The 121,896-nt window shown below is 38.3% G+C and overlaps 1 protein-coding gene and 1 long non-coding RNA gene across 5 annotated transcripts; one reads left to right on the top strand and one right to left on the bottom strand.

Moving 5' to 3' along the window:
- Window positions 1-1,250: 1,250 nt before the first annotated feature.
- Window positions 1,251-63,258, bottom strand: LOC128851309 (uncharacterized). Of its 4 annotated transcripts, XR_008448641.1 has the most exons (5): window positions 63,150-63,258; window positions 62,950-63,057; window positions 31,586-31,795; window positions 13,593-14,202; window positions 1,251-6,248 (listed from the first exon to the last, which is right to left on the bottom strand). It is a non-coding gene; the product is annotated as an uncharacterized LOC128851309 (long non-coding RNA). The 4 variants fall into 4 exon arrangements; XR_008448640.1 differs by lacking the exon at window positions 1,251-6,248 and having other exon boundaries at window positions 11,398-14,202; XR_008448639.1 differs by lacking the exons at window positions 1,251-6,248; window positions 13,593-14,202 and adding an exon at window positions 24,307-25,699.
- On the top strand, window positions 14,242-21,297 carry LOC128851308 (UPF0500 protein C1orf216 homolog). The gene is made up of 2 exons (XM_054059267.1): window positions 14,242-16,640; window positions 17,225-21,297. Exon 2 carries the CDS (start codon window positions 17,250-17,252, stop codon window positions 18,042-18,044), a length of 795 nt encoding a protein of 264 aa, XP_053915242.1. The 5' UTR covers window positions 14,242-16,640; window positions 17,225-17,249; the 3' UTR covers window positions 18,045-21,297.
- Window positions 63,259-121,896: the final 58,638 nt, after the last annotated feature.

Raw genomic sequence — 121,896 nt, 5'->3', positions numbered from 1 at the left:
GTACACCACTGCACTGAATTTTATGTCATTATAGTAAAAAAGTTATTAAACTTGATATGGTATTATTTTTAATTTCATTGAAACATATTTCCTGATCTTTTCATAAAAATGACCTTTGGGAACCATAGCAATCTAGACATTTCTTTATTTATCCTATTGCATTAGCTAATACTTTCAATGAGAAGTTACATTGGAAAGCGTATGAAAGCCCTTACAAGGTACTGTAATGTTACGAACTAGATGTTTTATTAGAACATTTTAAATGAACAAGCTGAAAGCTCTCTTTTATGAAATTTATGATGGATTACTGTGAACAAGGCACTGTCAGCAGATCTGCAATTTTCTTTTGCAAAGATTTCTCTATATTCTTATTCTTTTGGGGAATTTGATACCTGTTTTTTTTTTTTTCTATCTTGCAAAATTTCTTTTTATAATACATCCTTTTAACAAAGTAAAAAAAAAAAAAAGACAATTATATGTATATATTATCTAAGCAAGACATTCTTCACCACCTTAAGAAAAACCCAAGCAACCAAACGTTTTAGACGGCTTTCCCTTACCTGGATAGAATATCGCTGACAATTGCCACAGTTGGTTCAATCTTATAGATGGCTCTAATTGCTGAGAACTGTCCAACAGACAGGAAGTTATATAGAGAGTTTTCCAAAATGCCTCAGTTTAAGATTAATGAAGAGAATAAGCATAAAGGACCCAAAGGACGCTGAATGCCTTGTCTGAATGCTCTGAACATTTGAAAATCAAGCAGCTGTCTAAATTGGACCCACAAACTGCCAAGTCTCCAAAGATAACAGGCAACTTCTGATAACACTGGACTTTTAAAAGAAGGTCCTTAAATTCTTTTTAAATTACGTCTCAAAAGAAACCCGCTCCAGTGTTCAGAAAGCTGGGAAAATGGAAACAATCAGAAATAATTTCTCAATTTTGAGCATTCATAAAGTGAGAAGAAAAATGTAAAACAGAAGAGAAATTATCCATTCCATGCAGCATTTAAAGCTGGTGCAGATCAAGAGTAAAAAGAGGATTGCATTCTACAGGAAGCACTGAAGAATGGATTGGAAATAGGAATAAATAAATAATGACATAAATACATAAAAGGGATTTTTTTTCAGAAATGTTTTATTATTTTGGAATAAATATGCACTAGAGAATTTGCTTTCTAACTTATGAAGCAACAGAATAGCAGGAACACTACTGACTAAAATTAATGTATGACTCCTCTACTTTTTTTCTACCGCATTTTAGGATTTAGTGGAATCTAGCATTAAGCAAAATCTAACTCACATTCCTGATAGGATCAAGGAAATAATTGAGTTGTTACTAGAATTCTTCTCCATAGTTGTCTTGAATTTTGTGGGTGACCACAAATGAAATTTTCTCTATTGGAGTCCTAACCAGAAAATTGAATTTATTGAAAGAAGATAGAATAGGAAAAAATTTCCCCCCACTTACGACATTTCCTAGAAGCCTTGGTGGTGTCAGTCTAACTAATGGAAGAGCTAGATCTATACTGTTTTTGACAACATATTTTGACAACACTATATAATTTTTGGTCTGCATATTTGTCAGAAAAAAAAGCTAATTCATTTCACTCACAACAGCATCATGCTTTGGTTAAATCTTACTTAACAGCGAGGTGTTAGCCTATTGCCAACCTAAGATCATTGTGACAGATGAAGTGAGGAATTTAGAGATCTGAGGTATATAAACAGTTATAAATATTCTTCCTCAAAAATGCACAGGAAGTTGTAAAAACAACAATAATCATAAACCCAACATAATTTTCAGATAACACTACGCACAGATCATCCTATGTCAGATACATCGAAATGTAAGTCAATGGATAGATGTGCACCTGCTTATCTTGGAATTAAGTTTAGCCCAGAACATCACTTAGATGGGCATAACTGATGTTCAGCTTTGCCAATGACAACATGAAATGCTGAGAATCAGCCCCCCTTTTAACGGAATGGGCCAAATGCTGCCCTCAGTTAAATTCCAAGGCCTCATATAACGTAAGTATAATTGAAAGCAGTTTTGGTTCAATATTTCTTGTATTTTAGAAGCTATGGAGCAATCAAGCAATATGACCTTTGGTGGTCCACCACAGAATCAAGTTCTGCTTTGTATAGGATCCAAACTAATCAATATCCTATTACAATAACAGCCTGTTTTTTTTTTTTACAACTGAGACACACTGAGAATAGTCTAGATAAAACATTTCACCCTGCAACAGCTGAGACTCAGCAGATTCACAAAATATTAGCTTGTTAAATCTATACTTTTCAATAAAATGACATGGAAGTTTAAGATCTGTTGTACAATTAAAGTACAAACATACCCAGTCTTAACTCAATTAAGCACGCGTGATTAAGCCAAATCTCCAAATGACATCCACAAAGACTTTCTGAGAGTTTAGAATTGGTCCATATAAACAAACAAACAAATTAAAAATAACAAGCTCAGGTTAACTTCTCAGGTGTAATGGAGTATAATAATCAGAAGCATGGGAAAGGACAATATTGGTACAAGGTCTAATTTTCCTCTTGGACAATAGAAGTCTGAATTCACTGAAGGAAATCTGAACCCCTCAGGAAGCCAATGACTTTCCTTGAGCCAGAATATCATCCATTGGTTTCAAACAGGTGACTGGTAGCATCCTTGACTTGAAGAAATATGGAGTGAAATCGTGCCATTGAAGTCAATGACATTTCTCCAGCTCACTTCATTGTGGTCAAACTTTGACTTGTGAGACCAGTGCAAAACAAGGACAGCACTACAAGTGTGCCTGATGTTGACATGTTGACAAGCGTAGGGGGGAAAAAAACTAGGCCTTTTCTTATTTTCACAAAACCATCTCCAAGCAAGCAAAGTCAACAAGTCTCCGTGTGTGCACAGCTGCATTTTAATTCAGGAATAAGGAAGAAAGAGCACAAATCCTACTTAGGGTACTTTTTTTTTTTTCCATCAGAATAGTCTTGTTTTCTTAAAACAAAATAGCCAACAGCCTTGTTATTAAAATCAATAATGAACTAAACTCGGGTCATAGCTGTCCTTTGATTTTAAGACTCTGTTTTTATGGTAAATGGTGCCTTTAACTAAATCACTGAAGAACAATTTTAGTGAACTTGTAGGTCAGATTAACAAAACAATTTGACTTGTTTCCACTTGTTTCCCAGTAAGGCTTGCGTATATGAATTTTATCAGTTAAAAATATTACACTAGCTATCATGGAGACAATGGCATGAAGGATAAAAATCTTATACCCCTCACACGCATGGGTTGTTCTGCAGCAAGCAGGGTCTACAAAGTAACACTGGGAGGGTGTCTAGGTTGGGATCTGCAGTCTTGCATTCTGACTGCAGTGTGATGTTGCAAAGAGGTAAACTCGTTCTCCTGCTGTTGGCACATTATAGGGTGTTGAGGTGGGTTTTCCAGAGGGAGGTTTGGGGGCAACTCCAGGATGCAAAGTCTGGAGTTAAGCCACAAATGAGCCACATCTTTTGTGGGTAAGGAGCTCCTTCTCTTGGCAAGCATGCTTTGTGCTGCTCTTGTTACTTGTGCTCAGGGTGAGGAAAGTGGTGAAAAGTTTGCTGCTCTGTCCATAAGGTTTTCGACTCTTCCCAGAACCCCCGTGACAGGTTTTAGTAAGGGAATTTGATAGAACTAGAATGCTTTAGAAGGATACAGGTTTTCAGTGAGCCCAAGTCTCTTGAACTGGAGTTGCTCTGTAGCCGCTACAGCAGCTCATGAAATAACAATGGTAAACGTAAAGAGTTTTTATTTAAGCTTCATATTACTTCATATATAATATGCCATTCCCTGCATATTTGTTTGAATTACGAGTAGGTACTAGAGCAGTGAGAAAGAACCTCTGGAGTCTTCCAAATTCCTATTTGAATTTGGTAAATTGCAAAAGAGTCTGTATGAAACAGTTTTTTCTCCCACCCCCACTTCACCACAAACAGGCTAGGAAATCTGAAGAATATCAGTCTGTATTCTGCATCCATTTGATCACCTTTTGTTATGCTAATCAAAAACTAGTGATACTTGGATTTCCTGTTAGAAGAAGGTAAGAGTACTTTTGTAAGAGAGAGCAGAATTTTTCAAGATCTTTTAAGTTCTGTTTGAGTCAAAATCATGTTTTGAGTCAAAATCAAGGCTTGAGACCTTGTAGGCCAAGTGTGAGCATTGTATACATCCTCAAAACTGAAATAATGGGAGTTTTGTAACTGTTGTGGTATGGGCACAATGAAGCTGACCTTTCACATACTAATGTTCAAAAAAAAAAAAGTATTTTTTCGGAAATGGGAGTACAAAGAAATATTACTAATACTTTAGGACGATCTATGTATTTTAGTTACAATGAAATGAGAAAGGTCAAATTTTCTCTCCTATCTCTTTTTTTTTTGTATTCTCTAACTTCTTACCCATCTTTGTTGTACTAATGAAATTAAGATATCCTTCATGATATAACTGTGAGCTAGGGGGATCTAAATTACCTTCATCTGGCATCATTCCAGTATACTATAAATGAGGTAATTGTCCTTGACTATAAAATTTGCATTTTCAAGACTTAATTGCTATCATTACATCTTTTTGTAATTCTATTAATTTAACTGAATGGAGCATTTGGTTTTATGGTAAAAATTTGCATTAAAACATTGTACATCTAAATAGAATTTTAATATTTGCGTCAAAAGCTCAGTACAGTTGTCCCATAGGACCTAAATAATTTCACAGGAAGAGAATAGGAAGCAATCTCACTTTAGGTCAACAAACAGGTTTTCTTTTGATGAATAGAAATAGAACTTGCTGTAACAGGCACTGTGTGCTGAAAATCAATCCTGCCTGAGTTCTGCAAAAGTCTTATTAATCTGTGAATTTTGTATCATAATTGCTAAAAGAAAACGTATTTGCCCAGATATAGCATAGGTAAGATGTATGTTTGCTTTGCCTGGGAAGGATGCATACCAGAGAGCCCTGTCTTTCTAAGGAATCACGCCTTCCCCCTTTGATTACTCCTCCCCTTATTAAGCTATATGCTTTACTACCACTTGACAAAGCACTGAATGTGCAAGTCATGCTTTCTCTGCATTCTTATGTGTGCACATATTCATCTAGCCAAGGCCCACTGCACTACGACATTAATGAATTGGTCAGTATACGAGTATCTGTCGGGAAAGTATTTATCTCTTGTGCAATGGACCCTCTTCAGCCATTACATTACTGCATAACCATTTAGACTTTCTCTTTTTTTATTTTTACTGTCTTTCCTCATTCTTTTCTGGCAACATAACATATTTTGATCATGCAAAGATTATGAACAAAAAGTTGTAGCAGTGTGAGGAATCTTAACTGGCTGAATACATTCCACGTGCACTTTTTATGTGTGAAACCCAGTGGTAAGGCAAGGCAGTATTACTGGGTATACACAACTTGAAAACAAGTCAAACTATTTGTAATGGATTTACATAGTACTCAGTGCAACAGTATCTCATGTCATGTCTTTGGGTGTATTTAAGCGACTAGATCCCTGAGAAAGCAGATTACTCGAGGGTGGGGATGCGAGTCTTGGCCAGGTACTTCAGGTAATGATTGATATGTGGATGGGCAGACAGCATTCCACGTTGGTCAGAAAAGTCTCTGTTATTTTCCATGCCATGTTAATAAGTATCGTTGAGTTGTATAACATATTATTCATGGAAGAAATCAAGCTGAATTTGTTTTCTGTTAAATATGTCTGTGATTTTCTTTTGAAAACTGTTGGAGTTCTTTTTGCAACATGTGAATAATATTCTAGAAGATACAGAGTCTGTTTGTGACAGAAATATCATTAACTACTCTTAATATGCAGTGTATTTACTGGACTTCATAATCATAACATAATTAAGCTTCACAACTGGCTTGTGAAGCAGAAAAGATAAGGAATGTCTCCATTAAAGAGATTTATGGGATGATGAAATCAAAGACAGATTTCTGAAAGGCTATATGTACCACTTCTCATTGGTTTAAGTGCCTAAATACCTCTGAGAAACTGAAGCTTTTGCAAAGCTATGTAGCAAGGCATTGGTGCCATGCTAGACCAAAAACTAGGAGCACAGGGTGGAGCCTCTGTATAAGGTTGTGACTTCTGGACGAGTGCTACGGTCATTTTTGCTTCTGCTCTTGTCTCTTGAACGCCAGTCACACCTCCTCACTTTCGGCGTTGTGTGATGCTTCATGGTAGGCTGGAAATGCAATATAAAAGCGATTAATAGAAGAGCAGGTAGCCCTCATGTTTTTTTACAGCCATCCACACACACAAGATTTCTACAGGGGACTGGGCCTTTACTGTAAAACATTGAGTGTCACAGATGGAAGGAAAGGTCTGCTAAGAGCTACAGCCCAGTGCTGAATCTCATAGTCCTACAAGCATCAGACCTACTGTGCTATTAGAGCCTCCTGTGTTGTTCTAGGTATATGTACAGGGAAAGAAGGCTCACAGAGTATATGTTCTACATAAAGATTCACTTTTCCCACTTCAAGGAGGACCCTGTGTGTTGTCTTTCTTAACGGGTGGATTTCATTTGGTGTGAAAATTATGCTAAGGTTGAATTTCTAGGCAGTTTATATGATAGCGCATTAGAAGAAAAAGAAAAAAAAGACAATAAAACCCCCTCAAATCCAAACAAAAATGCATTTTCTTTTGAAAACTCCAGGTTTAACTGTTAGTGTCAATTATTTCAAACACCTCCTGACTATTCTGGCACATCTATCTCATTGAATCTTGGAAGTGGTTTTATGTGCTTTAAGCATTTGATCACATAATCAGCTTCTGCAAAAAAATACAAAGGATCCTGAGCATTGTCCTGGCAGATAGTCATTTCAAACTTGATGCAGAAACAAACATAAGGGAATAATTATTGTTGAAACACATTGCATGGTAAAACATTTGCTCTGCTAATCCAGCACTCAGATGTCATCTGAGTAGGGACTGCATTCTCAAAGTTGACATTTACATCACATTACAGCAGTGATTTTGTTATGTATCATTGGCATAATGGATAGAAGAGATTCATAGTCTTGAAAGGTGGCTTGAATCCACAGATTTCATCCATGTTCTGGTGACTCAGAGCATTTTGGAAACTCATTTTATAACGTCTCATGCTGGCTTGGGCAAAGGCAGAGTAAACAGTTGCCTAGGGCAGCATACTTGGGAGAGAGGCAGCCCAGGTCTTATTTCCTACTCACTCTCTGCTGACTATGACATAAATACAATTCTTTAACCTGCTTTTCCACTGTCCCTCCCACTCTCCTTTCTCCAGTTTAATTCTTGTGGAAATCTAAAGACATCTTTTTGCCTTCTCCCAGTTTTCTTCCTCATTCACCCTCCCTCTAAAACTCCTGCCAATTTCTCTTAGATTTCTCCTCTAGGGAGACTCCACTGCTTCCTGTTTGGGCTGTTCTAGGAGTGAGGAGATTACCTGTCCCCTCCTAGTTTTGCATCTCTTTCTGCAAATAATTGTTTACTCCTCATTTTTGTCTGCCTTTGCTGAATAGTCTCAACCAGCCTTGGGTTTGTGCTACCATGAGGTATATCAGAAATACACATTCCTGTGCAAAAGTATACCAGGTTGTTTGCCTGTTGATAGCCATTGCTTTAAAAGAGCTTTTTTCATATTGAGGAAAAAAAAGCAGACAGATGTAGAAATCTTTGTTGTATTGTTTATGATTCATAAGATGAAATAATCAAAAGTAAGTCAGTGTCAGAATGCTACTGAATCCCTGGAAAGTTGTGGCTTGCTCTGTTGGTAATGCTATTCCACAACATAAAATTAGATTGCAAAATTCATTGCCATCGGATGTTACAGAAGCCAAAAGTCATAAAAGGCTTCAAAAGGGAATTAGGCAAATTGTTCTGTCAATGACTATTAAAATGTTAAATGAAGTTATCTAGATGCAGTATCAAACTCAGGAAACCCCTAATACAGTCGTTGCTGGAACCTATTTGGATGTACCAGTTAAGGATAACCCTTTCCACTGACCAAGAGTTCCTGCTCTGTGTTAAGGCTGAGCTTTCAGTCTCTCTCAGTAATATGTGCCTAGTGGTTAAGGTGCAGTACTGTAGACTTAGTCATCTGAAATTGACGTGATTTGAAAGTGAAGTTAAAGGAAGCCTGTTCTAAGTAGCAGTTTCTCCTGCCTGTGTTGAAAACGCTTAAAGATGAGATAAATTACCTAGATTACATGCCCAGTACTTTTCTTACAACTTGTACTTTTGTCCAACGATGTTGGTGGCTTTGTCTGTGAAAATGAGAAGAGTTCAGAAAGGACTGTTTCTTTTGCCAAGCAAGAAAGCAAGAACTCAGATAGTCTATGTGGGTGTTGTTCATACATGTACTATGTGTCCTTTAATAAATCTGCATGGATTTATTTTTACCCTGCCTCAGAGATTTGGATTGCCTTAACTTCTTGGCTTGGCCAATTCCACCTCCCTCTAGCATACGTGATACATACTCATTCCCTCAACCTGTACAGAAAGAAGTGCAGAGGTGTGCCATCCATTTGGAATAACAAAACGGCAACCTTCCCTTGAGAGTAATGCAGATTTCTGAAATCAGTAGACTGGCAGTTTGAATTATTGCTTACTCAAGCAATGACAGAAGTCTCTGGAAGGCTTCTTGCACACTGATGTATGTACAACTGCCATATGTAAGAGAGCAGCAGATCCTTCACTCATTTGACTCATTATTTTTGCCTGAGGAAGTGGAGCTCACATATGTAGGCATTTCTTTATTTGTTTGTTTGTTTGTTGTGCTCACTGTCTCAGATTCCTGCTGGCAATGGTTGTTAGTGAGACAATCTTTTGAAGGGAAGCACAGAACTTTGAGTAATTTGTGAAGTGTGAGGTCAAACACAGTATTTTTGCTTACTGCTCTCAAAATATTTATTAGTGCAATGCTGTCACTAAGTGTTGGGTTTCCTTCAGGAGTCAATAAGGTGATGCCAGTGGTGTCTTGGCAGAGATCTTAGAAAGAATGGGGAGAAAGCTTGCAAGGTGGCAAATAATACATTGGTAGTTGGTCATGATCTTGCTCTGTGTTCTTTTAATGCTCTTCAGGAAGATCTCAAGGAGGCTCTCTTAAGCATGACAGAGAATAAAATTATGGCCTGGTAACACTGGAGTTACTAACAGCTTCTTAATGCCTTCTGGGTACAAGGAGTAATTGGGACTACATGTGCCAGTGAAGTTCTAGCAGAACCTTTGTCTGGGGCTCAGAGAGGTTCAACAGGGGTTCAAGGACTGAGCAGGCAGAGCTGCCGGGAACTTTAGTGGTGCAAGGAAGCATTACCTAATTATGACATCCAGAACCTAACTACGGTTGCTCTTTCTGGGAAGGATGCATTATTTCTTTAGTTCAGCCTGAAACTTCAGTGGGATTGGTATCTCAGATACTTCTTTCTTAGGCTGTCCTCTGTTCAATCAAGTGAAAATTGGACTCCATAACTATTCTTCCTTTAAGAAATAAATATCTGTAGACACACATCTCTAAAATAAACCTCCAAACATTTGGAGGCTTATCTTTTACTAATTGTATATGTATCTTTTCTCCGTTAATTTCTAATCTCTTAAAAACTTCACTTATAGAAAAGTGATAGGGTTTTAGCTGATAACTCTGCAGATAATTAATTGAACTTTGATTGATTGTCAGCAAAGAGTCTCTAGATGTAAAAATGAAACTGTTGGTGTGAATTATCTGTACTAACGATTGCAAACAGGCTACAAAAGTCCAGGTTGCTGAGTGATGTTTACATTTCAAAGAACGTGGTCAAATATGAAGAACCCAGGGGTCCATATGCCTTCTTACTCCACTGGAGTCTGTTAACTGTGCTGTAGCTAAGATTTACATCAATGATACTGCTGAGATGTTTTCTGACAATAGGCAGGCTTGTATCCTTCTCACTCTCATCTGTCTCAGCCGTGTTAGCAGCTTCAAAGGCAGTAAAGAGTGAGCAAGCTCGACCTTCTTCTCAGCCACAATTGAACCTGGGGAAAGTTTTTTTACTCTGTTTGTGTGTGGACAACACAGACACCAGGTGAGCCTATGTAGATGCTGTGGGTAAAGCTGGATTAGTTTGGGGTTATGCAAGCATTGATACATAGGCAACACCACAATGGGCTATGCACCAGAGCATATTGAACGAGAAAGTAGATTTTTTGAAAAGATATTTGTAGATACAGTCTTTCAGTCTTTGATACTGATCTGTAGAGTAGTGTTCCTCATGAATCAATTTATGATTTGCAAAAATGGTTATGCTCAAACAGCATGAATGCATCCTTTTCTTTTTTTTAGTCACTTGATCTGAAACTGTGTCTCTACAAAAAAAAATTATATTAAATGCAATTTTCTTAACCTTCTTGTCTTACACTATTTTGGTTTAGCAGCAAAGGCAGAAAGTGCACACTCTTTTTAAAGTCTTTAATGCTGTTACTTCTTTTAAAAAATGCATTTTGCTTCTGTAAAGGTCTCTGTAAGTTCATTTTAAGTTGTGGCAAAACACCAGTTACTTGTCTATCCATTTGTGGCTTAGTCCATATCCTGAAGTTTTCCACCTATGTATGTTTTTTTTCCCCATCTCTCACAGTGCTCTGTTTATTTTTCTTACAGCTTAAAGTTTTCTTCTTTCCTAACCATCAGTTTGTCAGTTATGATCAAGTGTCAAAATGAAAGCAAACATAAGCATCAATTATCAAAAATTACATAGTCTGTTTACATATTCTTTAGCAGAAAGGATTTTTCTCTCAATGCATACCGGATGTGGATTGTAACTAGACAAGCGAGTTGCCTACATACTCATTTTCATATTTGAAATCTAACAGCTACGTTGGGTAATCCATAAAGTTCCAAAAAGTTCTGCGAGGCATAAAGTTCTTGCAAAATGTGAGCAATACTTTTAAATCTTTTAATAGTGGAGGTTATTCAAATATATTTAAAGTACCATCTCTTCTGCAGGAAGAATTTTTTAGTCTCTTCTCCATCGAAAGCCTGTAATAACATCAAAGGTTGCATGATCTTCCTACTTTAAATTAATTTCCATTTTTTTGTTCTCCCTCCCACACTTTATTTCTTGCTGAACAAAATGATAGGTAAAACTAAGATTAAAAATAAAAATGAGGCAGAAGCATCAAACTCAAGGTTGTTTTAATTTTACAACCATATAACAAAGTCTATTATATGGAAAAAAAATCAAATCTTTGCAGATATTTTAGAATTTCCTTTAAACTTAACATGTAAAGGAAGCTATTGTTTGCAATCCTTCATTTCTTTCAGTTTATAACCAGAGTTTTCTTTTCAATATGGTTGTAATGAATTATAGACAAGCATATTCTATCCATTAGAAGAAGAAACGGTAAATGGTGTAGATTGGCAGTTCTCAAGATTCATGGGCTTTTTTTTAAAGTCAGTATAAAGATTTTCATTCTACTTCCACTTGTTTGTAGAGCATATACTGCAGATGCCCTGATCACGCAAACTCTCTTCCTCTACATGTCCACTGGAAAGCATTATTAACTCACTCTAAAAATGCAAAGTTTCCCCTGCATTGAAACATATCAGCCTATCTGATACCCAATGGGTCTGCCCAGTACAGATCAGTCTGACCAGATGGAATAAAATCACACTAGCTCAGCTACATATGCCAATGGGTTCTTTCTTTCCACCTTGGCCTCTGTGCCAATAGTAACTGCTCATTGTGTAAGCTGAAGTAGATCCCTGAGTTCACAAGCCTTTAGCAGGTTCTTTGTGGCTGTTTGAGCACAAAAACACAGCTTCATGGATCCAATGGCAGGAATGGGGACTTAGAATATAAACTGGTTTGGGCAATGAAGCCATTATTCTTTAGTCTGTTAATGGTGATTCAAATCATAAGCTAACATTTTCCACATAGATGATAGTGAAAACAACTGCTGCCTTGAGGAAAGTCAAAACATTCCACTCTTAAAATGTCTTTATAAATCCATATAAATATATTTTTCATTTTGTGTTCCTGGGAATATTTAAGCCTAAGCAGGGTTAGGGGTAGAGTTGCTGAAATATTGCAGTGAGAACTGTCATCAAGCCCTTCCTAGTGTTTGGGTCATTTTCACACCTGCAGTCTCAAGATTCTGAAGCTTACAAATTCAACTCAACTTTAGTCTGAATTCAGCCTGAGATACTCCTTCAGTGATCTGCACCTCTGGCAGGCAGTTCTGTTCAGACTGGCAGCAAGGGTGCTAATTTTTGCCAGTCATGGCAGATTGTTTAAATGTTTTTTATCCTTAATATGAAGATGGTCTACTTGAATTCCTGTCTTTTCCTGTTTGAAGCCCTTGAACCTCTCCGCACTGGTAAAATCATGCACCCACTCTACTTTTTCTGAAAATCTTCCAGGTTTTCTGCACATGTGATTGCACTGCAGCTCTGTACAGATACCTAATTTCTTTCTCTCTGAAAGCCACTGAGATGTCCCATTGCACTCTTCCCTGCCACTGAGATGTCTAGAGCATTTCTTGATATCATTAGGAGGCCGCACATGGAGAACGGCTCCATCTTTTATTTCTCTGTTGGTGTGAAAGGATTGCAGAAATGCCTAGGTGTAGACAAGGGTGAGAACAATGGCAATCCCTGGCTGGCCAGCAGCCCCTCAGGGTACTGTTACCATCCAGTGTAATGCAGAGCAGCCTGTAATAACTCATGTCTGTTTTGAGTATGGAGGCAGAAGAAAGGGAACATACGACTTTCTTCTATGACTTACTGGCCTGTAAAAGTATTTTAAAAAATCTTTGGGGAAAAATTGAGGCCTCGGATGCACACATGTGGATCTCATTGATTTCATAGGAGGCCATGTGAGCATGTACATTAACAGACAGAATATGGCTTTTGATCTTTAAAAGCAATTAATAAAAAGTATGGAATTACACTACTGTGTAATAGGAATTTTTTTACTACTTTATTAAAAGTACTCCCCAAACTCATATACAAAACAACATAGATTCCCAGGCCATGGTCTTACAATGGCATATCTTCACAGGTGCTGATGCTGTTTGTAAATGTATCTGGCTGTTACACTTTGAACTTCAGTAAAACGTTTGTACTTAATAAAAAAAACCCCAAACTAAGCACTTTCCTCTCTTCATATCTGTCCATGCTTGGGAATGGCATTATAACTGGCAGAGAAATGAGAAATAACTGTCATGACTATCTGCAGTGGCTCTTCCATGACCGTTTATTTCCTGCTGCCACTCAAGACACAACCGTGATGGCTAAGTCCTTGTTCCATAAGAAGGCAAGCACAGAGCATTTCGACACGTGCTTACAGATATGAGCCTGTAGGTTGCCAAGTACCTCTCATAGCTAATGCCTGAAAGAGTGCTATGGATTAAAAACCTCTGCCGGGATAGACTATGCAAGGGCATGCAAGACTGATAGCTTGAAGGTGGCTCCCCAGGGTCTATACCTTGAAACTGCTTGCAGTCGCATCTACCAGTGAGTGGGTGGTAATAAAACGTAATGAACCTCAGCTGAAGGCGTCTTTGATTTCATTTTACCTACCTGAAATTCTCAGTGTGTTGGACTGACAGATATATTCACCATGAAATCTGAAGCAGCTTCTGCCTGGAAAGGTTCCCATAAATAATGCCGAGGAAAACAAGTCCAGGAGTCAGCAAGAGGCATCAAGCAAAGTCCACCTGCGACAGGCTCTCAGTAGGAACAGCAAGTGCTTCTCGAAGTGTTTCTTCACCAGTAAAATGACATAATGTGTTTCTTTCAGAGGAAGATAATGCAGGGTCTTTTCAATTCTTTATTAAGCCGTTGAATTGAAAATAAAAGGGAGCTAAACTATAGGAGTCACTTTGTCAAGGTAATAGTCTTGAGGGAAAAGGATTGTTGTATCATCTCAGAACAAGAATTTACATGTTTCAGTTTGAAATGAGCTGTGTTTTTTATCCCTGATCCCCAGTCTGTCAGTTAGAGAAGAGGCCTTCCTCCAGAAAGGTTTCCATAAGTCTCTCCAGCCATAGGGCTCTTTTTCTTCCTGCTTTCGTTCTTGAGCATCTCAATTTTTGCTGAACTGTTTAGTATATATTCACCTTCAGGCAGAAACTGAGGCTAGAAAATTTCCATCTGATGCTCTAGGTGAGATTTTAGGAAGCTGTAAACACTGGAAAGCAGGTTAATAACAGAAATAAGTATGCAACCCTAGTCATAAATGGCACTTGCAATTTAGTAACAATAAATATGTATATGTTTAACTGAGACTTGAATTTCACAGGGCTTGTTTTCCCTTCTGAAATTCAGACAGAAATGCAATAGACAGAAATACAGCCAAGTAGCATACACAGATCTGTTACGTGGAGGCTGTATTCTGTGCTCAGTCCTTTGGGAGAGTGGTGTCTTCCTCCAAGGTTTGAAGCATTGAGTAGACTTGTCACCATGATGTTTTCCTGGGAGCATCAGCTGTCAGCTTCAGACCCACAGAGGCACGGCAGCACCAGTGTGTGGGGGACATAGGAATAGGGTAATGCCCCACCAGGAAGGGAGAAGCCTCGTCTAGCCTGTTCCAGGCCAGAAAAAGCTCCTGTGAGTGTGGGCGATGGGGACACATGCCACTCTGGCCCCTTAGCCTTCTTCTCCGTGATGGCAAAGAGGGTGGAAGAACTTCCACCCCACCTTGCCTCTGGTCTTCCTCACTGCAGTAATGAGAAGGTGCATCCTCCATCTCACCCCAGCCCTGCCCTTGTATATCTGTTGTGTTGAACCTCTAAATACAATGGACTAAATATTTTTTGCTATTAAGCTTCATAGATTGCTGAAGTTGCAATATTCTATGAAAAGTCATCTAGCTCAATGAGTTTTGATTGTTGGTAGTTTTATTGTTTAATTGATTATATCAGATGCTATTTATTCCATCTAGATCCGCTCCTGTAAAACATTTAATATTACTTTTGATTAAACTAGTTTGGTTTGGGAAATCATTTTTTGCTCCCCACTTCATCCCTCCAAACAACACTGCCTATGAATATTTTGCTGAAAAAAATTAAAGCCACCGAGAGCTTTTAAAAAATAAGGCAACAAGTAATCAAAACTCTTGTCTATTAGAAATTAGACTATTAGAAAATAGTTATTTGCAGCAAAGTGTTACAAAGATAGAAGTGAGGAACAAAATATGATCACTGATAGAAAAGTATCGACATACCTGGAGACAATATAGTATGTAATACTCATCTGCTATCCTTTTTGTAGTGGGAAGATATGTCTCTAGTTCTTTAGAGACAAGAGCAGCCAAAACAAAAAGACTATATAAATAATGCTGTGTTATAAAGAAACTTTTTGGTGCATAATACAGTAAAATACCTGTTATCTCAATTCCATATTCTTCAATTATCATAATATCACCAAGATACAAACTTGCAGAGTTCATTAACACTCTGGATATTAATCTCTTTGTATTATTTATATAATCTGCAGCATGATCTGGCACATAAACACAGCAGGTTTAGTTTATTTTACCCATTCAGTGCAAAACATCTCTTGCACAAAACCAATGCATTCAAGTTAAACCTCAGGGTACAAATCTGTATTTATGTAAACTGGACTTCATATGTTCAAGGTTAGAGGCATATCCTAACAGATGCATCAGAAAGAAGGACAGTCAGTACAGATGAAAAAAAAAGAACTTATCTGCATTGCAGAATATGTAGAAGTAGAGATATGATCTACCTTAATTCTTTTCCACCTCCAGGAAGATTCTAGATAGCATTTTGGATTGTTTTTATTCTTTTATTTATATTAGCCGAATGGAGTACAGATAGGCAACTGAAGTAAATTGTGGTAAATTGACTGAAGTAGATACAGGTAGATAATCAGTGAATTTTGTATCCAGGGATTTTGTTCCTGGCATTACAAGTAAGAAAGTATGATGAAGGTAGCTTTTCTGAGCATCAAAGCAGATAAAGTTTATTTTTCTGTGGGATACTTTAGTGGGATGTAGAGCTTCTTTTTAAAGATTAGACCGGCCTAATTAAATATGGGAGTATATTAGACACTCAGATCTATGGCTTCTTCTTGCTTTTATGTTTAGCATTCAGTTAGTGCTGAATACTTGTTTAATTTTTGTTTAGTGTGTTCACACAGCTAAAGTTTATCTAAGCCTATTTTCTCTGAAAATATGTGTATGTTGAGGTCCAGAATGCCTCACACTCTTTTAGTTGTTGTTAGCTTTTTGCTGACCGTCAGCGGCAGGAAGGATCATAGATATTGTCCCCCTTTAGAATCAATGAATCAGGCACGTTCTTTTTTAAAGTGAGAAAAGAAGTGCCATCCAACCCCGATTTTCATTGTGATGCCCAAAGATGACATAAAATCTGGGTGCCAGGGAGGAATATCCATTGCGGGGGAAGAAACCAGCCCTATGCTCCTCTGTGATTGGGGCTGACTGTGTTGTTGCTGGGTGGAACAGCTTAACGCTGTTGCTGCTCCTGCTGCTCCTGCTCTGGTACGGTGATGTTTCAGTTCCAGATTGTGCTGACTCACATTCAAGAAAACATGATACACAGACAAAATGCACTCTAACTCTTATCCTTTCCCCCAGTAACCTCGGTAAGTGTTTGGTTTCTTTTTCCTGTCTATGGCTATCATGGTGCTAATATAGCTTTACTATTAGAATTAATAGGAGGGGGAAAGCCAATCTTGTAAACAAACTGGTAGCACACAGATTAATCTTGGAGAGGGCATTTAAATGCAACCTGCTCTTTGTGGTACATCTACCTCCCTCTAAAGCTTATCAATCCTGACAACTCGCCCGTCTCTACAAACTGCACTTAGAGCTGTGTTCTTAAATGGGAGAAGTGCTTACAATGCCCATTTACAACTGTATTCTGTTTAATTAGTCAGCACAGCCAGTGCTGCAGGGATAGATCACTTGCCTTTAAAGATTTGAGAATGTTAATAGTACAGTATATCATTTTAATTATTATTGGATTAATGTTGTGTCTCAAAGAACATCCAATGCAAATCACAAGAAATGGCCTGAAGTGACCCAAGGGTTGTGCTTTATTAGAAAAGTAATAGGTCCATTGCTTAAATATAAAGAGAGGTTCTTTCTTCAAATGTCACTCTGCACTGGGCTTCTGTGTGTATGTGTATGTTCGAATGAAATCCTCTTACTTCCACTTTGTTCACAGAAACTTTCTTTAGCTCAAGCAATAAATGGCTGAGACAGTAGGCACAGTGTCAAGAACTAAAGAAGAGATCCAAAATAACAGTGATGATGAAGACCCATTTCTGAATCGTGATGTTGTTGCAGCATCCCCTGGTTGCTCTGCCGGCTGCTATCTAGCCAGCCTTAATGAAGACAAGGGAAGCTCAGCAGCACCAGCAAGACTGTCCATCCTCTCCAGTAGGGCTATAGCCCAGGCAAAAGCCCTTGCTGGCCCAGAGATGGTTAGTGACGGCCAGGCACAGAAAACAGCCTCTGGGTTGGCTAAGCATCATCCAATAACTGAACATGCATTGTTAGTTGGATCATGGTGCCCCACAGCAGCTGGTAACCTCCAGACTGCAGACACTGCCTCTCCATGCTCTAAAAGGCCCTGTTGCAATGGCAACCTGAGTTTGGAGGTGCCAATGGTGCCTGGTGGAGCTGATGAACCCCTACAGTCTGTCACTGCCCTGCCCAGGACTGATGCCATGGGCTGTCACACGCAGGAAGCAGGGAGTGGTGCCAAGGATGATATGGGTCCTTGTAGTCTGGACTGGGTGATTTGGACGAAGACCACAAAAGTATTGGAGAGCTTAGAAAATAAGAAAAAGGAGGAAAAGGAGAAGTACCGTCTCCAGCTAGCTATGTACCGACGGCTTCTTCTATTGCGCTCAATCAGGAGCTTGCATAAGCAGCTGGAGCAGCAACAGGCCAGATTGCAGGAATGCTATGGCACAGTAATAAATACCAAGAAGGAAGTGTTGAAACACATTCGCTCAATCTCACCCTCACCTTCGTTGTAATCATGTTGCTGCTTGCAGAAACAAGCTTTATAATGCCACCGGAGCCTTTAGTAAGCTTGCATGCCATAGGGGTGTTGTCCTCATACCCGAGAGCATGTGCACACGTGCGCCGAGAACAGAGAGGAAATGGCAGCAGCAGCAGAGCAAGAAGATATGGGAAGACGAAATGTTGGCTCCTGAATTTCTCTGGAGGAAACCAGCAGTAGATTTTACCTGTGCAGGATGCTAGAGACTCATAATGCGCGTTCAAAGCCTCAAGTTGAAAAGAGATATTTGGCATAAGGTTTTGTAAAACAAGAAAAAGAAAACAAAAAAAACCTGGGAATCTAGTCTGATGTGACCCGTAAAGGTGGTCAGATGCAAGAGCTTCTGCCTGCTGAATTGTACCATGGCTCATCGCCTTTCTACTTTCAGCACTAACAAAACTTGAGCAGAATTGGGATCCATTTCTCCCCAAGAACACCTGAATGTAGAAAACCAAGATATTTGAGACACTTAAGCTCAGGCTTGATTATATCTACCTAGCTGCCTCTTTTTCATAAAACCGCAAAGGCCATTTTGCATTTCTGACCTCTACTTGCCTATAAAATTTATTCAGATTGACCAGAAATTGTCATGGGAAGGTAGGATAGTCAAACATGCACAGGGAGACAGTGCAACTGCTTAAGCCTTATTTCCTCTGGAAAGCAAGCTAAACACAAAGGCCTCATAATCTGATGTTTCATTGGAAACCCAGACTGGCAGTACCAGGGGAATGTTTGAGGTCTGCACAATTATTAATCTGCTGCTAACTCCCAATGGCACTAGTGTCTGCAAAGCAAGCATAATTTGTGCCTTACTGCTGTCATTTAATGGAAGTTGGTGACAATTAGCACTTTTTCTCCAGGTGTATTAGGCACATGGAAAACCCTAGAGCAACTGTTTCTCCAGTTGCAAGGTTAGGATGCCTGCAGGGAATTTGATGTCAGTATGCAACAAACACATAGGGAAAATGAAAGCCAAAAAAAATGCAACTTTTTGTATGCATTTAAAAGGCAATGTGAGTCCCTGTTATTGAGCAGCACATTGAGTAGTTGAAAGTACTGTTTAGGATATAAAGCAAAATATTATTCAAGAAGAAAAGATGCTGAAAATCTTCCTTTTCTGGGATTTAAGATGATACAGAAAAATCTCATTTTTGTCAGATATCTGGTTCTGATTGTACTACCTTTCATTTTCCCTTGTTGATTTTTTGTTATAAATGTTAAATACATGAACAATCAAACAGGCTTTTTGTGTGCTTTTTTCTGCATGAAAAGGCAAGACTTTTATATCTTTCTGAGAATAATGTGCTATGTATACGCAACATTTTATTCTTGGTTCTTTTTCTGTTTGTGCATAGAGACAGAGGATGTGTGTACTTGTGTATGTGTGCACACATATCCCTGCATACAGGTAGTCATGAAAGGCTGGTGCATCTTTCTCTGTAGCAGAAGCAGGAACAATATCTCAAAGCAATCTGTTATCTGCGAGGAGTTTGGTTGATTAGATTCACATGCACACATCTGTGAGCAAGGTATTGAAGTAATTCAACAACTGGAGTGCAGCACAACATTGTCATTTTTCTGTCTTTGTAGTTCTGTGCACCCAAAATTATGGAAGACCTCTGGGTATGCACAACCTTAGATAGGTTCATCCATCTCCTTAGGCCCCGGTGTAGCCTCTCATGCAGCACAAGTCTGAAACTTTGAATGTAGAATTACCATAGAAACATCCTTGGCATCAAGGAGGTAATTGAAGAAGCATCCTCTACTGCCTCATTTGGGGAATTTGGGTTGCCAGAGGCTTTTAGAGGGCTGAGGAAGAGAGCTGGGGATTCTGTGTGACTGGGAAACATTACTCCTGAGCTCTGATCTCATCCAACTCTCTGCTTAGCCTTGGAAAAGCTGTCCTCTGTCAGTAATGCAGGTTTTGCAAAGAACACTTAAATATTAAACTCACCTCAAAGGCAACCTATTCTGTCTTAATATGCCTCCCAAGAAGGAATACTGATCATGGCCAATAAGGCAAGGACTTGAGTTTTTGGTCCTTCCTTAGCTAGAAAAGCCTTTTTGTCACTGGGTAAAAGAGTAAGCATTCCGTTAAAACAAATGCAAGCAAATCACTATTGTGTTGTCTCTCTTGGGGAAAGAAATGTTGGAGAATGGGTGTATCTCTGAAAAACAACACTGAGTTTTAAAATCAAATGTTGAATTGTTCCCATGAGGAAAATAGTCAAAATATATACTTTTGTCAATTTTGGCCAACTTTTTTTTGTTTGAAAAATAATCATCTTCTAAATTAGATTGAGCTTGACTAATACTATCATGTTGTTGTAGTTTAATCCTAGCCAGCAACTAAGAACCACACAGCTGCTCACTCAGTAATCCCAGGCAGGAAGGGGGAGAGATTCAGGAGAGTAAAAGTGAAAAACTTGTGGGTTGAGATAAAAACAGTCTCATAGGTAAATAAAAAGCCATGCACGCAAGCAAAGCAAAATAAGGAATTCGTTCACTACTTCCAATTGCCAGACAGGTGTTCCACTATCTCTAGGAAGGCAGAGCTCCATCATACTTAATAGTTTCCTGGGAAGATAATTGCCGTAAGTCAAAATGCTCCCCCTTCCTTCTTTCCACCTGAGCTTTCATTGCTGAACCATCTGTCATCGCATGTGGAATATCCCTTTGGTCAGTTGGGGTAAAATGTCCCAGATGTGTCCCCTCCCAGGTTTTTGTGCACCCTGAGCCTATTCGCTGGTAGGATGGTATGAGAATCAGAAAAGGCCTTGACTCTGTGTAAGAACTGCTCAGTAATAATGAAAACATCCTTGTGGTATTAATGCTGTTTCCAGCACAAATCTAAAACATAGCCCCATACTAGCTACCATGAAGAAAATTACCACTATTCTAGCCAAAACCAGTACATCATTGAATTTTCCAGTGACATAAAACATTTGCACAAAAATATTTTAAAAAAATGATAAGACGAAGTAGCTATTTTTTCTCCGTAGCTGCTGGAGTGTTGACTTGCATTTTTTGGAAGAAATGGAACGCCCTCTGTTACCATACAGATCTACCTATAGTGTCAAAAGCACATTTAAATGTGACTAGGCATTAATGTTTTAATAACATTAAAAAATACTTCTCACATAATACACAGTGCAACAATATGAGTTGTCAACCTGTCCAACTGTAAGTGCTTTGTGACAGAACTGTGACAATCTTTGTTTTGTACAACACCTCAGCTAAAATTTCTTGATCCTAATTGAGATCAGTTGATGTTTCTGTAGTATGAGTATTAAATACCAAAAGATTTGTGCATGAGCAATTCTGTCTCATAGCTGGCAAGAAAATGAAGCCAAGACTTGTATTGTGTGCCCACACTCTTTCCTTATAGCACTTTTATGGATACATGCAAAATAAATAGTGACTGAAGAAATAACATTGGCCTTTGCAATTTTTTCCTGTTTAGTTGGTGGTTCTACTGTGGCTACTGATAACAGGAGTTGGGAAAAAAAATTAAAAGCTACATTAGTTTATTTGGAAAATGTAGCTTAACAGCAATGTTTTTCCCTTGTATGTTTTAACAGCTGAAGGTCAGTGGGAAAGTGTCACAATAGCATGGGTAACCCATGGAGGTGTTTTTAGGCATAGCAGACAGAGCAACAATCTCAGGCTTATAAAAGTGTATTCTCTCAAATTGTTTGGTCTCCCTGTGTCATTAAGAGGTTTGGTAGTTTGGATGAGGTTCAACTAAATTTCTTTAATTCTGTATTTTTATCTGAACCCAAACCATGTAGATTTAGTGCTAATGAGAGGTACAAGCTGGAACGACTGAGATTTCATATATGTACCTAAGAATTCACAGGCCTTGAGTAATGATGACAAAATAAGTAATTTCGGCAGATCTTTCCTCCCTGTTATCTTACTGTCTGACAGAGTGTGTCAAGCTAATGATCTCCATGAGAAAACTTCTCTTTGACCTGACAGCTTATGTTACCTACTTTCACTGCAAAGGCTGAAGTTAAATGATGCTGCTGGAGCCTTAAGGTCCTGCTGCTCACCTAATTGCCTAACCAGCCTTAAATGGCAGAAACCAATCAGGCATTTACCATGGAAGAGTAGGACATTCAAAGGATGCCAGCTCCCTCAAAGTCATTGCTATTACTAAAAAGGTGATATCTTGCACCTACCCAAACCCAGAAATCTTTGAGAACAGAATAGAGTTATGAACAATTAAGTGAAAAAAATGTATTACTGAGATACTCTTTAATGCAATGGCTTTTCTTCTGCATTTCTAGCACTTCAGTTAGCTAGACTGCTGCCTTGGAGACTGGTCAGAGCTGTGTTTTTATTATTTCTCTTATTGATGGCTATGAGTCAGCCAAGATAAACAGCTCATCTTAGCATGTTCACTCGTTACCTCTTGTGATGGAGCCATATGTCACGTGTGATTCATTCACTTCTTCCTTTCTGAGATCTTCTTGTGTGTCTATGACACTTCTTAATTTGGACGGTGATGATTTCACCAATTTATAGTAAATTTATGATATTGTTGCAAACTCAATAGCCATATACTACTTAATGCAGATCATTCTTCATTGTTCTAAGAAAATTATGGACTCTGGGCATGGCATAAACATACGGAAGATAGATTTAAAGATGAGGTTGTTTAGATCTCTGGCTCACGAGTAGAAGTCCGTGTTACAATTTATTTTTACAAATGTTATGAATCTACAATATAGAAGCATTGGAAAGCACTTTTTGCTCATGACTGTTGAAAGCAGCACAGAAATGCAAGAGTAGGTTTGGAATATGCTTGAATGGGACCCTACTCCAATTGTATTGGGCAGAGAATAAACATTTCTCAGTCTTAAAGCTCAAAGAGTCATGTGGGTGTGATAGCCAGAAGACTGGATGGTGGATGGAGAGTGGGAGTGAATGGAACTAAAAGGAAAGATGTTTCAGGGTTTGACTTTTAATACAGTGTGGAGGATGTCACACTGGACTTCTTTTTTTTCCTCAGTTAAAGATGATCTTTTTCTTTTTCTCATTCCTGAAACAACACTTTTGGATCCTTAGGCTAGATGCATGCTAAGGGGTGTTTGTGTAGCTGTGGTACATACCCATCTCTAAAGCCGAGTGACAGTAGCTATTCCTACCAAAATCTGCACATAGCTTTTACTCCCCTAGACTTGGCTTTTAAATAAACTAAAACATGCTGAAGTCTACTGTCCTGCTGATTTTCAATGACAGTTGAATCCAGACCAGAACTATGAGGTGGTGCACCTTGTTCAAGTCCCTTCTCAAGTTTGATGCATTTCTATATCCCTGTGTGTTCAAACATTTACAAATATCTTGGATGGTTCTAATCTTTGTCTTTCTGTCTAAAGATTAGAAAGATTTGGGAGAAGAAGAAAAGGGCTTTCGCATCAGTCTCTTGTGCTATTGAAGAAAGCGGAAGGTAGTTGTTTGAATGAAAACTTGTAGTAGGGAAGATGGCCCTGTGAAAACACTTCTGGAGTGTTTACTTAAACATCTTTAAAATAACAGCAATTCCTACAGGAATAAAACTGCAGCTGCAAACAAATTTCTCTAATTATTTGATCATCTTCTCACATAATGTTATGCATTTATAGTAAAGTCTTCAAAACAAGAAGTCTTCAAAACAAACGAAAAAGTAGCCTCCATCTCTAACAAATCTAATTTTTAAGTCTACAGCCCTAAGTGACTTCTGTGTGCATGACAGGCAAGGAATTCTTGAGAATCTCAATAAAAGTTACATTTTCCCTTTGATGGGTGGGGGGTTGGAGAGGAAAGGGAATGTGTGACCATTCATCACAGCTCCAGGCTCATTAGTACCCAGGAACTTTCTACTCTAAATGACAAAGAGTTTCACTGTCGCCAAAGAGAAATTGCTGCTGACCTTAGACCTCTTTTTGGAAAGTAAAATAATGGAGCACAGGAGCAGAGTTTGATATTTGACCGAATTCTACACAATTATCATGCATGTGTATATAATAAAATTAATTCTGTGTCTCTGCATTGTAGCCCCCGGCAAGCAGCGTACAATCAGTTTTGTATGTATAATAGATCACAGAGTTGTTCATGAATAATACAAATGCATTGAGCAGATACTAGTGAGTGAGGATGTTTGTCTTTGCATGGAATCGAAGTGAACATGTAATATTGTGATAATATATATTTGATGAATTCAGGTCTGACTTGCCTTTGCCACAGCCTGCTAATTCCCCGACAAGGGTTGCCACAATAATTGAGTTTCCAATAACATTATGATTATTTCCACATGATAATTTAATTGTAGGTATTTTTTAATATCGTAATAATGTAGATTTGTGACTATTACGCATTTGCATGCAGATTTTCATGGTTACACAGAGCACATCTGTACATTTATAACTTAATTTCTTATATTATTGCATATTTTGGGTGGACTCACTAATGCAAACTCAAAAAAAAATAGGTCTTTTTAGTCATTTTTGCTTTTATTACAAATGGCTGAAAGCTTTGCTTATTTTTTTAGACCAGTCTAAACAAATAAATAAACAAAACACAACTGTAATTCATGGATAGATTAATTTAAAATAATAATTACAAATCATGGCAGATTTGTCTGAGGTAATTGGGGTAGAGGCTGGTACAAATTTTGCTTTGCTGAAACAAAACCTGTTTAGATGAATGAGCAAGTTTAGCAGGGGCTGTTTTCCGTTCTTCCAATTCTCCTATATAACAGGTTAGCAAAGTAACATTGCCTTAAAATTAATGGGTGCCTGTACAAATAGGTATAACAACAGGGATGCTGAGCAACTTGACCTGAATAGATATTAATCTGGCAGGTAGTATTCCTAGTAAGAGTAGGATGGGGTGTAGAGTCATGACACTAGTAAGGCTTTTAATCAGTTAATTTGCCCACTCTGGAAAGAGGCTGGTTCCTTGCCTGATAACAACCTTCAAACTGCATTAGAAAGCCTTGTTTGAAACTCACTGGGGCAAAGGAAGGTAGGCCTTTCTCCAGAAATAGTCTGTTTCCATTAATTAGATAAGACATTCATACAATCATATGAGAATCCTGCTTCAAATAGGAAAGCTCTCTTTGAGTCATATCTGAAATTTGAAGAGGAGGAAGTGTTTTTAACTAAATATTTCTGTTTTGAAAATAAACTTTCCACAGAAAGTAACACAGGATTTGCATGTTTTTCATTTTTTCTGGTTTGTTTCAAGTACATGCAGTTGAAGGAATGTCTCCTCCTTTTTTCATCTGTAAGGTCTCAGCTGCTCAAATCAAACTAGAGTCACAATAGAAGCAGACTTCTAACTCTTCTCCAGGTTATCCCTAGATGGCAGTTTCATTTCCATTGCCTGCATGGAAGAAATGTGTCATAGGAGCTAGGACAACAGGCCTGGTCCAAATCTTCAGATGAGGAAGCCTAAAACAAGGGACTGAAGTATATAATTTATCGTCATCCTTCCACATCATTCTCCAGTGCATGGGGATTCTGTTGCTTCTGGTGTATTTACGTGCCTGTTGATACTTTCAAATGTATTCCTCTAAACTAACAGCATACAGACATAACATGATTCAGTGGCTTCTCTTTCATTTTTCCTCAGTCTGTGGACCTGGGTGTTGAAGAGAAGAATGAAAGCTTGGTTTAGACAGTAAAGAAAGCATCTGGGTTCTGCTGTATAAGATGATCTCTCCGACTACTTGGATAGGCAAATCAGATTCTATTTTGAAACCCATTGAAACCATTGCAATCCAAGTCTTTTGTAAATCCAGTCTCCAACTAAGAAGCACTTCGGCAACTGAGTCCGCTAGAAACAGGAAAAGTATCAAAACACAAACGTGGTTCCACTGGCAGAAATTCACAAATCTGTACCTGTGCCTGGCTGAGGGCAAGTGATAGCTCATTAGAGGGGACCTGGAAAATCAGTCTAGCTGTTATTTTGTTTTATGATGGGCCACCAGCATAAAATTAAGGATGTCTTTAACACTGTGGCATTAGGTCCTAAATGACTTCAGATGTTGTTTTGTGCACAGCAAGCACTGCAGAATATAAAAGTATCATTATCTCAGTAAGTCCTGGATGCAGTGCATAATTCCTGCTTGTTGTGAAGATACTTGAGGTTGTTTCAGATACCAGAAGATTTATAATCATATGATTGTTTTCATTACTATATGTTCCTGATTTTACTTATATTGATATGATAGATTGGGGTACATAATATTATAAGCAACCCTGCTAAAAAGCACTAATTTGTGTTACATTCATGAGTAAAACATGTTCATGAGTAATTTTCTCTGATGAAGGAAATTGAGACTAAACTTTTGAAATGCAGGGGGTGAAGCTGCCCTAGCCTTTCAACTTTTCAAGTATCACAGAGGTTACCTTTACCTGATGGATTTTGAACTTAAGTCACCTATTTGCCCAGAGGATGTCAGGATTGCTTTATTTTGAATTGTGCAGAATGGTGTGGAGTCCCAAAGCATTCCTATTCCCTATTAGTGGTACCTCTCATTCTGTAAAAAAAAAAGACTGATTTGGCCCAGTGGCAAGGCAAGATGCCAACCGGGTGGCTACTGTGCTTTCCATGGAAATATATGGCAGGGCTTCCAAGGGAGAAATAAAGAAGGATGCTCTCCCTTCCTCTGACTTCCTACACAGAGATGGAAATATATGATGGCCTTCTGAGGAAGGCAGGGGGAATTCTGTTCAGCTTCACTCAGGAAGAGGTGTATCCAGGTGCCAGACAGTAAAGTGAGGGGTAAAAGTGCTTCTCCCAGCTCTTGTGTTGCAACTTCAGTAGTTGTGTCCTTTGCTTTGCTCACAGCACATGAGAATGAAGTGTTTAATTTCAGGTCACCTGAAAGGCCTCTTTTGGTACAAAATCATTTGTTGTTGCTGCTTTGTTCCTTCAGTTGAAGGGAAAAAAATCACCTTGGTTTTCTTGCAATTGTTTTTTTTTTCCATTTGTAGTTGTTTGTGAAACAGTGAATCCATGTCATTTCTGCATGAGGCACAAGTATGCTCTCTAGTGCACAGACTAACTTTTCCCAGACTAGTCTTAGGGAGAGTATTCCTCAAAATTCATTGAAGTAAGGAGGTATTTATGTATTGCCCGTCTTCTCTAGTGCTTAAAATTGAATGATTCATGGCTGCTAGTTTTTCTTCTTATAGGGGGAAGGTTTATTGGCTATAATCCTGGAAGTCGCCCATGTGTCAAATGATCACTGACTGTATTGGAAAAATGGTGCTTCAGTGACAGCAGGCAGCCCCTGTGTGGAAAGAGGTGTCCCTTATCCCTGAGCAATAACCTGTGTGGATGATTGAGACTTGTTGATAGACCTCCATGGAAGTCTCACCTCGTAGTCAGGGCTTAGCAATGTCTGATTTGGTGAAGGATCCTTCAGTACAGTATACTTGAACTTGATTTGTTGCTCTCATCAAGGAAGGTATAAAGGTAGGCAAAAACCGAACATGCCTTGAGGGCCAGGCAGATGCATGTTTACCACAGCCTCTGTCTTATGGAGGGGAAGAAAAAAAGGCTGCTAGAATTTACAAAATATAATTATTGACTAATTTCTTCATCAGCAGTTCCTGTAAGAAATCAATGACATGTCTCCTGAGAGATCAGTGGTGTCACCTCACATGTCTTCAGGGTGCTAGATGGTATAAAACACTCAGTTTGAAAGTACTGCACCGTCATAAACTGCAACTCCCAACAGATCCATGGTGTGTACATTTTGTTATACGTGCTGAAAGGGCAATGAAGTTGTAAAGGGAACACTGCATGTCTAAACAAACTTATTTTTGTTTTAGCAAATAAAAGAAAGACTCTTTCAGGAAAGTGGTTAAAATAATATCATTTAAATGTAACAAGTGATAAAATACTGGTGAGAATTCACCTGTCAGTTGAAGAAATGTCAAACATAAGGTCTTCTGTGTAATATAGGTATTTCTAATTGGACCATTTTCCTGGTAAAGCAAAAGACCACTTCAAAAAGCTTTTAAAATACTTGATATATAAAAAAATGTTAAGGCTGACACAACCAGCTTAATGGAAACAATTATTTAAAACAGTGGGTTTGAAGAATAAGGCATAAAATGTAGCAATTTCATGTATTCTAGTCATTCTAGGACAATGTATGCTGTGCTGTGAGATTTAACAAGACCAAAGTTGGATGTGAGACTCTGGGAATTTTTCAGCAAATTTACAGCAAAAAATGTAATAAAACGTTTCACTGTATATAAAAAATACCCTTAGAAATATCTGCAATGCTAACAATTATATTTAGAAATTAAGTTAAAAAAAGACTCATGCTCCCTTCAACAAAATTCCACATGGAGGTATTAAAAAATTCTGTATGGCCTCAGTGTGCTCGGGCCTATTTTCCAGTGGAAATACTCTTACCTACCAAACTCATGGAAATGTATGTGTGTGTTTTTTTGTATTTCTAATGCAAAAGTGGTTGCCTTCCCTGAACTTGACACAGAATGAATTTTGATATGAAATCCCAGTCAGCAAGGTGACAGAACAATTGGGCAAATGTGTTTCAGATGAACTTTGAAGGCAAAATTCAAATTGGACAGATAATTAATTTGATGCTATTCAGAAATAAACAAGGACTTGTAAAAAAAATAGAAAAGTGAATTGAATAGAATGGTGCAGTTGTATCTTCTCTTACTTCGGTATTGGCCATCAATCACTGTCAGTTAATTATCACTAAGATTGCATAAAAAAGGCCCCTGTGGGAGCTGGGTAGTCTGTGAACTTCATTCTTTCATTAACAACCAGATAAACAATATAAGCCTTTTTGGGTCTTTTTTTTTTTTTTTTTCATTTGGCTTTTTTTTGTATACAATGAAATGATGTAGGAAGGTAAATCTTGAAATGAATAACTGTGCTAATAGTTACTACATGGATTGCAGAGAGAGTCAAAAGAAGAAGGAATTAAAAATAAAGTTGTTGTCAGGAAGAGTTTAAACATTTTTCAGCTCTTTTTGTTCTCTCCCCTCCCCCCCAAAAAAAAAACCCGGGCAGATTGCCTTTTCTGAGTTTCAAAATCTTGTGAGATTTTTAAAAGAAATTCCCACTTCTTAATTAACTGTGGTCTTTCTAAGACTTGAGGGTTTACACTTTCCTATGCAACATTCGGTTTAGAAACTTTGTTGTCAAAAAAGGGATAAAAGATAAAGTCAGATGATTCCAAAATGTGCTTCTCCAAAAGAACATGAGCCAGTGTGAATACAGAATCTTTCAGAGCTTATGAGCTGATCTGAGGGGCCCATGAGTGCTTAGCTAAGGGGAACAGGAATGCAGTAGTGGACAGAAGCAGCTACTGTTATTTTCAGGATTCTTTCCTGCACTGCTGAGTAGCAGTTCACTGTCTTAAAAGTTTATCTATGATATTTATTGACAGTCTCCATCAACATCACAAACAGGGGCTGGTATCTGAGGATCACAAGGCTCTCCTGGCCAAGATCTGTCTCTGGAGAAGGCAGCTACAGAAATTTTGCCCTTATGAATTTTTCACCTATATAAACAATTATTTATCCTGGAAAAATATACAGGTCACAGGCAAATTTGTTTGTTTGTTTGTTGAGATTTAGGTGTGTTTTTCAAAGTGAGGTTTCCTTGTTAACTTTTATCTCCTCAAATAACAGAACTGGTGCTTTAAGAACAAGAATAATTTAGAGGTTGAAGCCTTGAGGGCCAAAGGCCTTCTCTGTTCAACAAAATAATAATTTAAATCCAAAACTTGCACTTCGAATTAATGATATTTTGGCTAACTGCCCAAATAAACCTCAAAGCTGAAGTCACATAAATGCAAGTATTCCCACCCCGGTGTCACACAAGCTAAAGGCCTGTAAATGAGACAACCTCAAACCTAAATTAAGTCTTCAGCATTGGTGAGCAATGGTTTCTAACGAGGAGGAGTGAATGACTTAAACTAGAGCAGAGGTGCCCCATTTAGGGCTCTTCAGGCTCACAATAGCCCCTCAGGACAATTTATCTGCCTTTTGTCAACCTCTTTCTCCTGGGAAGACCTCTTTGCCTGCTCATATCCAGACTGCAGGCAGCACTTAGAGTGTGATGGTCAACCAGGTGGTCACAAGGTAGACACCTGTGTTTAGATCAGGCCAAGTAACTCACACTGTCCCTGCTCCTGTTTTTCTTTATTAGGCATTTTCTGATGTGTCAGGAAAAATTTTACTTTGGATAAAACCTTATCAAGTAAGCTCATTTCTATCCTTCCTTCTTTGTTCTCTCTGCCATATGTTGATTTTCTTCATTCCTATTTGGCTCTTTCAGAAGGAAGATCCTCCAGTGCTGACTTCATTTTGCAAGCTTTGGGTCAGTGCTAGCAAGTCAGTAAACTTGTAGAAAGGAGAATTAGGCTATAGCACAAAGGGACAGTGCATCATGAAAAAAACTAACACGGAAACCCTAACCTCTTCTAATTTACATATGGTGACATTTTGCAGAAATATTGTAATATTAGCAGTGGCATAATGAAATCCTGCCTATCAACCGTGGAAGGAATAATGTTACTGTAAAGGTAACCTGTCCACAGTTTGTTATCAAGAAAATATTCATGACAAGAAACATACATTTACCATTGAGTGTTAAGAACAGTATTTTTTTCCTTATATTTTTTTCCTCATGGGCTATCCATCTTCCCCTCCAGATTTACTGCATGATCACTCCCTTTACATGCTAATTATGTGCGGCTCTGGTGAATTTGTTAGTAGTGACACTTTGGGCACCCAGTGGGACTGCAACTCATTATGTGGCAATGTCCAGATATATCAGATATTATTAGCTGTCATTAATCTGCTGTGGAAACACTGAGTGCACAGCTAGGAGAGAGACCAGGAAATAGAGTAAAAATGAAGTCTGCAGCCACCCTGGCCCCCAAAAGGTCAGAGGGCAAGTCAGCAGGCGAGAAGAATACACCTTAAAATGGTCAGTGTTTAGCAGCACACTTTTAACCCATTATAAACCAACATTTCCAAGAATAGGAAGGACAAAAAGAGATTATACTGTTATATTGCATATATGACTACACTTTACTGGAGAAAATGGGGATAGAGTCTCTCTAACTACTGCTTTTTAATGCAGTTTTGTAGACTTGCATCTCAGTGATAAAAGTGTGTGAAAAGGAGGAAGAGTGAGCAACATGCAGTATCTTGTCTCAACACAGGTAACACCAAAGCATAAAGCTAAGAGATTAGGCACACATAACTCAGAATAGGGTTGGGATCCCTCTCCATTTGAAGGTCATATTTTACAGAAATGGGTCTGGCAGTAGAGACAAACCTGCAGGAATGAAATGCTTGCTCTCACTGTTCATCCAGACCTGTAATTCACCTGAATAAGCACAGGAGTTTGTCTCTAGTCTGTGGAAATAGTGTTGGTTAGCCTCTACTATGTAGTTTAGAAACACAAATCGCAATAGATTGCATTTTTGGCAAAAAAAACACCGTCATTTCTAAGACTTACGTATATCTGTGCTTATGCAACATTAATTACATAGCTTGGGAGTGCAGAAATAAAAACAAATGAAATATTCTTCCCAGAAAGCTCCACAGACTCAAATCTCCAGGATGACTTGCAGAGCACTGCCGAGGACCATAGGAAGTCCTGTCCTCTTTCTTTACATCAGTTAATAAGGTTGGAAGAAACCAGGCATGCTGGAAGGTCTTCTCTGGTCTGAAATAGAAATAGAAAATACTCAAGGAGAGGCTAGGACTGCCTGAGTTTAGTGGTGATATATTAACTAGACAATTTTCATAGGAGGAGGAAGGTAATACTTTGCTTAGTCCACATGCTTTGGGAACTTATAGCTGACTTTTTCTACTGTCAAGGGGGAACCTAAAAATTCAGTGTCCTTAAACCAAAATTAAATAATGAGATAGGAGGATAGGAAAGGCTACATTTTATCAAAGCTTTTATCAAAAGCTTTTCACTAAAATTAATCTTTCGTTTCCAAGGCTAGCTTGGAAGTCCTCTGCTCCTTTATCTAGAAGTTGCAGTGCTTTAGTTATGAGGTTTATACAAAAACTAAAGGAAAGAAGTCACCCTAAAAGTCTTCAACACATGACAACATGTACTTGTTCAGGGAAGCTGGAGTGAAGTTCTTCTTGGAAATTTCCAAGTGAGCCCCTCATTTGAATTTCCTAAAGGAAAGTGCTTGTTTTATTACAAGCTTGGGAAGTGCTTGTTTTATTACCAGCAAAGGGGGCTAATCTAATCCTTCACAATTTTTCACATACCTCGACATCTGTGTAATCTAACCTTATCCTAATGAGGATAATAACAGGAAAAAAAATGGCCTGATGTTTTATTTACGGATCTATCTTCACTTAGACAGACTGGTAAAACCCATGTAAAAACAAACACCATGGGCTGAGTTTTAGGTTGTCTTAAATTCTGCATAATTACACAAAAGAGAAAACAATGTTAGTATTTAGTCAAATGGCTCCCATTAATGCTTCCTAAACTAACAGGCATTCATGAACTCAGGGTATAGGAAGAGATTTAGAAGTTATTTTGGTGGCATTGTGGGTTTTGTAGAAATACCCAGAAGCATTATGGAGTACAATGTTAGCCATGGGGCACGTGACAAGTACGCAGGCAAATATAGAAGCAGTTTTATCATTGGTTTTAGACTTTTGCAATTTTGATGTTACAGGAAGTTTTATTTATTTTTGTGTGAGAGCAATGCAATATCAAAGAAGAGTAACAGTGAAATAACATTAATATGGATAGAAATATCAGGAAACCCATTCTGAGTGCTGTATGAATACATTCAATAGGTCAGTCACAGATTTTTCTCTAGTTTTTATGAAATTTTACAAATGTGGCATGTCTTGCCCTCTTTCCACAGGAGGGGAATAAAAATTCATTTCAGTTACCTTTTCCTTCAAGTGCTTCAAAGGACTGAACATGAGGTGAGTACTCTTTTAATGGCAGGTTAATGAATTACAGGCCGGGCTTATAGTGGAAAAATTGTAGTCAGCCTCCATAGTACTATTTGCAAAATCTGCAATCACGAAGAGATTAAGTCAGGCTCAGTTTTTTGGTGTTTTTTTTTTTTTTTTCTGTGGAGGAACATGTTTGTTATTTGCCCATCAAGATTATGCTGTTTTTTCATTGCCTGTGTTGCTCCTTATGATCCTGCAGGCACGTATTTTCACATTTAACGTGATACACATGAGTAACCCTCTCTCAACTGGTGGAACTAGTCAGGTGTAAAACTCAGATGTTTGAATTCTGTAGGGCTGGGCCCCAAGCAAGTTCCACAGAATACAGAAGAGTGTTACATTTTACAGAAGCCTGTATGGTTTCCAATGCCAGTATTAATAGCGAGTTGAATAGTTGGGTCTTATCTAGATAAACCTGTATCTGTAATGCTACCAAGGATATCTGCACGGCTGCCTGTGATCTTTATCTTACGAAACCACAGTGTGTTAAATATTGTCAAGTTCGGTCTTTTAAAAGATGGCTCTTTAATACGTTTACTTAGAATTGTTTTTAAAGTAGATTCTTAGGGGTAAGTTTAAAATGATTATAAGTTGTAACATAATGGCAGGAGAAAGCCATCACCTTGAATTTGGAGTGTGGAGAGGACAAATGAAGAGAAAGGGAGGGATTGTTCCTTTTTCTTGTGATTCAGAAAATTAAGAAGGGTAGTGTAAAAGCCCTAAGAGTCATTTCACTTTCCTGGAGAAGCATGAATACCTTTATGAATATTCTAATACATTTGTTTTTTTCATACTCTGCTTTGTTAAAGCTAATAATAGTTATAGATTTACAGTGTATAAAGTGTGCAAAGTTAGTTGCAATTAGAATTATATTCAGCTTTCTGAAATTTGAAAGGCAATGTCAGCTCTGAACTGATGTATTTGCTCAGGAATTGCTTTGGTGTGTGAGCTATTTGGTCAGTTGCAATATTCTCGGGGGCTGTGGGAGGGTCTTGTCTCCCAGATTTTAGGGTCATGACTGATTCTGCAGTACCTGTGCAAATAACTGCAAGTGACAAGGCTCTATCACAACTCTGCTCTCCTTACTTCACCCAGCGCTTTAGAGCATGCAACACTGCCAGCACAGTAAGTGGTAAGTGCCATAAATTACGCTACCTGATGTAAAGGATAATCAGTATTTAGGGTGACTCACTGTTTTTGTGATGTTCACTGGGAAAAAAAATGGAGAGACAGATGAGTTAAGTTTAGATTCATTGCAGCTTTCCTGATGTTCCTGGCCATTTATTCATTATCATCATCACCCATTTGGGTGACTCAGGCTCCTGCAGAATGTACTAGTTAGAGTGAGTGAAAATGGAAGAATCCAACCTGAAATTACTAAGGTGCCAGTTGTCATGAACTTTTTATTTAAAAGGATTCTGGTACAGCTGAGACAGGAACAAGAAAATGCAGCCAGAACAATAACACCACCAAAACCCAGGGCAATGTTTCAAGACAGTTTCTTGAAAAATCTAAAGACTTTTACTGTGTACTGCAGAGTTGCAGATGTTGATATTTTCAAAAATTACTGGAATTTTTATTTCATTAGCACTAGAAGAATAGAAATCAGAGCCCTTTTGCTGTTGTTCTACCTGGAGAAATGGTAGTTTTCTGAACACTAGAAAAACAATATAAATGGCTAAAACAGATTAAAGGGAGACAGCTTAAAGTGAGTGGAATGATAAACATTTCAGAATTCATGTCTCAACTGCCACAAACAGTTGCAGAAATTGAGTTGCACATGTCTATCCTGGTGTCCACGTGCTTATAGGCATTGAAAGTGCATATTGTTGGATCAAGAGTGAGTACAATTCTACAAGTCTCCACTAGACAGTTGTGTTAATTTCAGTTGCCAACAAATTATTTCACAACAAAATACAGATAAACAAACCTTAAATTCACTTTAATTTCTTTTAATGAGGAGTTACACTATGTAGTACCAAACCACAGTAGTAGATTTGTTGTAATATGCTTCTAAATGCATCAGGTGTTAACTGAGATTTCATTTCCTTAAAAGCATTATGGCTATGCATTCAACTTCTGAACCTCATCCTGAAGTGTTTTAGAATCAAATGCCTGTGGGAAAAAAAAAAAAAACACTAAAACCCAAAAGCTGACAACTACCAAAGAAAAAAAATCCCAAAACACTGCCAAATTTTTTTCAGGGGAAAAGAAAATTAGAGGTTCACAGCAAATTTTCCTATTACCCTTAACAAAGACGTTTCTCCCCTAGTGGACCTGACCTGGATCTAGCATAACACTGCATCAGGTGGATGCCTCTTCCGGATGTGTGATCACTGATACTAGCGATCTCTCATTTTATTCCTTCTCTGTGCACCTGAATCTACCCTTTACAGTGAATTTTGAAGGTATCTTTTTTTTTTTTTGAACAGCTTTATATGATTGCTTCCATCCACGGGTGACGTTATTCAAGTGGATTTGCCACAGGGCACTTGCCCATTAGCAATCTCTTCTGCAGTCTGCTTTAAAATCTGCTTATGGTTATGGCCAGATAAAAGCATGCGAGGTCAGTTTGGCAGAGCGGAGACAAATACTTTAACATACGTTTTTCTGTTCTGTGAAAGCAGCTAATAAAAGTGCCCGCAGGTGTTGAGAATTATCCTTCTCTTGGAGATTTCTTTACAATCTGAACCTAATCTTGGCAAAAGCTTTGGCAAGGATATCTGGCACATTAATTAAACGACTAGCCCTCCTCCACAGGTCTTATGCTGTAACTTTGATTAACCACTTCTGTGCCCAGGAAACGAACTGCTGGATAGGCATTATCAGTTTTGCAGGTGTATGGATGTTAGAGATAACATGGGATTCCTTCTTTATCTGGATGAATGCTCCTTACGGTTTCAACACTACACAGTTTTTCCCCTAGCTACAGCTACAGGGATCCTGCCAGCATGTTATGAGATTTTAGTATGAGGACCTTTTTATTCAATATGTATCTCTGGATAGCCTCTGCTGAGAAGTTTCAGATCCTTCAGGGGAAATGCCTGACTCCTCCAGAGCTCCCCCTCTATTTAAATGGATTTTCCTTGCTGCAGTATCACAGCTGTGACACATCAAAGCCAGTAGCTGGTGTGGCAGGATATGCATTCCCAAATCAGCCTCAGTGACGAAAGGCGCAAACACAGGTGATTTGCAGTGACAGGTTTCATATCTCATGGTGTCATTTTCATGAATGACTTAGCTAATTAAATTTAATGTAGAACAAGAGCTTGCTTACATTCTGCTGGGCTTAAGATGTTCTTACTCACACCTTACTTAAGGAACAATTCCTACTGTTGAACAAGGGCTCCAGGATTTAGCCCTCCGTTGGTAGTCTTCCATAAACCCTTTGTTTTCCTAACATGTTAAAAACCAAGGCTTAATGGGTTCATGATGACATCAGTTATCAAGATTTGTGTGGTGTTGGCAGATGTTGAATTTTCAGTGGAAAACCATTAAACGGATTTGAGTCAAGGCAAGTTTCACAACATTCACATATTATACCAGTGGCTACATGTGTTGACTTCAGCTTTATTTATTACAAAGGAAAACAGGCCTGTACTTATACAACAACAGCAATGAGAAATTAATCTTTCCAATAGGAAAATCAGTCTTGTCTTGTTAAAGGTACTCAAAGATACATATTGAGCATGCTGAGCTTGCAAAAACTATGTCTGCAACTTTCAGGTTTAATAAATCTAAAATTAAATAATTTTTCTTAAAAAAATACATATATTTTGTGGTACCTTTGTTTTTAGATATCCAGTATAAAGAAGGCAAAACTTTAGAAGGTATTGAATGTCCAGTCTTCTACCTCTGTTCTTTTCAAAATGTTTCAAGTAGAGTACATGTTTATATTCATGCCTGCTTAGATTTTCAGTTTTGAATGCTGATTGCCCATCAGCTCAGAACACATAAATTCTTTATTATTTCTAATAATCTTAACGTTAAACACTTTGTTTTTGTCACTTGACTGCAAAGTTTGCCTGATGGTATTGTTGAGACCAGTGATGCTGTCCAGGTCTACACATTACTTCATATGTGTATAAAAAAGATATGCCAAAGTGCTGAGACCAATTGCATAACAAAAAAATATTTTTCAAATAAAAGTAAGATCCAATATAACAAAAAAAACCAAAAAACAAACCCAAAGATAAACAACCGCAACAATAAAAATCAAAAGACAATAGTTCAGTTTAGTAACTTGAAATGAGAAGTTTTCAGCTCTTTTAATAGGTGCAATATTTGTTTCATACAATAATTAGGACTTCAGTTTGGAGATGTATTCATGTAGTGCACTGAAACAAAAACGTATTGTGTCTCACTTTCTGCTCAGCTGTAAACTTGTTGAAGACTTCATATGTTCTTGGAAACTAAACTTCACTCAGATGTTAATAATTACTTCAACTTCTGCATATACATCAGAGGCATTTAATCTTGGTCCTTCTCGATAGAAGCTACTGGTAAAGTTGTTCTTACAATGTACTTTTCCCTCCCCTGAAGTTTGTTTTGAATCTTTGATAGTTGGTGCTGGTGCCAAGACATGAAGTTTTCTGAATGCCAAAATTCATTCTGACAGTGACCACAGATTTTCAAGAGTGAAAAAATTGCTTTTAGTCATGGTGCACTACATACAGAATCTTTAGAACAGGTGGGAATATTGCACTTTTATGTTTAAAATTAAATAATTAGAAAAGTAAGAAAAAGACTAACATTCTAACTTTCTTACGAAGAAGCACTTTGTTTTATATTGATTTTTTAAGAGGGTTTAAGACACTTTGAGGAAACATTTGGTTTGAAAGGTGCAGATTTTTAAAATTTAATTGCTTCATGATGTTGTTTTTATTCAGAGAAACTTAAAAATATTTTGGCATTGAAATATTATTTTGACATTTTGAGATTCAAACAGATTTTCAGTTTTCTATAGCCTTTCACTTTATTTTCTTCCCATTTGTCTTATTTAACATTATAGCTGCAGAAAATAAGACCAACATGTTTTGAATAGGTAATATAATTTTCCTTCCTAGGCAACTCCATTGTTGGGGATTTTGCTCCAGTTTGGAGCAGGGCCAATTTTTTCTGTCTTGCAATCCTGTGTAAGACAAAACTTTGACTTTAGTGAAGCTCTATTTTTTTATCAGGCAAAGAAACAAAAAAAGTCCTTTACAAGGTGCATGCAAATCTGTTGTTTCTTCATCAATATCAACCTTTCTAGTACATTAAACCAATCACTGGATAAAAAATATAGGGTGGATGGTAAGCTTTGGATTAAGAACTCATTTTTCATCAGCTAAAGAACAAATGATCATCCACAGACGAGAGTGTGCAAAATAAATACATTCTCTCTCATACTTTTCAAGTAAAAAGCAAATGATGAAATGTTAAATAATTATGATTTCATGAGATACGTGATCTCTTAATTATTACAAATGGGTAAATAGAAAATCTGATTATTTACACTACAGACCTGACCCAGTTTTATGCCATTAATTATAGTTAGTAATGTTTATAGCAAATTTTTTCCTAACAATAACATTTGTAATATTTTTATATGTATGTACAGAGGGAAATCACACACAAAAGAATTCCAGTGCAAAAAACCCTTTGACTGTCTTACACTTGGAACTCCTTTATATTATTTTAGGACTCCAGTCCACAAAACATTTATGTTTACCTTTATGCACACAATTCCAACGGGACAACTCATATGTTAAAAGCTAAGAGTTTTTCTTAAAAGTTTTCTTGTACCCTTTCCCATCTGCCCCTCACTTCCCAATGTGCATGTGCATGGGGCACGGTAGATAAGTCTAAGCAGATTCTTGAACAGACTGAACTCTCGTCATTCTCTGGAGCACGTCATTTTAATGATATAACTACATAGAGTTTTGTGTACGGATGAATATACAGATGTCTGCATAAGTATTAATTAATTTATTCTGTGGGTACCAAGTAATTAACTATTTTGCTGCAAGGGCAATTTGCTGCCATAGTAAGCATAAGGCATTCTTTTACCAAAAAACCAAGCATACAAGCATTTTCAGCCATGTGCTAAAATGTGTGATCAATATTAAAATGTGTTAAGCATGGCATCATTATTCTAAAACCACAGAGATATAAAATGCACTATGATATTGCAAACTGAGCACAGTTTGATTGTAGGACACCTGGGTAGAGGATTTTTGTGTTAGAATATACATTGCATTTATAATGTCTTCTTCTCTAAAATGTAATTAGTATTTTTTTTATGAACTGGTAAAATATAGTACATAAAGGACTCAGGGGATTTCCATATAGCCACATGTCTTTCCAAATCATAAATGGTTGTCTTCTTTAGAAATGGATTAGGACAAATTGCATTAGGACACGATTGTGAATCTGATTAAGGTGGAACCACGATCAGGTTTTTTCTTTTGGGCAACCATGTTTTCTTATAACAACCAGAAGACAAAAAAAGCCCTTGGCAAGATGTTTCAAAGGCCTTTCTCATATTCACATAAAAGCAGTTTTCATGCTAATTCAAAAATTGGTCCACACCTATAATTTCTTTATATAGACAAGACAAAGCTTTCGGCAAAATTTTGCAGTAGTATATATTTCAGATACAGACTTGTGGTTTCAGTAAAAGCTCATAAAAAGGAATTTCCATGCATAATTTCCTTACGGAGAAGACTGAAGGCAAGCTGCAGAGAGGCGCAAGATCAGGCATTGATTCCAAATCAGTTCAGTGAGAGGAACACTGAGAACAAAACCATCCCCAGTGGAAAACTGATTTAGTATACTGAATAAGTACCTTTTCAAATGAACACACTCTTAGAAAGACTCTAACCCCTCCTCTTTCTCTGATAGCATCTGACCCAAACCAAGCACATTGCATAACATTATTTGACCCAGAAGAAAGCTAGCGCAGTTATGTCTGTCGATGTATAGAACTGCAAATGTTCAGTTAAAAAAAAAACCTTGTCAAAATTGGCTGTTACTTTCTTCCCATTCCCTCTCTCCTTTTATTTTATCAACAGTACTCTCAACCCTAAGCTGAAGGGAACCTAATTGCAGCATTTTTTAATCTGTGTATTGTAGACAAATCTGTTGGTGCTCTGTTTCTACTGGAAGAGTCTGGGAAAGCCATCTTCATTTGCCTCCTTACAGCTCCGTTGCATGAGTGTTTTGAAGAAGGACTCCACGACTCCACTGTGTTAGCGACTGAAAGTCTCCATAAGGAAAGAAGGTCCCTGTCTCCAAGGGCTATTTTTTTGTGAATTAAAATAAAGAGAACAGGTGGCTCTAATGAATAAATTCTGGAAGCCGGAGGAGCTCCGTAACCTTTGTGCTTAGTATACTAAGTATTAGTGATATAATACTGCCTGAGTAACTGCAACCATCTGCTTTATTGCTAGCCTTGCTGGTTTTTACAATGTCTTTTTCCTAGTTTAGACCAAAATTCAGTGATGTTCAATTTTAATTGTTTGTGTTTGACCTGATATTAGCATTGTTTTGGAAAATATATTCTTCATGTCTGTCACAGAGTCAGAGATTGGACAAAATAAGAACAGCTCTGAATTGTAGTCCAAATTTCAGGGTGTACCCATCTGAACTAGATTTTTCTTGAGGGTAGAAAACATCTAGTTATCTTTGTTGTTGCTGGCAACTCACTCTGCTTTCATCCAGAAGCTGGGGGCCTGGCATGAATATGGTTGGAAGTTTGAGCTGGTGAAAGAGCAAGTAAGTCCTCACCATTTTTCAAGGCTGACAATCCTTGGATACCCCTCTAGACTTCTCAAGTTTATATAAACTGAGTATCTAAAAGCTTTATGAATCAGTGACGTTAGTTTATAGCCTGATTTCCATAAATAAAAATGACCAAAGAAATACAAACCCACTTTTGTTATCTTTTTCCTTCCCCTGGCATTTCCAAATGGCTTTGCTTGTGCTTGGGGCTGTCAACACCTCTAGAGGAAGATCCCATGCAGGAGGACTGAAAACCAGCAATGATGTGGCACATTTCTGGATTTCTTAGCCAAACTGGGACTTAGTTCTGAAATATAAGGATACGTGTTCTCCCTTGGACACTTCAAAGTAAAGATTCAGCCACCTTTCACAACAGTAATTTTAAGATAAAAAGGGAGGGTGCAAAAAAAAATATGCTTATATTCCTCAGACCTTCTCTTCTACAATATCTTTTACAAGAGAACAGCTTGGCCCATGCCAATGCAGTCATGGCTTGTGGTAGAACTTAGGTCTTACTGAAATTGTTAATAAACATGAAGTAAAAAAATAATTATAGTGAATTGGGAAATAATTGTGTTAATTGGAAATAAAACAAATTAAAAGCTGAGAAAGAAAACGTTAACCAAAACCGTCTCTCAAATCTTTCTTAGCTATTGGAGCTTATGTCATTTTTGTTTATCCAGTTTACATATATATAGAGAGACTGAGCAAGCAAGAGTTGTACAAACATACATATATGTATATAAAGAAGAAAATATTAAGATTAGAAATCCAAAATCCAAAACTAAATTATTACAGGATGCAAGAGACAGAATCACTTTGGTAAATTCATAAGATGGATACTTTATCTGTAGTAGCTTGCTATTTTTTTTAAAAATCATCCTCTTTTTCTCAGTAATAATTAGTCTTTTCAGTGTCAATTTTATTAATTTAAGACTCGTAAAAATTTTCTGTGAAATTCAGAAATAGCTGGCAAGTCAAATGTTGAAAGAATTTTTTGAAAACAACTTATTTTGATGTATTTAAAAGTAGATCCAGAGGTTTTCAGAATCTTCCCAGCTCAATCACTAGCTGACTTATGTACTAAAATAGTGGAAAATTTTACTTTGTCTTTGTTCTGTTTATTTTTCATAACCATTTTAGCTTTTACTTTAAATTGGCAATGAAACATTTCAATAGAATTGTGCACTCTTCTTTCTAAAAAATGTAATTTTTGTCTAAATTGTCAGATGAAAAAATGTCAATTTCATGTCATGTAAACAGTGTTCAACTTTGAGTTTCCTCTAAATTATGCATTTTTCTTATTTTCTCTGATTGAGTAAGGTTTTATAAACCGCTTTCACTTCTGCCTGAAGTAAGGCTTATTTGTTTAGGAAAATTATATTCATTTCATGAATGAATTAGTCTCTGCTCCAGACATAAGAATTTACTCTCTTGACACTGTACTGGTTTTAATATTTGTGTGAAGTAACAAAGATGAAGCAAAATTTAGTGTTTCTTAGAAGTGTCACAAATGAGTATTTTCACTATTCATTCACTGGTACCTTGCAACTTAGCCATCATTACAAATCTGTTCTTTAATTTCTCTATAAAAAGTGGTAAATTAGTCACCAGAAAGCTCTGCAACTGAAAGTATATATGAAGAGTGATTGGAAAACCTGACTCCTGGTTGCGATTATTCATATGATTTACCTGCAGTTATGTCACTTTTATGACTCTTAAAGATATGTTATGTCTATTTATTCAGCTAATTGTCCCAATCAATTTCCTTGACAAATGTACTTAAATCCAATAGGGTTGGGTGCTAGATTCTTAGCTAGCTTAAAATTTTATGGAGTTATGTCAAATAGAAAATATGGCCAAGGAAGGGATAGAGATGGAACAGACCAAGATGATCCTTGAGACCTTTTTCACTTTATATTATTCTGGTTATATTACAAATAATTCCTAGTGAAGAGAAGTACCTGAAAGACTAACAGAGTCATAAATAATCAGGTTAGAAGGGACTTGAGGAGGTCATCCAGTTCAGCTCCCATGTATAGCTCCAGTCCTTGGCCCATCCAAATGGCCTTCAGCAGGACTCTCTCCAGTTTGTCCCTGTCTTTCTTGTACTGAAGGGCCAAAAAATAGACACAGTGAGAGACCTGCTTTTTGCTAGTCACCATCTCTGACAACTACAGTAACATACAGACTTTGGTTAGGTCTCTTTCATAATACTGACTTCAGACCATCTGAATTTTTTGCCATTAACTAAATTTCTGAAGTCTTCTCTGATTTCTAGCTAAACATCAATTATTCATAACATCAGAAATCTCTCTTTCTGTATATAATGATTTGCATAAACATATATAGTTGACATATTCCCCCTAGACACTTCATACACACACAACCCCAATGAGTCAAAGAGATCACAGCTGCCACTGAGGAAGAGGTAAGTCTGTTAGAGGAGGCTGTGAAGAATGTCTTGGAACAAGGTAATTAGAGTAGCAGTTTCTCTTCTGCTTCAAATGAGTGATGGCTATGGCCTGTCTGACCAGATATAGAAGTCAATGCTTTTACATCATGAATGCCCCACCTGCCATCCCCTTTTGCTGTTAGGTCAGACTCACCACTAGGGAATTTTTACACCCTCCTCTCAGCATCGGAGGCTTTAAATTAATTCTGTGGCAATGTCTAATACGAATATCTGCACAATGGTGGATCTAGTACATGCATTGAAATTGGGAATAGACTGAGAAAACATCCTGGAAAGAAAAGTGAGGTTTTGAAAGAAGAGTTTCAAATTGTTAGCATATAAACTTTGAAAGTCACTGGAAAGAAACCGTTCTGCTAAATGATGTGAAGGTGAACCACAGAGAAGTATTTAATGTAAATGTGTACATGCATAAATGTGCATAAAATTTGAAGTTTTTTCTTCAGTATTTCAGCAGTTAGTTTCAAACAATGCAGAAAATTTGATTATCAAATACACTTTATTTAATCATCGTGCAATTAAAAAGTTATATATCTAAAAACTTAAAAGATAAGTCACTTATGTGGGCCAGGCCGATAATATGATTAAGTACCAGATTTTAAATGAAGTGGTTCATATAAATTCTTAGAAGCAGTGGGGTTTTCTGACAATACTGTTGTGGAATAATTATGGAACTAAAATACTGGAATAAGGTTATTTCAAAAGCAATGCAAGGTAATATAAGCCAGAACTCTCAAGGTCCCTTAATAGGTGTTCTTAACTCAGTGTTAATACTTTATTTAACATAACGTGCTGTGCACTCTTTAAATTGTTAGCTTGGAACAAATGATTTATGTTTCTCTTGCATGCAAACAAGAATTAATGCCCTTATCCTATTTGTCTGGAATTGTTAAGCACTTTTGTTCTCAGTCTTGCACCAGAATGATAACAAAAACATAAAATAAGCAAGGTTTTGAATAAATGTGGAGTTAATTTGAAGTGCCTTGATTTACAGGTATTAAAGTAGTGCTCTCTTTCAAGCATTTACTGAAGTGTTAGAAAGTTTGTGTTCCCATTCAGCTCAAAGAGTTAGTGTACTGCAGTCTCTTTGTTTCAAAAACATTAGAAAGCAGCAGTTAAGAAAGCTATTGGAGGCAAGTCCCCTCCTTTTTTTAAAAAAAAAAAACCCAAACAATTATATCTTTCATTATTTTTTGAGAAAATCTGAAGAAAATGCCGCTGATAATTAATCTGATCCTGTTCAGATCTTGGTTTTGCAGATTTCAGTTGTTTTCCAGGTGTTGCCTTTTCTTTTTTTGACGCGATAGTTCAACTTACTTTTATATATTTTGTACCTGCATCATGGTTTGCTCAACTACTTCTATTACTTTTATTGGTTAGAACTGGATTTTGCTAGTGTAAAAGGCAGTCAGTGCATGTGCAGTGACTGACACAGTCAGTATTTCACTGCAATATTATGTTAACCTGTACAGAAGACTTTACCTCCACCTTATTTTGGTTTAACTACTTGAACAAGTGGATGGACTTTCTTTTCTTTTATTGGTTATTGTCCCTGTATAGATTTTGCTGGTAAGAGCAGCGGACATACTTGTCCTCTGTCCTGCTGTTAGTGGGTAGATCTGTTCAAAAGAGCTAAAGAATAAGTTCATAAGAAGTTTGCTACCATGTTCAATTTTTATGAGCAGACCTTATTTCCAGGATTTTAAGAAAAGCTAAGCTTTCACTTTGGCATAGTTTTGACTTAATCTATTAAGAGCTATGTAGAGTGATTTTTCTTAAAAAAAAAGAGGAGAAGATATGTTAGCCAGTGAAAATTTCATATGACCACAGCTGAAAGAAGGAAAGTGGAAATGAAAGTTCAGACCATGACAATGGGAAATTATATTTCCTCTGAGCAGAGTAAAATGAGAACACATACATGGAAAAAATCAGTGAAAACCATAAGATGGCATCTCTGAGATTGTCTTAAGATAAAAATTAAAGAATATCTAAGGCTGGTGAGATGACCACCAATAAAGTCTAATGTTATTCCATTCCCAATTAGAACACTCCAGCTTCCTGTGCTCTGCCAGACTTGCCTGAATGTTCACCATAATGTGATTTCTGATGACTGTGTATGTTGATAGCCAACATCAGTTTGAACTCTAGCAAGACGGAGATTGGTCAATATAAAAAGAAATTACACAGTGCATTTGAATCTCCTATGACAGGTAATTTAACAGATTAACAGAGCTTTGGTCTGTTTTTATTTATAGTCTGACGTAGCCTTTCCTTGTTGGATTGAGTCTTTCAGTCCTAAAATATGTACTACTTATTTAACACTGCAGCAGGGTGAGATTTTAATTACTAATTTAACCTGATTATCTGGGTTTTAAAAGGTGTTTCTTATAAATCAATGCAAGTTGATTGCAAATGTACAAAACACTGTGTATATAAAGCATATATGTAACACATATTACTTCACTTCCTCCAAGTATAAATGACTTCAATTTGTTCAGTAGTTGTTTCTTTACTTCTTCTGCCTCAACCATTCTGGAATGGCTATCCCTCCAGTTTGAAAGCTGGGAAATAAGGGAGAGATGAAAGACCCATTTCTCTGTCTAATGTCCTTCAGTTGTTTAATGCATCCTTTCATGTTCACAGGAAGAAAATATTTTGAGAAAAAGATCTGATATTTCAGAAATAGCGTATCTCCTGATGACTTCATCTAGCGTGACTTTGCTGTCTCAAACAAGGCTTGCAAAACTCTGACAGTCCATAAAGAGTCTCTATAAAACCCAGAGTTTTGTGGGGAAGTCCTAACAAATCATGCCACATATATGTTATATTACATAGCACTGAACCCCTGAAATGGTAAAGATCCAGAGATTCCACAAGGTCCCTTGAAACATTTACTTTTGTCGTTGGTTGTACATGCAAAATAGTCAGATATCTGGGAGATGAGAAGTGGAATGAAAGCCTAAGGAAATAGCAACCATTTCTGAAAATGTTACAGTCAGTGACTTTGCCAAGATCTCTTAGGAAACAGGAGTCAGGCTGCATAAATCTAAAGTTTTTGTCCTGATAGCCCTCTGAAAGCAGTCCTTTCTGTTCTTTCAGCTGGAGCTGCCACAAACCACATTTATATTCCAGACATTGTCCAAATGAAAGGAGAAATGAATTTTCAAGTTCTCTTTCTGTTGCTCATCTGTTTATTAAGCACAGTGTCGTTGCACGTAACATCAGGATGTAAGATGATTCAGAGACTAATGCCTTCAATCACAATGTGGGAAAACAGCGAAGCAGTTGGAGAGTTATTTCTCACACCATTCTGCCATGGCAGTTCTTTCTGCTATGATTTAAGAAACTACGGGCAGTGGAAAAGGTTTCCTATGAAAGTGTTTTAAATGTCAAATATAAGATTCATTTCTATACTGCTTTAATCCAAATGCCAGAGTTCTGAGCTATGCTATCAATCTGATGAGGATTTCATGAGCTTTGCCTATCCAAACAGCTATCTCTTGAACTGGAAGTCCTCCTAACACCGATACATAATATCATCGTATTTGTTAGGAAAATATGACCTTAGTCTCTTTGTAATCACGTGCTGTAGCATTCTTAGGCTCTTTTACTAGGGCTCTTTGTGAGAGGCTGCCTAGTAGGTGCATCATGCCTGGGTGTCATACACTGAAGCAATAGACTGGGAATTCAAGGCTATGGGAGAGAAGAAATCCTGGAATTATTCAGGCAGTGGGAGAAAATCAGTAGGGTCAGGGATACTTCCTATAAAGATGCTAAACCTAGAGCTGATCACTGTTGTCAACAGATATAGCCTCTGCCACAGGGACTCTGGAACTGATTCTGTTGCCTTATCTGCTAATGCTCTGCTCGAAAAGGGCAAGTCTGAGAAAACATCCAGCTCTACTTGGGAGCATGGATCTGTTACTGAACAGTCTCTGTTCAGTCATTGCAAATGCATATATATACCCCCTCTGTGCTGGAAAACATATATCCTCCTTCAGCTCTCTAAGTATGACTATTCTCAGCTTTTAGCCAGGAGGTCCTAGTTTTCTTTTTGATATTAGATCTTTTCCTCCAGGAGAAATTTACAGGCTTCTCCTATTTTTGTCATATTTTTCAGTCCTTTAATTTTGTGATTCTTCTCTTAAAATTTTCAAATACTCTGCCCTATCCTGTAAGTATGGTCATCAAAATATATCTCAGTAGTAGTTTTCTCATTACAAGAGGTAGAGGTAATGCTTTTCCAGAATATTGTCCTGTCTCTGCTGTCATGTTAGTGCAGTTAGCTACTGCAGTACAGGAAGATCTGATCCCCCTTCCCAGTGCATTCAGAATCTTTTCTTTGAGTTACTCTTTTCCGTCTCATGCCAGGGCTACCTTCCTTCATAGGAATTTCCCGAAAGCTGTTCCTGTGATTTTTTTTTACCTACTCAGAAATATTTCTTTTTTTGCAAGGTAAATGATCTCGTACCTGTAAGATTTCAGTGGAGTAGAAACTTCCACAAGAGGACGATATCTTTCTGATAAGTAATTAGTTTTGAAGCAAACAACTCAACAGCATGACATGGCTTGACGCAATTGCTGTGTGACTCTTACTTCTACTAAAATTTAAAGGCTAGCCAAAAAGAAAGTCCAGGTTTTCTAGTGTAAAATAGAAAGAACTCAAATCATTGGGAAGGCTGTCCAGACAAGCAGGGATCATTTACCTGATTTTTTTTTTTTCCTTTAAACAAAAAATCTTCCTGCCTTTATGACTTACCTAAATCATCATAGAGTTAGTCAGCCCGTCTCCTTCCAAAAAGGGCTGCTTACTAGTTATCTGTTGCAGAAAGGCAATAATATTCTATAGGAACCAAATTTTGAAACATCAGAGTAACAATGGCGAGGAAACATCTTCAACTATATTTTATTGCATCAGTTCATCTCAATGCCTTTACAGTGTTTTCTGTTTCTTGGTACCCATCTTCTAACATGGATGTCCAGCTATGATTGTTCTGAGAAATTCTGCCAGATAACGGTTATTTCCTAAAGCTACATTTGTTAGAGCAGAGCATGTAAAGTAAGCATTGACTTTTGTTTCAGAAGTGACCTCTACAACACTTTCTTTCTCCCATTTACTTCCCAGACACGTTCTGTCTCCCAGTTGCTATGACACTGCTTGTCTGGACCCACAAATATATCGCAGTCATCTCCCCAGCTTCAGCTACAAATGCAGGTGGTACTGAGTACTTGGCATACCAGCTGCAACTGTCTTACCCATCAACCAAACACACCTTTTCGTGTTGGTATGGGTATTATTGCCACACAGGCCAGTTTGTTTCAGGTATGCCAAGCTGTTTGGGTACTGATTAATTAAAAAAACTGAGTGAATCACTCAGACTGAAATGATATTGGCCATTTGTAGTCCTTGCCTTACTTAAACAAAAATATTTTGAAACCCAAGTTGGTGACGTTAAAGTAGCTACGGTTTAAAATACTGCCTACAGAGATTTCCATCCAAATACCAAGCAGGATCTCTTTTTGCAGAAGACAGTGGCAACACCAGGCAGGAGCAAATATGTTTTAAACTGAAAGAACCATCGTTTTTCTTGAACAGGACTATGCACATACAATTATCTATAAAAAGCAATCGTACTCTTAGCCAATACCACAGGTATTAGATATTTTTCTCTAGTGAAATGACATAAAACATAATTAAAGATTGTAATAATCTAAAAGATTTTTTAAATAAGCAAACAAAATATCTGTACAAAAGTTCTATGTAGGCATGGTTAAAGAGAAAGAGAGGGATCAAATTATTGTACAAACTATTTGAGGTTTTCTTTTGACCAGAGTTATATCTAAAGAGACAATTTCATGCAGCAGCTTTTCTTCGTGGGAAATGAAAGGATGAAAATTAAGACATGAAATAGTCAACCTGCAAAATGACCCTGAAGACTCCAGATGACTCTAGGAAGATCAAATATTCATCCTGAACAGCTAGATTCATATTATAATGTTTCCAGTGCACAATTCAAGATTAAGCATTTGTTAAAGTTCTTAATTTTGTCTGATTTAGGTTTAGCACTTGCTTTTGGAAGGGAGTTTAATCCAAAGACTGATTTTTATGGGGATTTTGAAGTAGGAAGAGGAGGCTAGGAATTGTTTTCGTTACCCTTTTGTTTTTTTAATCAATGTTGATAGAACTGAACAGACAGCTTACACAAATCTGCATTCATATTATCTTGCTACCAATCATGATCCCATATAGATATGTTTAAACTGGTGTGAAACAAAAACACCAGCAATCCAAAGATTGTCTCTTTTGAGCAAGTATGATAGTACATTCATGCTGCACTAAGATATTTCTATTATCCTAGCCATGTAGTTTAATTTTTTTCTTCTTCTTCACTCTGGCCTCTCACACACACACTTGAAGCAGGAAGTTTCATAAAAGAAAATACGAAGGTACTTCTTTGCTGCCAGCAGATGTGCCCTATATGAGTCAATGTTCACTTCTTAATAGTCAAGAACAAGTAAGGCTTGAAGCATATGAACTCTAATATGACACACAAGTTGGGATTTTTTGGGTTTTGGGGTGTTTTTTTTGTTAGTTTGTCTTAATGTCTAGTTTAAATGCAATGTGATATTTGCAGAGCCAACACATCCTTTGGGAAATCTGTCCAAATAGTAAACATAGATAGGTCTAAAATGGGATTTCTGGAAAAATAGATGGTCCTATTCTTGGCTTTGGGAAGAAAAAGAGATGGAAATATTTGAATTTTTAATGGAGAAATTCTATCAATCAAAAACTAGCCAAAATGTAATGGGAGGGTTAACGTGCCCCACCTTGTTAATTTTACTCACAGAAATAATTCCACTGAGTTGGGTGAATATACTATGTGTAAATGGACTCAGTGCAGGGGGTGGGGGGGAAATTGTTAGATGGTCCTATTAGAAAGCACTGTAATCTTTGGCAGCGGCAGGAGTCCAAATTTCCTTTCTAACAGACAGGCTAATCAGTAGCAATTAAGAGGCAAAGTAGCAGACTAATAAAGTACACTTGTCACCAGTTGTCATCTTAGTGATCAATTCGCACCTCCACGACAAAAACATCGACCCTTCAAGTACTCTAATGACCCTGAATCCCTAAAGTGACAGGAGGATTAGGACAAAGATAATGTGCTGGGAAGTTGATAATGAAGTGGTGGGATTACAAAATGAGCTTCATCTTTGGTAGACAGCAAAAAGGAGTGTTCAGTCCCTCTCCAGCAATGAGGTTCACATGGATAGTCTCATTGACTTCCACATGCATTCAGGATCAGGACCTTAATTTAATTAATTAGGGCTTTTCTTAGTTAAGTCCAAAGCATGCAACTGTGGCAACTCTACATTTCCTGAAATTAGCAGATATTTCTTAAGTAATTAAATTTACTTTCCTATGTTGATTTTTTTACCTTCTTTCTACAGGCTGTATTTTGCAGACATTGATTATTTGCGTCATTTTTACTATATGCCATTAGTTTTAGAGAGATTTAGTTTTTTGAGGAGAATGTACATAAATGCTTTCCCATGCATTGATTGTTCTAAGAAAAGAGAAACTGAGTATGCAAGTAGAATATAATGTTATGTGTTCAGTAACAAAATGGTGTCATCTTCTTGCTCAACATTACAAATGTGTGTGTATATACATATTTATAGATAGATACTGTATGGTAGTAGCATTTTGAGGTGCTAACACAGAAATGGAGTTCTTGTAGATGTTGAATATCCTTACCTAAAGCTGTCCAATGTATTTACCATCTAAACAAAACACTCCTTTTCATTGTCTTTTTTCTCTTGTTAAATTATACTTGAACTATATCTGTAACACATTTCAAAAGAATATGTTGATAATAAAGAGAGAGGGGAAAGGGTATAAAAGGCCACTTCTGGTATTTTAAGCCCCGGTCTTCATTAGATGTTACTCTGCTGCTTCAATGTAGCTAATTAACTTGTATATTGAAAACCCTTTAGAATGATTTGATACAGGGAGATATGGGAATACATCGTTCTGGGATTAGCACGTTTATATTGCCGTAGCTGCACCCCTGACATTTGGGTGCTGGGAGAGGCAACCATTTGCAATTTTAGCTGTATTAGGATCATTTTAAAGTAGTATAAATTCTACAAAATCTGCTTTAATTCAGTTGGAGACTTACAGATAGATAGATAATTTACTCCTATATGAAAGTGTTAGAGTCTGCCCTGTAATATTAGACTTGAGAAGCTTTATTTGTTCTTGTAGTTCGGTAATTTTGAGAAGTAATAAAAGAAAAAAGTAGGGTCTTCAAAGTACTAACATTAAAATTTGGATTTTGAAACGATATTTTAACTTCTTTGATCAACAAAGCGAAACTTTAAATACATCTGTGTTGTGTCCTCTGCTCTCCTTAAGATTTTGAATCTCCTTGATTCTGGCACTCAAATAGCTAGGTGAGCATCCTGTACACATTTTTCCTTTTGCCTACTTTATACAATACAGTACTATTTATAAATCCGTGAAATATTGTGTGTGTTAATTAATTAACACTTCATAGAACACTTAGCTTTCTGTGGAAAATTGGCTCTTAAGACTGAGACTCAAAACTTTTTTCCCCAATTTTAGAAGTAAAAATGAAAATTGCTTGTAATATATAGCACAGGTGTGAACTTCCAAATCCTGAATTCATGCCAAAGAACATGGCTCAAGCATTTCTAAGACAGAAGTCACAAGTGGCTTGTTTCAGCACCAGCAATATGTCTGTGGAGTAGTATGAACTTAAACCAGGAATTAATGATATTTTCTAGCTTGTCATTAAAGAGATCTTCTAGTTATTTGTTTTACATTATAATGCATTTACATTCTTAAAAACAAAAAAGGCTTTTCTGTTCAAGACCTTAACCTTGTGTCGTATTATTACTTTTGAGGGAGTCACTGTGGTGTGTAATTTCTTTACACTTCGGGACAGAAACAGAGCTACAATGTTTGTTGTGCACAAGCTAGGAAAGAGATTTTGGAGAGAGTTTACCTTTAGTCATTAACAGTCTGGGCTGGAAGAGAGCTAATGGCCTAGAATAGCAGATGAAGGCAATACCCCTGTGCTGATTCTGATCCACAGATCAACACAGCCTGTGAGCGGTAAATCCTAAACTGCAGCTGTTTACTGTAGGCTTTTTGCCTCTGATTTATACAAAGATGAGGTCAGATCCTGTCACTTCTATAAGGCTGGTTAGTTATGTACATCCTGAATACGAGAGGGGCAGCAAGTAAAGATGAATATGCAATAGCAATCTCTGTTGCAGGAATGTTGTCTGAATTTAATAGTCAATATCCATCCATGTCAACCCTTTAATTTTCTGTTACAGAACAGGTTTTGATCTTTCTTTGTGCCTGCAATAAATTGGGGGTGAGGAACTTTAATTTCACTTTGATATGGCATGGCGAGCCATTTTTTTAAACAATATGTGCAGTCAGTCTGTTATTTATTATTTCTTTTTGTGCTCAACAGATTGCCCATTCAAAATGGAAGAGCACAAACACTGTTGCTTCCTTGGTCACCTTGCTGTGAAGTTGTAGTGTAGCAAATGGCTAATATATGCATACATGTGGGGACTGTTTAAACCCACATTTCACACTGCCATAATCGATTCATTGGTTTTGAAGAACAAACCAAAAACAACAGCCCTTGTCCAGCTGCAGCAAGCAAGAGCTAGGACATATGCCGGTGTGAAAGAGAGGGTAGGACAGGAGACCCCTGCCCAAAACATCAGAACAAAGGGAGTGCAATTGCCGTGGCAAGGCATGGGATGACTTAAATACCCTATTGTATGAAATATGAATGGATTGGGATTGTGAATCATAGCGTGGGGGGCTCCTCTCTGTTGTGAATTAGCCACATGATTACCCAGATTACATGGGGAAATGGCTAAGGTAAATAAGGCCAGCCTTCTGCCACCTCCTCCCCTGGGCTAGAAGCGGACTGCCTCAACCCCTTCTCCACCGCCAGCAGCTGAAAGAGAAGGGGTGGAGAGGAAGGACAGTGAAGGCATAAACCCTTTGGTTAACAAAAATAAGGATTTCATAGACAAAAGCGTGAAAATGTCTTTCTGATCAAGTGATGTATGAGTATTGTTCCCTGCCGCCACACAATATGAAAGTAAATTTCTTGGACAAAAAAAGACCTCTTATCCTCTGCTTTTTATCTCATCCCAGGCTAGGGGGGACCCATCGAATGATGATCACAAAGAGTGTGGAAGGCACAGTCTATGTCCTGCAGTCTTCTCTCCCTACCATAATCTTGCACACAGACTAGTTCTACCCTCTGCCCATCATGCAGCTCTTACAGTCGTGGGCAAGCACTGTGAAAACTGTGTTTATCCAGCCTAGGGCAGCTCAACAGAGTAAGGAGAGATTATTTCCCCGTGCTGGCATCTTAAGGCACATATAATCAGCTGTGATTCAAAACAAATGCATGTCTATGTTACGGAAGGTCAGACTGGAGTGATCACACTGCTACCTTCGTCAGAGTTTTCAGTCTTAAAAATGTCTGTCTCCTATGCCTAAAAAATCAGGGATAAACTGATAAACAGTGCTGATTGTCAAACTCTCGGCTTCTGTGGAATGGCCTCAACAGAAGCAACAACAAGAATCATCAGCAATGCCTGTACACTTGTTCACAGCATGAAATGTATAATACAAAATATCTACATACACGTTATATACATAATGATATATACACATGTTATACATATAGATTTAAGCTGTCTCAGAGAAGCTGTATTTTATTTTAACTTTCCAGTTGAAAAGGCTTCTAATGTTTGTATATCTTGTAGCATCTTTTATAACCCCGACCTCTGTCTCTTTTATGCTGCAGAGAGTTAAACTGGAGGTACTGTGCGATGTCCCACCTTATCACAATGGTACTGCCAATACCTAAATTAGGATGCAGCATCCTTGCAGGAAGGTTCATTTACAGAAGGAACTCTGTGACAAAAGCGATGTGCCCAGCTGCAAGGCACTCAAAGACAGCTGGGCTCCCAAAGGAGACTACAAATCCCTGGATGTTTTTAGGGAGATTTTGGTGCTAAATTTGCAGTTGCTCAGGAAGTATTTACGTGGGTTAAACAAAGACCTGGTTCTCTCTAAAGCAGAAAAGAATCTGTTTGAGACAAACACTGAAAACATGGTTTTGAGATGAGGGGAAAGGGGCAGTCTGACTTCTGTGAATTTCTTTTTTCCTATTTTCAGATGACCTACTAAAAAAATTCAGTCAAAGTTTATGAACAATTTGGCTTGGCTCCTACTTGCATTCTTCCTTAAATAAAATATTCATCTGAAAGTTTTTGCCCAAGACTAACTTGGACTACTACATTGAGATGATCCATTAACAGGAAAACAGATAAAGAAACACATTGCCAAATGAGAATGGAAAACTCATTAGTATTCCATGGATTATTATTTATAAATATTCAAACAATGCCCTAGTTACAAAAATAATAATCTTGAGAGATTACAGAGAAAAAGGTGTAGCTTTCACTTTTAGTTTGATAAACAGTTTGAAGTTTAAAATTTACCCCTTTGTTCAGTCTTACTGCTGCAGAGTGCAATCAATTGAAATGAAAGGAAAGAACCTCAAAGTAAAAAAAAAAATAGCAGAATGTTTTAAAAGAATTAAGTGAAGACCTGTTGCTTTCAGTATTTCATCTTTCAAGTCTTTACTAAAAGGTGGATAAAATGTCAAAAATATAATTTTAGGGAGTTTATTGCATAATCACCAGATGGAGTGCTTATTATAGTTTGCTTAAAGTTTGTGGCAGAAATCAGCTCCTTGCCTTTTTTTTGTAATTTGGGCAATTATTTTAAACAATATAAGCTCCTCAGATTTTCCACTTCATGTCCTAACCCTCTAAGCATTGCCACTTTGTCTAGTTACATAGCAATTGTATTTCAAGCAGGGCTAGATGCCTGCCCATTCAGAAGGAGTCTCTGGGTTTGTATCTGTGTATATGTTTTGCATAGAAGGTGTAACTTCTTGAATAAGCTTGTGGGTTTTTTAATACCATATTTCATTACATTTCATTATTTGCAAAGGCTTCTTCAACGCACTGAACTTTATTGATAGTTTCTAATGAAGTTAAAAGAAAAGGCCCTGGCTTACAGTCACTTTTTATTTGAATTCAACTTTTTTTTTTCTTTCTGCATAGCTGTCTCCATTTACAGTCTAAGGATATCTAGAGCTTTGTATATGAACGCTTCTTGTTATTTTTACCAAACTAAATCAGAATAGTTCAGTGGAACGCAGTGGTTTGTACAATCTGTATATTGTTTAAAAATGGTGCAGTCCATCATTGTATCCTTAATTCTCTGTTTTTGTATAGTGAAATTTTGCACCACTCATACATGCATAGTACCCCAAATAAAAACAGAGAAACTTCCTAGGCAGATTTCTTTCTACTGACCTGCTTCTTGTTAAACAGATGTAGAGGAGGAGTTTATTGATTGAGCAGTGAGGAGGAAGGGTGAATTGATCTGATAGTGAAGCAACGCATTTTTTGCTGAGAAAGGGAGTTTTCTGATGGGGGAAGGAACAAATTGACATATTAGTTAATTGAAGGAAAGAATTGACTGTGAGAGGCAGTGAGAATGTGATGAATGTTATCTTCAAGAAAGAAGGGGTTTTCAAATGTATGCACAAATATTTATCTCTTTCCTCATTTATCTGTCTTTTAATTAATGTGTAATGGAGATGGGTAGCTTCACTTTCACTTTTTTTGCCACTCTGCTCATTCATTGGACTTCTGCAAGATGAGTAGATCTAGTGAAACTTTCTGGTGTGAAACTGTCTCTTTTTAAATACAATTGAAAAGGATCCCACACTAATGTCTACAAAAGGTTGTCACTGCTGCTTTTTTGTTAAAGATGTGGCTCATGCTTCATTTTCCTGAGTCTGCCAGTAAATGTTCTTTGACACTAGCTGCAATAGCTTAATCCAGGCCTGGATTTCAATGTATGTTAGGCATCTAACTCCCACTGAAATCAATATGAATTTAATTTTTCAGATTTCACTAGGCAGCTCTTCCTATTAGTGGAACCTGAACTGTGTCTATAAATGTAGTCATTGCTCCTTAACCCTTTGGAGACGGGACCTTGATTTGTTTGGCTGGGGCAACAGTGATCTCATCTGTTACAGGGCTTCCAAGTGATAAAAAACCCAATTAAAATAGTAAAAGTAACACCAACAAAAGTAATACAAGTAGTAATAAATACACATTGGTGCCTTATAAATATTAATTACTCCAATGTTTAATTTCTAATTAATTTAGAATTAATTTCCTAATTTCTGTCTGGATGAGATTGTCATAATCTTTATGTGGCACTTTTAGGAGACCAGAGGTGTTTTCATTCCCATTTTACAGAAATGGCTCAAAATACTGTCTTCTGAGGATTCTAACTCTTAGAATGACCTCAAGGAAGTTTCTGTCCTCTCCTTGGGAAAGCTGTGTTTTTAATGGGGTTAGGGAAGGAGCCTATTCAGGGAATTGTCCATATTGTGAGATGGCAAATGGCAAAGTCCCCAGGGGTCAGTGTGGTCATTGAAGCTCAGTGTTGTAATGTTACAATAATTTCCCTCTTGCAATGATGTTAGCCTGGGGACTGTGGGGAAACTGAATGTTACAGACTGCTTTGACTTGAGAAGAATCTGTGCCTGTTCCTTCTTCTTACATCCTTCCAGTCTGCTCAGACAAGCCATGGCCTTATTTTTGTCACTATTAGATAAGATTCAGCTGCATTTACAGCAGGGATATTGTAGGAGTGAGCTCTGCGAAGAATAATATTAGAATTTTTAAACTCCCAAGGGGAGGAGGAAGGACTTAAATTAGCAAATAATAAGCTTAGCTCTTAAACTGCCCACTAAAAACAAATGCATATGGAAGGAAATGGATAAGGAAACAGTTTTCAAATAATTTACATATAAGAAAGAATTCCTGAGTGTGAAAGAGGGATTGTGTTATTTTGAAATATATTTCTTATTTTAAAAAATATAGGAACAGCTTTGCTCAAAGTCACTTGTCCCAGGCAACACCTGTATGATGTTGAAGGAACACCAGAGGGAGGTGTGTGAGGGAAAGGTATTTAGGAAAGTTTGTGCAGCTGGCAAAGATCTTTAAATTTGAATCCTTAATGGGAAAATTATGAACACACTAGAGCTGAACAAATATTTCTGTTTGAATAATTTGTATGACAATACTACTGGTAATCGCAGGCTGCTGCAATTCATGATAGAGCTAGCACAGTTTGGCTGACAGAGGAGAGGTGTCACTGTCATAAGATAGCCCTTGTTCTGTCTTGCATTGCCTGGGATTTCACCTTGGACTAAGTCAATCCATCATGCTGCTAAAGAGGAAAAAAAAAACATTTGGGTTTCTCCATAGAACAAAGGAGTGGGATTGAAGGATGTTTTGCTCCATTCTCCTTCATAATAATTTACAAGTTTTCCATTGTAGAAAGTGGAATCTTAGAAAGTTCCTTCCCAAATAAAAAACTTGCTCACAGATTGACTGTTAAATGTGCACTGTACATTTGTCAGGGATGCTCTAAGTGGTACTGAAGCTGACAGAATACAAGCAGGAGCTGACAGCTTCACTCCAGTTACAGCTTATTAAAGGCTGCAGGAGCCTGGGGGCTCCATCTTGAAAAAAAGACCACTGCAGATTCACCAGAGCACTTCCAGTCTGTGTGTTTTACATCAGCTGGCATCGAGTACTCTAGGTATCACACTCAGTAATCAACTTCTGCCTCCAATGTTGGAGTGTTTGATAACAGACACAGTGAGAATTACCTCATATTATGTGCATACATTACATTATGTATGATGAAATGTCATCATTGCATATGTTAACCCAAAGTGCGAGTCAAAGCTTGAGGATGGGTTTTCTCCCAGCCATTCTCCTATTTCCGTATGAAGCGCATAGATTAAGCCCTTGTAGGCTGAGCATGCTGACTGTTCAGTTTGGCAGCTTTTCCCCAGGTGCTCTAGCCATGGTCAAGGTTTCAATCGCAGCTAGGGGTCTAGCTTGACCTAATCAGAACCATTAAAAAAAATAAATCTCAGAATCCAAGAGTACGAGTCACTGTCTGAAATGAGACGAACACGGATAATAAAGTATCACTTTTTGTTTTCCCCAAGTTTTAGTAAAATCATTAGAGATTTTTCCTAGCATTATTTCTACCAGGAGCTTTCTATTAAGCAAAACAATGACATTTCTCCCTTCTGCCCTATATTTCAGTCTTGCATTATTAGCACCAGAGGCCAGATTCCCAAAACTGCTGATTAAAAAAATCCATGTAATCTTTAGAACGCTTTGGCAAGGTACTTTTTTTAAAACATTTGAAAATAAATCACAGCTTTTGGCTGTATAATCAGAACTGCAGGCACAAAATATAGTAAGTCAAGTAATAGAGATTTATTAGCATTTTTTTTCATTAATCTATTAGTATATTTTTAGAATTGTTAAATATTTAAAGCTCAAGACTGAGAGCTATTCTTAGGGTGATTTCTTCACTTAAGTTGAGCTCAGGTACTGCTTTTGATCTCCATTTTCACTCACCATTTGGAAATCAGTTTTTCAAAAGTGAGTATTTATTGAGAAGAATACTGAGAAGATGTGCCTCCAAATAAATGGAATTTAAAATAACATATTTGTCCTGATCTCTTAATGATGGCAAGTTGTTTTTTATTACTTTAGAGGGACTGTTCAACAGTGTACCAGTATATCAACAGAACCCTTTCATAGTCTGAGTCCTTTCGTCTTGAGTTTTGAAAGGCAGCCACTAAGACCTGGGGGCTTTAAAACTGCAGAACTCGAGGAATTTCCTGATTTCTTCCTACTGACCAACAAGAACCTTATATAGGCATATTTCAGTATGTATGTATGTGTCTGCATTTAATTTTTTACATACATACACTTATTTAAGTATATATATATACACACATACATAAAATATATACACAAACATGCATACACACACATATACACTCCTCTTGCTTCTTTTTCTCTCAACCTTCTTTGAGTCTTTATTTGTTTTAAATCACTTTTTTGCTCAATTAAAGCTCTGTTGGACCCATTAAATTCTGCCTCTGGTATTTCAAACTTATTTTTTGTATTATCTTTAATTTAAAATAATAATAACAGGAGAATATAATTTACATTACTAGAATAGTTTATATTAAAAAACAAAAAACAAACCACAAAATAAGAGATATAAATTAGAATCTATGCATTAAAAATGTGCCTACTCCATAAGGGACATACGATGTTTTGTCTAAGATTTGGACTGACAAAATAAGAGCATTAAGTGAGTGCATGTGGGAGAGATTGGAAAAGAGAGAGCTTAGGAAAACAAATGTGCTCTGCTGAAGTAGTTCAGTTTGCATAATTTATTTTATAATATGGATCCTTTCTGGTGTGCAAGTGCTCCTTCCCTCCCTCCTCCCTCCCACCTTTCTTTTAAAAATAGGAATTTCTGTGCTTGCATTCCGATGTTCCAGTTCAAACAGGGTGCCTGGCAGTAGATCAGCACCTTTGTACTTGACTACTCAGTGATGATGAGCCTTGTTTGCCGCTAATCTAGATTTATGGTAAATCTACCCTTTCCCTTCATCTACAAGGTCCAGGGATATTCGGGTAGCCAATCTGCCCTTAAATATGTCTCTGAGGAAATGGTGCTAATTAGTATTGGAATTTACAGCCTTCCATCTTATTGACTTGTCCTACTTTCTTCGATAATTAACTAATGAGTAAAGTAATGAGCTATGTTAGTCAGTCTTGATGTTCAATTAAACAGCAAATCAATTATTGAAAATAGTTTTGGACAGCTCTTGTGTCATCATGAGGAGTGGGTGTATGTGTATGCATGTTTCAATCATGTACCCCAGATGTGGCAGTGTCCCTCACTGGAGGATACGTGGCTGCAGGGAGGATGTGTGATAACAGCCAAACCTCACCAGCTGCCCCACTTGCCCACTTTTTCCATCCTCTGCTCAGGTCCACTAAGTAGCACTTTTTCACTGTGTCTCCCCCAGGTTAGCTTTGCAGAAGGCCCCAAAGGGTCCTTCCAAAGATTGGATTGTTGTAAGAGAGCACTTTTTGGGGATGGGGAGTTTGGCAGAGGGATGATGGGAAGCAGGTGTGCCTGTTCACAGCTATGAATCCTTTGCCTCTTTGCTTGGCATGTGCAACCTTTCCCACCAATGAGTGGGGGAACCTGTCCTGAAGCTCAGCATTATGGTGGCAGGGGATAATACAGAAATATCAGTCCTCAAAGCCCTATGTCTCTTCTGGTCACAGGAATACCAAGGAGCAACAGAGAGGATGGCAGGGAGTACGGACTTTTCCTCTGAGGGCTTTTTATACCAGCCTGACCAGCAATTACCCATGGGAAGAGGCTTCCAGGATCATTGTGCCATGAGTCCCCTGCACCATGCCCACACAGTGAGGTGGCTCCAAACCTGGGAGAGCACAGCACCTTACATATGTTCCTATGTGACCAGTGGCAGGTCAAGTCACTGTTCGTCCAGGTAAAGTAGTGACTCTGGGCCCGGATTCAGTCCTTACAGCACAGGTGGCTTCATTTGGCAAGGGCTGAGCAAAGACCCATTTTGTCAGGGTGAAAAACTAGACACTTATTCTCTCCCTAATGTTGTGGGTGCAATTCTTCCTAAGAAACGTGAAGCATAGAAAATTATAGCTGAGACCGTTCAGTAACCTGCTGGCTCTTAAGGTTTAATTACTCTTTCATTTCAACTTTTTACGCTTCCTTTTTCCCTTCAGGTCTTTTGCTTCATCCTGTCTGCTACACTAGCTGATAGCACCTGGGTCCCTGCTACAAAAAACTTTGTGTGCTTTCAAACTCACTCTCCCAGTGACACTCAGCTTGTCGTGTTTACCGGTACTCTTAGTTCTGCTTTTTGTGTTGGAGTGTACCAAAGCATTATTCCCATGGACAGAAAGCAAACCTATCCTGAAAATTCAGCAGTCCAGGAACAACTTTTACTTATACAAATAAGTTTTGACTTGCCTTGTCAGAAGAGCGCTTTTCTATGTGCAGAGGTAGTTTTTAGAGCTGACACTAACATTGCGTTAAGCAGTTTGATGGTTTTAAAAAGCAATAAAAATGTAAAGGTTATTGGATGGAAAATTTGGGTTAGGCTTAAAATTTTAATCTAACGTTATCAGATACACTGAACCAGAAATAACACTCCTAAGGCGTTGTGCTCTCTTGCAGTTCTGTTTCAGTGCAAAGTGGCACAAATAGTACCATGCTGTGTCCTCAGGTGCTGTAGTCATACAAATGTGTCCTACAATTGTTTGTGATTAATAATAGTCATTGTATTATGATTTTTTTCAAAGATTCCCCTCTTTTTCAAGAGCTTTTTCAAGGGGAGCTTTTTTCAAGAGCTCCCCTCCTCTTTCAAAATTCAGAAGCAAAAGCAGGCCACTGAGTAAGGTGCCTAACTATGAAGTGAGAAGGCTGAATACTTTTGCCTTAGTCATCCAATTGAATCACGATTCATTAGAGAAACAACAAGCCAAAACAAATCAAAGACAGTTCAAAAAAAGGAAACATAAAGTTTTCATTTCCAAACGGTTTTAATTCGCTGTTTCATTTCCAAACAGTTTTAATTCACTGTTTGTGCTCTTTACTGAGAATATGCAAGGAACACAAACATTCCCATATGAATAAAATTACAATTTACATATGAATTACATTAGAAATATGAGCTACACTAAAGAGATAATTAGTGCTGTCCTGGGTTATGTGAGCGCAAACAAAATTAAATAAGAACAATTTCAAAGCCAAGTTTTGCTTTGCCTTTTTAACTAAGCTGGTTTAATCAGTGATAATGACTGAAATAAATCCATTACATATAAAACAATGCACAACATATCATACTGTGTGAAATGCCATTACTAAGTCCCATGCCTTGGTAAATCACACAGTCAAACAGGAGTACAATGTCACCGATATGATGCTACAGAGGATTTGCCACTCCTGGGGGCTCAGTGATGAAGGTGGTGGTCCCAGAGTCTTGCAAGAGAGCTGGACCCACCACAGGCCAGCGTCTCTGCTCTGCTCCAGAGAGAGTAGCAGGGAGGGGGTATAGAAGGGTGGGTGTAAGGGATTTTTTAAACTTTATATACGGATGAAGAAGAGGTGCCACAGGAAAAAAAAAAGCCAGTGCTAGCAGGGAGCAATAACAGTGAGGGGAGCTGGAAAAGTCGGGGTGGGAGGAGGAGAAGTGAGAAAGATAAAAATACCACCTAGAAGCAGACTACCTGTGCATCCGTGCCTCAGCCCCTAAATAGAGCTGTGGTTTATGACTACCCTGCCTAATGAGCTAAACTCTGGTGACCATAAAACTGAAATATAATTATGACATTAAAGATGCCTATATTTGAACTTAATTATTAATTAATTTAATGAGAGAATAGGAGGTTGTAAAATTGCTAATTAAACAGCTCTGTAAAACTGCAGACGGCAGAGGATTTACCAAATGATGAATCCCACAACAGTATTTGGGCTATATCAATATTCTATTAATATACAGTATGCCAGAGGTACTGGCTAGTACACTACTCACAGTTAAGCCGATGTGACAGGCATACAGAGTGAAAGAAAATGAAGGACATAAAATTCCAGATGACAGCAACCTTGAAGACGATCTCTGCCCCCACCTCTGTGGCAGTTTCTGAAATCAGTTAAATAAACTCAGAAATGCAGGATAAAAATCAATCTTACCATTGCAAATGTGAATAAATTGGCTTGAAGAAAACGACCCACCTATGGTCTTAGGCACCGTGGTGTTGTGTCGCTCTCTGCTTGCGTGTGGGAATGGTCAGAGTTAATCTGGACTTAAGTGCAACAGAATGGGAGGGATGCAGCACGTGTGTGTGGTGTGTGTGCTTGCATGTGAAAGAGAAGCTGAGTGAGAGGTAAAAATAACTGTCCCTGTGTGAATAGTGAATTTAAACTCAAGTGAACCTTCAGGGGCTGAAATCAAACCTGCGGGGGAAAATTTTAGAGATTCCCACACTGTACTATTAGCAGGTGATTAATTTCACTGTAACGATTGAATGGCAATGCCATTTGGATTACATTAATTTAAAAATATAGATTAAAAGCATGGAAAATGTTTTCTTTTAGCATTGAGCCATATTCAAGCAATGTCAAAAGAAAATGCAGGGTGTTTCACCCTGCACGTGTCTAGAATGTCAATCATGACTAATTACTGTCATAAGAGCAAAAGGGAAAAAATAAGTATACTTTTGTAGTTTTGTAGGAAAATATGTAATACCACTGGGCAACATAACAGAAAATCACCAGCAAAACCAGGTTATATGTAGGAGGTAAGCTATGTTTTAATATTTGCTCAAATCATTAGATCTGTTGCTTCTTATACCTGTCATGTGGCATATCTTTTCCTTTATGCATTTTTGGTTTTAACTGTTGCATCGACAGCAACAAGAAGTGATTTGACAGGAAAGATTAAAGGTGCAAGATCAAGAAAATACGGCGGGAGAAAACTCATGCCCTACTGTAAGGAAAACAATGCAGTCATTACAGTAATACCTCCCATTTCTGGAAAAAGGATAGAGGATCTTGAGACTAAGGAGAGGAGTTGTATTCCCAGGTAGTTTGTGAGCTCTGGAGAAACTGCATAAACTCTCTGTCCCTGAGTCTCTTCTTTCTAAGCCAGGAATAACAGCAGTTTCTTGCCACTTATCATTGATGCTTCAGAACACTAAATGGAGGTTTGCAAGTAATTTCTGAGAAAATGATCTCTAAAAGTTAATTTTATTGTCTGGTTTGGGACAAGACTTTAGAAAGTGTCACTTCTTGCTTTGTTTGGTTTTTTTGATGTCCACCTTGGGACACTGGAGCAAGGTAATTTTAAGGAGTTGTGCACTTCACACAATGGTCTTGTTTACTTTGTATCAAATACTAATACAGTTCTTAGCCGAGAATCTTTAGCTAAAATAGCTGCTGCTTAAAAAAATAAATAAAATAGCTGCTGCTTAAAAAAAAAAATCTTGATCCCAATTTAGAAGACTACTCTGGCTGATATCTATCTTGTAATATGTGTAATTAATGAATATGAAAGCTTCTATGCATTTATTATCATTGTATCGTGCCCTGCAGTTTTATAGATCCAGTTTCTCAGAAAGTTCTTTCACTAGAAATAAAACTAGATTTCTTCTATTGTGTGACCAGCTATCAAGCCTCTCCCTCATCTGCAGGCTTTTTTGGGGTCTGAACTGTATTTCACTTGCTCAGGTTTCAGTCCCAGCAAGACAGAGAGTTAAAAGTTGGAACTGGTGGGTTTCTAGTAAAAAGGAAATGCCAAATGTCTCATCATCACCATGTTGCAGGTTACACATTTAGAGAGTCAAAGAAACTGCCTCTCTCTCTCAGAGCTACCACATGGTGAACTTTATTACTGGTAGTTCGCTCTCCTTGATAGAGAAATTCAATCTGCAGCACAGTGGCCAGCTTGAAACAGAAGGGAAAAAGTAGTGAGGAAATTTGGGGATCTTCTTGTCTCCAAACTTACCTTGATGCAACCATTGCAAAAGTTCCCTGTGAGAAATAAATATTTGAGAAACAGTAAATATTGATCAGAATTATAGTCAAACCAAAAGCCTATTGGCGGCTTTCTGTGATACTTACTGACATCCAGCCAGGATGAAAACCTCGGCAGGGATGGGCAGCTATCTCCTTATTGCAAGGAGTGTAAGAGGTACAACCAACACCTCTGAACCTGAAGTTCATGTTTATCTTCATGAGACTGGTCACTGCAGACCCTGGGAGAAAACTATTTTGCCACTTTGCCCTCCTCTAAGGGGCAGGCAGCATGGTGGTTACCGTTGCCTGACAGTGATGGTAGGAGTGAGCAGGACAGGTATCTTCTCTGGTTGCCAGCATACGTGGTTGCAGCGCTGCTCCCAGCCTTGTGTCATGTATCACCCCAAACTGCTTCACAAACTGCTAGTAGCAACTTGACTAGTATTTATATACGTCACAGTTTGCAAACCTCTAGGGTTGCACATTCCTTAAATGTGATGGGTAAAATCCAGCTGTGGCCCAGAGCTAAGCCATACAGTTGACAGAGGTACCTGTCAAGCTCGATCACCAGGCAGGAGCTCTGAAGTAAAAACAGGCATGATTAACTACTGTTGGTACTGCAGGCATGTGCCAGGGTCTCACTGCAGTATGTTAGAAGTGTGTGCAGACCCAAAATTTTCACTGATTTGATTTCATTCCCGAGGATTTAAATAGTTTGCTTTAATCATGATTTAAGTCATCAAGAATGTTAACTTGGTTTAAGTTACCTGTTACTTTTGTTTGCACTTTTCCTGTATTTTTTTTTAACCCCTTAGAAAGCTTTCACTTTTTCTGTTCATTGGTAAGCTGTAACATATTTAGCTAAAAACATCCTACAAGGTAACCTGCCCAATTCAGGTATTTGTCACTGATCAGAAGGATAATTTATATCTTTGCCCATTCACTTAGCCAGTTTTTTAATTTCATATAGTATTAGCTTCCTAATTTTTTACCTTTACATAATCTTAGAATATGGCAAGTGCTGTACCTTTTTTTTTCACTACGCAAATACTGTTTTTTTCTTTGGTACTAGTGTTCAAAACTATTTGTGTAGAACTCACCATGTATTTACAAATGCAGGAAAAAAACACTTTAAAATCGTTCTTACTAAGAAAATAATTAAGCTAGATCCATAAACTGAACGAGATTAGCAGTGGTGAAATACTTATATATTTTTGAATACACAGAGATCAAGTAAATCTGTGCAGCACTGAGATGCTGTTTTTGACAGATGGCTTAATACTATGGGATACTGGGAGAAGGAAGGCGATCTGCTTACTTTTTGTTACTTTTCCACAAGATTGCAAGTTCTTCAAGAAGAAAGATAAAAGAGGCAACTTTGAGGTCTGCAATCTAGAGAAAACTCATGCTTTTTCCTTTGCCACCAGATCACACTTCTGTCTTAATCTTCCTATCCAGCTCTTCTCACTGCTTATTTATGAACAGCCTATGAACTTTTCCATACCACAAATTAGATAATTATCATAACGACCCCTGCCCCAAATACAAATATGTAAGTGATAGCAAATGGATTTCAAAGGCTGAAGTAAGCTGTTGTGACCTCTGTGGATATTTTGCTGCAGGGAATTACATAGCCTTTCACATGATGTCACGAGGAATGTTGAAGCCTGGCAACCCTTCATGCTTGGCATGTGCTTGAAAAATCTAGCTGGGTAATTTTCTTTTGATCCAAATCACAAACCAGGCAAGCATCATAAGAAAGAATGAGTCAGTCTTTCTACTCCCAAACTCTGAATGTGTTAATCTTTTCCTTACTCTGTCAGATTTGATTTAATTCTGGAGGAAAAGGAAGGTAAGAAGGCGGCCTGACTGCAGCTGACGGCACTCTCTTGCAAACCTAAAGAACCAAGGTCTAACCTTTCTCTGTTTTGCAGCATTTCAGGTCTTGTCCTTGCAGGAAGTTGATGCACATCAGCCTTTGCTGTAGCATTCAGAAATGGTGGTTCCACAAATCCTGGGTGCATTAGTGTGCCTTACTGTGGTTTGCCCAACCCAGGGAAGGCACCAGGAATGAAATTACTTTGCAGGCAACCCAAGATAACACATCAGCCTACTTTTTTTTACCTTTTTTTCTTCCATGTGGTTGTTAATCACGTTATGGTTGAACACAAAATTTGTTACAACCCCAGTTGGTCAGAAGAGTGTTTAAAAACTGCTCTAAATATAGCTCTCTGTCCTAGATTTCAGTGGGAATATTCATATCGTTAAAACTATATGCCTGTTTAGGTGCTCTACTGCATTAGTAGGCAAATTTTAGTCTTTAGCCCACCTTAATCTTTGGGTTTTTTCTTTTTGTTTTGTGAAATTGGATAATTCTTATTTGTTTTATGAAAAGCTTCCTTTATATATTAAAGGCTTATAGAGAAAGCCACAGCCATGCATGACAAATACGCAAAAGAACTCTAATAAAAAAGAAACAGCAGTATAAAAATATGTGGAAAAAAGTAAATCCTAGCTAAAAAAAATTAAAATAATATAAATATAACAAACTTACATGCGCATACAGTTTCAGGCACTGTTTGCTTCTGAAAGAGAAACCTATATGTAGAATATATGACATAATTTAGGAAAATATTGTCTGTAAAAATAACAACTACTTGTTTTCAGCAGATTCACTTGAGAAACTATGGGTAAAATGAAAACGGTTAGCAAAATATCTCAGAAGTATAAGTGTGACAGTATTAATATCTGTGAAGAATTAAAGGAAGAGATCATAAACCCACTTTTTTTTCTTGAACGTAGAGATGGCTTGAAAGAGGATAGGAAGGTAGAACCACACTTATCTTGTGTGAATCCTTTTAATGATTGATTCACCTCTGGCTTCAGATTTCCGGGTATGAGAGAATTTGTGTGAACTGGGAAATAAGTCACTTTGTGTTCTAGGATGAGGAGCAGAAACCCTCAGATTCCTGAGTTCTTACCATTAAGAACAGAAGAGATGCCTGGCATGGTAAATTAGATTGAAAGGATTAAATAACAGTTTGGTCTTTGCATTATGAAAAGTAAGTTCTCATCTGGTACGAGTTTGCTTCTTGTTTACAAATGCCTTAGTTTGAATGAAGAATAGAAAAAAAGAGTTTCTGCTAATTTCCTCAATCAGACGGGAAACCCAACTGCTGAGGATCCTCCATCATAGGCAGGCCAGCAACATGCCATTTACAGTTGGCCATGAATGTCTCTTCAGATAACTCCATTTATATGCATGCACTTGGCCATCCCTAAGCTTTTCTGCTGACATGAATTCCCTTCAAGCATACATCATTTCCTTTTGATGCATCCTGCCATAGTAATAAGATGTATCACTGTATCACCAGATGACACTGGGATGCATGACAACAGCCACCCAACTGGATGACCTCACTTTTGCCCTACTTTGATCCTGTTTAATAATTTTTGGTGACTCAAGTGTATAGAATGATTCCCAGGAGATGGCTGAAAAAAAATGCAGATCACATGGGCTGCGTATGCATTTGGGAATACCAGCTGCAGTGAACAATTGGGCAGCACAAGTTCATGTTGCACAAAGGATTAAAATCATTCATCACAATATACATTTCCTAAGCCCATACCAGCCCTAACCATGAGTTTAAAGGCTTTTTCCTCCTCATGCTGTATTACTTAGGGGTCAAATTAAAAATGCAACCCACAAACAAAGCATTAATGACAATAACGGGTCAATCTAGCATCCTTGTTGTTCAAGGAGAAGGAAAACTATACGTGTACACATGATGAACAAATATAAATGATTCAGATACTCCTGTTCCACCAAGGTACCTGTGATGTCGATACATTTACATACACTTTTACACTCATATAAATGACAGCAAAAGTTGTCTTATTAAAACAAAGGAGATAATAACTGAGGAGTATCAGTTTCAAGTTTGGATCTTTGTTATTTAAGCCATTTTCAGGAGTATTTTAAGAGCAGAGAATCTGATTTTTTTTTACACTAATGACTTAACAATGTAAATTAAACTTAAACAACAGTGTAAATTATATTTAATTTGCCCAACATCATACAAAAGGGGCAGTAATATAAATAAGAAGCTGTCCCAGAAGCTCTCCCCCTGCAAATTGATTAATATGTCAATGTTAACTGCAATGTAGTTACCCTATAAACAAAAATGACCTAGTGGTGTAATAGGACGTAAGTTTCTTTTAAACTGCTTGACTTGAATACAAGGAAAAGCAGTACTCTTATATTTCCTCCTCTTTTTTTTTTTTTTTCCCCCCACTTACATAATTTGGTGTAATGAGAGGCATTGCCTTTCTCAAAATGCCTTCCTTCTCTGTCTCTTTACTCCAGCACAGCAACGAGAACATTACTACCAGAAAAGTATGTGTTACATTTCAAAATGCAGCAGGAGAGAAAATTTTAGAATTCATTTTTCCTTTCCACTCTCCCCATGCTCCTCAAGCTCTTTTGTATTGCCTCTTTTTCCTGCCCTGCCTATACTGATTTTTATTTCTGCTCCAGCAATGCATTTTAAAGGCAGGTGGATCACAGTTGCACGTTATATCATGAACAAAACTGATCCCTCTCCCTCTCTCCTCCTTTTTTTGTTGTCTGTTCTCTTTTCCTAAACATAGCTTCTAGGTTAACGATTCACTCTTCTAAAGGGCTACTGTGCCTTGCAGATTATACTGTAAGGTCTGTCTTTATGTTTATGTTTAAAATACAAGATTAAAGCAGTGGTCATGCTGAGGGAAATGGTTCTTACATGTAACAAGAAAGGATCAAGCCACGTCTGCTGCATATAGGCTGTTATAGCAGAAGCTGCTGTTTTGGTGTGCTGCCGGACCTCAAAGAAATATGTCTGAGCTTTGAAACTTGGTAGCCATTCTTGCACTGAACACAGCAAGGACCTAAAATAGGACTTATCAGACACTAATGTACCTTTGAAAGTTACAGCAGCCTAGCTGTCTGTAAATTGCAGGGAAAGCACTTGAGAAATAAATTATTCAGTCCTAATAGGAAGAGAAAAGGTGAAAAATTTTATTATGAAGAAGCCTGTGTGGTACCTTTAAAAGTGTTTCAGGCTAGGAGTTTGTAACTGGTACTGTGGAACTGATATTTAGGTCAAATACAGCCAAATTATCAGTGGCACTAATGCTTTTTTTATGGTGTCGTGTATCAGCATAAAGGCAAATCAAAGGCAATGTTAGTATATTACTTTTGTTACTACAGTGTGACTTATTCACCAGATCAAATACTTTGATCCATAAAACCTAGTTGGGTATGCAGTGCAGCCAGATATTAGATTTGAGACTTGTATACACTTGAAAATTTACAAAAATAGCTCATTTGAAATAATTGCTCTGGAACAGCTATTTGTGCAGAAAGCTGTAGGGATATTTCTCAACCATTTTAGATTAGTTATCTCAGTAAATTTCTAAGTATAGACAAGCACTCATGATCCGTCCTGCCAAATGAAGATTGTTCTATTCAATTTGGTCTCATTAAGGAAGGCAGAGAGGGGTAAAAGTAGATTTTCATTAAGTATAAATTTCCATATTTATTAAGCAGAAGTGAGAATATACAAATTCAATTTCACATGTATTTTTCACTCATTGAGTGAAGCAGGCCTTCTGAAGAAGCCATGAGCCTTAAACATGTCTGAAAGAGGTTGCTTGGCATTTAAGGGATCCAGGCTGATGGGAATACTGCTGTATTAGACGAGGTGCTGAATTACGGTTATGAATCATGATTATTAATTGTTATTTCAAGGAAAGTTCATTGTAGGAACATCTTATTTCTGGGCTTTTTTCTCCCCAAAACTTCTAGCTTGATTTTTTAGCAGGACAAGAGGTATGTTTTAAATAAAAGGTGATACTTTCAGGGGCAGGGACTGAAAACGCTGTATGTCAGACATCAGCTTCTGCATAAGAGTCAGAGTTGGTCATAAAAATCTTTTCTAACAGCAGTGTTACACACAGTACTGCATGTAAGCACTGAGGAAGCAGAGTCTGAGTAGGAAATCTAAAGTTTTACTTATTATATCAGTGAGTAAAAAATGCCACTATTTTGTACACGGTGCAGTCCTCAAGAGTGCCGTGTTGAAGTTGTTCTCTCTGTTTGTTCTGCTGTCCATGGCCTTCCCTTGTTCCAGAATACTGTGTCTTGGAGTAAAAACTTCATAATTCTTTCTAAAACACTATGTCTAAGGAAATTAATACATGCATATGGATTAAAAGCTAGACTGTTTATTATACATACTTAGATCCTAACTGGACATAGATTACTATCCAGGCTAGACTAAACACTTTTAAATTACCAAACCAGTGCTGGCTATAAAGAGAGGGTGAAATAGATGTTTAATATATCCTATATCATCTTTCCCAGAATGGTTTCTATTTATCATCCAAGTACCTAATCAATGCAACTACATATAAAATCCACAGATTTTATAGTCCAGTAATAAGTACATGCAAATTATGTTGTCATATAAGCATACTGGCTCAAAAAGATCTATAATACCTATCAGGCTAGTTAGCCATTATCTTAATTATGAAAGGATTATCCTTGTAAAGGCACGGCTATAATATAATAGGAGTTCTGAAATACGAACGATCTCTGGCTGTTTACCATTAATTCAGACTGCACTTATATTCCCATTTCCCCTTTTCTACTGTTTATTTTTGTTAATGTTTATGTGTCCCTTTGTAAGCAGCAATATGGTACAACATCCCATCAAATGCAATATGAAAGCTCCAAAGAGCCATCCTAAGTATATTAATCCTCCATAAAAATAAATAAGCTATATGAGAAAGAACATTTCTATAAGGTTTTGAGTGTTAGTACTGGCAGCTGGAGCATGAGGTGGTGAGAATGTGTGTGCCAACTTTGAGATTCATGCATGAGAAAGCTCTTTGTGGTATTTTTTTCTGAGATGGGGTTTGTTGGTGGATTTTTTTCCTCTTAGTAAAGATTTTTCTGTAATAAAAGACACGGTCTTTATCCCTCTTTATGTCTGTGGAAGTAAAACATGCCTTCTGAAGGGTGGGCAAAAGATAGAGGAGTCTGAAAGAGATCAGGTTGCACAAGAAAGATGTTTCACAGTTGAGACTTTGCAAATGCAATATAGAAAAAAACAACAAGTATAGGAAGTAAAACCTCATCTCTCCCTAACATTGCATTTGCTCTGATCTATTTTCTGAAAGCTGCCCAAGTATAACTATTTATTTTAACTAAAGTAATCAAGATTAATGTCAGCAGTTATGACACACGCTGTTTGCTAAAGAACACATAGAACAATTGCTCAAGGCAAGCTTCATTAAGAAATCAGATAAAATTAGTAAAACTGATTATATTTCAAAACTCAGCAGCGGCAGCAGCTCAAATTGCCATTCAGGAGTCTCCAATTAAAACAATTGGTCTTGTTCACAATCAGCTTTGTAATCTCATTAGCCTATTATATTTTAATCATTGGGATAACTGCACAACAAAACTTATTTTATTTTTGCACTGACTGCTGATGGCATAAGCAAACGTGCAACATGCTTTTTCTTTCTTTTTTTCTTTCTTTTCCTCCCCCCCGCCTCCTTTCTTTCCAGAGAACAATGCAGACTCCTTAGAGCATTATCCTGGTTACAGATTATTACCATACAACTCTGTCAGTGCTAGGGAATGCTGACAGCAGGCATCTAATTTGGCATTAATTGGCAGGGGACTAATTGCATAACTGACATTGCTAGTGAAACTTAGAGACTATAAGGCAGGGATGGCACAAAGTGTCGGAAAAGAAAGAGAGAAGAAAAAGAACAAACAAATGCCTGCAGACAGCTCTGTGGACACATGCATATAACTCCTCTGCCTCCTTGGTGTGCTGCCTTGTTTCATAAATGTGTTCCAGAGATATTGGCCCTTGTAAAAACACAAAGTCTTTCTGTCCTTTAGGTACTGGCAGTCTGCAAATACCTACAATACCAGTGTTTCATTGATATTGAGTATTGCCTGCTGCAATGAGATTATGTTCTATTGATGGGAACTGGGGTGTAACATAGCCATCTACAGAAAGCAATAGGTTGCCCTATTTTCCAGCTGAAAATGCTATGTATTTTATGAACTGCCTCTATCTTGCACACCAGGGATGTCTCTGTGGCTAAAGCCATAATAGGATTTTCCTAAATGATACAGAAATACAAATATTCTGACTGAGCACTTTTCTAGCCTCGTCTTATTTACCAGCAAGCTTTGATACAGTATTTTACTTCCATCTTTTAAAGGACATTTTCAATTTCCCATTTCCCTTATGAGTGCTTCCTGTAAAGGTGTCAATAACCACTAATTGCGTTCTGCTTGGCCAGTCCGCAAATCAAAACCAGCAAAGGCAGCAAGCCAATATGCATTCAAATCCCGTTACTTGGCTGCCTCATTCTCAAATGGAAAGATATGAGAAGGCAAATATTCGTACAATTGTATGCCAGGAAATTCAGAATTTCTCCTGTGATCTCCAAAGATACCTATGTGTCTGCCGTTAATTCCCAGACTTTTATTTTAAGAGGGTTATTGCTGGGGGTATTTCAATGTTGTTTCTTTTATCTTCGGTCCAGGAAATGGTATGTCTTAGATCAGAGCAAATGTAAAAGGAAATAGTTCTACAATAAGAGCAGAGAGAGAGTATGCAATAATTAAATTAGGAGCCTGCTTTCAGAGGCAGGCCAGTGAGAGAACAAGGCAATTTTACTGTGTTGGTGGCCTAGGCAAGTGGTGGGATTTAGCTGCACTGAATATTATACAGTGAAAGAAGTCATTGATTTGATTAATTTTCCTCCTGTTTCATGACTTACATGTCAGCACAGTGTTGATTTTCATAAATTGATTGGTCATACCAATGTGTTAGCTGCATAATTTCTGCTCCTAATATTTGGCCTGGAGTTTGGTTGAGAGAGAAGTTTGTTGCCAGCATTTGCTACGGTGATTCAAACTGTTTTGATTTCACACTCTCAGAAGGGCCATTTTCCTTTCCTAGTTTGGGAAACAAGCTTTCCAGGGTGGCTGTCCATCAACAGAAGTTCCAGAAGCACTTTCCACAGATGTTTTTTCCAATTCCACTTAAAATCTTCAGCTTGGCTAATAGTTTCCACCAGAGAAATTCACATACAGAGAAAACCCTTACAGGAAGGACCTCCAGAGGTGCCAAGAGAGCTAGGTCAAATTGACTGCAAGTGCTGAGTGCTTGCATGCAGGACACACATTTACAAGTCTGTTGGATTCTATTCTGATATGAAGGACATCCCTGATGTCTCTGCCTACCATGGTCTATTTTGAACCATGCTTAGTTTGGCTACCAAGGGGCTGCATGTCTTGTATTTCTGGTGCCTGCAGGGATGACCTTCTGGATGGTGATGAAGGATTGCTGATTCATAGGCTTTTTCTCTTGCCCTCATGGATCCAAAAGCAGCAACTTGTTCCTCTTCCACAAAGCACTTGAGCAGGTACATAGTTAGGTGCAGGAAGATAAATTAGTATTGAAAGAGACAATGGGAGGATGGAAGATCTTTCTTTTCATCTGCTAACTAGCATATTTGACCATGTTTATAATAACAGGAAACTTATAAAAGATGAAAAAGTTACTCCATGACCTTTCTGGGGAGCAATAGTTTGAATAGGTGTTGGATTTTGTTATACTTTTGCCTAAGTAACTTCCACTGTTGGTCGATTTTAGTTTACTAACCAACCTATCATGTTCTACCCTATTCTGCTAGTTTTCTATGAAAGACAAAATACACTTAGAGATTAGATCGGAAAGACAAAATACACTTAGGAAAGTGATGATAGGATGCTTGTCCTCAGAATGAATATTGCAAGGAGGAGGGAGCATTAACATACCAATGCAAGCTGCTGCTTAACCATCTCTGGAACACAGATATGATATAGTGGTACAAGTAGCTAAAAGATGTGGCAAATCTGGCATAGTTTTGTTGTTGTGAAATATTCAGTGATGTTTCCTTCATTGTCATTCCAGGTGTAGGAGTTGTTGGATTCTTTCTTCACACTGTGTTTTGCCTAGGTCTTTGAATGAAAGCAGGCTGAGAAGGGCACTGATCTATAAACTGATGTGGCTAAACACATTGGTGTACCCACTGCCAGACTCCCTCCCTGTATCTGGCTGTTCTGCATTATCACTTCATTGCACAAGTCAGTTGGTGAGGATTTCTACTTTCCACTAAAGGTTTTCCGGGATGGGAGCTGAGGCCAGCTCATTCTTAGTATCAAGTGATGCTGGGCTATGTAGATATTGCAGGGTGTCAGCTAAACCAAACATACTGTTTAATACTATAAGTCATGGTTCTTGACAGCTGATGGTTTATTGTTGTATTTTGTTCACTGAGCGTATTTTGCATGACTTGCAAAGGTAATGCTATCAGTGGATGTAAGTTGAATCACGATGGCAAGCAGAAATGCACACGCAGGCAACAGTGCACTGGGAGAGTAGAAAGGGTTGGGAGGGGAAAGCTGTTGTGGTGTTTAAACGGAGCTGAATTTTGCTTCAGAATCTGTGATTGAGCATTTCTGAGCTATAAAGAAGAGCTTCTGCTGCTGTCACTCGTGCTGACCATAACCTTATCTTTTCCTTTACTCCCGAGGACTAACCCTATTGACTTCAGTGCGCCTTGGAGTAAGCTGCTTGCCAGCAGCTGCAGTGAGAGTATGTATGAATATGCTCCCTCACTGCATCTGCAGGGTGTATTGGAAGGAAAATCGATGAGGTTAAGCTGCTGCCTCCTACAGCCACCCATGAGACAAGCAAGCTACTCCCAGGCAGTAGACTAAAGTATTCAAAGCTGTGGTAGTGCCTCCATATAAACATACACACCAGACCAGCTGGGAGACAGTTATATCATCTTGATGTGAAACACCACTATGATGTGATATCACCAGTCACTGTGGGATTAACAGTAAAAGAAAATACTTGTGGCAATTTTGAAAGGCTAGTGCAGCTTTACAAATACTCTTAAGCAATTTATGACACTACAGAAAGAAGTGGTGTTTTCCTTCAGGATTGAGATTGACCTATTTATTAACTTATTTCTTTACAATAAAGCCTGGGATCGCAGTTGGTACGTTGCATATGGCAAAGATGACTTTTAAAAGGCTGCCTGCACCTTGGTAGAATCATCAGGTTTCTTCCTTACAGAGCAGCTTCTTCCTTCAGACCTGGGCTGGTAGGGTGCAATGCACTCTGCTTGCACAATCAGCCATGCAAGCAAAGTGTATGCCTGATTCTCCCACTGCTGCTGAGCAATGCATGCTGTTCTTTGTTTCCGCTATTTTCCAGCTTTTCCCTACCTGTCTGGGAACACAATGACTCCGGAATACTATAGGCAAAGCACATTAAAATGATGTACTTTGGATTTTGCACCAGTGAGCCCCAGTTCAGCTTCAGAAGTTCATTGTTAGTCTTCTGGTACGATATCAGCTCCCTCAGTGGCTCAGACAGGAGCAGCAGATGGGCCTAAGAGTTATGTTTCCGAGCATGCCTGCCCCTCCTCGCTCTTACTGTCTGTCTGTGCACTCACATTTTGTGTTGCAAAATCACACAGCGTGTATCCAAACGCCACCCCCACCAGCAACAGCAGAAAAACCCTGGGACTCGCAGAAAACGTATCTGTGGGACTGAAAGATACCTCAAGGTCCCAGGATCCTGCTTTCCGCAGTCCCAGGTTGCATTCCCTAGTTAAGCACCATCAATATCAGTACTTAATGGTATTCTCTAAGCTCAGGCAGTGAAGAAAATAGGGTTGTTATCTATCAAAGCACATTTTAGTTTTTGACAAGTAAAAAGCAGCATGGGGAATGCAGTAAGTCTGAAATGAAAGCCTAAAAGAAAACTCATATAACATCTGGTGTCATTTATCCCCTGTTGGCCTTTCATAGTGTGATATGATGAGCTTGTTCTGATTTAAGATCAGATGATTTGGTTTGAAAGAGGGAAGTGGGGGATGCAGCCAGTCTGGCAGCAAATTGGGATACAAAATCTGCTCAAATAATTGGAAACACGACAGATTTTCCTTAACTGATGCCAGTGGCATCTTAGTTTATCCATCTCTCTCAGCTGAATTTGTTAAGTGCATTATCTTATTGGTTTTAAAGTTTTTGTCTCAGTTATTTGCAGGGGAAAATGTGAGCAAATCAGTCATGATTGATTGCCTAATTTTCTGGGCTGAATAAACCAGTTTTATAAGACTGTTGATTCCTGGGTTATTAGTTAATAGAAACATTTATCAATTTCTTTATAGAGAAGGGGAAAAAAAACTTTAACCAATGATTGCATTTTAAAACTTTCATTAATGTTTCCACATAATGCTTAGTGTTGGACATGAATATGGTAATCACAGATTTAGGGCTGGCTTGAAGCAGAATTTGTTTTGTCCTTCCTTCCTTCCTTCCTTCCTTCCTTCCTTCCTTCCTTCCTTCCTTCCTTCCTTCCTTCCTTCCTTCCTTCCTTCCTTCCTTCCTTCCTTCCTTCCTTCCTTCCTTCCCCAATTTTCTTTACACAAATGGGGCCTGATCCTGTGAGTTTAAATGCTAATGACTTAACGGTCTCTGTCAGCTTCTCGATATACTCAAGTGCCAGCTGGATTTTAACTCTGACTTCTGTGTGACTTAAGCACATCATTAAAGGTACTTACTCTTCCACGAATCCCTTGAGATTCTTCAGACCAAAATAAATATGCAGCTTTTTGTCTGGTTGGTTTGTTGGTAGGCATCCAAGTGGTGTAATCTATGAAGTGACACTATTAAAAAAAAAATTAAAAGTTTTACTTTTTAAAGATAAGCTCTCTTGTCAGGTCTGAGACTCACTGAAATTCATTTTTAAATGCAATGTCTCCTAGCAGATGAAGACAGTGTAAACAGAGGGGTGAAGTAGCCAGTTGACCACATTAGTTGGGGCACCATACACTGACACAGCTAATGCACATAGGGAAGAAAATGTCCCCTTGGCCTCATTCAGGGTATACCCATTCCTGTTATCTACATATTATAAATCCCTTTGCATAACGGGCCTTAATATAACTAATAATCTTTGCACATTGATCAAACCGAAGTATCATTTAAAAAGACATCAAGTTCAGAGCAAGAATACATCATGTGTAGAATGGTGAATAATGAACTCGTGTTCTAAATGAGATGCAGAATGTCCATTAAATTTTTTTAACACCTCTATTTCCATCTCCATCTCCTTTTAACATCTTAGATACCTATGTTGAGCCTTGGTTCCAGAAGTGCAAAAGACACTTCCTTCAGAATAAGAATGAAGGGAGTTAAAAAACTTTTATGCAAGTAGACTTTGCTGTGAAATGTTATCTTTTGTTAGTTCAAAGGTTTCTGAAGATATAAATTCTTCACAACTGCCCTGAGGTACTGAGAATGTAAATTGAATACTTCACAATTTGTAGACTGTTCCTGCAGTAATGTGTATCTCCTCTGTGAGTGAGTGTTTAGGGATTTTTCAATTACTGTAGTCTGAAAACTCTCTGAGATTCTTTAGGGCAGAAAAAGGCTTCCTTCACAAAGTAGAGTCACTGATGTTCAAATTAGCTGCCAAAAGCATTCTAATGATCTGTGTTCCAGATTTTGCTAAACAGGGAAAAATCTGGCCCATTTCACCAGGGGAAAGAAAAAAAAAAAAACCCCACGAAGTCTTTCCTCCCCCAACATAAGTATTCAGAGGCATTTTGCCAGGGTCAAGAGTGAGATGAATTGTTGACAATAAGTACACCTTGTTCAATAGGTCAAGGTCAATATTAAGGGATTCAAATGAACTTCTTTAAATTTCCAGGGCTGTAGAATATGTGTGGCCTCCAGGCTCACAGTGTTGTTTAATAGCTTTTGTGAGGCCCTAAGTTAAATGATAAATTGGTTGAATACGTCTTTAAACTCAGTAAATTTCAAAATCATATACAGTACTCTCACATTTTTATATACTATGATCAAATGCATTTTACAGAGCGTAGTGCAAATGGTCAGAAATGCCTGCATTGTGCCAGCTGATTATGATTTAGCAGTGCTTACTGTAGGTTACTCTTGCTAGTTTATTGCTGCTAAGGTCAGTAACTAATACAATTTAACAGCTATTGCATTTCTGATAAGTAAAAGATCCTAGTGTATTTCTAAATGTAACATGCACTGAAAATACTCTAGTTAAAACACCCATATGCTGAGGAGGATGGAACTCCATAACATTGTGTAATTCCTTAGGACATCAGGAAGACCTCTGACAGCCAGTGGAGGTACCCATTTTGATCCATCTGATTGTCCAGGGTTGAGCTGTTTCTTGACTTGAGAGTGGGTGGATTACTGCACCAGGCTGATTCATCTATGGGCTCTTTCCTAATGCCATCAAACATATTTAGATGCAGCACTGATGTAATTAGCCCCCAGATCAGTTGATGTGATATGCTTGCCAGGATTTGGGTTGCTTTGCTCGTGCAGTATCTGCACTGTAATTGGTCATTTGGAGCCACTTCTGACTCAAAAAGTGGGGAAAGGCAGCAGACTGAAGTGTGATGAAAGGAAGTAGCACAAGAAGCAACCTGCTGAATTCATTGCCAGGAGATGTCATGTTCTGAGAGCTGGGAAGTTAGAAATGAGAGAAAATAAGTGATATTGGAAAACTGTTTCATTCTGGTAGCCTGGATACATTCAGCCTTTGTTTGTTGCCCTGATTTCGTTCAAAACACCTAGCCAGTATTCTGAGTCTCCTTTTTATTTTTTTTCCTGCCCCTGAGCCAGTTGCTCCGTGGCTAGCATTCTCCATGACTAAACCTTGTTTTCATTCAGATCCCACTTATTACAATCCTTTTAGTCCTTGGAAGAGAAAATCTACCAAAGCTTCACCATTTCCTATTCCATTAGTCCCTATCCACCAGTGTTAGTTTGCTCCTCTGTTTGCTTTACCATTTACCTTTGTGACTTTCTAGTTGTCCCAGAGATTTTGTAGCTATTTAAATTATGCAGAACATGTATGCTTTTATAAAAAAAGTACACAGCCTCCCCTTTCCAATCCAAGTTTGTGAAATCGTGTTCTTGTAAAAGAGACCCACATATTTACAGTGGGTAAATTCAGTTCACAGTTACTGGTGAGATACTCTTTCCTGTCCCTAACTCTGCCAACAGCCTCTTTCTGCATGCCAGTGTGCTGGCACGGTTTTGGCCATGCTGAACAAAGACATGTACCCTTCTCTGCAGATCTGCCAAGGGTCGAAAATCCTGCAGCATGCTCCTTGTAGACCAGCTACACCTCATCTGGCTTTCCGATCCAGCATGGAGATTTCTCTGCCTAAGAATTCTTCATGTGACACAATGAATGCAGAATTAAAAAGGATTTTAATGCAAAGTAGTATCAGAAATGTAACTTTGACCATCATGTCAAAGCTTAGGCATACCAGAGGCCTTCTGTGACCTTGAAGAAATAGAAAGCCACAGTTGATGAGCCTTGCCTAGACGATCACTTCTTAAACATGCTCCTGTGATAATTCTCCATCAATAACATGTCTTTAAAACAGGGAAATAAGGACAGTGACAATTAGGTTGTATGCCAAACTGAAATCCCATGAGACCCGGGAAACAAAGAGTCAAGAGAGTTTGGTGAATGCATAACAGGCACAAGGGTATTTTCCACATGGGTTTCTCTGTAAACCAACTTAAAAAACCCTGGGACTTTGACTTTTCTCTAGCACTATTCAGTTGCACAAATTATCCAGGGTAAACTGAGTAACTGCCAGATTATGCAGTTTGATGTGTTTATTTCTGGGTGAACCCTTTCTGAGATCTGTTAATGCTCCCCAGTCAGATTACAGAAGCACTGACTTTCCCCCTTTCCTGAATGCGTCAGTATTTTTTCCTGCTGGTCCCTCGCTGGTGAGGATGACATAAGCTGCTGTTGGGCCTGTTCCCTGGCAACTGTCCCATTTCTTGTCTTTTTCAGCTTCAGCTGAAAGCCAGTCCAAGTCACCCTGCATGTTTCCAGTGTATCAAACAGACATAGGTTCAAGTTAATCTTGTTAGCGCAATGAGGCAGTTTTCAAACATTGCAGCAAATCAAATCATCCCCAAGGACCAGGAGGGAGGGATGAGAGAGTGGGGGGAGAGCAGAGGAGAAGGAGAAGAAGGCTAATCATCAAAGGTAGAATTAGCATGGAGGAAGCCTGGCTGCTACCTGGCCACTGTCAGCGAGTTCCTTCGGCAAGGCACCACCAGCTCTTGCTTTTCCCATTGCTGCCTCCCTCCCAGCCAGTCCCTGGATCTGTGCCATGCTCAGGGGGAAGGCAGCAATGGGCAAAGAGAGCGAGGGAGCTCATCTATCTGAGAGGAAAGAACCAGCTTTGATGGTTCCCCAGTGAATGTAATTGTGCTCATTACTGGCCATTTACATTTCATCACTCGATTATTGCAAATGCCTCGTTACTGTTGATAAGGGTTTGCTGTTGAACTACTTGCTAACTATTCATTCCTGAGCTTTGCTGTCATCAGGCTATCAGTGGGAGACAGGCCAGGACTGAGGGGGTCTGTAGAAGAAGGGGAAGCATGGAGAAGGCATGGGGGGGCAGGGAGAGACAGGAGGTGAGAAAGGTCTTCTATCAGATTTGATTAAAGGCTGTGATTTAAATCGATATTTAATAAAGTGGCTGCTGCCACATAACACGTGCAATTCCCCATGCAGGCAGAATCATGAATCCAAGGGCCTTGCTGTCTGCTACATAACTCAATTGGGTTTTGTGCACTGGTCTGGCACCTGTGTCCCTGAGCACAGCGCCTCCGAGGTAATGGGTTTATGAGCCGATGAACAGAGCTGATAGGTTCTAAATGGATTAACTAGGTGTCTGCAGCATAGTGATGAATACATCAGGAAAAAAAAAAAGGAGAGAGGAGAGAAAAGAAAAAGGGGAAAAAAAATGTCTGCATAAACAGAGAGTGATAGAATGTGTTGACAGACACTGTGGCTGCCACAAGCCCCACAGGGTGAAACACTGCTCGGCTCCTGTCAGTCAAGTGCTCTCTGAATAATGAGTGAAGAGACCAGGCAGTGAGGCTTCACAAGCCTGCAGGTGCCAGGTAGCATCTCACTGCTGCTGCTCTGACACTGCTGCGAGAGGCTAAAGTGGGGCATGACGCATCTCACAGCTACGGCCAGCTTGCGAGTTCATCAAAGGTGCTGCATACGCCTGTTGGGTAAGCGGGCCGGCCTTCCACGATGGCTTTCAATGCATGCTCAAAGCCAACCTGCATATGTACTTAAGTCACTGAAAATAAGTTATTGTTGCTATTAGAGTGGTCTTGCAGTGGTTCCTCAAGAAGAGTTGGATTTCTGCAGTGCTGAGCGTCAAATGCACATATCCACTGCAGGATGTTTCCTGCCCTTAAGTGCTTTTAAAGTGAATAAACCACAAGAGTGACAAAAGAAGTATTATTGTCTTCCCAGTTGGGGGATAGGAACCGACAGATCAAATAGTTTGCCTAAGATTCCATAGGAGAGCTGGAAATTGAACCCAAATCTCTTAAACTTAAGTCTAAGGCACTAACGATGAAGTCGTGCTTCCTCCTGTGGAAGGGGCCATGGAGTCTTATAGACTATGATTGATGTATGGATTATGTGGTAAGTGGTAAATGAAATCAGACTTTAATGCTGACCTCTGTTCACTGTTTACTAAGCTACCAACAGTACAGTAGTAGGTTAGAGAATTTGGTGGAGTTTTATGTCTTTCCTACCTCATTTCATATTGGATAATGATATACACGTTTTGTAAGTGCCATAATCTGCCACAATGCTGCAGAAAAAAATAAAAGTCATATATGTATATGCAGACTTTACACAGATAAATGCGGCAGTTACACAGGAGTTAACCAGAGTGGACTGAAGTAGGCAGCTGGTCTTTAGAATATGTTGCTTTTTCACCAAAACCAGAAAATTTAACATTTTTATTTGAAAAATACTTCCACAGTGCTCATGGGAGTTATATTTTGGATCTTTAGCCCACCATTTTTCTTGTTGTGTTATTCTTCCTAAATAGATTACACTGCATATAGTTTTCACCTCTTGCTGACCTGCTGCAATGAATTGTGGAATACATTGTTTTTTTGTGGGAAATGAAAGCTGAAATATCAGTATCCCAGATATTTCCAAACTGAAATTTCTTGTTTAAAAAAAGAAGCAAAAAGGAACTCTGCAAGAAATACCATATTTTCACTTTTCTATTGAAAAATGGTGTAATTTTTAGCCTTAAATATATATAACATAGAAAAGGGTAGGCACACCAGATAGCTCTTTACTACATTGTTGAACATAAGCTACAATTTAAAATCATTGTCTGATCATGTTAAGCCATGATTTCAAAAGTCTACTCAGTCAGGATGCCTCCAGGAGAGCAGATTCTCTGAGGTTGCGAGAACCACCTCTTTATTTGAGGTGTTGCTATGTGCCCACACATGCTAGTTGCTTTTGAAATTCTTGCCCCAATATTTACTAAGTTGATTTCTGCAAGGAAAAAAAATCAGAGGTATGAGTTACTTTTATTCTATGAAACAACATCTCCCACAAAACTTTATGCAGTTAGAGTGGCTGGAAACATTCAGTATTATTCAGACCATCTGGGTAAACTATATAATACCTTCCTGGCTATAGCAAATTGCATTCAAAAGTATTAGGTAAAGCATTTTTTTTTTCTGTAAGGATGCATTTTAGGAAAGGAAAATAAAGTTCTGGACATGAAGGCAAAAATATCCACCAGTGGATGATCAGAAAATGATTGGCTATGTGAAAATAATGCAAACAAGCTGCTTTTCTCCATTCATAAAACTTGCCTGACACTGAATTTGCGAGAAATTATCTTCTCATTTCAAGTTAACCTTGTATAATTCAGCTACGCAGGTAGCTGAAGACTCTGGTTACAGATGTTCTTACAGAGTTCTGAAGTCTCTAAATGATGCTTGTGACTTTTAAAGACACAGTAGATGCCGTGATTATACTTATATAAGTTTACATTAAATGAATAGCTATTAGTAATAACCAAAGTACATCTCATGATGTCTGTATCTGTTAAAAGTTTATTCCTGTTTGTTAGTTCATTGTCATGAAAACAGATTAGATGATAGAACTTCCACTTACCAGTTTGGCATTTTCAATCTGAAAGTTGAGAGGAGAAAAAAAGGTGAACTATCCACTGGAAACAAAAGTGTGAACCACCAAAAGTAAAAAGTACTTTAATTTGGAAACACCAGTGTGATGCACCATCCATGGTGGACTTGCCATGGAGGGATGTAGCATGTTATGGTATATGTTCTGGCTGGGGAGAAAAGTCAGAAGGCATGCATGAAAGCCTGAGTTTAATCGATCGTCTAAAGTGATTGGCAGGGAAAGAGGCACTGCTGAAAGAAGAGTGATTGCAGCTAGCCACGAGGCTGCCTTTTATTTAGACTTTCTTCAGAGAAAATGTCATGAAAACTGAAAATTTGTAATGGAAATTTTCGATTCTCTTCAAATTCTATTTGTTTCTTTCAAGAATCTACTTTCCTATTTGCTGTTATTCTCCTTCCTACTAATGAAGATTCTGGTTTAATAATTATTCTCTTGAGATTTGATTTAATTTTGTAGGTAGGTCACTTGTTCCAGTTTTAAAATATGACTATTGCAAACATTCCTGGCATCAGTTCCTCAGTGTGAACTCCTGTGCAGATAGAGTTGGGATGATGTAGAGACTCAGGTCAATGCACTTAGCAGGGAAAGAAAGAAAATGTAGCTTTTTCTGCTTGGCTAATCAGGAGATACCAAAGCCAAACCTTGTAAAGTAAAACCTTATCTTTCCTGGTGCAATGTGGAAAATGTACAGAAATGCATTCTTATGCAATCAGAATGATTTGTTGAATAAAAAATACCACTTAAATGTTCCTGCCCTGCCCTCCTCCCTCTCTGCCTTTCCACCAGAAGAAAAAGACTGTTATGGAGGAAGAGTAGGTGCCTCTTAGCATCAAAACTTGGTCTGCATGCACCCATCTGTTCAGTGGAAATTACAGATACCTGAATCACTAAATCGTGATCCAGAATCCTAGTGAGGTGACCTTGACAAGCCAGATCTGATGCTTTGGTCATAGTTTGCGATCCCTGATTGCACTTCGGCTTGCGTCCTAAAGGACCTAATCTTTGTCCTCTGGAAAACGGAGATGCAGTCATAATTAGTTTGCTGGCTTACCAAGAGGTAATGTGCTATAAAGTGCCCTTTGATCCTCCTTAGTAAAGGTTCCTTTTCTTCTGGTTGCTGCCCTCTGTAGAGAGAGGAAGGTCCTTGATGACACTACTACTATGATCTCTCCAGCTCAGCCCTACAAAGTCCTCTCAGATGCTTTAGCCAGCAATTGCTTGCTGTTTCTCATCTATTCCTGCAAGGAGCCTTAAATCGTGTCCCTTCTGCTCTCACCCCACGAAAGACTGTGGGAACACATGTGCATATAGGTATGCTGTGGAGCGGTCCACAAGCAGTTTCTTCTGTAGAGGAATTTTGAGGCACCGAGGTATGTAAAACTGCCTCTAAAATCGTTTAGGATGTGCAATGGCCTGTAAAAGGGTTTAGGGTACTGAGCGCTCACAACTCTTACCAAGGGTTTATAAAGGGAAGGTCCTGCCTGACAAACTTAATTTCCTTCTATGACAAGGTTACACACCTAATTGACCAAGGAAAATGAGTTGACATAATTTTTCTGGGTTTCAGCAAGGCCTTTGATACTGTCTCTCAGCATCCTCCTAAAGAAAATGCCCAGCGTGCAGTGGGATAAACACATAATGCAGTGGGTGAACTGTTGACTGATAGGTTAGGCCTGAAGGGTTATAGTGAATGGGGTTACATTGGGCTGGTGACCAGTGACTAGCAGGGTTCCACAGGGATCCATCTTAGAACCAGTACTCTTTAATATCTTCATATATGACCTGAATGCAGGACTCGAAGGTTTACTAACCAAGTTCTCTGATGACACAAAACCAGGCGGAGCTGTTGACACTATTGAGGACAAAGAGGCCCTGCAGAAGGATCTAGACAAGTTGGAGAGCTGGGCAGTCACTGGCCTCACAAAATTTAACAAAGGCAAGTGTTGGGTTTTGCACCTGGGACATGGCAACCCTGGATATACTTTCAGAATGGGGAGCGAGAGGTTGGAGAGCAGCCCAGTGGAAAGGGATCTGAGGGTTGTGGTTCACGACAAGTTGAACATGAGCTAATAGTAAGCACTGGCAGCCAAGAGGCCCAACCATGTCCTGGGGTAGATCAAGCACAGCATTGCTAGCCGGTTGAGAGAAGCGATTGTCTCACTCTACTCCACACCGGTGCACATCCCCCCCCCCCCCCCCCCGAAGTATTTTGAGCAGTATAAAAGGATATCAAGCTACTGGAGAGGGTCCAGAGGGTGGCCACAAAGTTGGTGAAGGGTCTAGAGAGGAAGTCATATGAGAAGCGGCTCAAGTCACTTGGTCTGTTCAGCCTGGAGAAGAAGAGACTGAGGAGGGAACTCATAGCAGTTTACTGTTTCCTCTAGAGGGCAAGAGAAGGCGCTTATCTCTTCTCTCTGGTAACCAATGATAAGACTTGAGGGAATGGTAGGAAGATGTGTCTGGGGAAGTTTAGGTTGAATATTAGGAAAAGGTTCTCAACTCAGATGGTGGTGGAGCACTCAAATAGGCCCCCCAGGGAAGTAGTCATGGCTCCAAGTCTAACAGTATTCAAGAAGCACTTAGGACAATGCATTTAAACACATGTTGTAAATCTTGGGGTTTTCCTATACAGGGATAGGAGTTGGACTTGATGATCCTTATGGATCCTTTCCAACTCAGATCATTCTCTGATTCTGTGATACCACAGGAAGAGCAGTGTGGGTGTTCAGCTTCTCTGGATCTTGGCCATGGTGTCAAATCATAGGAAAGATTTATTCATACCTCAGCTGAGAAACGTTTTACAGATGCAGCTCAGTGAAGGCATCTGGACCAACAAAGATAATTAAACCAGGACAGAAACAAAGAAAAACCCCTTTCATAACCTAGAGAAGATCTGACCAATTGAGTGTCTTTGTTTGCATCAGCTAAACATTCGTACATGGAAATCCAATGGTTAGAATAAATATTTGGTGCCTACTTGGTAATATTCATGAAATGCATTTACTTGTTTAGACTTTTCCAAATCTGCATACCTAAACTTTAAGCATATGTGCAATCAGCCTCAAATTTTCCAAACAAAAATATATCAAGGGGGGCTGGGGGGGAAGCATCTGCTCCTCAGCTAATCAAACCACCCAGGGAGATTGTTTCATAAACATTGCAAGGAGCAGGTCCTCATGCTTCCTCTTATTCCTTGCATGTCACATTGCATAATGGCCGTTAACTGAAAGCAGATCATTGGAGATTGCTAAAAAGTGATTCTCAACCCCAGTTCAGCAACCCCAGGTTATGCTGTAGAGTGTCGAACAGCTTAGTTTTCTACTCAAGATGACTTGGACTCCAGCTGAAGTCCAAACAAGTGAGTATATCGCTTTGGAAATTGCTGAAATCATGGCCCAGTTGCTGCAGGTGAGGTGAAAATGGCACTCATTTACATCAGCTGAGCACTTGGCTTAGAAGTAGTTGTCATCTCCCCTCCCCACAAAAAGACACCTCATCTGCATAGAGGCAAGCACTTTACAGTCTCACTGTTCAGTTTCTTCTAGGTTTCTGTTGCTACAGATAGTCATGAGATGGTGTGGATCGTGCGCATGCCGAGGCAATGGCAGTGGAGGCTGCAGGGGCAGCCCCTTGTGTGGAGTGGCCCAGGTTGCTTTGTGCCAGACAGAGCTCGTTCCAGCCAGCTCCAAAGGCCACACAGCAAGGCACTATTTTAGTTGGCAATAAATTAAATTAATTTTCCCCAAGTCAAGTCTGTTTTGCCTGTGAGGGGGACTGGTCCTTACTTTGACCTATAATTTTACCATCTTACGTTCTTTCCCATCCTGTTGAGGAAGACGAGTGAGGGAACATCATAGTGAGTGTCTAACTAAGGCCAACCCAACCCAGAAGGAAAATCACAATAGCAGAAAATAAGAGGAATCTCTCAACAAACATAATTTGAATATCAGAAGGCAATCTGTGACTGTATGATACAGTTTATAGCAAAATAGCTGGAGGAAGCTACTCAGCGTGTGCGTAAATGGTTGCCTTCTGCTAAACAAAATGCCAGAATGGGAATACCTATGTATTCCATAACAATAGCTATCTGCCATCTTGCTTTATGAGTGCTTGCACATGTTTGAAAAAGAAAAGATGATTTCTGTCTGTGATGTTAGCATGACATTTTGAGTGGATTTGGTGGATGGAGTGCTGATACATCGACATGAAAAATGTTATAGTATACTATATGCTTAATGTTACACGCTACTTAGAACTATATCTCATATAGGATGAGACTAATGGGAAAGTGAGATTAAGAAACATGACAGTAGAAAGAAAGGTGAGGCAAAAGTGTGATATGAAGGCTGGCGGTTTTTATCCATTACAATTACATACTACTAACAGCTCCTGTATTCACTGTTGATTTTTGGTTTTTTGCTCCTTCTTTTTGCTCAAGGTAGGGAAGTCTCATGGTCTTATACAATGCATAACAGTCTGTCAGCTGCATGATATGTTTTCTCTTTGAGTGGTCTTTCCAGCAGACATGTTGTCATGTTAAACCCAATAGTAGGAAAGGAGTAGTCCTATGTTACACTGGAAAGACTCGATGTGAGCAGGATGAAAAATGGCTTGGGTAGGGCTGGCGTGTATTTCCCCAGTATAATTGTTATTGGATCTGCTAGTCAGAAGAAAGCCTGTACCAGTAAGAAAACGATGACAGAAACAGGCAAGAACTGCTGCCCAGGGAGCTTATTTCTTGTACCTGGAGTACATGGTGTCAGTTGTGTTGCAGTAGCCCTGAATCTGGGTATGTGACCAGTGCCAAGAGTACCATCATGTCGCTTCACAATCCCATTTCTAGGAGATCAGGATATGCCATTCTGTGCTTTTTAATACGTGGGCTGCAAGGAGACTTTGTCACTAAGTAAGGTGTTTTGGAGTAGAACAATCAAGTCACTTTCCTTGAGTTGCAATTTGCTATAACACATTGAGAAGGTTGCTGTAAGATTCCCCCTGCCTGCTCCCTCCTGTTAACGCTGTTAATGCTATGCCAACTCCTGACTGTAAGCAGAGCTTAAAGCAGTAGCCAAGATGCATAGAAAAATTACTTCAGATTTATTTACAGAGACTCATTTGTGTTGAACTAGCAGTTTTGTATTGTGTCAGCAATTCTCTATTGCATTTATTTGTTACTGTGACATTAGGCAAGAGTACAATCCTATTAAACCTGTACATTACATTTCACAGAATTGTAAGGCTTTTCTATTTCACAGAGTGAGAAGAAATATGAATTCTTACTGCTGAAAATTCCTGATACAGCAGTCAAGAATAAAAATACGGTCACTATCAGAGTAGGAGTTTGAAATTTTTATTTTTTTTTAAACCTGTGTGTTTTAAAATAACTTTATTCTTAAAATAAAACTTACTGGTTTGTTTCATTCATCTGGATGATAAAGAAGACACTTCGTGAAGAATTGGAGAGGAAATTTATCACTGTTCTCTCCAGCTGGCATAATTTTCTTTGAGTTTACCCACCATTTTGCAGTTAGACCACTGATATGAGGTTACAAAAATAATCTGTTTAAACCTGAGTATGAAATTGCAATTCTTTCTAAATACCTGGCATGTAAGACCCTCTGAGGAAGTAGGTGGTTGCAGAAGCATGATGGCCCTGCTATTTCCAACATGATCTCAGGCCCAGCTCGGTGACTCACTCCTCACACTCACTTATCCTGCAAAAGCCCTGACCAGGGAGATTCTTCAGAGCCTCTTCAAGTAGCAAAAAGGCATCAGGAATGGTTCAGGAATAGTTTGGTTTTCTTCACGGACAGCTAACATTTTGCAGCAGCAATGCAGACCCTTTGAAAATTCCAGGGAAGTTAATGACCACATAGAACACGCTATCTTACTTCTATTTTGTGGATACCTTAGCCATAGGCAACAGATCATAAGTTGAAAACCAGGGTATTTAGTTTTGTCACACTTACCTCATAAAGAGCATAAATGGGGAAAAAATAGTATTAGTTTGGGTAAATTCCTTCCAAAAAAAAGGGAAGGGATATGGAACCAGCTATGAAAGTGTCTGCCTATTTGGTATGATTTCATGAGATCAGGGCCTATTACATGCAGCTTTAGCTCTGCTATCTTAATTAATATGATAGATTCACTGGAAAAGATAAAGAAACGAGAACTTAATTTTCAGTGGAGAGAGAGAGCTGTGTTGCTATTTCAGACTTAGAGTGGGAACCCAGCTAATTCTGGTTCGCTTCTTGTTCATGACGCAGCCTTTGGTGTCACCATGTACAAATCTCTGCTTCTGTACATCTGATTTATTTCCCATAAAAAGAAGATAGTACCTCCTCTCCTCAGAGATATTTTGTATGGGTATGATTTCAGAGGTACTTCAATATTAATGTGATTAATCTCATTTAATTTCTGGGGATGAAAAGCCTATTCGCAAAAGGTTATAAAGCCCGATTACAAGGTCTGTTCGAATATTCCTTTGACTGTTTCATCTGCTATGATACAAAAGTTGTTAATTTCATTCTACCAACAATTTATATGCTATCTGTAATTCATATCAGCAAGGTTAAGCTATGACACATTTTGGTTTAAAATTTTCACTTGAACTTCTCAGTGGGAGATTCTCTACAGTAATATGAATTTTCTGAAGCAGGTTTTCAAATCTCGTAGCACTACATACTTCTGTGGGACTGCACAAATTTACACCAGCTGAAGATCTGGATTGTTATGCCTATGTTAATAATAATTTTAGCTGAAGTTACATTATGTTGATCATTAATATTAACTGCAAGGTTATTTATTTTCTGCATTACACCCAGCAATACCTAAATTTTACAGCTTTATCTCAAGGGGTTTACTGTGACAAAACAATGTTTTGTACAGAACTGTTGGCTCAATTTGTTTATAATTTTCTTTTCTGATGGGTGAATCATTATGCAAACTCAAAAGACTGAACATGTATTTTACTTATGATTTATTTTAATATTTTCAAATGCTTAGACAGTTTTGAATTTTAAATCCTATATGAAATAAATAGTTAAATTGTCATGCAGGTTATCTGCAAACATATATGCTGTGAATCATATATGACAACATGATAAGTTTTTCCATATATTTGAATGGTTGAAATATTAGATGACCCTCTAAATCTTACCTGGTGGTGAAGTTGGAGGTATGGGGAATTCTGTAAGAGCTAAGCAAGGCTTATCAGAGCTCAATGTGAAAGACTAAGATGACTCATATTTATTTTTTGGTACTTCTTGAGGGAGTTGGTGTTTTTTATGTGGTCAAGTGTTTGCATAAAAACATACTTGTTTTTCTGCTTCTAGAGGAAGATTTTTATCCATCCTAACTCTGTAATGCAATGTAAAAATGTCTGGAGTAGTACTAGAGTCCAGCTGCGGTGGATTTACTTGGATAAAAGTTGCCTGTGGAACCACAAGTGTAGAGGCCACTAGAAAGGAAGGCTACAGAAAGAAATGAGATCCTCAGGGCAGGCCCACCAGCAGCAAGGGTACCAAAACCCCAGGTGATTCTGTGGCAGCCAGGTCAGGCTTGCACAGCTGAGAGAGAATAAAGAGATTTGTCTAGGGCACAGGCAGTTTTTTTCAAGCTCTTATACAATCTAGTACTACCATGGTCAGAAGGCAAGTTTTTTATTTCTTTCTTGAGAGTGAGTGAAGAAAGACAAGGCAGGGTTTCTTGTAAGTACTCCTGAGTTCAGACTGATGTTGGAAACTGTGTTTCATGCCAGCATGCTTTTAAAAAGCGAGTCACAATTGCATGTGCACAGCATGATACACCTGAAAGAGGCCAGACTCACCAACACTGAGTGATATCTTCAGCTTCGGTCATCTCAAGCTGGACAAAAAACTTAGAGCTGGAAAAGTACTCAGAGTTTCTACTCATGTTTGAAAGGGTAAAATTCATAATCTAGTTTTCTAATGCATGTCTCATATATATATATATGTGTGTATATATATACAAACTAACATCCTCAGTCCCTTGCTTAATAATGATATTTCGCATGCACAGGAATGTCATACTTTGAAGGAGGATATATTTAACAGCAGGCAACATTGTATGTTTCGTGTTATTAATGAATGTTTTCAAGACTCCTTTATTATTCACTTTCTTTGATTTAAAATATATGTTAATCTATTTTGCATTGCAGTCTTTTACCACAGATGTCTGACTATTAATCCAAGTTACTTTTCTTCAACTATATTTTTGTGTTTGTGTATGAATACATATACTTTTGATCTATGTTTAAAGATGCAAGGGTACATCACAGCAGTGTATTTTCCCTTCAGAATAGCAGCTTATATGAGTATCTCTATCAGCACTGAACAACATCTGTAGATGGCAGCTCACAAGAATGAGACAACTTAACATGGCCCTTAGTGAAATGGAGCTTCAAGCTCTTTTTTCATGATTTAGCAACATGAAGCACTTTCATTAGGACATGTATAGGCAAGTTCATTGAATTTTGCCAATGGTGAATCAGGAAGATACGGTGAAAGTTACATCTAGCACAAATGTATTGATATTTAAAATATTGTAAAAGACTAAACCACAAGCTTACATCCAGAGTCAGGGACCAGATGCACATTGCCTTTGCCTAGTCTGTCATCTACCTCTTCCCACCAAATGCTGGGTTTATTGTTTTTTTATTATCTTGATTCTGATCTGGTTGTAAGTGGTATTTTGGTTTTTGTTTAATATTGTAAATTAAATGCTAGACATTATTCAATGTGACTGGAAAAATACCTGAAAACCTGTGTGTCATGTTTCAAGGAAAACTTTGTGTTTTCTAGAAAGTTAAATACATTATTTAAATGCTGATGAATAGAGAAATATAATGCAATGTATAAGGAGCCTTTGGTAGATTGAGATGGCTGTACTCTAAGCTTTCAATATAATAACCAATTGTTTTAAAATGTTTTGCAGCATTTCTAATTTGGGAGATAAATAATCTCAGGCTCAGGGAAAACAATATCTTGTGGTACAGCAGAGTAATAAAGTAAATAAATATATGTGAATGTTAAAATTTATGTTAACAAGTATTTAGTTTCTACTGCTTAAAAAGGAATAGTAGATGAGTTTGCTGAGATTTATAAAATAAAAACATGTCCCCTTTGTTTTTTAATACAAAATCATCTGTTTAAAGGAAAAGATATCATTAAAATAAGTCTCAGAAACTTTTATCTGACCATTAGTGTCTATTGGTCATCTGCAAAAGATCAGATTTTGCTAATATTTTTTATGCAATGGCACTTGAGATCCACCAATAATGCTACAGTTCAAAAACCACTTTGTCATGACAGCTGGCAAACATCTTCTTTCTTAGTGTCAGTGCCAGTGATACACTTGGAACATATGCTGGAAGGTGAAACAAATATTGTGTGGACAGCTCAGAAAAATCCCAGTTTGTAATTTATTTTTTCAAAATGAGTTCAATTTGTTTGCTACATCAAAAAATCACCAAAAAGAATAGCATGAAACACAAAAGAAGTTACCAACAACTGCAGTTTGGAAACAGTATAATTCCCCTGTGTATTATTCTGAAAATTGTTCTTTAAAGAATAACAGTGTTGTATTAGCAGTCTCTAGGACATTACTGTAAAGTTTCTCAGATAAAGGACTCTAAGTGACCAGAGTTCGAAACAGAATGAACTAGGTTAGTGTAATGATGATGTAGCATCGAGAAGGCCTAGAAGACTGCAAAAGTTAAAATGATCTCTCATGCAATCACAGAACAACCCACCCTAAACAAACACTCATAGTGTAATCCTAACATTCTTTCTTGTTTGTTTGTTTGTTTTTTTTGTTAAAGCTTATCAGAATTGTCATTCTAAAAAGCCAAATGGAAACCTTGTAAACATTGACACGTATTAGGGTTTTTCAAAATTTTTCTTCTTACAAAACTATCATGTCACAAGGAAGGGATATAAATGATAATTGGAATAATTTCTGTGCAACAGATAGCCCATCTCCCACTCACATGTCCTGTAGACTTGCACCAAGGACATCAGAGGATTTCCAGAGCTTATCACCTTTTTCCAGAGATATCTCTCTTTAAGGCACTTTGGCCTGTCTTTCAAGATCTGTCTTAACTGATGTGTGATTCTAAGATGTAATCTCTCTCCTTTATTTATTTTAAGCCAAAATGCATACATACATGCATGCATATGTGTGTATAAAAAAAATTAAATATTATCAATTATAAAATATTCTTTGTAGGTGTGTTTCAAAGTTTATAACTCCCAAATAAAACAATATTCCCAAAATAATTTTCGTTATCTAAAATTATTCATATACATTCTCCAGAGTACCAGGAAAGCGGATAGAAGAGGCTTTTTATACACAGCATATAATTGGCAAAACCAGGTTCTGGGCATAGAGATGAAAAGGTGTTCCATTTCTGTTTGATGCACTTCTTGAAAACTTGTGAGGTGTTCTTTGATTCACTGAGAGCAATGCCTTGGGAAGAGCTGGGATGATTTTGGGAAGGCAAGAGGCTGGTGTTTCAGGAAAAGTCTTTACTTGGTATCCAGAGATCATCTGGGAACAAATCAAAGAAGCATGTGTGTGGTCTGAGGTCCAGTGTCCCCATTGTTCAGTCTAGTCTGCCTCTCAATAATGAACTAGTCATTCTACAAGCTCTGCCTTTGCAACAGAGCCAAGAACAGAAGAAGGTTTTAAACGAGCACCTCACTGATGTTCACATTTACCCTTACTGCTTAACTGTGGCTTCTGAAAATGCTGCCTACGTGCACACGAGGAGGGATGAGTACTTTTCTGTCGAAGTGCTGGCAGGGCCAGATCTTCAAACAGGAGGAAGTTTTAGACTGTGGAGCCTGGCTTGCATGGTGCTGCAGCTACCAACTACTAGTTTTGCCTCTGAGGCAACAGCCACTATTCCTGGGGCTAATTAGGCTATTTTTAGATGATTATAAGTTTTAAAAGGGATATTCCTAAACTTTTAATCTTCTAACACTGTGTCTTAGATACACAGTTTGAATATTTGCATTGGAGCTTGTTGCTCTAAGATCCTTGGGCACATAGAAGCCTTCCAGAACCAGAGAATTTAGCACATCTTTGTGTTTAGTAGTGGGATTTTCTTCTAGGTACTCAACTAATTGTTCTTTTATACCTTTTATTCTTTGTAGCTCTAGAATTTCCTACAGTAATAAGCTCCATATTTTAATTACATGTTAAATGAGAAAGTATTTCCTTCTGTTAACTTTAAACTGGCTGTAATAATTTCATGTTCTTACAGAATGAGAAATAATTATAATTGTTACCTATTCATTCTCTCCATGCCATTTGTAGTATGCTTAACTTTCCTAATATCCTCATTTATTTCTTTCAGCATTTGTAGTACACTAATCTGTTCAGACGCAGAAGGTCTACTACATTGTTGATTAGCTGTACTGTCCTTCTCTTTCTTGGAGACAATGCCACAATGAAGTTCACTAACAAGGTCCGTGGATTGTCCTGGTCTGTGCTAAGCTTGGAGTGGAGAGTCGGCACAACTTATCTGATTTCAAGAGCTTTGATGAGACCTCCTAAATTTTAATGCACTAATGGAGCAGAAAATTTGAGTTTGCCCAACAAGAGTGCAGGTCCGATTCATACACACCTGGCTGAACAGTGAGGGAGCAGTCACCTTTTGCAATCACAGCAGTTTTCCACCCAGCTTCAAGGGAATCCTGACAATGACCAAATTGCAATAATCTAGTTTGTGGTGACTGTACATAAGCAAGTATAGTTTTTTTGCATGAAAGGAAAGGGAGAGCAGTCTCAAGGAACAGTGAGAACCTCAAGGAGATCTCCTTGTGCCATGTTTCACTGTGCAAAGTCTATTTGGGTCAGGATACTTGCTGGAGTACCCAGTGTCCAGTCACACACCCCTGGTGTGCCTTACCCCAGTAACACGTTGTGTTAAGCAGGCTGCAAGAGCCGGTGAGAACTGCCTGATAAGCAGTAGGCTTCAAAAGCAAGAACAACTGAAAAAAAAGGAGATACAGACCTGACAAACACAGATTTCGCTACCAAAACAGCCTGTTTCAGAGCAGAATTTCTTGTTTCAAAGCAAAAAGTATGGTTCTTTTATGATAGTTGTAAGTCTGAGACAGAAAGTAAAAATGCTTGGAAGCAAAGAAAGCTGGAGAATTGCTTCTTCTTAAAGAGGTATTTTTAATAACTTTATTCATAGAGATATTACTCTCTAGTTGTATGTTATTCAGTATCATCATAGCTCACACTGGTAAGATTCCTGGGTTCAACTGGTCGAGAATTCACTGTATATTCTGTGATGCACTTTCAGTGAAATAGAAACATCAGTTCAAATATTTCTTTTGGAGAGTTAGATATTTAAATGATACATGAAACATCATGTATTCAAGGCTTTTTCAATCATTTGGGGGAGAAGGAGCAAGAGAAGATGGAGAAAAATAATCAGAAGTTGAAAGTTGGGTGATTGTTTTCATTTTAATTAGGGGGAAAGCTGAGAACTTCATTAAAACAACAAGAATTTTCTGTCCTAAGGTTTAGTTTTTATTCAGAGTAGACTTTCATCTTCATCTACAGCAGTGAAATGGACCTAGTTCTCACCTCTTCACTTGACCACGCTGATCATTAAGCAGACAGGAAAATGTACTTGCTGAAAACTTTGACTAAAAGGTAAAGGATTGAGCCTATGGACTAAGTTCTGTCTAGAGTTGGTTTGTTTTTTTGGTCTCTTTTTTTTTTCATTGTATTTATTTTATCCAGCCAACACAGCAGACAAAAGAAAGAGAAGCAGATCTGCAAGAATGCCACTGTCTAGGAAAAATACTGTAGGTCTGCCCTCTTCTGGACAATAGGACTCCAGAGCCTGCTGTGACGGCAGGTTTTTGGTTTCCGTCCTGTTCTTTTACAGCCAGCTGTAAGATTTGAGGGCCTGTGAGCTGTTGAGTAAATATGGGTACCACCAAACAGACCACATGAACACTGCCAACTCCTCTTGTTTGTCCTCCCTGCTATCTTAAACTGTGAGGTTGTCCTTCCTAAATCTAATAGAAAATAACAGCAGTTGGGAACTGGAAATACAAGGTCGTCAGCTCTGAAGCTTGCTGGGAAAAAAAAAGCACTGCCTTCCTTCATTGTGAGCTCCTGTGGTACTTCCAGTACTTCTCAGGAAATGCTTTAGGATGTGGATAACACAAATCCTAGTCTTTCTGTATGTTGCATGTCCTACACAGTAAATATGATCTTGAATGTCATAATACAGATACCCTCTCACAGGTAACAGACATATCTATGTTAAGCCTGGATCTAGATGAAAAAAAAAAAAATCCAAAGAAGGAAATCTCAAATTAAGACTTAGCATAAAGAAATAATCTCTCTAATTACAATGTGCAATTCCACCAGGCTATATACAACTGTATCCTGAAATCTAGAGTAAGCTTTTGCCCAGAACCAATAAAAGTTAACTATTCCTGTCTCTTCTGTGAGTAAGTGAACACAAAAGCATTTAACTTCTTGTTATTTTGGGATCTCTTATTCAGTTGCTTTACACACTCAGATTCCTAGTTGCAGTCATTTTAAATCCTCAGCTTTTTAGTAAACATAAAGGAGTATTTTGTGCTTGGGACAATCTAAATTCAGTCACATTTGCATGGCTCTGCAGCAGCTTTAGTGTGCAGCCCATGCTATGGAATGGCATGGTCGACTGCCTGGGTTTGCTCAGATTGCATTTTTGGGGCCTCATTTCTGGATTATCCCAGCATTTGTGAGGGAAGTTTGCCATTCCAAACCATGGTCTTGCATCTTATTATAATCTACCTCACTTCTGCATGTGTTGTGAAGACTTGGCAGTTTTCTTCTCACTGAGACAGTGTTTGTGTATCAGACCTCTGACTACGGATATGAATGTCTGGAACTAAGAACATTCCCACCCCTCATTTTGCTTTTGTGAAGCTCAGTTTTCATGGTTGCTTTCCAAAGACACAATTTGCATATTTTGCCCATTGTTAGTAAACAGATTGTAAGGCACACATTTGTATGTTAAATCATAGCAAATGGCGTTTAGCAAATCTGATTCTCATCTCTCCTTCCTTCTAACCTGGCTTAACTCCATTGATTTCAGTGGAACTACTGCTGATTTATGCTGAGAAAGTGAGAGGAGAATCCAATGAGCAAATTTCCCTTTTGCATATAAGCATGCCAAAAGAAGTCCTGATTTACCATTGTGAATCTCTTTCCAATATAATGCTGGCTTAACTTCTTTTGAATTATTTCACTGGAATGCTACTGCAGTGAATCAGGCTCAGGATCCATATAATTATCTTTGTGTGCTTCTTTCTCCTCATTCTTTTCTCCATGCTTATTTCCCCACATTAAGACTGAACTTTACTGTCTGCTTTGTGAGTGTCTCACGTATGACTCTATAAGAAAATGCATGTTTTTTAACAGGATATTAGTTTAACAGAAAATGGCTACAACTAATGAGAATTCCAACACAACAAATCTTTGTTTCTGGTTATGCCATCATACTATCAAAACAACCTGTAATTCCTCCCTAGTCTTTTTACAGTAATATTTCAGTGTGCATTATAATTAGCTTATGTAACAAGCTTTGGTAATGACATGACATGTTGCTCTGCCTGCCCTTTTACCTTGAGAAGATAGCACAATATAGCTAAATACGTGATGACTGCTTAGTCGCACATACCTCTTTCCAGCGGTAACTACATAAGACCTAGTTTTCAACAGTCTCTTCCGTTTTTTATATCTTTAGATACTGTTGCAAATCCAGTCTGGAAATGAATGTTCTGATGCATTTAAAAATAAAACACAATAAAAATCAGCCCAACTTTTTAAAATCTAAGTGCATTATACACAAATTTATTAATGCCATACTGAAATCAATACAAGAAACTGGCAAGAGTAAGTAAAAGATTCATATGTTATTAATCCTTGGCACAATGGAGAATTCTCTGTTTGTATGAACAAATTATACGGTTTTGTATCCTGCTGTTTGCATTTACTCTAGGCAACTTACAAAAATAATATCGATGAGGAAAATCTTTGTTGTGATCCAGGTTTCTTCAGTTTAGTAGTGGATTGTGTACTCTTGGCAAAATCAGTAGGACTTACACTCCAAAAGTACTGAAGTGCTTTGACACATTTTTTATCCATCTCTGCCATTTATCCTATATATTTAACATAAGATTAAAATCAGCCTGATGGTTGGGTTTCTGCAACTGATTTAGGTGGAAAGAAGACTATCTCATGTAAAATGTACCCTCAGTCTTCTCACTGCTAGGAGAGTCTTTGTGAATAGGATAATAAAGTGCTGGCTGGCAAGCAGTAATGATGGGTGGTTTCAATGCACTACAACTGTAGTCACCAGCATACAGAGCAAAGTGATGTCTCACACACCTACTGCTACCCAGACACGGCTGTGAGGCACGGTTACCTGGATCCATGATTAAAGCTTTCATAGAACGGTATATTTCCAGGTCTATCCTTTCCTGTGAAAACAGACCAGCTGAAACATAAGAAGTTAAAATGAAATCTCATTAATCCGGCCATTACAGCACATACACTAATGTTTAGAAGAAAATCTGGAAGCAGGGAAAGACTAAGAATGCATTCACACACAAAAAGAAAAAGACCTGAATCTTTTTTAAGAAAACCATCGAGGCATCAGTTCATAGATTGTCAATGTAAACATTATTACAATAGAAAATAATTAAACTATAGCGATTTGAAAACATTAACAGTCTGCCTAAACACTGCCTAGTGAGTAACTAATGACAATTTTTGTCACTTCTTAGGTAAGTTCCACACAGCAAAGCTATTGAAAAATAATTTTCATGCTAAAATTATACATTATATTAAAAGCTCCAAACATGTTACGTAGGAGATTGCAATGTGAACACCTTTAATTTAAGTTTTGAATCTGCAATTTCATATGCTAAGTAGGGAGAATTAAGATATATTTGAAATATTAAATACTTTCAATCATTTCTTAATTTAACATGACAACAGTATTTTAAATACTGCATCCCATTTTCAAAGGAGTAGTAATGTGGTTTGTTGAATTACACCCAGCTTTATACATTAATATTTTCTCTCTCATGCACTCATAAACACATCTGAATTTGAACATGCAATACGTGTTTGTACAGAAATGTGGGTGGATGGGTGGATGGATGGATGGATGGATGGATGGATGGATGGATATCTGACTCCCCTAATGGCTTATATAAATAGTATGTTTGCAAAAGGAGTGGAGGAACACAATTAAAATGAAGACCCTATTGTTTCTAAAGAAAATAATTACTTTCTGGTAGACTTACAGTATCAGTTGCAACATGCTGCTAACTGTATGTGTCCAATGCCTGGAAAAAAAAAAATCCTAGATAAGAAAAAAACCAGTATCTCAGCAACATTTGGAAAAGTCTGAGCTGTCCTATGGTTCCTTCCTAGAAGGTGCAGGGCAATTCTGTTCAATTTTTGTCTGCTCCAGGATATTATAGGACTGGGCCATCGGTATATACAGAGGATACAGAAGAAGCAGTCCAAGAGCAAGAAAATTGATCTAATGCACTTTTGCGTTGTTTGAAAGGGATGAGCTACAGCACATATACAAAATTAAATACTGGGAGCTGCCATGGGACAACAAGGAAAGCTGGAGGGTCAGCTTTTTAACTCCCTCTTTACTAGCGGTATGCGACAGGCGAGGGAAGCAAGCAGTCGACTCAATGTGAGTGATAAAGCAAGCTTCAACTTTATTGATTACAGTTGCAGTTTATATACCTTTTACTACATTTTGCTTAGTCATTCCCTAAACTTGATTGGTTTGGTTATACATTTGTCAAACAATCATTGGCTACTACTACATTCATTTAATCTTATTCTCTCTAACTTGCGGATACAGTGGGGGGCCCACGATACTCTCCTGCTTCCTTGAAGTTGTTTGTTCGGCATATCTTCTAGGTCCGCCTGACCTTTACTCACTTCCTTATCAGTATGTTTTAACATACCTCTGGTACATCTTCATTGCAGCTGATAAGTTTCCACTGAGATACTCATGCTAAACAAAAGCCTCATGATAACTGTGTCTCGCACAGTTTCTCCATAGATCCATGGCCTTGTTCAGTTAGCCATTCATGCATCCATTCTCCAACAGTTCCCCCTTTTTCTTTTTGAGCAAGCAAAGCATTTTGATTTTTCATTATATTGCGCATAATACAATTGTAACCTATCTTACATACAACTACGAGCAATAATATCAGCCCAAACCAGCGCAATGCTTCCTTAATTATCGATAGGAGCCAAGGGGATAGGGATCCAAAGATTGATTGTAACCAGCTATCGATTCCCCATCCTTCTTCTTGCGTAAGGCGGTGAAGGCCTTGTTGCAATTCTTTTATTTTAGCATGGATGGATGTAGAATGATCGGAAAAGTTCATGCAACACATACCTTCAAATTCCTCACACCCCTGTCCTTGCGCTAAGAGCAAAAAGTCTATAGCAGCTCTATTTTGAAGCACCGCATGATTAACACTTTGCACATCTGTAGTAAGCATATCTAAAATATCTGATGTCTTATTTAATTTGTCCTTTGCCCAACACCCCAATTGTTTTGCTAAATTCATTGCCTTATTAGCTGCAGCTCCAGGGAGGACAGTCGCAATTGCTACCTGTTTGAATTTACTCCAAAATGTAGGGTCTCCTATCTGATCGCAGTCTAGCTCATGTACACTGCGTTTTACTCTGCTTGCATTTTCGTTTTGACTCCATTGCATCAGTAGGGATATATTGGGGTGAAATAATGATAACTTTCCCAAATAACAAGGTCCTCCCTGTGGTTTTGCCAGTATACCATTCCAAGCTCTATCCCCGCAAATCAAAAATATCTGGGCCGTAATGTTGGCACTGTTACATTTGGAGTAAAGCTGGTGATACACTGTCCCTGATTCCAGGGATGAGTCTAGGGTGGCCCAATATTTGCGATTCTTGTTAAAGTCATTTAGGTTCAGTGGCTAAAAACTGAGCCAACCCCCCTGTCTGGCATTGGATAAACTGGCATTTGCACTTCCAAAGAGATCTAATTCCTCTGGGGGAGAACTCAGGGTGGTATTCAAGGACAATATGATATTACATTGGTGGCAGCCATCATCCTGTGATGGTGTGCTTCCATACATTGACATGTTACAACTTATTGACTGTCCACATAGGGTACTATTACTTATAAGACTACAAAATTCCCCTGGAGACCAAACAGGCAAACCTACCAAACAAGTCCGAAAAGGATTAGTAACCCCTCCTAAACTTAGGCAAAGCGACGACTGATTAGTTTGGCTTGCTAATGTTACCCAGATGTTATCTCTTGGCTGATTAAAGCGTGTGATTCCTACTGTGCTGGCTATCACAGCACCAAGCAATATATTACAACTAAACCTCATTTTTCTTCTCCTCTCTTTCTTCTCTTATTTCTTTTAAATCTTACTGTTCCTAATCGTTGCAGTTTTAACTCCTACAATTTACTTAAATACTGATCCAATTCTTTGTCAGGATGTTAGTCCCTCAGAAGTCTGGCAGTGCTTTAACGTCCTGTCGATAGCTTTTGAGTATCCTTTCAATTGTGCCAGCAACGGTCGCAGAATCAGTGGCAGCTTTTCTTCTATTCTTCTCTTGTCTTCCTCTGTCAGGATGTTGTGCAACCGTTGCATAGATATTTATTCAAATTTCTGCTTACTCTCGAGCGGTTTCCTCCTGATCAACAGTATTATCAATGCCGGGGCCAGATGGGGTATCAGGAGTTATAGAAGCTTTAGTCCAACAACTGGGAATCCATTTTGGTCCTGTGGGGGTAAGCACACACATATAACCCCTTCCCATATATCTAACTTCTGCTGGCCCCATCCAGGTTCCCTTTGTTAGATCTCTGTACATAACAAACATTGGTGGATTCTTTTGCTCATCACTATCATGACTATGGATCCATGCTGCTGGTTCTTTCTGATCTCCAAATATACATAAATGGTTTAAAACAAAGAGAGTCTTTGCTAATTGTTCTTGAACATCAGATAGATCCATAAATTTTTGAAGATATTGCTTTAGGGTTTGATGAGCCCTTTCAATAATAGCTTGACCTGTGGGGGAGTGTGGAATACCAGTAGTATGCCGTACTCCCCATGTTTGTAAAAATCGTCGAACCCTCATGCTAGTATATGCTGGGCCATTATCCGTTTTTATCACCGGAGGCACTCCCATAATGGCAAAACATTGTGTTAAATGTCTTATAACATGGAGTGCCTTTTCACCTGTTCGCGCAGAGGCCCATATATATTTGCTATAAGTGTCTATGGTGACATGTACATATTTCCATCTGCCGAATGCAGCAAAATGGGTCACGTCCATTTGCCATGGACCCTAAACCAGGTCCATGATGAGTGCATGTGGGGCAAGTGCGGACAATTCCTTTTGCTTCCTCCATTGTAATGTTGAATTGTCGATGTAGTCCTCGTGCATTTTGGTGACAGGCATTATGCGCTTCTCGTGCTTTCACAAAATCGCTCAGTGGTGCGGCCAAAGATACAAGTTGATCTGCTCCATAATTTCCTTCTCCAAGTCCTTCTGCCCACATATGACTTCTAGTATGTACTATGCAAAAAGGGCACGTTCGTTGTCGAATAGCTGATTGTAGTTGTTGAATTAAATCAAACAACCGTTGATTGTGTATTTCTTTTATCCGAGCATCTTCTACATGATTTGCTATATTGGCAACATACATGGAGTCCGTTACTACATTCAGATCATGATGCATCCACTGAGAAAAGGTCCAGACAACAGCTGTCAGTTCAAGGGTCTGTAAGGAATCCTCTGGAACTGCAGTCAATATTTTATGCTTCCATGTCTTTCCCTCATACCAAGTGGTTGCAGCTCATCGTGACTTCTTTCCTGCATCAGTATAAACAGTAATTGCATGTTCCAAGGGTCGTTCACTATGTTTCGGGTGTTCCACCCAATTATTATTGCTTATCCATTTCAATACAGGCGATTTTAATGATTCAGCTGTGATGGATTACAATAGGAGGACTAGTTCTATTTCCAGTTAAATGTAAAAAGTTCAAAAGTTCAACACATAAGTCGCCTTTGCAATTCTTTCACTAGGAGGTAACATTTCTCCCTTTTTTTTTTTTTTTTCTTTTTTTTTTCCCCAGTTTGAGGAGCTTTACTTTTAAAAGGTACTAATTGTGCTATTAGACCAAATGCTTGACACAGAATAACAAAAACATACATATTGGATGACCATCAAGTCGTCTGTGGGCTTTTCTCTGAGTAATGGCTTTTTCAATCTTGCCCAAAGTTTGTTGTGCATCACTCATAAAAATAGGAGGTGCTGTTAAAGCCATGTCCTCCCTTAAGAAGATCAAATAATAGACTTAGTTCTGCATTAGTTATACCCAAATAAGGTTTAACTCGATTGATTGTTCCTAGGAGCTTTTGTAAATTGTTTTAACTACTATTTGCAATTTGGCTTGCTGGGGTTCAATTGTGGCATTCAAAATTTTCCAGTCAAAATATTTCCAGGTTTGAATTTTTTCCAGGTGCGACTTGAAGGCCTATTTTCTCTAATACAATCTTTGAAATGGTATTAATTGAGCAACACAACTGCTTTGGGTGATATACACAGGTGGGAAAGGAATATAAACCATAGCTTGTATTTGTCCAGTAAAAGCAGAATTGATAACACCAGGTTACACAAAAAGACTTTGCAAAGTGACACTCGAATGACCTACTAACCAAAACACTTAAACCGTTACCAATAGGACCAAAAGGTTGGAGTTCACGCTGGGTTGCTGGTTTCCTTGGTTCTTTAATGTTAACGGTTTACCCTCTGGCTTCTTTTGTCTGTTTTTACCTGTATGGGAATTCTCAAGGGTGCAAATGCATTAACTTTTCTATTCCTTTGCAGTTTTTTACTCTCAGAGGATACTCCTTTTGGACTCTTAAATCATGTCTTCAGTAGTATCTGGCTAAAATTCCCTTTACAGTTGTCTGCACTAGGACCCAGCAGCTGCTGATCTGATAAGGGACACTGGAATGCAGAGTGTTCTTCATCAATTGTTACTCCCCTAGAGAGAGATAAGGACTCCCAAGACACAGCCACCGGGGTGGTTTTTTTTTTTTTTTTTTTTTTTTTTTTTTCCATTTTCTTCTTCTATTTTCTATGGGGTTTTTTTCTATTTTTTTTTCTTTTTCCGTTTTCTTTTCTGTTTTTCTTTCTGTATTTCATATTTTCTTTCTTTTTTCTATTTTTTTTCTATGTATTTTAAAATCTTGTCATCTGCAGCCTTTCACTTCAAAGGTCCCAGGTAAATCTACCTGTTTGCCGCTTAATGGACGTTTGAGATTGAAAGGTTTCAGAGTTGCATTTTAAAGATTAATCAAAACAGAGGCTCAATATAACCAAAACCCAATTTGCAAGTCTTACAAACGTTTAAAGCACTTTAAACACACACATGCATACACACACACAGAACCACTCTTTTGAGAGCTGGATTAATATACCTATACAAAATTGTTTACGACTGGTCAATAAGAATAGCACGATGGTATGAATATTTAAACTATACACGGTACCGAACACATACAACACTTACAATATGCACATATATTATAAGATAAGGTTTGTATCAATTGTTTAACAGGTAACAGTCCTTGGTTGTTACAGCATTTTCGTGGCATCTTCTTCCTCCTCTGCTTCCTCGCTATTATTTTCTGGTGTTGGATTTCAATATCTAACTGTTTTTCTACCTTGTAACGTTTTATACAATTTGTAATCTCTCTCCAAGCTTTCGTTAGTTTCTTTGCAGTTTTATCATCATCTGTAAGTGCCTCCCACGGGATGTTCCCAAATTTGCACCATTCACTTTCCTCAAATATCTCATCCGGATCCTTAAAACATCCCTTAGTTTTTCCTAAGGCAATGAGGCCCGCAAGTTGTTTGAGATATTGTGAGTCAAGTCCTTGCTTCTCTAAGAAGCTTTGTAATATTTCATAAGCCACTTCTTTATCCATTTCTGGTCAGAGAAAAAACCCCTTATAAATTTATAAAGTCTTACGTGCAGCCCTGTTCCGTCTTTTCTCTCCAAAGCTTTATGATGTCGGGTGGCGGATCCCTTTTGGATGATCCAGGCGTTCGGACTAGAGTGCAACGATCCCTAACGAAATCATAAGCTCTTAGTCTTCGCCCTCTGGTCGCTGCATCCCGGCGCTTTTCCCGACTTTTACAAACAATATCCATAATTTCTCCACTCGTCTATTAAGTCCTTAATCGGACCTGCTCCCCGCTTTTCTAAAAAGCGTTGTAAAAATTTCAAATGCTACCTCTCTTTCCATTGTGCACTTCTCTGTGACCCTCTTTCGTTATCCGGTCATATAAGATGCAGCCTTTCACTCTGTGTGTCTGGGTAGTCTTCATACTCGGCCGGCGAACCCCTTCTTTTCTTATCCGGGTTCAGGCGCAGATCGTAAGTACTGATTCAGTGTTGCCGATCTTCCGCCCTCTGGTCGCTGCTACCAGTGCTTTGCCGAGCTCGCCGTCCGGTGGAAACAGGGATTGGGTGTCCCTGTTCGGGCGCCACTTGCGACAGGCGAGGGAAGCAAGCAGTCGACTCAATGTGAGTGATAAAGCAAGCTTCAACTTTATTGATTACAGTTGCAGTTTATATACCTTTTACTACATTTTGCTTAGTCATTCCCTAAACTTGATTGGTTTGGTTATACATTTGTCAAACAATCATTGGCTACTACTACATTCATTTAATCTTATTCTCTCTAACTTGCGGATACAGTGGGGGGCCCACGATACTCTCCTGCTTCCTTGAAGTTGTTTGTTCGGCATATCTTCTAGGTCCGCCTGACCTTTACTCACTTCCTTATCAGTATGTTTTAACATACCTCTGGTACATCTTCATTGCAGCTGATAAGTTTCCACTGAGATACTCATGCTAAACAAAAGCCTCATGATAACTGTGTCTCGCACAGTTTCTCCATAGATCCATGGCCTTGTTCAGTTAGCCATTCATGCATCCATTCTCCAACAGCGGTAAATGGTATAGATACAGAGCAGGCTGTTTTTTTAACATGGTGTTGTGGTTTGAACTAAGGAAGAACCAGTTTTATGAGTTTCTGACTTCACCTGAGTCTCATCTAAGTAACTTCATTTTCTGAAAGTTAACTGCCGTTTTTCAGACAGTGTTCCCCTCTAGAAGTGATAACACAGGGCACTGGTATGCAGAAAGGCCAATGCTTATACTTATTCCTGTAGTAACCAAGGCCATCCTCGAGCTGGCAGAAAAAACGCCACACCTGAGAGAGGAGCGGACAGGACAGGTGACCCCAAACTGACCAACAGAGTAGTCTAACCCATATACGTCATACTCAGTATAAAAATGAGAGATCACAAGAGTCTCACTCTCTTCTGTGGTGGCCGATGTCCAGCGAGGACCTCGTCTGTCTGTTCCTGATTCTATATCCGTGCATTCCTGAATCTGTTTCCTCAGTCGAGTTCCGCCCTACCCTTGGACTCTTTGCCCTGCGTCTGCTCTACAGCATTTGTGGTGATGCATAGTCATTGAGGGGTGGGGGCGCACTTTCATTTATTTTTATATATTTTGTTACTTTCTTATTATTTTCATCAATATTATAATTACTATTAGATTAAAACTGTAATTTTAGTTTCCAATCCACAAGTTTTTCTCCCTTCATTTTCCTTTCCCTTGTGGTGGGGAGGATGGGAATTGAGAGTCCAGCTACTCAGTTTTAGCTGCTGAAATTAGCTGATTTGAGGCTAAACCATGACATACGGTCACATTCTTGATATATTTAATAGCAGGAATATCAAATTCTCTCTGTGTTCCACAAGCAGTTGTAATCAATCAGGCTGATGACTGCAAACATCTTTTCTCATAGCATCTAAGGTTTTCTTCAGTATTTTACAAAGGAGAAGGAAGCATGTAACTATAAATATGAAATAAATGACATGAAGCACAGTAAATACGCAGAGGCACAGCAGACTACCAACTTCAGTTACCTACTAAGTTAGGTGGTGAGGAGTCCTGGGTTCTTTATCTAACCAATGAGGAGGGAGAGCTCCACTGTAGGGCAATTCAAATAAGTAAAGAAAGTTTCCTTTTCTATTCTAACACTTGCACTAGATTTGGGTTTGGGTATTACCAATACTCTCTATAAAATAGTGATAGAACAACTATTGTAATGACTGGAACAGGCATCAGAGCCCCATATCCAATTGTTTTTCTTCTAAAGTGTGAAATACATTTTAACTCAGAGAGTGGTCCTAGTTAGAGAAGGAAATTCTGGGAAAAAAGTCCCTGTCACTGCTGTGTTGGATTAAAAAATACTGTGTGAGTACAAGAAATCCTCCAAATGTTTATAAATGGTATTTCTAAGTGGAAGAGAAAGTACATCTATAGGAAGTTCATGGTGTTATAACCAGAGCTTTGTGATAGCTCCAAGAACCCACCCAGTTTTTACACCACAGAGCTTTGTGACTTTGGGTCATTAGTTTACATTAGGTTGAAACAGAAGGAGCTGGTTCCACTGGACCAGAAGGAGAAATCGTATGTTGTGCCCATTACATCCTGTATTTATCAGGCTGGCCAGTAACATTCTGTCATGATGCAAGGGAAAGGAAGGGATTAAAAACTTTGGATTTGAGAAGTACAAAAAAGTAAGACTGTAAGAGTATAGGTGTTGAGCTTGCAAAATGAATGAGGCACATCATGCTTAAGATGTCAGCAAAGTAAAAAGAAAAAGTGGAGGACCTAGGGAAAGCATTCTGCAGAAAGAAGAGTCCAGTTTGAGGATGCAGCAGAAATTATGTAAGGAGCAGCTTCAGTTCTCATTGTTGGTAACTAGTATTGGTAATAATCTACTGAGAATCTATGTGACGGCCTGTTTCTGCCAACCTTGCTTTCCATCCAGGCTACAACACTAGCCAGTGCTTTAATGGCACAATCTGGCCCATGATGGGCATTGAATCAAAACAGCTGACTCAGAAATTAAATACTTGGAAAGGGAAAAAGCAAAACACAACTCCATGTGAAAGGAAAAATATCCAAACAACTGATGGTCTTTCTGATCCCTGAATAGATGCCAGTTGTCCTGAGGCAGTGAAGTAGCCAACAGATAATTCCAAACTTTGAAAGGCATCCATATCACCACTTGGTCAGGCAAGGGAAAAAGAAACAGCATATTGAAAAAAAAAAAAAGGTGGTGAGAAAACCCCATACCTCAGCTCTCTGTCAAAAGCTTTTATAAAAATGTCTCTTAAAACAAAATGGATCTCAGGATAGATTTCTATTCAGCCTGCCAAAAACATGCTTAGCCACCAGGTCTGTTCCCTGCCTGACCCAAGTTTGCTGTCCCACAGCAATCCTCATGACTCAGGAGAGCCAATAATAATAACTAATGAAATTGCACTTAAGTGAACTATGACAGCAAGTATGTGGGGCATACTCCACCGAGGAATATGTGGGAAATCCATGTTCGACCACCTTGTGTTTGTGTGCTTGTGGGGATAGAGGCGCAATCATCCACATTTGCAAAAGGAGTGAGCAAGCTTTCCAGATCAAATGGCTCCTTCATAATGAGAGCAGGACATGAGCCAGACATGTCACTCTCACTTTCTGCCTCCTTTATCTCTTGCCACAACTAGGGACTGCAGAGAGGAGATTGTTCTGGCTGGAAGCTGAGGGACACAGGTGGTATCAGCAGCTGCAAGCTCTTTAGCTCTCGTTGGCTCCACTTACTAGAACATGCATTGTATGTTTAATACATTGCTTTTCATTGTGTGGGAACAAGAGTTGGAGCTGGCGGTGCTGCACAATAGTCTCTTGCGTTGCTGAGGAGGGAAGGCAAAGTGGTGGCTGTTCCTAGTTAGAGATAATTAGAAGCTGGGGCTCCTGAGGAGAATTTGGTAACTCCACAAGAAAACTACTTATCCTTGATTATGGTTATATTTTAGTCACCCTAAGGTAGCTGTGCCAGTCAGCATTTTGCAAACAGCAAATAATGCAGTGATATTTTTAAGGCAGAAATGTGTAGGGGGCTAGCTTTATGATTGACTTAATCCTGAATTGGGCTGTTTTGTTTATTTACTCGTTTTTAAATTGCTGGTCATAAAGAACAGAGGATTTGCATACGTCAAGGTCAAGTATCTTCCTTTTAATTGCTTTTTACATGTAAGCATCACCACAGTTTTGCTCTTGCCAAACTTATTCTGTGTGTAACAGTGCTGCTCACCTGTAACACATGTAGGGAAGGCTCTTCCAGGAATAGTATGATTTGATTAAGTTTAAGTTATCACATGCTGTCATAATTAAGTGACATTTTTAACAGCTATTGACATCTGCAGGGAACTGTTTACCAGGCTGCTTACTTCTGAAAATACTAAATGAAAAATATTGTTTACTCTAAATGGTTTCTTTACGATCTTAATTTTAAGAAGTCTGAGTAACTACAGGTCTAGTACTTTTACTTTGGAGTTTACAAGTCTCTGAAATGTGTTTTTGGAGAAAAGGATAATAAAGTGTGGAAACAAATGCATAAAGGGAGAAAAACACATCACAAATTGGTCAATGTAGATAGTTATCACACTAAATTGATGCTACTCATTAGTGAGATTTTCTTAGTCAAACCAAGTGCAGGAGAATTTGTCTGTCTGGAGTTTCACCAAGCACTGATATCACAGTGATGGCAAATTACTGAGGTATAAAGGGATGGTTTGGTCAAGAACATTAGATGGGGCAGAACAGATTAAAGAGAACTTGAGAGTACTTTGTGCTGAAAGAAAAGGTATCGCAGTTACAGGCTCCTGAAGGCTCAGTCCTGGAACAGGTTTAACTTAATACATTCATGACTGACCATGTCATAAAAAGCAGGAGAGCGCTGAAGAAATTTGTTGACGTTTCCCTAACACTGAGGAACCTTATCAAGAATGAGGAAAAATAGCATACGTATCAGAGAGGCAGAAGGGGAATCCTAAGCAAAGGAGAGAGAATCCCACACGAGAAATAAACAGTAGCACGAAGTGCTTGGTCATTGGCCCAGGAAGCAATATGTTTCAAATGCTTTTTGGAACTTATCTTCTGGAAACAACACAGAAGTGAAAGAACTGGGCATACAGTTAGTCAATCACACTGATGATTAAGACCCATCAGGCTGATCCTGTGGAAAAAGCAAATATAGTCCTAGAATGTATTGGCAGCTGAGTATAATCTAGCAATCTGATTAAAAAAAAAAAAAAAACTATGCCGATGTCAAGTGTTTGAAAATCATTCTGATGTATAGAAACATATTAAGCATCATCGACAACAAGATGAAACATCCAAAGCTTCTGGAATACTTGAAAAGAGGTAGACAAGCACCTGTGAAAATAAAAATTGACAATTTATTTGGATCATTGTCCAGATAGCCATATTTTACTTATACATTTTTTTGTTCTGTTAGACCTTAAGAACTTCTTCATTTTTCTAGCATAATGAGTATGAGATTTCCCCAAACTTCTTTCTCTCTCCCTCCCCTACGCTCTTTGTGTGTCTAATTGACAGCAATGGGAAGCAGTTGGACTCTTGTAGGAGGAAAGATATTCATAGAACCAAAGAAGAAATTGTTATTTTATATCAAATGGAAATAAATTAGCAATATGCAGTCAAATTTTTAGTGGGGACTGGGAGAGTTTTTGCAGTGCCACACTACTTCTGTCACATAAACAAGACAACACATATCTTATGAGCTCTTTTAGTCTCCCAACACTTCCCACTCCCAATAAAACTGCTTCAGGACTACACAGCTTATTTTATTTTTTAATGAGATGTGCAATTGTGCAATTCACTAGGGCATAGTTAATAGGCCTGAGATCTAACATATGTCTTTCTCTAGATGTTGAGGAAACAGTACTTGAAAACTTACAGTTTACCTTAAAGTCACCATTGTGATCCACTCTCATTATTGTGTTACTTCTGCTACGTTATATAACCTCACCAAGCAGTTCTTTACTAGTTCACTGAACTCTGAAGCATACTGAAATATACACTGTCAGGTTAGTGCACTTTAAGACCAGAGCAAAAAAAACCTTCCCATGTAAGTTAAACTTCTTTGACTCACTACTGGATTTTGTTTGAGGTGTTTTTGTTTGTTTAGTACTGACACCATATTGATGCAGAACATAAAAACATTCATTTACTAATCAGGTTTTCCATTATCTCTTTTAGCCCTCCCCAAACTCGAGTCTACAACAGAAAAAAAGAAAAGAATGCACGAAGTACTTAAACTTTTCACCCAATGTGAGTGACAATATAGCCTCTAGAACCAAGCTTTCCATATGCCTTTATTATTAACATTTCTTAAGACATTAAGTCAAGTAATTCTGAACACAGCTTGATTGCTTGATGTAATCAAAGCCAGACTTGTTGTTTTGGACTAGTTTTTTCCAGTCAGAGTAAGGACTGTTATTACCAAGTCTTGCTTTTCCTGGTTTTCATCTTGTTTACAGGCTGGAAAAGAAGAAATGTCATAAGCAACTGAGGGAAACTAAACTAAGTAGAAACTTGTCGTGGACTTGTCCTCATTTCACTCACACCCTTTTCCAATATTGCAAATAGACTTGTGAGAGAAAGCATCAATGCCATGCAAATTTAATTGGTAAAATAATAAGCAGAAACCTACTTGGATGGTTTTCTTGATGCTTACAACCCAGGAAGCCATGTAAACATTCAATCCATTTCACTGAATCTGTTGACATATTGAGAAATAGGAAATGAGAAAAAATAAAAGTAAAGTCATGCCTTTCCTGATGCTCCTGATATTCATATTTCCCACCATATATGGTAGTCATTAGAGGAACATTAGCTGATATCTGTCTGCGACTTCTCTGCATTTTCCTGTATCTTATTCCTGTGCTACTTTATTCCTATGGAAGACAAAAATTAGTAGTCTGTAGATTGAGTAATTTTAACCATGAGGCCACAGGTTGATAGGGCCTATGGAGAAATGTCTACCTTTAAAAATTTAAGTATAATTACTACATTATGCCATGGAATAAATGGGAGAAAGAGGGAGCTATGGACTTCTGTCATGGCTATTGAATCAAAAGGAGGAAGAAAGGAAATTTCACCAGTTAGAGCAGAAATTAAGCAAAAAAAAAAAAAGAAGATTTAAAATAACAGTGGGCCAGATCCTTGATCAGCTTTTTTAAATTATTATTATTACCTACCTTGTTTAATATTACTGCTAGCATTTTTGTTTTGCAGATTTCTGTAAGATGTGCAAGGCTAACTGATTTTGCACCTCCTTGTCATTCCCATGTAAGAAGCATTATAGTGCAGTGTCTTGCAGTTGATAAAATGTTGCTGTATTTTCAGGCATAAAATGAACTCTTTAGAAACCTGCACTCCAACAAAGGCATCCTACTTAAAAATGACTCCTCTAATACCTGCAGACTTCACTGCCTTCTCAGAAGCAAGGACGATACTGAGGAAGACAAAGCAAAGTGGAGAGAAGGGAAAGTGAAGGAAAGGAGGAATCTGGAATAAATGCCCTTAGACACAAGTGCAACCTTAGCTTCTTCTAAATAATGGCAGGAAGATGGTTAACCCATGGGTTATATGTATAAAAATACCATAACTTGGGAAATACAGTGATGCTTGCTGCTGGAAGTAGGGAAGAGAATTTGCATGATGACATACTAGAAATATTTAATGTTGCTGTTAATTTCATTACTTCTCTTCCCTTTCTCCTGACTTGGTGGTTAACTTTGGACAAGGCTTGCAACATGCCAAAGCCTCTGTTCACTCATTAGTGAAATGAGTATAGTAATATTACCTACCTCAGAGGTTAAACGATTGAAGCTTAATTAATGCTTTCTTCTATGGTCTCTGTTGAAAGATACTACACAACTGCAACACTCCTACTGCATTATTATTACAGTTTTTAAATTCTAATATACCTTCTCAACCTTTAGACTCTGTTGTCAACATTCTCTCTTAATATTTATTTTGCAAAAACAACTTGAGAATTCTTTCAAAGCAGTGGGGGAGGGAAGGTTGTGTAGCTATAAAGAGGCAATAGCATTATAATAGAAACACTCCCCTGCAGTGAATTCCAGCTAGATATGGAGCCCTTCAAAATGGCACTTATGTGGGATGTGAGCAGTACACGTCTTCTAGATATGAGGAGGGATTTATCCTGCTGTGCTGCCTGTTTGTGTGAGCACAAGTCCACCAGTCATACTATAAACTAAAGTCTTATCTTTGTATTGGACATAAATGCTCAGAAGAAAGTTTGTCTTTGGATACTTCTAAAATAATCCCAAGCCATTGACACCCTCAGTCAGCACCCTGAGACTGGTACTCATTTTTGTCTTCATTATTTGTAATACAGAACAGAGCAGCAAAAATCGAGTGGAGGAGACTCGAGGAGAATAAAAAGAATGTGGTAAGTGACTAGACACAGAGGGATGAAAGTTCGGGCCAGTTTGAGTCTAAGGGAGAAAACACTGGGCATTGCTTTTAAAATCTGAAAAAGGGAGAGGGCTTTACACCACATGATCATTTTCTTTCCTGGTAAGGCTGGAGGCATATCAGTGCTGGATCAGCTAAACCTGGACTTGACCAAACATTTTAATGCCAGAAGCCCTGTTCCTAGCAGCATCGCACCCCTTTGCCTCCTCCATTATGGAAAAGGTCTGTTGCTACAGCAGGCGTGGGACCGTGAGCTGAATGAGGTGAATGCCAGTGACTGCTAGGTAGAAAGTTACTGCATCCGTGATCATGGAGAAAGTTGTCCACAAGCCTCTCACCCTTCACCCTGCGCCCTTGCCTGTCTGGTACCTGTAGGACAGCAGAGAGCAGGTTTGTGTGAATTTGCAATCTGGAGGATCCATCACATAAGAAGAAAATGAAATGAGCAAGTGAAATCCTTCTTGCTTTATTTGGATTAATAAAATTAAATAATTACTTAAAATCAAGTTGAAAGGAATATTATTATTCAATTACCAGCATTAATATTTCTGTACTACAGAAGGTAACTCCATCTTAGAAACTAGATAGCTTGGGTTGAACTGGAATAATTTTCTCTTTAATTTCAGAGGATATTTGGTAGAAATTAGGCCTTTAGATTTTGGAGAGTGTCCAGCCAGGAGCAAGTGAAATCAAAACAAATCTCATGGTTTGTGTCTTCTTTCTGGACCTTTGATTTCTGGAAAATTTTTTTAAAATGCTTTCTAGCTACTGATGATGCATGAGTCAAAGAATATGGTATGATTTTTCAGTCCTCAACTGAGTTTGCATTATGCTGTCATTGAGCAAACACCTTCCTTTGAACTGTGAATTGAGCAAATTTCATATGAAAGTAAGCAAGAGGGAATAAGCAGAGAACCCCGCAGAGCCATTTTTCCCAGTCACTTCTCAGAATATAAATGAACTTAAAGATTTCCAGGAACTAGAAATGCATTGCTGTTATTTCTCTCTTTGTATACCATAGCAAAAAAATCCTTTACTCTTCTACAGTTAAGCTAAGTATCAAACCTTCTGGTGATTATTTCATGATTAAAGCAGTAATCTCAGACTTGGGAAATCTATGTCAAATTTCTGGCCATGCCACAGACTTTCTATGTAACCTGGGGCAAACGAATTAATACTTCTATGATTTCATTCCTTGACTGTAAAATGGAGACTGTACTGCCTTTGCCTCTCTACAGGGGTACATTACCAAAATCCCTTTTTTATAGCAGCAAGGTAAAATTTTGGAAGGAAAATAACTCCCTCCTTCCTGCTCTTCATCTTCCAGCCCTTTAGCTGTGTATTACTATAAGTGTTTTTCAGGATCTGGGTCAAAACAAAAAAAAAAATTGGTGGCATTTAACCTGTATTAGATCTCTAAACTGATGGATATTGAACTGAGCGGATAGTGCTGAGGTCCTGGGGTGAGGCAAGAAAGCTTCAGCTCAGCACATTTACTGAGAAAAAGCTAAATGGAATGGTACCACAACTTCTAGTTGCATGACCCCCACCAGCACAGTTGTTGTTATTTACATCACAGTAGCCAGACACCCAAATTGATATTGGACTCAAATTGTGATAGAGTCTAGAAATGCAAGCATTTGTTAAATGACTATTGTCCTGAACAGCTATTCTACACTCAGATATGGTGAATGAAGAAAAGATCTCTGCTTTCCAATTGGGACAGTGTGTATGGGCTAATTAAGTAATCTGTTGAAGGTCCAAAGTGCGTCAACACTAAGAATTGAAATTAGTTCCTTGCAATTCCTGCTCAGTGTTTTTCTCATAGCTTAAAGCTTTCACCAGCTTAAAGGTTGTGCACATACTTGAAATAGATTCAAACTTTACCTTTAGTGGAATTAATGTGTGATTGTTCCAGGAAAATATTAATCTCAAGGAACTCTGTTTTGGATAGGGCCTCATGATATCCCAAAAATCCAAATAGTAATAATGTTAGTCAAAGTATATGAGGTTATAAGTCAGAGGAAATAAACCTTCCCTGACCCATAAATCAGCAGCATTCCTATTTTGCAGGCCAACATTGCAGCTTCCAAAAGAGGGCAATAGCCAGAGGTGGCTTCATGAGTGTGGAAGTTTATGGGTTAGGCAATCAACAGCATCCCCCACTCAAGGGTCCCGCACTCCAAACCACCTGCATTTGCCACCATCTCTTCATCCACACTACAGCTGTTTCAGTCCTTCTTCCTGCACTGCTTGAAGAAGCTCCACGTTTTCTACAGCAGCAGAAGTGCCACACTTCTTAGTGGGTTCCCTTCAGTGCTCAGTGTTACGTGTTGGTCTAGACAGCATTTTTACACTTTTGCAGGGGTGCCAAATCCTGACCTTCTTCCCTCCAAGTGTGGCTGTGCGTTTTCTAAGGAGCAGAGGCCTCTGGGACTAAGCAGCTGGGAACTGAAGTGTAGGTGATGGGCACCTTGTCTCAGGCATGCACTTGAAGTTAGTGGTTTTGCTTGTTGTTATCTGTAACTGAAGAAACAGTTCGTCAGTTCGTTGCCATCATACTTCTAGAGAGAGTGCATGGCACCTTCTTTTCTGATGCAGCACTAGAATCTACTTGCAGCGTCATTAGTATTTGTGTATAGCTGTTTGCTGGGGCAGTCATCTTGCTTTAATTTAGGACATTAATGATATTATAGTTTGATGATGATGTAATTTCTGTTGTTTGTTATTACTGGATATAGCAATTTTTTTTGATACCATAAACCACAACATTTCATGTCCTCCCAGAGAGGAGAAAGGGGGAAGAAAGGATAATAGCAAGGAGGCAGGCAGAGGAGGAGGGGAGAGGAGGAAAAGGAAGTTGTTCAGTACTTGCCTGATCTGCTGTTTGGAGTGAATGATAATTTCTTAGTACAGCAAAGCTGGCAGCAGTGCTTTTGCTATCAGGGTTTTACCATGCTTCTCTGCTTATCTCTCAGCATGACCACTGAAATCTGTGAGATCACACTATGAGCTGTGGTATCCTGTCAGGTTTGAAATTATTTCCGACAGGCTACAAAAACAATTGAGCCCTCACTTTGGCTGCTTTTACACTAGTTGAAGTCTAATTTATAAGATAGATCATTCGCTTCACTGGTTCTGTCCTTGATACTATTCAAGCTATGGCTGGTGTTAGTGAATTTTGTTTTGTGATTCTTGCATCTTCTGCAGATTTTGGGGTTTTTTTTTTGTTGTTTTTGTTTTCCAGCTCATATCCGTATTTGATAGGCACAACTTCTTTATCCAAATGCATTATTTCTATGCAATAGCTAGTTCATTGTTCATATCAGCTTTGACCTTCACAATACGTCACAGCCTGCCTGAGCTGAGATTTATTTAATACTCTTTAGAAAGCTCTTGAGTTAGATTTTAATAGTATTTGCTCTACCTTTGTGCATGAAATAAGAGAAACATTTTTTTCCCTCTAGACCACAGTAATGTATAATTAATATTAGGGACAGTTAAAGCATTAGAAAGTAGTCAATTAAAGCTGCAGTATTCCTGAGCCTTGTCAGACCAGTCTAGTTTTAAGCCCACTCTCAGTTATGTAAAATTACATTGAAATCATACTTCATTCCTAGAGAAATACATAGTGAGACTGTACTTCAATAAATTAATTGCAGTACCATATTCCCACCAAAATGCGTTTGAAAATCTTACCTCTGACTGTGGGATGGGGTGTAAGAATTAGATATTCTTTGTTATTCTTCTATCTCTAGCATAAAAGACAATAATATTTCAGTAAAACATGAAAAGTTGAAACTTGCACCCTGTTCACATTCCTTCGTGAACTGAAAATGTGTTGTGTTTTTAATGAAATATAACTAGCAAAATGTTCTCACTACAGTACATAATATTGTTTTCCTGGTGGTATTATGAACTCTTGGCATGACAGATAGTTGAGGAGTGACACCCTTGTAGGTAAAATCACTGTTGAAATTACTATTCCATCTTCTTCATACCATCACTCCTCTTGTTTCTAGAAGTCCAAAGGCCCATCCAAAATCCACAGGGTTAAATTCTTCATATTTTACACCTTTCAAATATCGTGTAGTCATGACATCATATTGGCTTCTGCAACATTGAACCCCAGATTTATATGAAACACTCCAGCAGCCTTCATGCAGGAATTGGCATGTGGAAAGCTCAGTGGGAAGAGCACTGTGGTCATATTTAGAAGATGGAGATCTCATTCCTCTTCCTGTATTTGCTTTGTGGTTTTCCAGAACATAGGTCTTAGCTCTACAAAGTGCCTTGCTATGTTTGATGAATTACTGACATAGTCTTCTAGTTTCCCTATCCATAAAACAAAAACTGTTTTATGTAGCATTTTAGTAAAGTGCACAGACAATTTCTTTGATGAAAACCTTCACATAAAATGTAGCTATTATCAAATGCTGGTCAGATCACTGTGTACTTTCTAAAGTGCTCTTGGCATGGCTGAGACACAGGAGTTTGAATTTATTCTGTGCTAAAGAACTTTCCTATAACATGGCTATATTTTTAGTGCTTAATGAGAGGAAACCCAAAGCATAAAAGATGTCATGAAGATGCTGTTAGTTATTTTTGCAAATATGACACAGATACACTGTATTGGGACCATTACTGTCACTGGAAAAAAATGTTCCACATGACAGATGTGAAAAATTTGTTTCCAGACTTCTCTGTCTCTGATGTCTCTGACTAGTTCCAAGGTGACAGGCGACTGGGTGGCAGAATGTGTAATGGATAGCTTGATTACTTTAACAATTAAATATGTAATGAAGAGCTGGAAAGGTTCCATGTAAGTCTCATTTTCACCCTGGTTAAATATGGTGTGCATAATTAATTTTCAAATATGAAAGGGCTCCAGCAAGAAAAGAAATGAAGGAAAGTTGAAGAGATAGTGAATATTTTATTAAATGTCACTCATTCAAAACTCATTAATATACATAGTCCAGGAGTAATCATCTCCTATAAAGCTAAATGCAAGTATCTTGGCAGATTATCTGGTTTTTGTTGAACAAAATTTAATATTGACCAAATCAAGGCTGTATGCCTCTTAGTGAGGCCATCAGAAGGTGAAGAGTCATGGCTTTCTGTGTAGAGGTCAAAAGTGTTGATAGAGCAAATTTGAAAGAAAGAAGACTCTGGGTCAATACTGAAGTTTCTTTAAAAGTAAAGCTGTATTAGTCACTTTTCCTCAGCCATAAGGGATTAATTTTGTCTACCTACAGCCACCTCAGAAGTCTGACCTAAAAAAAAGAGCTTCTTCAGCACTCAGTGAAGTGAAACAGACACCTTTGGGAAGGTGCTGACCTGCCCGTGTTAATCATACATCTTGCGCACAGACCAGTAAAACCCCTCCTACGTCTCTGCCCACTGGCAACCAAAGATTAGTGAGTAGCCTTCTGTTTCTGTGCAGACAAGGTACCTGTATGCAGTGTAGTTTGGGGATACAATTCCCAAAAATGTCCGTTTTTCTATATATGAACACCATTTCATATGCTTGTTCTTCAGCTGGATATATATCTGGAGACAGTAATTTCCTCATTTAATTTCTGAGACCATGGTTCACACAACTGGTTAGAGGAAGGGGAGATGGCACATTGCTCTGTCATAGTTTTGAACTTAATAGAAATGATGATAACTTGGACATTCATTTTGAAGGAAATTCCATTACTTCAAAATTTACGTGTTCTAAAATACAATATTAAAAAATACATCTCCATTCTATTTTTTCTTTTGTATTTATCTACAAAATTGTTACGTTTTAATAATAACTGACTAAATATTCCATTTCAACTTGTTGAACCAAATTTGTATATTACTTTTTGGCCATGTTCAGTATTCATCTGAGCTGTTTGAATGTCACAGATGGATGCATTGTGGTCCTTGTCTTTTCCTGAAGGAACCAGGATACTTGGTCAGAATGAATCCCCCAGACAATTAGAATCAAATAGGAGCTAATAGGAGTTATACCTCTCCATATCATAAAATCAGGATTTTTAAAAACTCTTTTCTTTTCAAAAAATTAGCAGGGAAATCCTGGCTAGTTCTATAACTTAACTTGTGAGCAATATGATTCATAGTTAGAGAATGCTTTGAAGATGTAAAGTCTTACGTAAATGCAAAGAAATAATAATTATTACATCTAGAATATTAATAACTATGGGAGGAGAGAAGATTAATCAACTGGGCTTCTTTATGAAATCCATACGAATGAACTAAGGCTGAGGACATTTATTATATGCAGTGCCATGCCACTGCAAAAGAAACATCCTTGCTGCTGCATGCAGCTTTCTGATCCTAGCGCACATCCTTACTCATTCAGCATGAATCACATATGAATAAGAATGGCAGTATAAGGAGAAAAAAACGGGTGTAGTAACATAGGCACTATTGCGTTCTTGGTGCCAAGAAGACACTGCTTTTATTCTCCATTATCCAACAAGGCTGGCCACAAACTTTTTAGGTAAAGATTCTGAGCTTCACAGTGCAGCTGAAAGCAACACCCTGGTCCATCTGAAATGCTAAAGTATAACTCTGCATGTTCAATTTTCCCTGTGTCTGTTTTCTAATCTGACACTGTTAGGACAAGGAAGCTGGAAAAGGGTCTAGCAAATAAGTCTTATGAGGAGTAGCTGAGGGAACTGGGATCACTTAGCCTGGCGAAGAGGAGGCTGAGGGGAGACTTATTGCTCTCTACAACTACCTGAAAGGAGGTTGTAGCAAGGTGGGTGTTGGCCTCTTCTCTCAAGTAACAAGTGATAGGACAAGAGGAAATGGCCTCAAGTAGCATCAGGGGTGTTCAAGTTGGACATTAGGAAATATTACTTCACTGAAAGAGTGGTGAAGCATTGAAAAAGGCTGTCTCAGGACACAGTGGAGTCACCATCCCTGGAGATGTTAGAAAAGTGTGTAATGTGGCACTTCGAGACATGGGTTAGTAGGCATGGTGGTGTTGGGCTGATGGTTGGACTTGATGATTTTAGAGGTCTTTTCCAATCTTAATGATTACAGGATTCTATGATTCTACAACATCAACTTAAGTTTTTCAAGAATTCCTTTCTTCTTTGCTTTTCTGAATATTTGATCTTTTAAGAGACATCACTGGTTGCTATGATTATTATTTACTAAGTTTATTTGCTTTACCCCAGATGCTCTAGTAGCTCTGAATGCTACTCT

This window comes from Cuculus canorus, chromosome 2, assembly GCF_017976375.1.
Source record: "Cuculus canorus isolate bCucCan1 chromosome 2, bCucCan1.pri, whole genome shotgun sequence".
NCBI lineage: Eukaryota > Metazoa > Chordata > Aves > Cuculiformes > Cuculidae > Cuculus > Cuculus canorus.
Note: the sequence above shows the minus strand (reverse complement) of the source record. Positions and strands in the feature narration are given on the sequence as shown.

Bases quoted from the DNA above. Each gene is read 5' to 3' on its own strand.
- LOC128851308 (XM_054059267.1), top strand. From the start codon at position 17,250: ATGGCTGAGACAGTAGGCACAGTGTCAAGAACTAAAGAAGAGATCCAA.